Source organism: Lemur catta, chromosome 10 (assembly GCF_020740605.2).
Source record: "Lemur catta isolate mLemCat1 chromosome 10, mLemCat1.pri, whole genome shotgun sequence".
In the NCBI taxonomy this organism is placed as follows: Eukaryota; Metazoa; Chordata; class Mammalia; order Primates; family Lemuridae; genus Lemur; species Lemur catta.
In genome coordinates, this window is record NC_059137.1 from 48859575 (window position 1) to 49003753 (window position 144179).

At 39.6% G+C, this 144179-nt stretch overlaps 3 protein-coding genes and 2 non-coding genes across 10 annotated transcripts; 4 read left to right on the plus strand and 1 right to left on the minus strand.

Moving 5' to 3' along the window:
- The first annotated feature begins 4046 nt into the window (after nt 1–4046).
- Nucleotides 4047–4169, plus strand: LOC123646800. Its single transcript, XR_006738048.1, has one exon. It is a non-coding gene; the product is annotated as a U6atac minor spliceosomal RNA (small nuclear RNA).
- Nucleotides 4170–10158: 5989 nt separating this feature from the next.
- On the plus strand, nt 10159–32150 carry PLIN2 (perilipin 2). Of its 5 annotated transcripts, none has more exons than XM_045563758.1 (9): nt 10159–10246; nt 10980–11034; nt 11124–11319; nt 13128–13210; nt 16920–17205; nt 17877–18058; nt 18960–19094; nt 20029–20319; nt 31786–32150. In XM_045563758.1, the coding sequence occupies exons 2-9, from the start codon at nt 11005–11007 to the stop codon at nt 31906–31908; spliced, it is 1326 nt and encodes a 441-aa protein (XP_045419714.1). In that variant the 5' UTR covers nt 10159–10246; nt 10980–11004; the 3' UTR covers nt 31909–32150. The 5 variants fall into 5 exon arrangements, with proteins under 5 accessions (XP_045419714.1, XP_045419713.1, XP_045419717.1 ...); XM_045563757.1 differs by having other exon boundaries at nt 10160–10250; XM_045563759.1 differs by having other exon boundaries at nt 10169–10254.
- A 3903-nt stretch (nt 32151–36053) lies between these two features.
- HAUS6 (HAUS augmin like complex subunit 6) lies at nt 36054–66026 on the plus strand. 2 transcript variants are annotated; one of them, XM_045563523.1, is made up of 17 exons: nt 36054–36654; nt 39970–40065; nt 41859–41937; nt 42632–42764; nt 45530–45677; nt 46744–46809; nt 47426–47474; nt 49858–50028; nt 52070–52263; nt 52752–52878; nt 53355–53457; nt 55540–55621; nt 58663–58729; nt 59080–59265; nt 61290–61425; nt 62531–63553; nt 65166–66026. In XM_045563523.1, the coding sequence occupies exons 1-17, from the start codon at nt 36527–36529 to the stop codon at nt 65225–65227; spliced, it is 2850 nt and encodes a 949-aa protein (XP_045419479.1). In that variant the 5' UTR covers nt 36054–36526; the 3' UTR covers nt 65228–66026. The 2 variants fall into 2 exon arrangements, with proteins under 2 accessions (XP_045419479.1, XP_045419480.1); XM_045563524.1 differs by having other exon boundaries at nt 36274–36654; nt 49993–50028.
- On the plus strand, nt 58452–58582 carry LOC123646782. The gene has a single exon (XR_006738032.1). It is a non-coding gene; the product is annotated as a small Cajal body-specific RNA 8 (non-coding RNA).
- Nucleotides 66027–70178: 4152 nt separating the features above from the next.
- Nucleotides 70179–71917, minus strand: RRAGA (Ras related GTP binding A). The gene has a single exon (XM_045563525.1). It carries the CDS (start codon nt 71546–71548, stop codon nt 70607–70609), a length of 942 nt encoding a protein of 313 aa, XP_045419481.1. The 5' UTR covers nt 71549–71917; the 3' UTR covers nt 70179–70606.
- Between the last annotated feature and the right edge of the window lie 72262 nt (nt 71918–144179).

Genomic DNA, 144179 nt, shown 5'->3' on the forward strand with positions numbered 1-144179 from the left:
CTGGAAAATGAAAAATTAGCTAGCTGATCTATATTTCAGTTTCAGAGTAATGGTCTCTGCTTCTTCTCCTCTGATAGTAGACGAGTGATTTCATTTGCTAAAGCCCAAACATGAAAATGTCTGGAGGCTTGGAAAAGTGATGTTGCTATGATAGATGCCATTCTTACAAGCATAACTTTGTATCACAAAGCTTTTTTATTTTTTCATTTCAATGCTCAAACTTCAAGGACAGATTGATTTGTTTTGTTTGTTTGTTTTACAGATCTGCTAAAATGACATCAGGCTTACTCAATATCAACAGAGTCTTAAATTTTAGAAGATAAATTCTGAATTTTTGATGAATTTCATAACATTTCTAGTAGTATGGATTTTAATAGGATGTCTGCTAAACTTTGGAAATCATGATGTATCCCTTTGTCTTTACTTAGTGAAGCCTTTTGGATTTTTCTTTAATGAAATATTAAATCAAACGTGGAACTTTGATTAATTGGCTCAGATAAAAGGAATGACTCATCCTGGGATGACACTAATCCTGACCTTGAGGGTTTCATTACCAGCTCAGAGAGTGGGATAATTCTGGAAATGGCACTGGTTGGTAAAGTCGTATTTTCCCTAACTTCCTCCGTTGTTTCTTGAGTCATTAAGGACTACTAATATTGGCCCTGTCAGAAGCCAACCTAAGAAAAGAATCTTTGTCAAATGCAATTTCAGAGCTGGAATGTTGAAGTAGACAGTGAATATAAAGGTTAAATTGTTCCTGAAATTTTTAGTTCAGTTCTCTTTCCAAAATTAATATATTCAGAAAACCCCAAATCACTCCCTTTTCTTAACCCCATTTCCCACTGGCTCTCAACCAATAGGAGGACTCAGAGAAATGGAAGGATTAGTCATCTTCACAAAAATGAAGCCAGGCCAAAAGCAAGGGTTTCCAAGAGTGGCTGGCCACAGTCCTTGCCTCCAACAAAACTGCTAAAGCAGCATCCTAAAAGCCTCTTTTGGCTGAAGATCTGTGCCCTAGGCCATTTCTGTGCACACAAAAACACATAGAGACCCACTGGGTTAGATAACCAATAGGGTCTCTTCCAAAATTCTAGGGTCATCATCTGGGTTTTGTAGCTTGCCTGATTTTTAATTCCTGAGAAAGAGCAAGAAATAAATAAACATGTTATCTATAGGGCTTTTTGGGGGGAGAACCAATTAAATCTGAAGACTGACACATAGGTAGTATAAAGGAGAAGGGGTAGGGGTGTGTGTGTGTGTGTGTGTGTGTGTGTGTGTGTGTTGTGGGGGATGTTCTTAACTTTACATACCCTTCTTTCCCATCTACTGAGAACAATTCCTTTTTGGTTCCTTAAGGAAATAACCCTCACTCTTTTTCTCTCTCTCTCAATAACTCATTCTGTCTTGCTCTTTATTCCAACATCATTCAATATACATTCACTGGGGACCTTTAGACATTTATCCCTCACAGACAACACGACATAGCTGAAAGAACTTTGGCTTCAAGACTGTAGAGAGGATCTTTGATCCAACTCTATACTTACAAATGGGGTAACCTTGGACAAATGACAATCCCTTTGAGTCAAAGCACAGACTAGGAAAAACATGTCCTTCCTACTTTGCATGAGAATATATTTTGCAAATTGTTAAAATATATATATATATATATATATATATATACACACACACTTATCAAGTTGAAAGTGGGCATTAATAAACTACTCTTTAGCATCTGGGTTTGAATTCATTTATAAAATGCCTTTTGCCTTTTTAGTTGAGAGCACAGGCTCATTAAGGTTGGGGTGTGTGGGGAAGGAGACTACAGTAGGGAGACTAAAAGCAGACAAAGAACATTAATGCACCTAGAAAAAGTAGGATTCTCTAAGAAGCAAAAAAGGGGCTGAAAGGTAGGTGAGGGGCCCTAAAAAAATACCTTGCCACTTTGGATTTCCTGTGGATAGTCCCTGAGTGTCAGCAACTTGTATATACAGCGGACTAGGCCTCTAGGAAGGGTTGCTTAGGTTACCCAGGGCAAAGATCACTCAGCATGCAAAGCAAACTGCGTTTTTCAAGGACAGTTCATGCTCTAGCAATCCAAAAATAATGTCCTTGTGGTCATTAGGTGTTGAGGATGGGAATTGGGTGGCCTTCTAGTGTTGGAGCTGGTCAGTAAGCTTGAATTTTTAGAGACAGAGTCTCACTGTGTCACCCAGGTTGGGGTGCAGTGGTGCAATCAGCTCACTGCAACCTCTAACTCCCCAGCTCAAGTGATCCTCCCACCTCAGCCTCCCCAGCAGCTGGGACTACAGGTGTGAGCCAGCACACTAGGCCAAGGGCAATTCTTTGCGCAAAAATGATTACATGAAATAGACTTACTGTTGAGTTGTATTTTCCTAAACATTGTGGAAGCAATGCAGCCTGGAGGAAAGGCCATGGAGTCAGGCACCCAAGGGTCTGCTTTCAATCTGCCAGCTGTGGTGTGTTAGGCAAATAAGTCAACTGCTTTGTCCCTCTGTAAAGAGTCTGGCTTGAATGCAGCGTTTCTTAATGTATTGTTCTTGGATCACCTGCATCAGAATGACCTGGCTACTTTTTAAAATTTCTAGGCCAGGCATGGTGGCTTACACGCCTATAATACCAGCCATGAGTTTGAGATCAGCCTGGGCAATATAGGGAGACCTTGTCTCTACAAAAAATTAACTATTAGCTGGGCATGGTGTTGCACACCTGTAGTCCCAGCTGTTCAGGAGGCTGAGTTGGGAGGATCACTTGAGCTGGGGAGTTAGAGGCTGCAGTGAACTGATTGCACACAGAAGCACACAGAGACCCACTGGATAGGACATAGGACCATTAACAAGCCCTCTTCTTACTCAAAAATTCTATCATTCTTATCACCCAAATTTTAGTTAGCTCTATTTTTCTGTGATCAAAGAAAAATTAATATGAGAAATTATATAACTACTTGCCTGGCACTATGTTTGGGCCCTTATACTCATTGTATTATTTTTCTGCATGATAATTCTTTGAGGCAGGTATTATCATTACCACAGTATGCATAGAATCAAAGTTGGGATGATTTCAAAGTCGGGGGTTTTTCCACCATACCACGTTGCACTAAGAAACCACAAAAGAGCGTATTGAAATTGATAGCGGGGAAGAGAAGGGGAGAATAAAAAGTAAATAAAAATGAACAAAAAATAAAAAAAAGAAATCAGTAAAGCTCCAGTGTAGCACTTTAGAATACAATAGATTCTTCTTTTATCAGTTGTTTCTCCCTCTTTGTTGAATCACTGAGTGTCTACTGTTGTGAACATTAATTACTTGATATCATGATGACAATATAAAGACTATAAGCTTCTTCTTAATTTCTTTTTCTTACCTACTTAAAATTTATTATTTCTATAATCTACACATTTTTGTAAGGCACCTTAAATCCTTTGCATGGTAGGGAATGAATTGGATATAAATAAATAATAAAAAATAAGCTACAATTATGAATTCACTTAATAATTGCATTCACTTAAAGATAATAAAAACACATGAAATTGTGACAGCCCAGGATAACTTCAATTTATGAGATCTCAAACCTACAAGATGAAGGGGAAGACAAATAGTCTAGATAAGAAATAGATTTGAAATTGATGAGGTCTATCTTCTGAATGCTTTTACTTGAATTATCTATTTCAGATGGAGATGGGAAGAGACCATGGCAGGCTAAAGACATAAAGTTCAGATGGGGAGAAGGAGGTTGGTCTGTTTGGAAACCAAGTCAAGACAAAGTCCATGTGAAAGAGGTATTGCCTGTTCCTCTCCATGGTATTTGGAGAAAAGATGAAAGGAAGAGAATCAAGTTCAGGGGTGATTAGGAATATAGAGTAATTGAGTCAGCCAAGAAATTGTTCCTGCTGATGACCGGTGTACATGGAATTTGAACTGGTCAAAGCAGAAACTGTCTGGCCTCGTGACTCATAACTTGTGATTTGTTATCTGGTCTCTGGTCCATGAGAAATATAGTTTAAAAAAATTAAAGAAAATTTTTTTGTAGAGTCTTATATGAAAGGAAAGAAGTTTAGCACTCCCCTTGACAAGGATGGAAGAGGCCCTCAGTCCTAACAATACACATAAAGTTAAGGAATTGCCAGCGACTTCGTGGCATCTAACCATTGTTTAAAAATATATATATGTATATATATATTTGGTAGAGATGAGGTCTTGCTATGTTGCCCAGGCTGGTCTTGAACTCCTGTCCTCAAGTGATCCTCCTGTCTCAGCCTCCCAAAGTGCTGGGATTACAGGCGTGAGCCAGCACACCCAGCCAGAAAGATGGTTTTATCTATTTTAAGCTTAGGAGAAAATAAGAAATGAATATAGGAATATTTCCCTTGTGCTTGGATAGCTAGAGCTGTCTTGTGACAAGAGAATAGCAAAAGTCACCTGTCTGGTTTGAGATAATGTTTTGGGGAACCAGAAAAGAGCCCAAATAGCCAAAGCAACCTTAAGCAAAAGGAGCAAATCTGGAGGCATCACTTTACCAGACTTCAAGCTATGCTATAAAACTATAGTAACCAAAACAGCATGGTACTAGCACAAAAATAAAGACAGAGACCAATGAAACAGAATAGAGAACCCAAATATAAAACATATTGGCATCTGATCTTTGGCAAAGTAGACAGCAACATATACTGGGGAAAAGAACCCTTATTTGATAAACAGTGCTGGGAAAATTGGATAGCCACATGTAGAAGATTGAAACAAGATCCATCTCTCTCACCACTCACAAAAATTAATTCAAGATTTATAACAGATTTAAATCTAAGACATGAAACCATATGAATTCTAAAAGAAAATGTTAGAAAAACTCTTCTAGATTTTGGCCTAGGCAAAGAATTTATGAAGACAACCCCAAGGGCAATCACAGCAGCAACAAAAATAAATAAATGGGACTTGATTAAATAAAAAGCTTTTGCACAGCCAAGGAGACAATCAACACAGCAAATAGACAACCTACAAAATAGGAGAAAATATTTGTATGCCATATATCTGATGAAGGGCTAATAACCAGAATCAACAAAGAACTCAAGCAATTCAACAAGAAAAAAATCAACCCTATTAAAAAGTGGGCAAAAGACATGAACAGAAGCTTTTCAAAAGAAGATAGACTATTGGCCTATAAACATTTGAAAAAATTCTCAACTTCACTAATCATCAGAGAAATGCAAATCAAAACCACAATGAGATATTACTTAACTCCAGTGAGAATGGCTTTTATCAAAAAGTCCCAAAACAATAGATGCTGGCATGGATGTGGAGAAATAGGAACACTTATACTCTGCTGGTGGGAATGCAAACTAGTGCAACCTCTATGGAAAACAGTATGGAGATTCCTCAAAGAACTAAAAATAGAGCTACCATTTGATCCAGCAATCCCAGTACTGGATATTTACCCAAAGGAAAAAAAGTCATTTTACCAAAAAGATACCTGGACTAGAATGTTTATTACAGCACAATTCACAATCAAAAAGATGTGGAATCAACCCAAGTGCCCATCAATTCATGAGCGTGTTAATAAAATGTGGTTTGTGTACACCATGGAGTACTACTCAGCATAAAAAAATGCAACAATCTGGATGGAACTGGAGACCATTCTCCTAAGTGAAACATCTAAAAAATAGAAAAACAGACATCACATGTACTCGCTATTAAATTGGAACTAACTGATCAGCACTCATGTGCACAGATGGAAGTAAAACTCAATGGAAATCAAGGAAGTGAGAGGAGGGTGGAGGGGATGGGTGAAATTATACCTAATGAGTACAATGTACACTATCTGGGTGATAGGCACACTTACATCTTTGACTCAAGCAGTACAAAAGCAATCTACGTAACCGAAACATTTGTACCCCTGTAATATTCTGAAATTAAAAAAATAAATAAAAAATTTAAAAAACAAAATAATGTTTTTAGAAAGGACATTGCAAAGCCATATATTAATACAATACAAGCTACTGTTTCTGTTGTTGTTTTTTGATTAAGATAATACAGCTGAAAGGCACCCTAGATAGAATCTAGGCTAACTCCATCTTACTGATGCCTGTGTGGACACTGAGGTCTATTTGGGTCAAGTGCATTTATTTCCCAAGAGCCCGCATCAAGTAAACAGTGTAGATTCTAGAGTCAGATAAACCCTGTTTGAAGCCCAGCGCCACCACTTCCTATTTTATGGTCTTAGGGCTGGGCAGCACCTCAGAGAGGTGAAGAGTGGAGTTGTACAGAGTGAATAGAGTTTGCCAGAGGGGCAGGCAATCCAGACAGAGGGAAGAGTGTGTTTCAAGAGGGAGTGTGAGAGGGAGAGCAAGCTGCATGAAGGAGGGGATGCGGGTGGACACAGCTGGAGCACACGGAGCTGCTACTGTGGGATGGAGGCAGTTGGAAGAAGAAACTCCATGGTCAGATTTTTTTCTGGCTATTTTGGTATTACTTTGCATCAATAACACACCCAAAGAAGCCTAAGTTGCTACAAACCCTAGCCTATTCACAGGTGAGATCATAGGGCACTGTGGTCTTGAACTCCTGGGCTCAAGCAATCCTGATCCTCCTGCCTCAGCTGCTGGAGTAGCTGGGACTACAGGCTCATGCCACCATGAAGACTGTTTCTTTTCCCCTCAGTTCTTCAAAAACATATGTAAATGTGCTTCTTCATGAATTTTCACAGAGTACACACATGTAACTAGCTTCCAGAATAGAAAATTACCTGCACCCAAAGGCTCCTCATGGCCCCTTCCAGTCACCAGCCCTGTACTTACCACCTCATAACAAAGCAATGACCGTCCATTTTTGAAAAAAAGAAAAAAAAAAAAAGCATTCCCCCCCCCACATAAGACAGAGCTTAGCTTGTTTTTGTATAGTATGCATTTGCATGTGGCTTCTTTCATTTACATTGAAAATAAGCAGTTAGTTATAGGTCTGTTCATTTTTATTACTGTATATATCCTAAACTTTTTATTTTGAAAGTTTCCTAAACCCACAGAAAAGTTGAAAGACTAGTACAACGAACACCCACATAACCTTTACCTAGAACATGAATTGCTATTATCTCCACTTTACAGATGAAGAAACTAAGGTGAAGAGAAATTAGGTAACTAGCCCAAGATCTAGTTTTGCCTAGCTTTCTGCTTAGTCATAAGACTGTGGGTAGATCCCATAACTTCTCTGAGACTGTTTCTTCATTATTAAAATGGAAATAATAATCCCCTCTCCATAAAGTTTCCAGACTATTATGAGGCTCAAATATCAGCCACATGTGAAAGTGCTTTTTGAAGAGTAAAGTGGTGGTACTCCAAAGGTGTATTGTTAAAAATGCAGGCTCTTGGGTCCCACCCCCTGTAGATCCTGACTCAGTAGGTCTGGGGTAGGAGGCACAATGTTTAACAAGCACCCAAGGTGATTCTGATATGCCAGTCCCCAGACCACTCCATGAAAAAACACTTTTGTATTAAACTTTAGAAACTATCAAAATAATCTGGAGGATTTATTAATCCTCCAGATTGCTGAGTCCACACTCAGAGTTTCTGATTTATTAGGTTTTGGGTGGGGCCTGGGGATTTGCATTTCTAACAAGTTCCCATGTGATGTGAATGCTGCTGTCCAGGAGCCCCACATTGAGAACCACTGCTGCATGATAGCATTTGCAAAGCTTAGTTATGAGTACTACTTACTATCTTAATAATCCAGGAGAATTTTTTATTAAGAGTGACTTCTAAGAAATAATAGTATTTATAAAAAATAATTGGCCACACACAAACTGAAATTTATTTCAACAACTAGTTATTGAACACCTGCTCAGTACAGGCATCATTATGTGTGCTAGGGGTTACAAAAGGAAAAAAGAAATTTCTTAACCTCAAAGAAAAAGAATGTATAAGCAAATAATATTGTGTGATAAAGGCAAGCATAAAAGTATGCATAAAGTACAGAGGTACAGCAGAGGTGTTTGAGTGATGGATTCCATCTAAGGTATTCAGGAGGTCTTCCTGGGGATGGTGCCATCTGACATGGGTTTTTTCTTTCTGGCCAAGACCTGGGTTTTGGAGGATAAATTCCCAGTGGACAAATTGGAGAAAACAGCATGAGCAATGACACACAGGAATCCTATACTAGGATGTGTTCAAGGGGACTATAAGTGAGCTTAACGTTTAAGAGAGGTAAACATCAGAGAAGAGACTCCTGAGAGAGGCAGGAGCCAGACCCTGGAGGGCCCAGGAGGCCATGATAAACTCCTGGAGGGAACCAAACAAAACACTGAAAACCTTCAGTAATCTCAGGTTGGCCCCATCCATGGTAATGGCCTGGTACTTCCCAGGACTGCTTTACTGCACACATCCCACCTTCAGTGTTATTCTTGCTACCAGTTCAATGCTCTCACAGACTCATGAAGCTGAAAGAGTTGGGGATGCAGGATTTGGTGTGTTTTATCTTTTGTGGGTTTGGAGGGTCTGGTCCCAAGATTAGTCCCTGGAGCCCTATTCTTCACAGACAAATAAAAGCAAAAGAAAGCTTGCTCATCCTTAAAGAGAGGAAGTGACTCACAGGTTAAAAACAAAAAAGGAAAAGATGGAGGCATTTTATAGGTGAAAGGGCAAGAGTCTTTGGATGCAAAATAAGATGTCAGATTAGTGAGGAGTCATGGGAGCAAGGATGCATCAACAATAGGCAGACCCAACATTTGCTTAGAGTATTGAGAAAGCCAGAAAGCTGGAATACCAAAAAGAAAAGAAAAACAAAATTTGATTGTTTAAAACACTGAAAATGTCAACACAGGAAATAAAACTAGAACTGTTTTGGACTTCCAAAACTTATTTTATGGCTCAGTATTATATTTTATTTTAAATTACATGGGGGAGGAGGGAAATAAATACTATCATTTTTCTTACTAAGGGCTTTTAGATATTAATTCAGTCCTGCATAAGGGATACATTTTTAATGGGCTAGTTTGAAGCTTTAAATATGATACAGTATCTGTGTGCAAGCAACTTTGGTTAAGTAATTGCGGCGACTGCCTTTGAGGGCTTCCCATAGTTTAAACTCCATAGCTTGACACACAAAGCAGGTCACTGGGGCTCCAGCGCTATAGTCTTCTCCCCTAGTTCCAGTTCTAGAGGCGGAGGACCCGTGGGCGGCAGATGCCAAGCTTCCTTCCCACCTCACCGTCCAGCTGTCCTCTCTGGTGCCAAGGCCTGTGATAACTCATCTGGTGATCCTCTGTCGCCCACTTGAGAAGAAGTCCACAGAATCCTACCTGGCCCCGGGCGGTTGCACAACTTGTTTGCTCGAATAATGTGGTTCAAGCCTCTGCATTTTATACAAGAAATATATGGGACTCAAACGTCAACGATTTAAGTTGCCTTAAAAATAATGCATACAATGTATAAGGTCCCTCTCCCCCAAACACACGCCCAAAGTTGGCAATCTTGCATAAGCTTGGGCCCCTATCATTAGGAGTGATTTGGAATTAAGTCTTGCAGAGAAAGAAAGGAGAGGACCAACCAAACGGTATTCTAAAGCCCTTTTTGGAAATTCCGATTCAACTTTAGAAGTATGTTTTAAGAATTGACTTAAAAGAGCAGTAAAACAGAAGTCTCTCCGGGTCCGTCGTTGGATTAGAATTTCACAAAACTTTAAAAGTTATTTGTTCCCTCAAATAAACAGCCTAGAAGCCATTGTTTCCATTTTAAAAGAGTTCTATTCGGAGGACTGATGCTAATCAACAAGTTAGCGTTAATCGGTCTGAGTTTGTCAAAACCCCAAAGCCAGCCTGGAAACCGGCTTCTCCCGACCCCTGCCCCGGCCAGCCCTCCCCGAGACCGGCTCCCCCGACAGACCCCTCAGTCCGGCAGGGCCCCCACCCAGACTGGGGTCCCCCTCCAGTGGGACCTCCCCGCCCCTGCGGCAGGCTCCTCTCCTCCCAGGCAGGGCCCTTCGCCCAGGCAGGACTCCCTCCTCGCCCCGAGTGCGACCCCCACCCCTCTCGGCGGGCCAGCAGTGGGGGAAGGACCCCGCAAGTGGCTGAGGGCTACACTCGGGCTTTGCCACCAGCTGTTCCGCGTCCGCCGGGCCGCCGGTCACGTGGTGCGGGGGCGGGGCGGCGGGCGGGGTATATAGCCCGGGAGCCCGGGAGCCGCGATTTCGCACGGTCGGAGTGGCAGCACCCGCCGCGGGACTCGCCTGCGCTCGCCTCTTCGCGGCTCCGGTCGGTGGGTGCGCGTACCCGCGGTGCGCCTGCGGGGCCGGGATGGGGGCGGGGGCTCCTCGGGGGCTGGGGGCCGCTGCCCTGCTCCAGCCGGGGCCGGTGGCCCGGGGACCCGCCAGTCCCGCAGCTTCCGGGTCCTGGCTGGGAAGGGCGGACCCGCGCTTTCGACCCTGGCTTTTGTTGGTCGAGGCTTCTTTTCTGCGCTGGGCTTTCGGATCTCTTGCCCTCCCTGGGTGGTTGTGGGGAAACAATTTCCATTTGTCCCAACGGGCCGATATTTAAAGGAAAACGCGTTAGAAAATAGTTTTCAGGCAGGATTTTAAGGGGTGCACGGCGACAGTGGGGCAGTCGACACTGGCGCCCGACTTCCTCCTCCAGGGCGGTGCTCACCCCTTTGGTGTGGAGCGGGGACCCGGGTGGCCGGGGGGCGCAGCCTCGCCCGACAGCGTGGGCGGCGGCCCTGCAGGTCCTTCCCCGGCAGCTCCGCCGCGGGCGTCCGTGCGGGTGTGGGTCGTTGGGGTTACCAAGTGAACTTTCAACCGCGTCCTGAAATGTTTCTCAGTTCCTCGGAGCACCTTCTTGCCATTGTGCTTAGTCTAAACTAAGAAGTGCAGAAGACTACACTAGGTTATCTTGCATTTTTCTCTACTTGAAATGAACATTTGCTTGGGTTGGGGGAACGAATCTAGGAGAGTCTTATCCCAGTGTCCTGAAATAAATTTCTCTTTCGCAGATAACTTCTGTCTGCAGGAAGAAAAATGGCATCTGTTGCAGTTGATCCACAACCGGTATGACTTGTAAATAGCCATTTCTTGACTCCTTTCTCTCCCTTTCTGTTTCCAGAAGTTAATAACTGTCCCCCGCCCTTTGGTTGCAGAGCGTGGTGACTAGGGTGGCTAACCTACCCTTGGTGAGCTCCACGTACGACCTCGTGTCCTCAGCTTATGTCAGCACAAAGGATCAGTGTCCCTGCTTGAAGTCTGTGTGTGAGATGGCAGAGAAGGGCGTGAAGACCATCTCCTCGGTGGCCATGATGAGTGCTCTGCCCATCATCCAGAAGCTGGAGCCACAGAGTGAGTTCTGAGTTGTCCCTCAAGGTGCAGTCAGGGGCTGGCCCGGCGGAGGTGAGCCCTTGAGCTCACAGAGGCTACTCAGCCCTTCCTGAGGCACATCCTGCCTTTACCTAGAAACCGCGGGGCAGCCCTCATTGTCATAGGAGGCCTACTGCATAGCAATGGTAGATGTTCATGACGCTTTAATAAAAAAACTCCCGAGAGATGCTTTTATGTTGGCAACTGAGATCATAAGGAGGCATCCAGGAGTGAACTGAAATAACTGACTTTCTTGGGACCACACAGTGTATGAACACGGAACTTCTTTTCTGTTTTTAATAACATCTTTATATTGGAGTACAATTAACATGCCATATAATATACCCATTTAAAGTATACAATTCCATGGTTTTTAATATATTCACAGAGTTGTGCAATCCTTACCACAATCAATTTCAGAACGTTTTTATCACTCCAGAAAGAAACCTCAAACCGGTTTCTGTTTGGGATGATGAAAATGTTTTGGAAATGGACAGTGGTAGTGGTTGTCCAGTGTTGTGAATGAACTTAATGCCACTGAATTGTATACTTAAAATTGATTAAAATGGTGATTTGTGTTATGTATATTTTATCAAAATAAAAAAAAAATAGAAACCTCATGCTTGTTAGTTAGCCATCACTCCCCGTTTCCTTCCAACTGCCCTTAGGCAACTACTAATCTACTTTCTGTTTTTATAGATTTGCCTATTCTGGATATTTTATGAAATATGTGGTCTTTTGCTACTGGCTTCTTCTTCCTTTTTTTTTTTTTTTTTTGAGACAGGGTCTGGCTTTGTTGCCTGTGCTAGAGTACAGCGATGTCATCATTGCTCACTACAACCTCAAACTTCTGGGCTTAAGTGATCTTCCTGCCTCAGCCTCCCAAGTATTAATAGCTGGGACTGCAAGTGCATGCCACCACACCTGGCTAATTTAAAAATTTTTTTTTACAGAGACTGGGTCTCACTATGTTGCCCAGGCTGGTCTTAAACTCCTGGTCTCAAGTGATCCTCCCACCTTGGCCTCCCTAAGTGCTGGGATTTTAGGCATGAGCCACCATACTCAGCCTGCTACTGGCTTCTTTCACTTAGCATAATGTTTTCAAAGTTCATTTGTGTTGTGGCATCATATCAGTACCTCATCCCTTTTTATTATGGAATAATATTTCATTGTATAAATAGTGTGTTATTCGTTCCTCAGTTGATGGACATTTGGATTACTTATACTTTTTGTAGATTATGAATAATGCTTCTGTGAACATTTGTATACAAGTTTTTGTGTAGAGATGTTTTCAATTTAAAAAAAATTTTTTTTATTTTTTTTTACATATAAGTAGAGAGTTTATTTGGGCCAAGCTTGAGGATTGCAACTCAGAAGCATAGATTCAAGTTGCCTTGAATATACACTTCAAGGAAATGCTAATTTTGAGAGAGTTTCCAGATACCCTCTTCCCTGAATGAGGGTTCAGGGGAAACCTGGCTACTCTTGGCATTAACATTAGGGACAAGTTAATGAGGAAGTAACTTCCTAGCCAGCTTCCTACCTGGCCTGCCTCTTCCTCTGCCTGCTCCTCCATCACTCCCCCTTATTTCTCTGTCTGTGGAAGAAAGTTGCCAGCAACCTGCCAAGCTTCTTCTTGTCTGAGCTAGAGAAACAGGCAGTGCATTTTGTGGTAAAAGATCAACATTCTTTCTTTTTGTTTTAAATAAAAGGTATAAGGTATAGTAATGTGTGTTCATTCTGTACCTACACTGTTTAAGTGAACATTTTCCCATTTGTGATTCTGCTAGTTGCGGTTGCCAATACCTATGCCTGTAAGGGGCTAGACAGGATTGAGGAGAGACTGCCTATCCTGAATCAGCCATCAACTCAGGTGAGCTTGGGACAAAAGTGCTGAAGCTTGACATCTGGCATATTTTCATGTTCTACCTATTAGCACAGGCTGTGCATGCCACAGATGGGAAAATACTGATTTGTTCCTTCAACTTGGATCTAGTTGTGTGTTTGAAAGAGTAATGGCCACCCTCTTACTTCCTGAATTGTTGTCAGGTTATATCTAAGAAGCAGAGAAGAACTAGCCACCTTTGGACAAGAAAACTTTTCTTTCAATTTGTGGCTTTGCCCCTGCAAATGAAATTGCTCTCAAATAGCTGATTCACATGTGGTGTTTAGATAAATGCCGAGGCGGCATATATACCTTTTTCTCCCCTGGCTTGGTGCAGTGTTGATAGGGACTGCCATTCATATGGGACAGCTAGTCAATGTTGGCAAAAATGATAGTCTCATCCGTTCTAGTGATCCTTTGGTTTAGGTAATGTCCACTTTTTTTTTTTTAAGTTAAGAATACAGAATGATACCACTTAGGGAAAAATTTGGCTCTGTGTCTTTCGTAATCTAAATACAGTCATGTGTCACTTAACAACAGGAATAGGTTCTGAGAAATGCATCATTAGGCAATTTCGTCATGATGAGAACATTACAGAGTGTACTTACACAAACCTAGATGGTATAGCCTGCTGCACACCTATGCTATATGGTAAAATCGCACCTAGGTTGCAAACCTTTGCAGCACGTTACTGTACTATACTATAGGCAAGTATAACACAATGGTAAATATTTGTGTATCTAAACATAGAAAAAGTAGAGTAAAAATATGGTATAAAAGATAAAAAATAGTACATCTGTATAGAGCAGCTTCATTATAATCTTACAGGACCATGGTCTAATATGCAGTCTGTTTTTGGCCAGAATGTCATTAGGCAGCACATGACTGTAGGCAAGTTTAGCCACAGCTTTCAGAATGCTTATGTGCCTCTCTTTAAGTTTTTCACTTATGTTGCATGAGATTGTGCCAATGATGAGAGTGAGTTATTTTCCGTTTTGGGCATTTTCTGTAAATTTTGCTGAATAATAGTAAATTTTGTGTATAATATTAAAAGTTATCTTATTTAAAATTAACAAAAAATTTGGTTGGTTATTGAAAGCCAAAGGCTCTAGAAAATGATAGTTTGGGGAAGACCTTCTCCTGAGGCATTAACAAATAATTTAGAGAAGGATTTCTTGTCAGCTTTCCATGATCATGTGCCTCCCTGTCCCTAGCTCCCCTTTCCCACCTCCACATGTCTTTCCCTTAACCTACAGACTACATGCTAATACCTAGAGGGCCAAGTATAGTTTGATCTTCAGTTTCCTCACTGGATTTATGTGACTTTGGAATGACGTATATAAAAGCTGTATAATCTCACTAACAGGTAATAAGTTACCACCTTTCTTCTGTGGCATGTTTTTTCTATATGCCTGCAAGCAAATGTGGCATTTATAAAATGAACAGGTTGTTTAATTTTTAAGATAAACTCCAAATGGATAAATCTTCTAACGATTCCAAAAGATTTATAAATCTTCTGAAATCATTTGAATTGATTAATGATTATAGACTTTTCTTCCATGATGGGCTTTGGTTAAAAGCTGGTGTAGCTGCCTTTTGCTGAAGAGTTACTTTGCACATAGCAGTAAGTTTGCACTAAAATGGTCAAAATAGCAGATTCAATGGGGTTACTTATTTCCAGTGTAATTATTAAAGCAATATAACCACTGTTTATAGGACTGGGAGTTCAAGCTTGTCTTGGTTGGAAACCCTTTATAGCAAGTCCATGTATGTAGTTCCAAATGGACTTCCTAGCCAAATCCTACTTATCCTAAACTAGCATGTATACACTGTTATGTATCTAATACATATGGCCATCAGGTGGTTTTTTTCATTTCACAGGTAACAAAACTGAATACTTGGAGATAGTCATAGTTATTTAGACCACGTCATAAATGTCCTAGCTTTCTATGGCCCTCATTCTAATGGTCTTTCTACCATGTTCTGTAGCCTCTAATGTGACATGGTAGCAGCCCCTGGAAGGTCACTGTAAGAAGTCTATATATCTCCCATGGCATGCCATAACAACACGTAGTATTTCTTCCTACAGCTGTAGGGATAAAAAAGAGAAAATTCTTCTCTTGCCTATTTTACAGCACTGGGACACTAAATATGTCAATTTATACTATCCTGTGAGTACTCTCCAGGAGCAGGACTGGATTATGCCAGAGGGCATTTGTCCCTTTGCATATTGTTCTTAAAAGATAATCTAGTTCTGTGGATAATTTACTCTCACTGAATTTGAAGAAATATAATGACTTGGAAGAAAAAAAGATGGAATTTATAAGTGTAAAAAGCTAATTGTTTTCACTTTATTGTCACTTAAAAGAGTTTAACATTAACTATTAGCTGTTCTTAATGGAATTAGCCCTTCATGAAATAGTACTGGAAAGGACACTAGAGGAATAACTAAACTGAAAGTTTTTTTCTTTCCGTTTAGTCACATAACTAGAATTAAGGAGTTTCCTTAATTCCTCTTGAAAATTTGATCTCCGTAATTAAGTTTTCCAGTGGAAGGAGTGTAGTGCTGTTATCCCTGTCTCAAATGCCAGCCTTCACCACCCTCTTTGTGTGGGGCCTGATGGGGCACATGAAGGCTCAGAGCCATTTTCTCTTATAATAAAAATGGCACTGGACTAGTCAGGATCTAGGTTTTCAGTCCCCCTTTCATGTGTGATCTTGGACAAGTCAGCAGTTTATGAAATGTGAAAACTTTATGTTCTATACCTGAGATATGCCTAGAGGAAATCTTTCATGTCTTCTCCCCTTCCCTTACCCCTCTACTCCAACGTAGAAAGTAGAACTGTGAGTTAGTTCAGTTGGATTGGGAACCTGGACCATTACCTCCCAATCAGCTTCTTCTTTGTTTCCCTTGCAGCAACCCAGCACTCCCTAATACTTGGTTTACTTCTCTAGTATCACTCTTCTGCTGTAAAAATGCTTGTATAGTTTTTGAGGGGAACTGAATTCAGTCAAGCATATAAAGATATAATTGTGTTGTTGCCTAGACACAAAAGGAAAGAATCTTTTGTTCTTGTTTGCATCTTCTCCTTCACACTTGAGCAAGATGGGAAAATGAGCTAGCTATTCCCCAAGGCTAACTTTGGGTATCATTAGGGGAGCTCGGGCAGGCTGGTGGTTTGGAGAGCTTTATATGAGTGGCAGATATTTGAGAGCACATCCCGTAGGATGGGGAACTGACATCTCTCCCTGTGTGTTGGCCTTCCGGGGCTGTGCGAAAAGGGCTGAGTGTGCGTGGTACCTGTGTCTGTGCTCATAGGCAGGCGTGAGCTGCTCTCAGTGTAAGCATGCCAACATGGAAAAGGCCATTCTTCTCTCGAGTACTCCCTATATGTCACTAAAGGTTCATCTAGTTAAAAAACAGAAACTTACCACCTTGACAAATTGACAGATTTCATATCTGTTTACCTCATTTGCTCCTCCAACGATCCTTGAGGAGTGGCAGGTAGAACAGAGATACCTGATGGGGAAATTCAGGCTCATCATACCTTAGTGACTTGCCCAAGACCTAAAGCTAGAGAGCGAAAGGCCCAGATTCTTTCTTTAACTCTTCAACTATGGTGCCTTAGTTCAGACTACAGATACGTATTGGTGCTTGTTTTCTCACCAGCCAAATGATCTGCTTTTCCACTTGCAGGTTGTTGCCAATGCCAAAGGTGTCATGACTGGGGCGAAAGATGCTGTGACAACTACTGTGGCTGGGGCCAAGGATTCCGTGGCCAGTACAATCACAGGAGTAATGGACAGGACCAAAGGGGCAGTGACTGGTGGTGTGGAGAAGACTAAGTCTGTTGTCAACGGCAGCATCAACACAGTCTTGGGAAGTCGGGTGATGCAGCTTGTGAGCAGTGGAGTAGAAAATGCACTCAGTAAATCAGAGCTGTTGGTAGACCAGTACCTCCCTCTCACTGTGGAAGAACTAGGTAATTGGAATTTTGTCTCGAAATAATGTTTTATATCTTAAACTAATCTTTTTTAAACAGCTTCATTGAGATATAATTGCCCTCAGTCTAAATTTACAGAATTGTGCAACCATCACTATAATTCAGTTTTAGAACATTTCTGCCACCCTGAAAGATCCATTGTGCCTGTTTGCAGTCAATCCCCATTTCCTCCCCCAGGCAACCAGTTGTTTTTCTGGCTGTAGAGGTTTTTCCTTCTTAAAGCAACCTTAAGTTTCACATTGAATTGTACATAGTATGTTTTGACACTTTAGGACAAATTAGCCTTGACAGATATTTTCTGTAAATGGATTATCTTGAATGGGTGGCTTTACAGAGTCGTCATTAAAAAGAATCATCATCATAGTAGACACATTAGTGCCCACTATGTGCCAGGTACTATGTTGCTCAGGAAGCTCACTCTAGTGGGAAGAAACCTGTGTAGATACATGGAATGTGTATCAGAGACAGTAGTATGTTCAGGGTGGTCAAGCACAGCAGCAGACATGAGCAGAAAATGACTGCATAATTGTTCAGTGGTTGGGTAGAATCTACAAAGTCAAGACCCAGGTTAGAGTTCAGGGCCTTATCGCCCATAACTGTAGTTCTTCAGTTTGTTTTTTTTTTTTTTTGTCCCTTCTTTCTAACTTCAGAAAAAGAAGCAAAAAAAGTCGAAGGATTTGATGTGGTTCAGAAGCCAAGTTACTATGTTAGACTGGGTTCCCTGTCTACCAAGCTTCGCTCACGTGCCTATCAGCAGACTCTCAGCAGGGTTAAGGAAGCTAAGCAAAAAAGCCAGGAGACCATTTCTCAGCTCCATTCTACTGTTCACCTGGTGAGTAAAAGTTCATTGTAAGGTACCTGAAATGAGTTCATTCATCTCCAGGTATGGGAGTTAATGTAATCATGAAATCCAAAAATTTTAATCTTGTTTTATGAACAGCCCAATAGAAAAATGGACAAAAGAGTATACAGACAACTCACAGAAAAAGGAAGTAGATAAATAGCTGAAATATATGAAGCAACGCTAATCTTGCTCTGAGGATTCAAATATATAAATACCTCTCTTGTCTTGTCACACTGGGAAAGTTGCTGTTGGCAGTGATGTAGAGAAAGAGCCACACTTATGCCCTTCTGGAGAATTGAAGGGACTGTTCTAGGAAAGATACAAACACACCCATACCTTGAGCAGATTTGCTTTTTATCCTACAGGTGTGTATATTTGTTTAGAGTTGCCAGAGACTATAGTAATGCACCTCAACTAATAGAAGACTAATCAAAATGGTACATCACAATAGACTACTCTGTAGCCATTGAAGATTGCCAAGTTACAGAACAGTATGTACAGAACTGTACTGCCATAAGAAAACCACTTCTTGGAAGGGGAAATAGGTGGCTGGCAACAGGGAAGAGGAAGGTTAAATTCCTTTCTGTTTTGTAATTCTAATTTATCCTTCTCACATACAGATTAAATTTTAGTTGTCTTACCTGTGCTCAACTGGAGGTAAATTTGGAGTCAATAGTTTAATAGTTAGATAGAGGCAGTAAAGAGCTACTACTACTTGGTTAACTTATACATATTGATAATAAATAACAATGACAGCAGGAACAGCTCTCATTAAACTCCCATGGAAATTCTTAGTTTTTATGTTACCTGATTTACATCATAGACCTGCAAGCAGGCTAACGTGAATGTCTGACAGTTTGTTCCTTTGTCGTGTTTCAATGTGTTCTAGATTGAATTTGCTAGAAAGAATGTGCATAGTGCCAACCAGAAGATTCAGGATGCTCAGGACAAGCTCTATCTCTCATGGATGGAGTGGAAAAGAAGCCTTGGCCATGACGACACCGACGAATCCCACTGTGCGGAGGTAAGATGACTGGGACAGAGTCATTTACTACAGCTTGTGAAGAAGTTCTCTGATTTTTCATTTCAGTATTTTCATAATTCCTCTTAAAATACTCTTCTCTATCAAAAGCTTGAACAGTAATTGTATACTGATGGCTTGTTATGTGGTAGGTAGAAAAGCAAAACTGGGAAGGAAATAACTTTATATAATAACCTACAGGTGTGCATATGCCCTGAATGACATATGACTAAATGGGAAACAGGGGCTTTGCCCCGAGAATGGGCGCAGACTAACGGGATACAGGTGGCTATCCCGTCAGTGTTTTTGATGGCATAAATACGGTGCTATGAGAATATATAGGAAGGCTACCTCAGGCAGCCTTGGAGCGGGGCTGCTTGAGTCACATGGCTTCTTGGAAGAGATAAGCCAGGAACTAACGGTGAAAAAACTAGGCGAAAGGGCAAGAAGAGGACTAATGTTCCAGACAAAAGAAATAGCATCTTGTAGTCCTGAAAAGTGGTTCTTTGTGTCCCAAAAGCTAATATGCATTTATGTTTGAAATCAGTATTAATTGTTTGCTCATACCATCTTATTTGAAGAGGGACTATCTAAATTATGCTACTATCATGGAGTATATTTTCATTCTGTCTGGTCTCCTCTACCCGTTATGCTTCTTCAGTTTAAAATGATGAACTTTGAGACTCAGGTGCTAGTTCTAATCCCCACTTAGCTATTTTCCAGCTATTAACTGGAGCTTTTTACTTAAACTCTAAGCTTATGTTCCTGTCTATGAAATGTGAATAATACTGCTATACTCAGCATTGTAATGAGGATTTTTAAAAAGTCAAAGAATCGACACATGTGGTAGACACATAACCAGCTTACTGTGATTGAGCTAATTTATACATAGCACTGTTGGATCCACTGCTAATTCTTAAGTTTGTTTTATTTTTAGCACATCGAGTCACGTACTCTTGCTATTGCCCGCAACCTGACTCAGCAACTCCAGACAACATGCCACACCCTGCTGTCCAACATCCAAGGGTTACCACAGAACGTCCAAGATCAAGCCAACCACTTGGGGGTGATGGCAGGTGACATCTACTCAGTGTTCCACAATGCTGCCTCCTTTAAGGAAGTGTCTGACAGCCTCCTCACTTCTAGCAAGGGGAAGCTGCAGAAAATGAAGGAATCGTTAGATGATGTGATGGATTATCTTGTTAACAACACGCCCCTCAACTGGCTGGTAGGTCCCTTTTATCCTCAGCTGACTGAGTCTCAGAATGCTCAGGACCAAGGTACAGAGGTGGAAGACCAGCCAGGAAGCCCAGCCTCTGAGCACACAACCCATTAAACCTGCCCCTGTCACCAGCATGATACAGCCAGTCAGATGGAATGTTTTGTTATATTGAAATTAACTTGCTAGACAACTCTAAATCAGGAAGTAGCTAGCGAGGAAAAAGGCTCTCAATTGTAGTTATTTCCAGCTGAATTAAGAGCTCTGAAGTTTCTGGCATTAGCAGATGGGTTCTGTTTACCTGGCTAGCAAGAAAAGAATGACAGACTTTTGAGAGCCTAGCCAGAACTCACCAAAAATTTAAGTGCACTTATGGTCTCATTTTGTGGCCATTGTGTTGCCACTGTTACTGTTTGTATTGAATAAAAACACCTTCATGTGGGCTGTGGTATAAACTGGTCTCTGCTCTGGTATGATCTGAGCAGACCTTATCACTGGTTTATTTCGTGATGCTTGGTTGTACAACTTGATTTCAGTTTCTTATTTCTCATAAAGGAATATGACCTTTGCATTCAATAAAATTCATTGCAGAAATAGATCAGTTTTATGCTGTTTGTTCCATGTGCTTTGTGTGTTGCTTTCATAGAGCTGCTTGACATGCATAACAGAGTTATTAATATACCCACATGAACTCCAATTGGCCTGTTGGGGAATTTGGCAGGGTGAGAACATTGGAAGACTAATGTTCCAAAATGGGATGCTTGATAGCTGGTTTAATACAAATTGAAAGCTAATGTGCGTGTTAGAATTTTACTAGGTGACAGTTGCACCCCTCATTTGCCAACTTACTAGACCCCTGAGAGTGGGTTTTTAAACCAGTAAAAGGTCCTAGGCACGTCTGCCTGCCTTGCGGAAAAGGAATCAAAGCTGCAGGAAGCAAGTGAGTGACTGTTTGCATCATTCTCACATAACAGCAGAGGCATTTCTTGCCAAGGGGCCAGTTAAAGTGTGAGCTCTAAAGTGAGATTGTTCAGTGTCAAGTCTCAGTTGGGCTTAACTTACTGTGTTGTCACGTTGAGAGAAAGCCACTAACCTCTTGTTGGTGAGGTACCCACAGAAGACGGCATGAGAATAATTAAAAGTAAAAAGACTTTGAGCCCCCTGCAGAAAAGGATTCTTCTCACCTTCTGCCTGTGGTATTTAGACTTCTAGTCCCTTTAGTGCCTGTCAGTTAAAGGAACTATCATGAATCTCCTTATCACAAAGCTGTAGTATGTCAAACTGTTTCAAAAAAGGGACTCTTACAACTTGTGAAATATAGCCACATGTTTCTGCCTGGCTCTGCTAAAAGGTAAGCAGGGCTGTCCGTCAGCAAAACCAGAGTCTAACTCAAATTGGTCTCCTTTTTCTATCCTGGTTCATCCTTTTCTTCCCGCAAAAACAAGGAAGCAGCATATAACTTTACACGCTTCTTTGGTGTGAATGAATCTATCAAAAGTTTTTATCAAGTTATTTTTTTTCCAGTGTAACTCCAGGAATCAGTAAACAAGGGAGGTGAGTTGGAGGGCAGGAAATCACTGAGATACTTGAATCTGCTCTTTCATTTATTTTGCAGATAAGGAGCTTCTGTTTTCTGGGAAGGAGGGAATTCCAGGATAGAGCCTATCTACTTACTTGCCTGCCTGTCCCCAGTGACTGGCATTTTCTAGAGCCTCTGCCTCTTAAAAAATTTTTTTCTGAGTCTGAATCAAACATGACTCTGCCTTTCTTTATCACCAAACTACAAGGCTGGGCTGGGCGCAGTGGCTTGCATCTGTAATCCTAATACTTTGGGAGGCCAAGGCAGGAGGATTGCTTGAGGCCGGGAGTTCAAGACCAGCCTGAGCAAGAGGGAGACCCCTGTCTCTACAAAAAATAGAACAATTAGACAGGCATGGTGGTGTGTACCTGTAGTCCCAGCTACTTGGGAGGCTGAGTCAGGAGGATTGCTCGAGCCCAGGAGTTTGAGGTTACAGTGAGCTATGGTGACACCATTGCACTCTAGCCTGGTGCAAGACAGCAAGACTCTGTCTCAAAACCCCACAAGGCTGGTATTTTGTGGTTAATTCCAATTGATTGGAAAATTCATATGCTATGGCTATGTACAGGTTTCTTTTTTTTTCTTTTCTTTCTTTTTTTTTTTTGAGACAGAGTCTTGCTCTGTCGCCCAGGCTAGAGTGCCGTGGCGTCAAGCTCACAGCAACGTCAAACTCCTGGGCTCAAGCAATCCTTCTGCCTCAGCCTCCCGAGTAGCTGGGGCTACAGGCATGCGCCACCATGCCTGGCTAATTTTTTTCTATATATATTTTTAGCTGTCCAGATCATTTCTTTCTATGTTTTTAGTAGAGACAGGGTCTCGCTCTTGCTCAGGCTGGTCTCGAACTCCTGAGCTCAAACGATCCTCCTGCCTCAGCCTCCCAGAGTGCTAGGATTACAGGTGTGAGCCACTGCATCCGGCCTATACAGGTTTCTTATCCTGAACATACACCTTTGTGTTTCCCCATGATAAAGGTTATAGTGCTAAATTGCTTATGAAAAGGAGACAAAGCTGGGCACAGTGGCTCATGCTTGTAATTCCAGCATGTTGAGAGGCTGAGGTGGGACAATGGCTTGAGGACAGGGGTTCGAGGCTGCAGTGAGGTATGACTGTGCCCTTGCACTCCAGCCTGGGCAATAGCGAGGCTCTGTCTCAAAAAAAAAAAAAAAAAAAAAAGTCTCAAAGATCTTCCTGAGCAAGGACACAATATAATGTAGACCATTCTTATTTTCTAGTAGAACACCGCCAGTTCTTGCTTTTTGCCATTAGCTGTGCACACTGGTCATAGTTTTGTCTGTCTCTGTGTCTCAAGTTTGTGCCTACATGCACTTCATTCAGTTGTCAAAGTGTCTCAGAAATTGTTTCTCTCACCTTGTAGCTTTATTGTTGCATAAACTGGCAGAATATATTGGTTTTACAGACCCTTTTTTCCTCAAGGAAGACACTTATTTTGAGGGAAAAAACGTGACTAAGCCTAACACAGTATCTAACCATGACAGGTGTGCAAACATTTAGCTGCATGAAGTCTGGCATGGTGTGCCTGAGTGTCCAAGGATTTTTTTTCCTTCGCATGTAATAATAATGTGGACTTTCTAGTTCTAAGCAAAAAAAAAAAGTCAAAAGGATTGTGGTGAGCTGGCCATTAATCTCTGAGCCTTAGTTTTCTCATCTGTAAAGTAAGGTTAATGTTGCTTCAACAAATGGAAGTGAGTGTTCAGGATGACGTGTTTTGTGTTTTTCTGATTTGCACTAGAGGCATGGGGACAACATCTCTGGGACAGTGACATGTGGTATCTTTAATTTGGCAGTTCAGGTATGAGTACATAATACCAGCTCATGGTTAGGAAAATACATCCACTTTGATAAGTCATTAAAGGTATTAAAGAACTAATGAAGCCAGGTGTGGTAGTGGGGGCCTGTAGTCCCAGCTACTCGGAAGGCTGAGGTGGGAGGATTGCTCAAGGTTGCAGTGCACTGTGATCACACCTGGGAATAGCCACAGCACTGCAGCGTGGGCAACATAGTGAGACCCCATCTCTTAAAAAAGAAAAAACTAATGAAGTAAAAAGGGAAAAAGTACAATTTACCTAAGATACCCCTTTTGGAGTATCACTTAGCTCATGAAGGAAGGAGGAAGAAGGTCAGAACAGATATTTGTGACAAATCTTTAAGAAATTTGGTCTAAATGATGCCTGAGAGAGCAGATTTTGGGGGATTGATGGCCTCTTGCCAGCCTGACTTTCCCTCGGCTCTCGAGAACTTGGTACCAAGCCAACTGGACCTCAGTCCCAGTCCAGCCCCAAGAGTGACCCAGCTGTGAGGCCTGAATGCATGATGCATCTAAAAAGAGTTAGATGTTCCTGCCCCATAAGCCAAGGTATTTACTGCTGTATCTCAAAGGGCAACACCTTCATGCTATAGGTGTCCACCTTCCAACAGGTATCCTGTAACATAGGATATCCTCTCATATTTCATCATAGCCACTTGGTGAGGAAAAGGTGCTGAATAATTCCATTGTTGCGCATCTGAGCTCCCAGGCTAACCTGTGGTAGTCTACTTCATCTGAAACATGGAGAAACCGGAAAGGTAATAGCATTGGACTATTCAGAGAAGAGTAGAATAAGAAGTCTCTCTTCAGGGCTTGAAGTCAGCTTAAGCCAAAGACAGATGTTTTATGGTATCTTTCTTGCTTACCTTTTGAGAATATGCCACTCCCCTCCCCACACTGAACTTCTTTAGAACTGCAAAAAAAAAAAAAAAAAAATGGTGTTGATTGGATCTTCACTGGAATAGGCCCAGGTCATGTTTTCAGGGCTGGTGAGGGTTAAGGGCTTCTAATTCAGCATCCAGCTGGGGCTGAGCTGAAAGGCAAGGACAGAGTGCTCTGAAGAAAAAGGCTGAATTGGAAAATTATGCCCTCATTTGGTGGTGAGGTGGTGAGAGGCAGGCATCCTGTGTCCTGTTGAGTTTGACAGGTGAGACTGCTGATTAACACAAGGCATCTTCAGTTGTTAAGACTGTCAGTAAGATGACTAAGTGAAATGATAGGAAGGCAGTGTGAATGGAAAATATTTGGCCGGGTGGGGGTGGGGAGGCACAAAGAGAGTTATCTGGGATTCTTCTCTCATGTTTAACTTGCTTAAAGTGTGCCTACAGGTTAGAGAGAAATGGGATATAACATAATGAAAGGCTTTGAATCTCACATGGAAGCCTAGTCTTGATATAGAATACACCTAGATTTTTTAGCTTCGTACTGATTTCATGAAAGTGCCATTTGAGAGGGCCATATGAAAGATATTAGAGCCATGCCATAATACCTACATTTTGGGCTAACACAGAAAATCTACTTGGTATATTCATTGGGCAGAGACAATGTGGATATGTAGCTAGCTACATTATTATATACATGTAGCTGTAGTAACAAAATAATTCAATATCTGGATTCCTAATAGTATAAAGGACGAGATGTAAAGACTAGAAACTGTCCTCAAGAGACTTTTAGACTCTTAGGGGAAGATTGTCAATGAATGTTCAAGTAATATCCTGGTGTAGAACGCTGTTTGTCCTTCCCTTAATAGCTCCCAATTTTTAAATTTCTTATCTTTATGACAAATATCACATTTCAGTATAAGAGGCAGTATAGGAATGGCAAGGGAATAATTTAGGTTTTAATTTGTTTTTGACCAAAGCAAAAGAGGAGGCTGACTTAGGTGATATTTACTGTAAGGGGAAATTAAAGGTCTAATGTATTCTAGAACTTAAGAAAGTGAAGGTAGTGGCTTTTCCCTCTTCTCACTACCGCACTTGACTAGTTTGAAAAAAAAAAAAATAGTGAAGGTAGTAGACAGTGTTGTTATTTGACATTTTATAAAAATAAGGAATAGATTAAGTGGGGTTTTATGTAACTGTCAGTGATGAAGATTTAAATATCATTAAGGGAGTTACCATTATGTTTTCATTTCTCTTGAGTATGTACTTAGGAGTGGAAATGGGTCATATGGCAACTCTACATTTAATTGTCTGAGGAACTGCCAGATTGTTTTCCAAAGTTCTATTCTCACCATCAGTGTATGAGGGAGGGTTCTGATTTCTCCACATCCTCATCAATACTTATTATTATCTGACTTTTAAAAAAACATTTTATGGATATATAATAGTTGCACATATTTATGGGGTGTATGTGATATTTTTATGCAAGCATTAATGTGTGATGATCAAATTAGGGTAACTGGGATATCCATCACCTTAAACATTTATCATTTTTTTGTGTTAGGAATATTCCAAGTCTACTCTTCTAGCTATTTTGAAATATATAATAAATTATTAACTATAGTCACCTTATTGTGCTGCCGAACCCTAAAGCTTATTCCTTCCATCTAACAGTATTTTTGTACCCACTGCTATCTAACTTTGTTGATTCTAGCCAACTATTTAAATTATAACTTATTAGATGTTGACTGACTAATGTGAATTGAGCACTTTTCCTTTAACATTGTCTACCCAGGCTCTATACAGCACAGGAAAACTCAGCTAAGGAGGTAGCTAATAGATCTCTCAGACTGACTGACAGATGGCCCAAGTGAGCCCCCTGCAAGGATAAACCACATCGTCTGTCAGTGAGCCTTCCCCTGCCCTCTCTGCCTAGACCAGGGATCATCAATTAGGCAGACTGATAAAATGTAGATTCCTGGATTCTATCCCTAGAGAATCTGTTTAGTAGGTCTGGAGGTAGTACTAAGCATCTGCACTTTAGAAAAATACCCCTTAAAAAATCCCTAGTGATTCTAACACAGGTAATTCATTGACTACGCTTTAAAAAGGAAAGGAAATGAGAAACAAATGATTTTAACCTGAAACAAAAATAGGACTAGTGTTACCTATAGTCCTTTCTCTCTAAACCAGACCCTCAATGTAGGCTCCATAAAATGTCTTATTTTGAGGAGAACTACTCTTGATGTACCTGCTCCAATGAATCAAGTACACAGGGGTTAATATTGACTAGCTGAATGTTGTACAATGGATACCAAGAATCTATTTTAATTTTGTTGTGATCAGTGCTAACCTGTTTCCTAGGCAGAGTTCTGCTTCCTCAGACTCTGGTTAGCCAAGAGGCAAGCATTGGTATACAAAAGGGTGTTCCTACCTAAAGGCAGGGAATGTGCACCAGCCTACTCACCTGCCCTTTGTTCAGTAAAGGATAAAAGAAAGAGTAAAGCATGGCCAGGTGCAATGGTTTGCATGTGTAATCCCAGCACTTCAGGAAGCTGAGGTGGGAGGCAGCAGGATCTCTTGAGGCTAGGAGTCTGAGACCAGCCTGGGCAGCATAGAAAGACTGTTGTCTCCACAAAACAATTTTTTTTTTTTTTTTTGAGACAGAGTCTTACTCTGCTGCCCAGGCTAGAGTGCCATGGCGTCAGCCTAGCTCACAGCAACCTCAAACTCCTGGGCTCAAGCAATCCTTCTGTCTCAGCCTCCTGAGTAGCCGGGACTACAGGAATGTGCCACCATGCCCGGCTAATTTTTTCTATATAGTTTTAGTTGTCCATCTGATTTCTTTCTATTTTTTTTAGTAGAGACGGGGGTCTCGCTCTTGCCCAGGCTGGTCTCGAACTCCTGAGCTCAAACAATCCACCCGCCTCGGCCTCCCAGAGTGCTAGGATTACAGACGTGAGCCACCGCACCCAGGCTCTACAAAAAATTTTTTAAAAAATTAGCTGGGTGTGGTGGTGCATGCCTGTAGTCCCAGCTACTCGGGAGGCTGAGGCTGGAGGATTGCTTGAGCCCAGGAATTCAAGGTTGCAATGAGTTATGATTATGCTACTACACTCCAGTCTGGGGTATGGAGTCAAAGTCTGTCTCAAAAAAAAAAAAAAAAGAAGAAGAAGAAGAGAGAGAGAAAGGAAAGAAAGAAAGACAGGCAGGCAGGAAGGAAGGAGGGAGAGAGGGAGGGAGGGAAGGAAGGAAGGAGGAAAGAAAGGAAGGAAGGAAGAAAAGAAAAGAAAGGAAGAAAAAAGAAAAGAGAAAGAAAAGAGAGAAAGAAGAAAGGAAAGAAAGAAAAGAAAAGAGAGAAAGAGAGAAGGAAAGAAAGAAGGAAGGAAGGAGAAGGAAGGAAGGAGAAGAAAAAGAGAGAAGAAAGAAAGAAAAGCAAGACACCCCGGGCCCTTTAACTTACCAGCACACAGTCAAGCTGCATAAGCAACCTATCATGGATGGTGAAAAGTTTCTGTTAAAATCAAACCCTCTTTGCCAGGTATGGTGGCATCCACCTGTAGTCCTGGCTACTGGGAAGGCTGGGAGGCAGTTGAATCACTTGAGCCTGGGAGTTTGAAGCTCCAGTGAGCTATGATGGCTCCGCTGCACTCTAGCCTGGGTGACAGAGAGAGACCCTGTCTCTTAACCCAAAAACTCAAATCTTCAACAAGGTTAGTCTTATGTATTTGGTATTATAGTTAATCGTTGTCTCTTGCATGATACTTTTATAGCCCTATATAATACTCTTATACAAAAAACTTAAATTTTAGTTTTTCTTCTCAATTCATTAGTTCTTCAATAGCTATACTCTATTTCAAAATAAATTTTCCTGGTACTGTGTTGTATTTACCAGCACTGCATGCACACTAACCTTTACCAGCAAGTAAGTTATAATAAATAAGTTATAATAAATCCCCACAGAAGGTGTTTCTATTTCTGTAGTAGCCCCACCTATCCAGGGCCTGGGCCACCGCCTGGCCAGCTTTATACAAATTAGAAAAAGGCACCATATCCTCAGCATGTTTAGTGCCACCTTCTAGAAATTGGTCATAATAAGTATGTGAATCTTTGAAGTCTATGATATGAAAGTTGCTCTTTCTGGTTGCATGGTGAACAACCCGCAAGCTTTACGCTGTGCTCCTGGGATCCTAGCATGGTCACTTGGTTTTCTTGAAAAGAATGTATTGCTGGCTTCCTTTCCTTGCAGGGAGGCAGGGAGGATCTATGGTTACCACATTAGTTTCATAGCAAGCATCTGATCCCTGATGGGCATTCTTTTTTTTTTTTTTTTTTGAGACAGAGTCTCACTCTGTTGCCCAGGCTAGAGTGCTGTGGCGTCAGCCTAGCTCACAGTAACCTCAAACTCCTGGGCTCAAGAAATCCTTCTGCACTCTGGGAGGCCGAGGCGGGCGGATCGTTGGAGCTCAGGAGTTCGAGACCAGCCTGAGCAAGAGCGAGACCCCGTCTCTACTAAAAAATAGAAAGAAATTATATGGACAGCTAAAAATATATATAGAAAAAAAATTAGCCGGGCATGGTGGCGCATGCCTGTAGTCCCAGCTACTTGGGAGGCTGAGGCAGAAGGATTGCTTGAGCCCAGGAGTTTGAGGTTGCTGTGAGCTAGGCTGACGCCACGGCACTCATTCTAGCCCGGGCAACAGAGTGAGAATCTGTCTCAAAAAAAAAAAAAAAGAAATCCTTCTGCCTCAGCCTCCGGAGTAGCTGGGACTACAGGCATGTGCCACCATGCCCGGCTAATTTTTTCTATATATTTTTAGTTGTACAGCTAATTTCTTTCTATTTTTATTAGAGATGGGGTCTCGCTCTTACTCAGGCTGATCTTGAACTCTTTACCTCTAGTGATCCATGCACCTCAGCCTCCCAGAGTGCTAGCCTGATGGGCATTCTTGGCAAGAGACTCATACTCCTGCTTCAGTGGTCCATATCTATACCTGTTCATGTCAATGGAAAGTGATTTGTTCTACAAATTTGCAATATGATTTTTCTTATGCCACATTTTAAAAAAATTACATGAGATGGTCACCTAAGACCACCACAGAAATGTGATAGCCTATGGCTGTCTCTTAGCTGCCCCACCCTCCCCAATTTCTGTCTCAGTCCCCAGTAGGCTTTGGTGAATAGCCAGGCATCGGTGATAGGTAGTCTAATGAAAATTGGACACTGAATAATTCTGGATATATGGACGGTGAATTATTTATATGGCTCTCCTAAATCATCTCAAAGACAGAAGTACTTTTTTTGGTCAGAAGTACTTTTTTTGGTGGTAGTTGTGTGGATTAAAACTCTGAGTGTGGGACCTCCAACATTCTGCAATGAACTCTACTTTAGCGCAACAGTTACTTGGCCTATAGATGACTTTGGAGGCTTTTGAGTATGTGGAGTGGTATTTACGAAACTAAAAAAAAATAAAAGCTCCTGTTTATTGAGCATCTTTTATGATCTAGGGTCATACAACCTTCATTCCTCATCTGTAACCCACTCAGGTATTTTCCTCACTTGAGAGATGAGGAAACTGAGGTTGAAAATGGGTAAGTGGCAGGGTGGGTACTTAGCCCAATGTCTTACTTATGTCAAAGTACATAATTTCTCCATTCCAGCACTCTAGCCCTCTGATAGGAGAAAGCTGCAGCTTGCTTCCTTGTTTGGGGTGCAGAAAATTCCTCTGTCTATATTCTCTGTGTTGAAGCTTTCTGTTCTATTTTGCAAGTGAATAGAGTGATATTAAATAGATAATCAAATTTAATAAGATAATAGATAATAAAAATTAGTAGATATTGAAAACAAACAAGTAGAGATTATTGGATGTAAAATATACATTTAATAGAAACAGAGAGAACTAAGCAAGGTATATCTTTTCACCTGAAAAGTCTAAAATCGCAATGGTTAGCTTTCTTGGCTGATGTCCTGACCAATTTGTATAAGCACTCCTGGTTTTGCAGATGTCAGGTTGTGTATAATCTTTGCAAAGTGAACATTCATGAAGAGCTAACATGTGATTTGATCTCCCCAACCTGATAGCCTCAGGAGTCTGTGGATACTGTACCACAGACTACATAGTCCTCGGATCACCTGGGTTCTTAGGGAAAAGTGCAATAAGGGCCACAAACAGCCAGGTAAGGGGCCTGCGAACAAAGCAAGATTCTCTCTTCTTGTCTGTTTTGTTTTTGTTATTTTTACCATTTTTTTTTCTAGAAACAGGGTCTCATTGTGTTTCCTAGGTTGGAGTGCAGTAGTTATTTATAGGTGTGATCACAGTGTACTACAGTCTTGAACTCCTGGCTTTAAGGGATTCTCCTGTTTCAGCCCTCTGTGTAGCTAGGACTACAGACCATTCTTACGTCTACAATTCTGTGGCATTAAGTATAGTCACAATGTTGTACAAGCATCACCATTATTCATTTCCAGAACATTATCATCACCCCAAGCATAAATTCTATGCCCATTAAACAATAACTCCCCAATTCCCTGTTACCTTCTGTCTGTTTTTTGAGAGATTTTTTATTGTTGTTGTTAGCTGTTTTGCCTTTGTTAGGTAATCAGCTACTATCTACCCTCTGCTATCAAGATTCTAGCCTTTGGCAATATATTATGCCTTACTAATCTTCTCCTTTTAATATGTCGGCTAAGAAACATTATTTAGCTTATCAAAATTGTATGGCAAATAAAATTTAATAGAGTTTCCTGTCCCTAAAGCCTTTCCTATGCAGAGAAGAGCTAGGGCTTTGTGATAGCTGTTCCAACTATTAAAAGACCTTTTGTTCCTAGATATTTCCCAAATATTATCGGAAGCCAGACTTATGGAAAAATGGACTATTATTGTTTTTAAGAGAGTAATATATTAGTAGATAGTAGAATAACCAGAAATACTTTATATCTTGTATTTTCAAAAAAGCCTTCATTTAATAGGTTCCATCATTGCTTAGTTGCCTTTTAAAGAGGTTTCCTTGGTGCTTTTATAATAACAGTGAATTGTAAGAATAAGACTACAGACATCTTTTTAAAAAGCATAGCAATGGACAAAGAAAAATTTACCTACATGCAGTAATTAAAGTCTCCATGAGCTCACACAGACCCAACAACTCACTTTATTAGTGTTTGTTTTAATATCCAAGGTTCTTCTTTTACAGGTGTTTGATTTCACCATCATAGACTTGACATCTGAGACTGATGAAATTCCAGATATTATACCTTTGGAAGAGGAGAATGAACCAAATCATTCACATGCTAATGGCAAAAGGTTGGATAACTAACCAAAGAATACTCCCTTTGGTTGAATATGCAATGTTAGTCACATTAAACTTCATGTGTGCTTATGTTTTTATTCCTGTGGTTTTAGGGAGTGTTAATCTATTTTTTGGCTACTTGGTCTTAATTGCAATGAAACTCTGATTGCTCTGACCTACTATAAGAGAGCCTAGTTTTGTGCCATATCATTTTATATAATTCTTCAAAGTTTAATTACTGTAATCCTTATAATAAAAATTGGACTGTATAATCTTGAATCAGTGATTTTTTTTCATTGATACAGTGGACATTTGTTGTCTTTTGGTCTCCCATAATTCATTCATGCTTTTTGTGGTAACAGTACACTTGTGTCTTTTGGGGGTTTCAGTGAGTCTTCTGGTCAAGGTTTCTTACTTTCCCCTCGCTTAGGGGTGGGCATGTGACCAAAAGCAGGTCAACTGGGAGGAAGCATAGCATGATAGGTAAGGGCTTAGCCTCTGGGTTCTAATCTCCCTCTGCCATTTACTCTGTTATCTTTAGCAAGTTACTTAATTTCTCTGTGTCTCAATTTTCTCATCTGTAAAATAGGAATAGTACTAGATTTGCTATGAAGATTAAATAATTAACATTTTTGAAAAGCTTAGAGCTGTGCCTGACACAGAGCTGCATTAAGTAAGTATTAAATAAGTGAATTGTAGAAGTAATGGCCAACCCAGTAACTATGAGCATTCCTAGTGCCCAGACTGTGGTCTTGAGATACCATTTCTCTCTAAAAGAAACCAGGACTTCTTGGAGAAATGGCTTATTCCAGATCTGAGGCAGGAAATGTACTGAATGAACCTTGAAGTTCTTGCTGTTTTAGGTGGCAAGGCCACCAGTTTGAACAGGTTCCCATTGGCCAAAGATGGGACACTTTGAACCTCTATAAGGATAATAATTGCAATAGATTGAACCCCATAATCTATGAGTTCCATAATGATATTTATATATTGTCATGTATGTGTATAAAATTATACATGCGAACAACCTAATTGGTCATCCTCAGAGGATGATAACAACTCATTATCTTGAAAATTAGCAAATAAAAGGAAAGAATTCAGAATTTATCCTTCCTTTTCTTATATCTTTACTACCAGGTAACCACATGTTAATAGTAGATGAGGGAAAACTTTTCTTCATAAAAGTATTCCCAATAACAAATGAAAAAAGATAATAAATTAGGATATCAACATTTGTCAAACCCTAGTGAATTAACAGATCTAGGCATTTAGCACCAATCCCTGTCAATGGCATAAAGATACTATGTGCTGCTTAATAAAAGAACATACACCATCATTTCTAGTCTATTTATTTATTTATTTTTTAATTTTTTCTGAGACAGAGTCTTGCTCTGTCACCTGGGCTAGAGTGCCATAGCGTTAGCCTAGCACACAACCACCTCAAACTCCTGGGGTTAAGCAATTCTCCTGCCTCAGCCTCCCGAGTAGCTGAGGCTATAGGCATATGCCACCATACCTGGCTAAATTTTCTATTTTTAGTAGAGATGGGGTCTTGCTCTTGTTCAGGCTGGTCTCAAACTCCTGACCTCAAGTGATCCTCCTGCCTTGGCCTCCCAGAGTGCTAGGATTACAGGCATTTCTAGTCTTAGCAAAGGGATCATACCTGAGTGTAATCTATCCTTTGGATCCAAGTCCCAATTTGAAGGAAATACCGAGGAAAGGAACAGTGGAACATGCTCAACTGTAGCATGATGTTTCAATCAGTAAAACCTAGACTGTGGGAAACTATTCAGGTAAAATAGCCCCAGTTCTTTAACAGAAAAATTGTAATATAAAAGTTGGAGTGAGGGGAATGAAGGAGAACTTCTATAATAAATAATATTACTTAAAACAACTTGGAAAGACTGAAAAACAAAAAAGTCATGGGAAATCTAAAAACTACAGTGTCTAGAGAAGCACACAGGTGGTAGAAGTATGAGACAATGCAAGGAAGTAATTACTATAAAAAGTGAGAATGAGGTTACTTTTAGGCAAAGGAGGGACTTCCGTAATGACTGCAAAAGTTTTATTTTTTGTCTCGAGTGGTGGTTACAAGAATGTTCACCTTATAGTAATTCGTTAAGCTATATAAAAAAGGTAAATTGGACTGGCTGGGACGTAAATCTTGACTAGATTGACACCCAGTCTTGCCCTTTCTTGAGCCTTATTCTCTGGCCTTTCTCTCCTTTTCTTATGCTACCCAATAGCTGAATAACAAAACCGTCAGAGTCAGTTTTGCTGCTTGCAACTACAGAACACTAATTGATACAAGTGGCCTTGCCAAGTTACTATCAGTGGTGAGGTGGGTATAGATAACTTTTTGGAGAAGTTTTGCCATAAAGAGAAACGGAGTGGTAGCTAAAAAGGCATTGGGGTCAAAGGATTTTTTTTAAACCAGTGGAAGATTTTATAGCATGTTTGTATACTGATGGAAAGAACTGATGATGCAGAAGAGAGTAGAAGACAAATACTGGATCAAACTCCTTAGTAGGAGGAAAGGAATGTGATCCATAGAGTAAGTGGAATGACTGGTCTTATGTAGGCAAGGCTTGGCTCACCCAAATTGACAAGAGAGAAGGAATACTATATGGGCAAATATATAGACAGGCTGGTAAATTGTTGATGGAAGTTCTTTTATGGAAGCATCCATTAACTAAGAATCAAGGACATCATCTGAGAGTGAGGAGGGGAAAGTAGGTAATTGAGGTCTAAGGACGAGAAGAAGATATGTATAGTTGTGTACAGAGTGAGATTTGGGAAAAGTAGTAGGGTTCAGGGAGCAGGCCCAAGAGCTAACTTGAGTCATCATAAATTTTGACATTTCATGAACTATGAAGCCAGGCATCATAATTGTGCTTAACTGTTAAGCTGCGGGTGTGGAATAGGCAGAAAAGTGAATTTAATAGGAATTGTGGTTTTGCTAGGTAAATCTGGCAGAGAAAGGGGCCAAAGATCTGATGATGTGTTCAAGTTAATGATTATAATGTGAAGTGAGTGAGACACAGTAAAGAGACAACAGGATTAGAAGTTCTGGTGGTTCACGGACTGTTGGAATAAGGAGATTTAGAGGGATTGAGCTAGCAAGTTAGAAGGCAGGGTTGAATTTGAGATTATGGAGGGGTTGTAGTAATTGATAAAGAGAAGTCTAGGGTATGTACCATGAGAGTGGGTGGCTGAGGTAAAAGGGAAGACAAGGTTATTGGAGAGGATATCAAGGAACTGAGAAGCCAGGGTATTGGAAAGGTCACCTACATGATATTGAAATCACCAAAAATTATCCCCGGAGCCATGGACAAAGAGAGAGGGAACTAAGTGCTAAATCTTCTCAGAATGAGGTCCAATGACTCAGAGATCTTATGGATGACCTCCACAAGGAAGAGTTATGAGTGACAGCATTAACTTTAAAAGGACTAGTGGTTTTAGAGAGGCAAGAGGCAATAATTGCCAGAGGTGTCAATGAGAAATAAGTAGGATGCCCTACACTTCCTGGCCCTGTTATATATGGAGTTTTTTTTTTTTTGAGACAGAGTCTCACTCTGTTGCCCGGGCTAGAGTGCCCTGGCATCAGCCTAGCTCACAGCAACCTCAAATTGCTGGGCTCAAGCAATTCTTCTGCCTCAGCCTCCCGAGTACCTGGGACTACAGGCATGCGCCACCATGCCCGGCTAATTTTTTCTGCATATTTTTAGTTATCCATACATTTTCTTTCTATTTTCATTAGAGATGGGGTCTCGCTCTGGCTCAGGCTGGTCTCGAACTCCTAAGCTCAAACGATCCCTCTGCCTCGGCCTCCCAGAGTGCTGGGATTACAGGCGTGAGCCACCGCGCCCGGTCTGTATATGGAGTTTGTAAAACAGCCATCAATTGAACACCGCAGGTGGAAGCTGTATGCTTAGGAGAGAGAAAGATTTTAGTTTAGAGGAAGAAGATGAAAAGATCATTCAGCATATGAAGGCATAGAAAATTTTGCCAATGATAGAACAGAGGCTCAGGGGACTTGGTTAGGGTCACACAGCTAGTTACGATAGCTGAGGATGGAACCCAGTGCTTTTTCCACTACACCGAGCCACAGTACTCTATCTACCGTTTTTATCTGACGTAACAACTAGCATAAACAAGCAAAAGGAACCCTCAACACTTAGAGAACTGTGAGACCCGAGGGTCGCTGCCTGACAGCAGCACGCAAATGCAGAAAAATTCTCTAGCCGCGCAATGCACCGTGGGTCCTGTAGTTCCTAGGCTGGGCATGACGAGGAGGGACGGAGGGAAGGGCGCGTAGCATGGCGGGAGATACAGTCCTCCGGGAAGTCCCTCCTCCCTTGGAAGCTTGGCGGCGCAGGCGCACATCGCTCTTCCTTAAGCGCGGGAGTCTCGGTTTGTGGTGGTTTCATTTCGGCGGCTGTGGGCCCGCTAGCGTTAGAGGCACCATTTCCCGGAGACTTTACAGCTCTTTGAGGCGAAACGGCTCCAGGCAAGAGAGGAGCAGGCGGTGGCAATGGAGGGACCGCCGCGACTTCAGGCTGCCCGTAGGGAGGGATCCTGAGGGCCCTCAGATTCCCTTGGGCGTGCTCTTTGTTTCCTTGCAGTCACTGAGGCTACCGCGAGGATGAGCTCTGCCTCGGTCACCTCTTTCGAGAAGGAGCATCTCTGGATGTGTCTGCAGGCGCTCAACTTCGAGCCAGGCCCTGCGACCATTGCCTGCGGGAAGATCGTGCCGCACACGCACCTCGGAGTGTAAGGAGCCGGGGGCAGGCGGGGCGACGGAGTCCGAGCCGGGAGACGCGGGGAGACCCGGCCTTCCGCAGACCCCGCAGGTTGATTAATCAGAAATGCTTGAGCGATTACTGCGTGTCAGGCTGGAGCCACTGCTCCCAGTTGCTGCTAGCGTGGTGGCGGAGGCAGTATCAGTTACGGAACAGTGCCGGAAGCGCTTTGCCGGGGAGTAGCATCTGTAGTCCGGGCATGGAGGGGCAGTTTAAGTAGGGGTGGTCTGGGAAGTAGGGGGCGGGGGTGGTTAGTTGGTAGTGGAAGGGCATAGGAACCATTCGTGCAAACGCCTTAAGGACTCAAGGGAGCCTTTGAAGGCGTTGTTTATTTATCATTATTATTATTATTATTATTATTTTTGAGACAGAGTCTCGCTCTTTCGCCCAGGCTAGAGTGCAGTGGCGTCAGCCTAGCTCACAGCAACCTCAAACTCCTGGGCTCAAGCAATCCTCCTGCCTCAGCCTCCCCGAGTAGCTGGGACTACAGGCATGCGTCACCATGCCCGGTTAATTTTTTCTATATATTTTTTAGTTCAGATAATTTCTTTCTATTTTTTTAGTAGAGACGGGGGTCTCGTTCTTGCTCAGGCTGGTCTCGAACTCCTGACCTCGAGCAGTCCTCCCGTTTCTGCCTCCCAGAGTGCTAGGATTACAGGCACTGTGCCGGGCCGTGCAATAAATTATTAACCGCAGTTTCCCTACTGCACTATTGAGCACAACTTATTTTGTCTAACTGTTTTTGTACCCATTAACCAATTTCTCCTCTCTCCTGCCCCTTCCCTTTCTAGCCTTCAGTAACTACCATTCTACTCTCTACCTCTAGCCCCCACATGAGTGAGAACATGTGATATTTGTGTTTCTATGCCTGGTTTGTTTCACTTAACTTAATGACTTGCAGTTCCATCCATGTTGCTGCAAATGACAAGATTTAATCCATTTTTAATTCTAAATAATAGTCCATTGTATATGTGTATCACATTTTTTAAAAAATCCATTCATCTGTTGATGGACACTTAGGTTGATTCTGTATCTTAGCTATTGTGAATAGTGCTGCAATAGACATGGGAGTACAGATATCTCCTTGATATACTGATTTGCTTTTTTTTTTTTTTTTTGGATATATACCCAGCAGTGGGATTGCTGGATCATATGGTAGTTCTATTTTTAGGCTTTTGAGGAGCCTTTATACAGTTTTCCATAATGACTATAGTATTTTACATTCCTGCCAAGAGTGTATGAGCATTCCCCTTTCTCCACAGTATCTACCATCTGGAAACACATGTCTCCTTTAAAATGCTTTAAGTGTGAATGTGGCATCAAATTTACTTAAAACATTATTTTTTATTTACTTATGTTTATATATGGTAAAATTCTTTTTGGTTTGTGGTACTATGAGTTGCTAGTTTCTGTGAGCATGTAGTTGTGTGACCACTTTTCTTAATAAAGTTAAACATACACTTTACATATGATCCAGCAATTCTATTCCAAGGTATTTGCTCAAAAGGATTGCATTTTGGAAAAATCATACGGTTGTATTACAGAAAATGGCTAGAGGGGAAAGAAGGATGTTGCAGTTACCTAGGTCTGAACTAAGGGTTGCAGTGGGAATAAAAAGAAGAGGCGATTCATTCATTTGTTAATTCAACAAATACTTATTAAACCAGTATTGGACAGTATGTAGTGGTGAACAGAATAGATATAAACTTTTCCCTTATAGAATTTTAGTCTAGTGGGTGAACACATCTTCAACAAATAATCTTATTATAAATTATAACAATTGTCAAAGAGAAGAGAACCAAGTACTAAGTGAAAAAATAACTGGTTTAAGAGATGGTAATAAGCCATCTAGGACTTTCATAGCTAGAGAGTAGTTAAAAAAAAAAAAAGAGATGGTAATGAGATAGGATGGATGGAACTTCACTGGTGTTCCTTGAGACATTTTAAGGACAAAGGAGTTGTTTGACATATAAATAGGCATGAGAATTTAAGAGAATAATTAAGCTAAGTCAAAAGTTTGCTTGATTTGATTCCTTGGAAATAAATTTGATGCCTTGCCTTTTATGTTAACTCTTGATTCCTTATAAGCTGTGTGTCATTGCTTACAGGATTTAGTGGGTTTTTTGTTTTTGTTTCACGTTGTGTGTGTTTTTTTGTTTTTTGTTTTTCTGTGCTTTGTCTTGATTAATTAGGGTAATTGGAACAATAAAAACTCTTAAGGGATTTGCTAGAATTACATTATAAGGATGGTTCTGGGAATAAAATCTAGCAGTAAAAACCTTGGACTCTGGGGTCAGGTGACATATTTCAAATTAGTGCTTTTCCACTTTCTGGTTATATGATTTTGGGCAAATTATCTAACCTCTTTTTATTTTAAGTGTCCTCATCTGTATAATGAGGATAATCAAACTACTATCTAGGCTGGGCACGGTGGCTCACGCCTGTAATCCTAGCACTCTGGGAGGCAAAGGTGGGTGGATCCTTTGCGCTCAGGACTTTGAGACCAGCCTGAGCAGGAGTGAGACCCCGTCTCTACTAAAAATAGAAAGAAATTATATAGACAACTAAAAATATATATGGAAAAAATTAGCCGGGCATGGTGGCGCATGTCTGTAGTCCCAGCTACTTGGGAGGCTGAGGCAGGAGGATCTCTTGAGCCTAGGAGTTTGAGGTTGCTGTGAGCTAGGCTGACGCCACTGCACTCTAGCCTGGGCAACAGAGTGAGACTCTGTCTCAGAAAAAAACAAAACAAAACAAAAAACAAAAAAAAACTACTATCTAGTGTCATTAGGATTAAATAAAATAAACCATATTAAAGAGAATAACATAGCATTTAACCTCATATGACAGTGAAGATTAGATGAGTTTACTGCCTATAAAAGGCTTAAAATAATGCTTGGAAAATAAACTCAATAAATGTTAGCTATTTTCATTGTTATTCAGTAAATGTTGGTTGATACCATCATCATCATCATCATCATATCATGGTGGTTCTCTGTCTAATTAGGTATTCTTTTCCTTCCTATTAAATGTTTTCATCGCAATAAAGCAAGTTCTGCCAGTTTTCTTCTATTGGATCTGTATTTTCAAAATCAGAAAATAAAAGCTTATATGTTTTTTAATTGGTTATATAATATACATGAATGAGAAAAATTAATTTGCCTTGATCTCTTGAAGGGAATGAAAAAATACTACTTTGTGTCAAATTCTCACATAGCTTTTATTGATATTTAGTTAAATAACCATTTTCCTTTCCTTTTTCTTATATTATGATTTTAATCACTAGGAACATGTTTGACAAGGTGAACCGTGATGCCTTTCATATAGTTTCTTATTTTTTGTTTCAAACTCTGGACCAGTCTCTCACCAAAGAAGTTTTCAAGTAAGGAAAAGCTATTTCATTTTCTTAAGTAGTTATTCTCAAATTTGAAATGGACTGTGCCTTGATGTAAGCCACAATTGCAACTTGGCCTTTGAGTATTGTTTTAAATTGATGTTATAAAATTTAGTCTCTACTGTAAAATGAATCTTACAAATATATTACTTAACCTATATAAATCTGGGTGGTTTTTCTTTGTTACATATCTTAAAATCATTGTGTATTTTATTGGTAATATAGGTTTTGTTTCATAAAATTGGTTCCTTGCATTCTTCATGGTCTTAATTATTAGGCAAAACACTTAACTGATATCATTCTGTATATATACTCAATTTTGCCCTACTTGTTAAATTTTACAGTTGTGTGTAAATCCTAAGTTTTTTTCAGTGAAATACATATGTCTATATTTAGCTATCTATATACATAAAAGTGTCAATTGCTGTAGGTAAAAATTATTTCTATTAAATTTAGCCTATTGTTATATGGTATTGAATATTAAATAGTTTAAGAAGGAGATAAAAATATGTGAATACCCACTAGTCTTGGTTCTGAGTTATTTTGCATGTGATTTAGGGTTCTTTTGTCTGAAAGTGTTCACATTTATTTTGATATTTATATTGTACCATCAGCCTTTTATATAGAAAAGCAACAAGTAAATCTATTGTTCAGGGCATTACTTTCATTTTTATTTTTTTTAAGACTAGTCAAGTGCGGTAGCAAGTAAGGAGGAAGGAGTCAAACAAGGAGTTCGATCTGTAACTGACTGTGAACAATAAATTGAGATAACTCACTGTCTTTGGACCAGCTTAATTTTATTTTTGATAATTTATTCTTAATATTTTGCCTTTATTTAAAGTTATGAGTGCCCAGGAAAACAGGTATATTTGGAACATTTTTTTGGAAATCCCTATTATTAGGGAATAGGGCTTCCTCTGTCCAAATAAAAATAGATTTTTTGATTTTTTTTCCTGCTTATAAGCGATATGGCTCATTTTAAGTAATTCAGAAAATACAGAAAAATGCAAAAAAGGAAGTATAAATCATTTGTAAACCCACCAACCAGAGAGTATCACTGGTGACATTCTTGCCTTTTAGTCTTTTTTTTTTTTTGCTATGCATACTTAATTTTTTCTAGGAATATTGAACATGTATTATAGAAATATAAAAAGCATGTGGCCTTAATATTATGTCTCAGAATAAAAATTTGGGCAAAGCTGATTGTCAGGGGAAAGAAATAGGTAAATTTTAAAGTCTAATATTTTTGACCAAAGCTGAAACAAAACTTTTCTTTTTCATGTTTTTGTATCTTGTTGTTTAGCTACAAAACAGTAGCACCCACAGATAGCGGTTATCTCTAAGAGTCATACTCTGTCATGCCATTCCTTCTCTGCTCATCATATGTATCCATTTATGTTTCTCTCTTGCAAGATTCTATTTTTTTTTTAGGCTTAATTTTATAATTTATGTCATCTTTTTGCATTAGTACAGTGTATCCATTGAGAGTGTTGACTTTTCTTTAGCTGATTTTTCATTACTTTTAATAGCTATTCATTCCTTCATATAATATATGTTTTCATTAGTTATTTGCACTAGACTGAATTCAATTCTATAGATATTTATGAAGAAAAAGATACAGTTTCTCACAGGTTAATGTCTCTCTAGGTGAAATCTGAGAATGTTTGCTGTAATTCATTTAGCTTTAATATATCTAGTATAAGAAATAAGTTTGATATTTTAAAAAATTTGTGGAATTTGGTTTTTTGGGGGTTCATAATTCTAATGTTTTTATTTTTAAGATTTTGTTGGCCTCCATTTGACCCAAAAAGTGACACTGAATTCCGGAAACATTGCTGTGAATGGTTAAAAAGGATTTCTGTACGTATCTTTTTTTGAAAGATGTACACTGTAAGATGTTAAAAACTGCATTAATTTTTTAGAGGTGAAATTTTTTTAATGCTTTTATGCTAACAATACAAACAAGGAAATATTAGGTTAGAATAATTTTTTTTATGGTTTTTGATTGGGATTCTAGAAATTTCTAAGAAACCAGCTTTGCTGGCTAGGTGCACAGGAAATAGGTTTTAGAGTTCCTGGGGGTTTTTTTTATCACAGTTTTCATTTAAATAAAACTTTTCTGACCATAGGTTATTTTAGCTTGTTTCCCCAAATAGTATCAATAATTGTGGCTTTATTATTATAATTATTTTTTGTGACCAAGTCCACCTAGTGTTTAGAAAAACAAAAAAATTCAACTTGTGATCCAAACAGAATAATCCTAATCAAGTCCTTTAATGCTTCAAAAATAGTCTGATATAAAGAGGGAGTAGGCTGGGGCTGGTGGCTCGCCAAAACTTCATGTCTTTGGACTGCTTCCTCTTTGCTACGGAATGGGACATGTCCAAGCTACTGTGATACAAAGAAGCACTAGTGAGCTGTCACCACCCATCGGTGGGTGCTCACGTACATGCATGTCATCTACTGCAAGATTGTCACATCCTTTAAAAAAAATATAAATATAAGAGTTGTTGTTGGTAAGGTCATCAAATCATTTTATCTCTTTTCTCCATAGGCTGAATATGGAAGTGGCTTTCCTCAAGTTGTTGGTTCACTATTTCTTTCTCCTGGTGGTCCTAAGTTTATTCATCTGATGTATCATTTTGCAAGATTTGTTGCAATACAATATATTAAAACCAATTCTAAAAGTAAGTTAAACTAATAAGATTTTTTTGGTTTGATTCTTAAATTTTTATAGTTCTTTATGATTTTTAAATCCTGAAGAGATTTTAATAAAGCAAGGTAAGTTAAAACATTAATGTACTTCAAAAAGCAAGTAGTTAATATTCTGCTTGAACCGTAGCTTGAAATTTTCTCATAATGAACCTAAGGTACTTTTTATATTATTATATTATGTTCTAGTACAGGGGTTGAGAAGCAATTTCTGTATAAGGCCAGATAGTAAATATTTTAGGACATTTGGACCACATAGAGAGTCTCTGTTATGTAATCCTCTTTTTTTTTTTTTTTTATTTTTACAATCCTTTAAAAATGGAGAAACCATTCCTGCTTCGCTAGACTCACAAAAGTAGCCAGTGGGCCAAATTAGACCTGTAGATTATGGTTGGCCTCTAATACATTGTGTTAAATGCTGTGTTGAATGTGTTTGAGATTTATTTTGGTTACTGGCAATGTATTGGAAGTTTCTGTATTAAAGAGGTTTGATTTACTAATTCATAGAAACAAAAGTTGGATTTTCAAAGCTAATATTTAAAAGAATGCTATTTGTAGTTTATTAAATATGCTCTTCTATTTAATTGGTTTTTGCTCATAAAACATGGAAAGGAAAATGACAGAGAAGTTGAAATACTCCTGAAACAATGACTGTTGACATTTTGATTTAGTTTCTTTTAGTTTTTTTGGTTTTTTTTTTTGGTACATATAATATATATCCTTATGGATCAAAAATGAAAAAATGAAAAGTCTATCTTCCACCTCTGTTCTCTACCTCATTTCTCTTTCTAGAAGCAACATCATAATCAATAATACAAGCAAATGTATGTATATATTCTTTTTTAAAACAATCATAAATGGTAATGTAAATCTGGTTTGAATCCTTTTTCACTTAACAGTGTATCTTAGAGATCATCTCTTAACAGTTCACAGAGCTTCCTTGTTCTGGTTCTTTCTCTTTAGAACTGCATAATATTACACTGAATGGATGCACCCTAATTTTTTATTTATTTCTTACTTTTTTTTAGAGACAAGGTCTCACTCTGTTGCAGACCACCATACCTGTCTAATTTTTAAATTTTTTGGTAAGATGGGGGTCTTGCAATGTTACCCAGGTTGGTCTTGAATACCTGACCTCAAGCAGTTTTTTTGTCTTGGCCTCCAAAAGCACACTAGGATTACAAGCCTGAGCCACCGCGCTCGGCCCATAATTTATTTAATCAGTCTTGTGTTGACAGACATTTGGCTTATTTTCCTAATCTGTTGCTATAGAAACAATGCAACAGTACAAATTTTATACATACATCAATTTCAAGTATATATTCAAGTATATGTGTGTGTATATATAAATCCTGAAAGATGGTTTGCTTGGTCAGAGGAGCTATGCATTTGTAATTTGCTAGTTATTACCAGATGATTTTTTTGTAGGGGTTGGACAATTTATACTTTCATCACCAGTGTATGGACAGTGTTTATTTTCCCAAAGGCTGATCAACATAGTATGTGATGAGATATTTTTATCTTTTCAATCTCATAGTTAAAATGGGATCTCAGTGTAATTTCAATTTGTATCTCTTATTAGTGAGGTTGAAAATTGTTTCATATGTTTAAGAGCAATTTGTACTCTTTTTGTACTCTGGTCATTACCTTTTGTCCATTTTTCTCTTAAGTTATTGGTCTTTTTCATTTATAGGGGCTCTTATTTATTCTTTCTCTGTGATGTGATATAAAACCTTTTCTTCCAGTTTATCTTCTATGTATGATTTTTAAAAACATGCATGTGATCATGCTTTCTAAACATTTGCATATTTAAAATTTAATGTTAACATAAGGATTTTTTCAGTTCCTATATTAGTAGATGATCTACCCCAAATACATGGAACCCAAACTATTTTATATGAAATGTGTGTGTTTGGATTTAACAAGGGTTTATTGTGTATAATGCTTTTAAGCATGGATTTTCCTATTTTTGATTTAAAGCAATTACAGTCAACATGTTTAAGTGACCTCAAAATTCAGTGAACTCATTTCCTGTTAAAATATTGAGAAACTGTGGTGGTTTCTTTGGGGTAACATTAGGACCTGAATAAGCAATGTGAAGTGCAGTGTCGTGTCCCTAATTTCCAGATTTACCCATATTTTTATTATGTTGAGCCATGTTAAGGTAGAGTATTACATTTTTTATAGGTAAAAACCTAGACTCAAATGTTTACATGGATTGTTCTCAGGGTCTACTTTGGTGATTAGTTACATAGCCAAGAATTGCTTGAGAAATGGAGAATGGTTTTATTTGGTTGTCCTGTCCTGTTGGTCTTACTGTGAGGAAGAGTAAGCTGATGGCAGCAATGGAGGTGATGTGTTCTCACCTCCTCTCTTTGAATTGACTTTCTTCCTTTGTTGTTAAAAGATTCTGTTAGGAAACATAGTAGCTCATGTGTAACAATGTATTTGTTCATGGATATCTCAAATTATAATAATAAGAATTATTTTGGGCAGATGTGCTCTGGAAATTTTTAATTATGTAAAACAACTCAACTTTAGATAGCCTTTTTTAGTAGCCCACTTTAAAAAAAGGTCATCTTGCTTTTGTTAACATTAGTTGTATCTTTTTATGTATGTGGCATACTAGCTTTTAAGGAGTTGTTATTTGATGTTAATTTCTTAAAATAAAAATTCGACATTTTTGTTAATTATTAGCTTTTAAGTCTGTTTTCTCTGATCTTATTTGTGTTCCATGTAGATTCTTCTCTACATTTTACAGAGGCATTTACTGTAAAGCCACAAGATTGGCACAAGTGCCTTGCCAGGTGCCATGTAGCACGTAACAGAGTTTTACAAATTTTGCAAAGAGAAGATTATGTTATCCAAAAATTTCAGGAATATGTACAGTAAGTAATACTTTGATAGTTAGAAAATAATACCTTTCTTTTTGAACAAATGTCATCAACATAACTTCAGTAGAAATAATCCATACCTACCTTATAAGACTTCCTCAAAGATCCTTCCATTTTAAAGCCAGATAATTTCTGAATAAAATATTTTAAAACTTTAGGCATACGGTAAAGGAAAGTTTAGAGAAAAGGAAAAGATGACTTTAGTTCAGAAAATTAAATTTTCTTATGTGCTTTTTCTTTTTTTATATGGTAAATATATTTTTAAGCTGTGATTGTAGTGTTCATACTATTTTGTATCTTTTTAAATCTTTTTTAAATTAAAAAAGTTTAATTTTTTTAAAAATAAATCTTTTATCTTGATATTTCATTCTATAATTTTTTCCATATTGCTATAGTGTGTTACTTTAAATGTCTATTTAATAGACTGTTGAGTAGATATTGCATTAAATAGGTATTCCTTCAAGTAAGTATTCCATTATTTTTTTAACCATTTTATACTGTTACATATTTATGTTCATCTATTCAGCAAACTTTTTTTTGGAGTTCATTCTATGTGCTAGATATTGTTTAGGCACTGTTACTACAGTATTAAATTAGACAGGCAAGGTTTTTTCTCTCATAGAATAGGTTGTGTCTTACTTTTTAGTTATAAACTACAGTAGAATAACTTTTTAAATGCTTTGTGATCTGTTACTAAAGCTACCGAATCCTTTGAAATTACCTTAAAAATGACATGTTGTCTTTCTTATAGATAACATTTCAATTTACCCCCTAGGTATGTGAGACAGGTATAATAGAGTAGTCTTACTGACCTCCATCATTCTGTTCAGAGAAGAAGTTAGAGAATATACTAGCCTAGAAGTCCTAGTCCATCTCAGTAGCAGCCTGTATGTTAGATCACTTGTGTGACTGTTAAAGGGACTCTAGAGTCTATTAGCTAGCTGTTGGGTGACCCTAGAGGCCATGAGCAAAAATATGAAAAGGGAAAAATATCATAATGGGCTATACTATTAATAATTATAATGGAATTATAGTTGTCATTTTGTATGTTTTCTTGCAGGTTATCAGTTAAGCAAGTACGAAGTTCAAGGTCTGAATATATAGGACTGCAAAATCAAACAAAAACGTAAGTGACTTTTAGAGCTGGAAGATGCCTTAGATAATAGTTTAGCTCTTGTATTTTATAGCTGAGGAAAAAGAGAGTCCCAGAAACATAAAATAATACAACTAAGGCCAGATTATGATAGGACTAGAGCATAGTTATGACTCCTAGTTCAGTTCTCCTTCTAATAACTTATTATTGCTTTGATCTTAAATTTTTTTTTTTTTTTTTGAGACAGTGTCTCACTCTGTTGTCCAGCCTAGAGTACAATGGCATCATCATAGCTCACTGCAACATCAAACTCCTGGGTTGAAGCAATCCTCCTGCCTCAGCCTCCCAGGTAGCTGAGACCATAGACATGTACCACCATCCCTGGCTAACTTTTAAATTTTTTGTAGAGGTGGGATCTCACTACATTGCCCAGGCTGGTTTTGAACTCCTGGGCTCAAGAGGTCCTTCCTCCTCAGCTTTCCAAAGTATGAGGATTATAGGCATGAGCCACCATGGCTGGCCTTAAATTTTGTTTTTGTTTTTAATAGGAATGGTTGTTAGTGAGTGGGTTTGCAGACAAATTAGCTCTTGGATGTTAAATTACCATGTAATTTTCTTATGATTAATTAGATTATTTAATTTTTACTAGAGAGGGACCCCGTGATGACCAAAGTAATGTACAAGAGAAAACTCAAAAGGTGAGATAACTTTTGGATGGAAAAATTTAATCTTTCTTGCTTTTGTGATATGCAGTATTTTTTCTCAATCAGTGTGACTCTTACAGTCTATTTGCCATTTCTTTTTGTAGTACTGTTACTTCCCCCTCATTCATTATAGGTTATTTATATCTATAGATATTAACAGGGTGTCTCTGAGATACTTGAATATAATAGAAAAATTCGCTTATAATTTATAAGATTAAGCATATACAAAAATGGTTTTAAATATGATTAATTTAAAATTCTTCATGCCAGCATGAAAAGTTCCCCTTCATTGTAACTTAATCAGTGGCATTACTTTGTCTAAATAAACTGTATTAACTGAAGGGTGATAGTAAGTATGGAAGAAAAATGAGGAATAAAATTGAAGCTAGTTTGAGAGAGGAATCTGGCAAATGTAAATGACCTGAGACCTCTAGAGGTTGGCTTTGATGTGGGAGAGGAGTGTTTTCTTAGGCTTTCTTTTTGTTTGGGTGAAATCTCTCTCAAGCTCTTTATTGTGATTCTATCATCACCAAGCTGCTTTGAGTATTAATTTGGCTTTCCAGGCACTTTTGCACTGGAAAAGGTGAGTGTCCTTTTTAGGAAATATTTTCATTCAGTGAATGTTTATTGATCACTTGCTATGTGTCAGACATCTTCTAAATAGTAGAGCTACAACAGTGAAGAAAATAGGCAAAGTCAGTTATTTCATGGAGCTTTCAATTTAGTGAATGGGAACATTCCTATCATTGAATGCAGTATCTCTGATTGTCAGTTTAGTATGTTGGTGTGAAACCTGTTAAAGTTTTCACAACAGTCTCCCCTTAGTTGGGTTAATGTTCATTTTCCTTGAGTCCAGTCAACTTTGAGCCATTGACAAGATAAAATTCTAGACTTGAGAAATCTGAGAACCAGATCCTAGATGACTGTAAACTCATCAAGGAAATGCCATCCTGTGAGATCTCAAGACTGCCAGCCAATGAGTCTTCCTTTGGGGACAACTTTACCTTGCCATGCAACACTTTGATTAGAGTTATTTAGTATCTTATTTGTATCATAGGAAGACATAGACATTAACGTGTATATAATTATCATGATTCCCACTCCCTCCCACTTTATAAATTCTATTGAAGCATAACATATATACAAAAAGTACACAAATCGTAAGTGTATAGCCTGACAGATTTTCACAAAGTAAACACATTCATGTAACCAGTGTCCAGTTTAAGGGATAGAATATTAACCAACTCCAGAATTCTCTTGAATCTGTTTTCATTTACAACTGTTTTCATTTACAATGAAACCCACTGTCCTCGCTTCTTACACTAAAGATTAGTTTTGCCTGTTTTTGAACTTTATGTAATTGAGAGTATGTAAAATATGTTTTGTATCTGACTTTGTCTCAGCATTGTTTGTGATATTTATCCATGCTGTTGCGTGTAGTTTTAGTGTATTTATTCTCATTGTTGTATAGTGTTCTATTTTATGAATATAGCACCCATATACTTTTTTAACTCTAGATGGACCTTTGCGTTGTTTTCACTTTTTGACTATTACAAATAGGAATTCTATGGATATTTTTGTACGTGAATTTTCGTGAACATAGGTTAGTGTATGCCTAAGATTTTTGCTTTTAAAAAAGCACATTTTTTTCATATTTTAACTTCTGAAACCTGAGTGAGTTAAAATTGAGGTGTAGTAGTATTTTTTCTATTAAAAATCTTTTTTTTTTTTTTTTTGAGACAGACTCTCGCTCTGTCAACTGGGCTAGAGTGCAGTGGCATGATCACAGCTCACTGCAGCCTCAAACTCCTGGACTCAGGCCATCTCCTGCCTCAGCTTCCTGAGGAGCTGGGACTATAGATGCATGCCACCACACTTGGCTAATTTTTCTATTTTATGTAGAGATGGGGTCTTGTTATTGCTCAAGCTGGTTTCGAATTCCTCACCTCAGTGATCCTCCCACCTCTGCCTCCTAAGGTGCTGGGATTAGAAACATGAGCCATCAGGCCCAGCCTTAAAAATCTTTTTTATTATTTCTCCCTGAAAATATCTTCATTAGATTGATGGTATGACAGAATATAGGAAATGCTAATTGTATCTTAGTGGTATAAAATTTCTTAGGTTTGTTTGAAAATCATAGGGAGCTAGATTCTCCTGATAAATTCTTTAGTTTTTAAAGCCCCTTTGGAAGTAGTATCAGTGAGTGCTTTTTTTAAATTTAATAAATTATTCAAATACAGTTATTTTCTCACCAGAAATCATTCCAGGAATATTCCATTTATTACTTGGAGTGAACATATATTTATATTTACATTTCTTTACTATATGCACAGATTGTGTCTGGACTTGAGTATTTTGTCTTTTTCTGTTTTGAAAGGTTCGGTCTTTGTGGGCTTCAGTGACGGAAAAACTCATGTTCTTGGAAAAAGAGAGAGAAGTTGTTAGTTCAGTTCTTAGTCTTGTTGACCAATATGCTTTAGATGGAACTAATGTTGTTATTAATATTCCAAAGCTCTTACTTGATGAAATTGAGAAACAAATGTATCAGGTAAGAATTTGACATTAAGGAAGCTTTTGAGAAAACTTTCATGTAATTGTTTTATATAGTGTTTTTCTTGCAATATTTTTCTGCTACTTTCAGAATTTATTTTTGTGAGCATAGCTAGTAAAGCCTTCTTAAAGAGGGGTACTGTTAAAGGTATATGTATTTATATGTATCAACTTTTATTAATTGTCCATACCTTGTATAGTGCTACATCATATAGTGTAGAGAGTATGAGGTTTCCTAGTAGGAAGATGATTCTTTACTAGTTCTTTATAAATTCTCAAAGAGAACAACAATGATCTCCTGATTGCCAAATGTTCTTTTAGAAAGGCTCTATCATCTGTTTTCTGTTTTATCTTGATGCTGTAAGCATTTCTTTTAGTCTTTTCTTCTTTTGTGACCTCAATGTCTCTGCTTTTGTGGTCTTGCAGACTGCTATTCTCAGTTTTTTTCCACTGGTTCCTTTTTCTCTATCTAACTTTTAAATGAAAGTATTTTCCATGGTTGTTTTAATGCCCTCTTTTTCTTTTCCTCATTACAAACTTATCTGTATTTTCTTACTAATTCTATGGCTTCAACGGCTGGTTTCTCCCCTTCAACCCAAACTCCATGTAATATTTTCTTTTCTTTTCTTTTTTTTTTTTTTGAGACAGAGTCTCACTCTGTTGCCCAGGCTAGAGTGCCGTGGCATCAGCCTAGCTCACAGCAACCTGAAACTCCTGGGCTCAAGCAATCCTTCTGCTTCAGCCTCCTGAGTAGCTGGGACTACAGGCATGCACCACCATGCCCGGCTAATTTTTTCTATGTGTTTTTAGTTGTCCAGCTAATTTCTTTCTATTTTTTTATTAGAGACGGGGTCTCGCTCTTGCTCAGGATGGTCTCAAACTCCTGAGCTCAAACGATCCTCCCACCTCAGCCTCCCAAAGTGTTAGATTTACAGGCATGAACCACCGCACCCGGCCCCATGTAATATTTCCAATTGTTCATGGAATAATTCCATCTGGATAGTTTATTATTTTGTTTTTAGTAAGCACAATTCATAAAACATCTACTATATGGTAGATACTGATTATAATGTAGGAGATACAAAGATAAAATATTTTTGTGACTGAAGAACTTTCACTTTATTTATTTAGAGACAGAGTCTTGCCTTATTGCCCAGGCTGGAATGCAGTGGCATGATCATGGGTTGCTGTACCCTTGATCTTCTGGGCTCAAGTGATCTTCTTGCCTCAGCTGCCTGAGTAGCTAGGACTACAAGTATGCACCACCATACCTGGCTAATTTTTTAATTTTTTGTAGAGATGAGGTCTTGTGTTGCTCAGTTTGGTCTCGAACTCCTGACCTCAAGTGATCCTCCCACCTTGGCCTCCCAAAGTGCTGGTATCACAGGCATGAGCCACTGTGCCCAGCCAGCTTTCACTTTAATGTGTAACATGGTAGGCATATGAAATTCAGAGTACATGAAAATCAAGATGTGTAAACTCAGATTCCTATAGGGTCTAGGCAGGTAATAAATATAAATGAAGCCTGGTAATTATATGTAACAATAGGGAGAAAGTAGGAAGTGATGAGGTCTTTGGGAGAAAATTACTATAGTAATTTTTATGTAAATCTGTGATTCAAAAGATTTTAAAACACTGCAACTGTGTAGGCCAAATAAACATGTCCAAATGTGGATGCACCCTTTAGGGGTCACCAATTTGTAACTTTTATTAATAAATGAATTTATGATCTTTCCCCCAAATCTGCTCTTTCTGCTCAATCTTTATTTTTCTTTCCATCTATCTGCATTTCTTTTATTCTAGTTTTCAACCTTTTGCATAATGTAAAAAGGGATCATGGCATGTTAAATCTTCCACAGTAGTTTTCATTGGACCAAAATGATTTATATAGTTTTATGTTTGGGGATTTTTGATTTTTTTTTTTTCACTTTTCTTTAAGCTAAACTTTTTATATAATAGTAAGAAACATAAATATATGTAACAATTTTTTATCTTAAGAACCTATAGTTCACCACTTTTTTCCCCCTCTGAATCCTTAGTTGCACATAGGAAATGTTTATGAGGCTGGAAAATTGAACCCCTTAACAGTTATACAGTTATTAAATGAAGCCTTGAAAGTATTGAAATATGAACATTGTCAGGCTGACCAACCAAGATTGAAAATAGACCTTCACCACCTTGAGAAAGAGACCAGATTACAGAGGGAAAGATTATCAAATCTGAAGCAAATGAGGTACACTAGAAAGATCTTCTGTTATTTTACTGTGGGAGGAGTAGGGTGGTTTTCTCAGTAAAACTCTTGTATAATTAACAACTCTTCAGCTTTGTCAAACAAGTGTGAGAATTTTACTAGTACTCAAAGCCTTGTGTAATCAACTCCTGGAGACACACATGAAGTAGAAAGGAAAATTAATGGAGTAAATGATTTGCCCCAAGTGATAATTCTTTATGAAATAATTTGATCTTTTCTCTAGTTTTTCTTTTACTGGGTCCAATACTAATAGATGTATGATTGGTTTCTGGTTTTACAAGGAGAAAAAGTATTTTAGGTTGTATATCTTCACTTAGGAGGATTTATTTAATTTATATGTGTTATATTTGTTGAACTTTCAGTTATATTTCCTTCCCCTTCCCTACGGCTATTGTTGTTTTCTTAAATTTTACTCAATACTTTTTTGTGTTTTCATGTTTTAAATAAAGTTTTTTTTAATACTATCATAGGTATAAAATAAAAGAAGATCTCACAACTATAAGACATTCTATTGTTGAAAAGGAAGGAGAATGGCATAAGAAGTGGAAAGAATTTCTTGGTCTGTCTCCTTTCAGTCTAATTAAAAATTCAGCTCCAGTAAGTAATGTTGACTTGACTTTTGGAGAGTAATTTAATATATGGCAATCTCTTGATTTATCATGTTACAAATGACCTAGAAATGCTACATGTATATATTTGCCATCTTTGCTCCTGAGCCTAAAGTTCATATGTTTTGGTTTATGTAAGTTTTCTGAATATATAATGGAACATTCAGTAAGCTCCTGTTGTCATTTATAGTTAATATTTTTAGATTCAGAGAATTGTATTAAAAAGAAAACGAGACATTCCTCTTGATGTGAGGTACTGTGACATTTGAGACATAGTTGGAAGACAAAGTAGTCCTCTTGTTCCTTATGTACTCTTTGGTTTAAAAATGGTTATAGGATATATGCTCGGTAACTCTGTCTTTGTTAGGGAATAATAAAATCATCCATTCATAGATTACCTTAGAATTGTTATTGTGGTAATTAGCAAATGTGTTTACTTTAAAATTGTGAATTCTCTGTTTTAAGGCTGTGGATCTTTTACCACCTATGTCTCCGCTCTCCTTTGATCCTGCCTCAGAAGAAGTATATGCAAGGAGTGTTCTTTTTCAGTATCCTGCTTCACTTCCAGGTTGGTTATTTATCTTTTTCTCTTAAATCTCCTTCCTGTCATTATTTCCCATTATTATAATAGATCTTTATATTCTTTTTTTTCCTCCAGTTATTTTTTTATTGTAGTGAAATGCACATAACATGAAATTCACCATTTCAGTCATTGCAAAGTGTACAACTCAGAGGCATTTAGTAAATTCACGCTGTTGTGCAGTCATCACCACTATCTAGTTCCAGAACATTTTCATCATCTCAGAAGGAAACCCCTTCCCATGTACGAGTTTTTGAGTGGAAGCTCACAATTTTTTAACATGAAAGAGTAGTACAATAATTAACCTGAATACCTACTACCTGTTTCAATAATTAACATTTGCCATATTTCGTTTATATGTATATATATATATGTATTTTGGCTAAACCAAGTAAATTCTAGACATTGTGACACTTTAAGTGTTTCAGCATACATTCCTATAAAAATAAGGACATTTTCCTATATAACTGTCATGCCCTTATCAGACCAAAAAAGTTAACAATAATTTTGTAATATCTCATATTCAAATTTTCAACTGTCATACTATTATCACACCTAAAAAATTCATATTTCCACAATATTGAATATATATTTCATATTCAGTTTGCCCAGTTGCACAGTACTTGTATATAAGAGAGTTTAATTGGGTTCAGTAAATAGAAGATAGATAATTGGAGGAATAAATGAATAAAAAAAATGAACAGACTATATAGCCAAACTGGAGCTAGGTAATAGGTATAGGTCATAGTTCAGGCAAGCCAAAGATCACGACAGCAGTTAGCACAGGACTTAATCACTGGGTTAGGGGAATTGGTTTGAGAGTCAGGCGTAGTTGGGGAGGACACTGGTTGGGAAAAATTATAGGCCAGAAAGTAAGGCCTAGGGTATGTGCAACCAGAAGAGTAGACATAGAAAAGGCTGCATGATTTGCTGAAGGAGAAGGAGCTTCAGATAGAACATTCTGGTTCCATGGTAGCTTTGTACAGTCATTGATTATGGCAATAGAATTATTTTGATAGCTTTGGGCATTGTATTGGCACTGTGTTCTCACTTCATCTGGGAAAGGGCTTTTGCCAGGCTAGGCTTAGCTTAAGCCCTTTGAAATCATGGAATTCTCCTCATGTCCATTTGGAGATTTCTACACCTGCCTTCAGATGGAGGGCAGATGTGTGTGTTTAGGAAGTCCAGTTGGAAGTCCACGTTTTAGAAGTATGTGATAGTTCTTTGAGCTGCAGGCAGAGTACTCTAAAGCAAATACTGCATTTTGTGTATACTTCTGTCATAATACTGTAGCAGTATAATCACTGTCTTTTCCTAGACTGACTCCTTGGAGGGAACGTCTCCATTTTTTCTTTTTCCCATTGTTAGTACAGTAGTGGCACATGGTTATTCAGTGATAAGTTGATGAATAAATAAGTAGGTTGACTGATACTGTAAATGCTGCACTAAAGTACTGTAACTTTTTGACCTTGCTGGCATATGTGGTAATTGTATGATCTGTGTACTGAAATATGAAGCTTATAACACTGGAGAATTATGGACTGTCAGTTTTTGGGGATTCTTTTAGCATGAGCTATTATTAGTCTTTTTGTAAAGGCCTATTACTAGATATTCTCTATTACTTTCCTGCCCATCACTTTATACTTAGCAATTGAATAATTATCTTTTTCTATTAGTGTTCATATTATTCTGATTCTTCTGTCTAGAAGTTGTTCTAGTTTTTTTTTTTTTTGAGACAGAGTCTCACTTTGTTGCCCGGGCTAGAGTGAGTGCCGTAGCGTCAGCCTAGCTCACAGCAACCTCAAACTCCTGGGCTCAAGCGATCCTCCTGCCTCAGCCTCCCGAGTAGCTGGGACTACAGGCATGCGCCACAATGCCCGGCTAATTTTTTCTATATATATTTTTAGTTGTCCAGCTAATTTCTTTCTATTTTGAGTAGAGATGGGGTCTCGCTCTTGCTCAGGCTGGTCTTGAACTCCTGACCGCGAGCGATCCACCTGCCTCGGCCTCCCAGAGTGGTATTTATTTTTATTTTTATATTTCAGAATATTAATTTTTCTATTTCTTTAGATAGACCTAAGCAACATAACGAAGAAAATGGTTGCAGAAGAGACAATGATACTTTGGGAGCTGTGCATAATCTAGTCAACAGGTAAAACAAATTTTATTTTCATGTTGATTTTTTTTCCTATATTAATTTTAGTCCTATCTTAAGCAGCTATTTCCAAACTTCTGTACTAGGGGGTAGTGCATAATTTCTCCTCTTAACTAGACAGTATTTTTCTACTGTAGACCCACATTTTCAGAAAAAGATTCAACATTTATGGTGCATTTTTTTCCTTCTGTTCTTTTTCTAAATATTGGATTTCATGAGGATTATCAGATTTTTGAAGAAAAAAACCCCATATGGAAATTATCTATTGCAAGATTGGGAATTTTTGCTTTTGTGTGTGTGACCTTTTTTGGAAACCATTCTAACTATTGACTAAGTCCAAGAGTTCAAGGTCCTTGGAGATCATATAGTCTGGTAGTTTTCAGACTATATTCTGCAGTGCCTTCTGGTGTTGAGGATGCATCTAACTTAGCCTGTGGCCTGTCTTTCCCTTTTAAACTTCAGCCTGAGGAGCTTGCTTTTTTTTTTGAGACAGAGTCTGTCTGTGTTGTGGGGGCTAGAGTGCAGTGGTATCATCATAGTTCACTGCAACTTCCAACTCCTGGGCTCAAGCGATCTTCCTGCCTCGGTCTTCTGAGTAGCTGGGACTACAGGTGCACACCACCACGCCTGGCTAATTTTTTCTATCTTTGGTAGAGACAGAATCTTGCTTTTCCTCAGCCTGGTCTTGAATTCCTGGCCTCAAGTGATCCTCCCACCTTGGCCAGAGTGCTGGGATTACAGGTGTGAGCGACTGCACCCACTTGCTTTTTTACCTGTATTATATGTTGGGGTTTTTGGTAAACCATTTGATAAAGAGTTCCATGCTTTAAAAAAACTAGAAGACTTCTGATTTATTCTAACTCCCGAATTTAACATAAAGCTGAGCCTACTTTGTTTAACTTCCTTCAGAAGGACTCCTGTTTTCTTTATTGCCTGTTTTCTTTGTTCCCGTTTTGGATTGATGCCAGATTATATAAACAAAAAATCTCTAAACTAAATGTATGTAATCCGCATAGGGAATATATTAGTTCTCTGTTGAAATTAAGCATTGTTTAAGTAGCAGTCAACACAGACTACTGAATATATTCCTTTATTATTACTATTATTTTGTGATTGCCCTTTGACCTAAATGGGTGTCCTTCACTCCAACTTCCCCAACTATTATAGGTGAAGGACAGGTATGAAAACGAAATACTTAGGAAAATTATAAAAGAAAATTCTAAATTTTAAAAGATTGAAAGCACTCTTTATATGTTCTCAGTAGTTGTAACACTATAACCAGAGTCACAACTTTTATGTGAAATTGAGCTTTTGGCAGTTGCTTCTGCAGTAGTTTTCCAGTTCCCAGGAGGTCAGGAGTGTATGTGGAAGAATTATATTTTTATTTTTATATTTGGATTTGATGTTGATTTTCTGAGTACCTAAAGAAAAATACTGAAATCTGTGAAGACCTAGTATTTTTCTAGGCCTTGTATACAATCATATGTAAATTTAGTTCTAATGAAAGCATTGTTACAATCTTAAATTCTAAAATACAGAAATTTTAAAACATTAACATGGTATAAACTGTGGCAGTGCTAGGATTTCATGCCTCAATCTTGGCATGGCAAGTAGATAGACAGTAAGTACTGAGCTAGGGCTGCTTTAAAGTTGTCTTGGATTGTGATGTTAACAGGCCTTATATGGCATGTTGCCAATTTCATTAATGAGAGAGAGGAGGGTGTAGAATGTTTCCATTGTTCTCTGTTGTAAAGTTTCACAAGAATGATTCAAATAAAAACACTTATTGTCACCTATAGAACCCCATCTTCAATTGACATTTACTCATTGATTCCATCAGTCCATCAACAGTTAACACAGATGGATTAGACTACCAAGCACTATTATCTCCTGGAAATACCCTTGGGGAAAGACATAGCCTCTGTCCTCACCATCTTGTGGTGATACCTTAGTGTCATTGGTTCATAGATTGCTGGCTCTGTGTTAGCAGGCTTTCTGATAATTTTAATGTAAAGTTTTTGTAAAAATTTAAGACAAAAATCCCAGTAGATGATTAATTCTTTGCCTTTGATACCTGGATTATATCCCGCCAATGCTAAATTGAAGCTTGAGCAATTGCAGTGATTTTTGAATTATGTTCGGAAGATAGGTGAAGATTGCAAGAGTGCATGTTTGAAAAAGTTTGGAAAATTATATTTGAAATTATATATTTGCAAACCTATTAATTTTTATTAATTTTGTACTTCTGGCTATGAAGATAAAGCAAAGCACTAACATGCTTGCTGTTGGAAGTGGTCTCTGATAATTTTGGCTTTCATATTACCTAGGGTAGCAAAGCTTTTGGCCTTTGAATTTTAAAGAATTTTTAAAGATCAAAATAAAATAGTTTCTTTAAAGTTATTATTTCTTTGAAAGTTTTAAAAATTTATTAACTTATTTTATAATTAGCATGAAAAGATGCATAAGGTTTTACTACTTATCCAAAGGGGCAAGGAAATCTAAAAGATTAAGAAATATACAGAGTGCAGCAGACTAAAACTGTAAATAACCTTATGACTTTACTGTAAGTGTAACATATTTGCTACAGAGCAAGATTTAGCATACAAGAAATGGATTTTGAACATGAAATATCAAAAGAATCTTTAAGTCTTTAAGTCTGTGCAATAACAAAATTCTGTGATTTGGATCCCATGGACATTGCAATCATGCAATTCTAGTTAATTGAATTTGTTTTTAGCCTGTACTCAAGCTCATCAAGTCATTTAACCCTTAAAAAAATAGTATTGACTTAAAAGAATATAAATCGGGTAAGTGAAATGTTCATAATTGGGAGGTTGATACACAAATTGGGCTGAAGTACTGCTCTACTTGTCACCATACCTCCCTAGAATAAACTGCCTTTTGATGACCGGGACGAATTGAGTGAAATCGTAACGGACAGATACGGGGCAGACAGTTTTTTTAGAATATTCAGATACACCAAGTAATGGAATTCTTTCCTACTTATAACTTGGATTTGTTGTCTTTTATACTTTTAGCCCTGACTCTTCCCTGTTGCAGCCAAATTCATCATCAGATAGAAACAGTGTTACACTACTTAAAAAGGTACATTTTAAAACAATTTTCAATCAATGCTGCTTTTTGGTGAGGAAAAAAACAACTTCCAATTAATTCTGAGTATACTAAGTTATGATGAAATATTATTCATTTTTATTGATATCACAGTTTAATTAAATTTAACTGCTATTTTCACATTTTCCAGTTTTTGCACGTTTTTTTACCATATCTGTTTATGCATTCTCTCTTTCTAAGTGGGAATATTGGAATTAATTAATTCTGCTTGTAAATATATACTTTCACAATAATATTAACAACCTTTTATAGGTTCATGATAATCAATGAACCTCTAATACAGACAGCTTCAAGATCAGCCATAACATGTCTCTCTTCTTTAGGACATGAAAATAAGAACTCCCAAAGAGAAAAATGAAACAATTTCTAAGAAAATACCAGAATTTGAAGTGGAAGATTCTCCAGTGTCAGATATTGCAAAGAATACAGAAAGTAGTACATTTGGAGGATCTCTGCCAGCCAAAAAAAATGATGCATTCCAAAAAGAGCAAGATCATCTGGTAGAAGAGGTTAGAAAAGATTGTAATAAGTATACTTAAATATTTATTATTTTCTCAATGATGTTGGGATCATAAGTGAAATACAATTAATTACTGATTAACTGGGATAATTTGGGGGAAAGGAGGTCACAGATAAGAAAAATCATCCTTAAAGCAAAATTGGTTCCCCTAAAAAGTAGGAACAGATTTAGTATAAACTCATTTAGTTAAGAGTACATCCATGGTTTATAACCTCCTTTCCATTCTGTAAATATCTGGAAGTATAAAAATAATACGTGTGAGATATTTTGGGGATCAACCATTACATAAATTTTTAGATAAATTTATCCCATGATTATGCTCTATTAAAATACTTTGTTAGTGTCGTCTGTTGCTTACCTGAGCTTCCTCTTTATTTGAATGTTAGAACAAAGAATATGCAAAATTGTATCACTGAGCACAGGTTTTATTCTTTTTGCTTCCTAAATATTTAAAAAGGGATTAAATGCGTTGTTCATAAATTGATTGTCCTAACCAGCTCTGTCCCTTACTGCTATGCTGTTTTTCACTGATAAGTGACCACATAATACTACCACTGCTCAGTATTGCAGAACTCAGTTACACAAATTAAATACTTAATCTAGTCACTAATATTATTTTTATTACATGTTTCCCACAATATCCCTTTGCATTGCTTGAATTTGTTTAAGCAGCCAGAAAGTAAATCAGTTACTTTTTATTCCTGAGATACTGAAAGAAAAATTTTGTATAGTAGATAGTAATTTGAGTATTGGAGTTCCCTCCTTTGTTCTGTTCCCAAGCAAACTGAATGAACATATTGTCCAAATAAGAGAACTGAATGACAGTCATTTTTCTTGTTTGTAACATGAGGACCAGTTTCATGGTCTCCAAATACTTTTTTTACCCCTTCCCTGCCCTCCAGTCTGTAAATACTTTTAAATCTTTATAGTTATATCATTTCTCTTCATTGACTCTACACTAAAGAAAAGATGATCACTCTGTCTTTTTTCTTTCCGAATTGTGGAAGCAAAGGCACATTTTCTGGGTAAAAGGATTTGGATTAGCAGTGGGATGGGATGGGATAGAAGAGGAGAGGCCTAAAATCTCACAGAGCTCTCTAAGTGAAGTGAAATTAATTTTCTTTAATAGTGTTTACCACAAGGGATATTTAGTGTTTGAATTTCAAGAAGCCTTCTGTTTTCCTGGGTCAATTTGATTATGGTTTCAGGAAGTTTATTTTTTAGTGATCTCAGAGGGGCAGAAATTTTAATTTGTGTGTTTTTTTTCCAGTTTTATTGCTAATTAGTTAATAGAGAGTGCTATTTTCATATTATATCCTTTTTTTTCGTTGTTTTAGAATGTATTTCTATGTTTTGTTCACTAATTTAGATCTGATAATAAGGGTTCTGGCAAAGAAGTATATTGTCAGAATGTATTGTATTTGTTAACAGAGGTGTTACTGTGCAAATTGGTTATGATTAAGAAAAATCTGCTTGCTTGAAAACTGGTCATTTTAAGGTATCGTTTAGTCTTCTTCCAGAGCATTGAGGATATTAACCTTGAAATAAGTCAGACAGGGCAGGTAACCTATGCTTTCTCTGAAAATGGTTAAAATGTAATTTTAATACCTACTAATAAATGTAACATAATTAATAAAAAAAGCCAATAGAAAAATCCTGGTCATTTTAGGAGATACACAATTGTCATTCTCAAAGATGTGGCAGATAGCAGCTTAGGTAACTACACAGTCAGAACTGCCTCTAAATCTTCCCAAGTATAGAGATGCTTGTCTCTTCTCTCCTTTATAATGGGTTATCCATTTACAATAAGGAGGAAATACTTTTATGTTGCCATTTCACTTTACCGGATTGTACTTGTACAGAATTATCTGGGAAGTTCATTGCTGCTTATTTTTGTGCTGTTTCCTACGGGAGGGGCTGCTGACAGTTAAGTGCTTTTTGTTCATATCAGGGCTTTTGCATTTTACCAATGGGCTTGATGATTTTTGCTTTACTTTTGCTTTTCTGTTTTAGGTTGCCAAGGCAGTTTTATCTGATTCACCACAGCTCTCTGAAGGAAAAGAAGTAAAATTAGAGGAACTAATTGACTCGTTAGTTTCTAACCCCTTCTTAACAAGGAACCAAATTCCCCGTACTCCAGAAAACTTGAGTAAGTTAATAATATTTTCTATACCTTTTTTTTTCTTTCTTAGATATTACCACTGTTAGAACCATGATCTGACAGATCTTTTCAGCTTAGTTGGCAATGGCTCTTTATTTGTTCTAATACAAGGGACTTTTAAGTATTAAATGTGGGTACTCTCACTTATACAGCAGTCTTTAAGCAGTATTTTGTGCCTTTAATATACTTAGTACACAGAGGTATATTCAACCCTGATAATATACAGTTTTGTCTTTGCTCTTTTACTTGGCTTTTTTCTGTAGGGATTGTATTTGATCACTTTTAAAAAAATCCCCTGCCTCTGGACTGACCTGTGATCTACATTTATAGAGTATAGAGGCTATGTTCTCACAGTCAACAACCGGAAATATCAGCCAAAAATTTTGTGCACAGATCGTTACCCCTCCCAAATTAGTCAAACTGCCCAATACTTTTTTCTATAACCTATAATATGTGTAGACAAAGTTCTGATGTTAATGTCCTTATATAGGCAGATCATCTTTGTTGAGTGATTAAATATAATTTCTGTTTTACTGCTGATTTAATTTAGGTCATACTGAGACAGAGTCTAGATCAGTGGTCGGCAAACTGTAGCTTGTGAGACAAATCTGGCCTTGTCCTGTGTGTTTTTGTAAATAAAATTGTATTGAACACAAGCTTGCTCATTTGTTGACATTGTTTATGGCTATTTTCATGCTGTAATGGCAGAGTTGAGTGTTTGTGATAGAATGGATGGTCTGCAAAGCCTAAAACATTACTGTCTGGCCCTTCACAGGACATTTTGCTTGTCCTTGGCCTAGATGGACGAGAAAATCTTTTTGATACATGTAATTTATACAAGCTGTGTAAAAGTAGATGGACATTGCAGGAACAGCTTTTGTTATATGTGTTTACTTGTGTTTGATCAGTTGGAGATGGAGTTCTTTGATGTTGTTGAGGTTTGTTATATTGTGGAGCCTTGTCATCCAACCAGTATGTATATGGAACATAGATTGAGTCAGGAGCTTTATCTTTAGCACTAGAAATGAAATGATTAATTACATGCTCTATGTTTGGGAATATTAATAAATTGTGTTTTCGCCCCTTTAATTAGTAACTGAAATCAGGAGCTCATGGAGAAAAGCTATTGAAATGGAAGATAACAGAAGTGAGGAACCAATTCAAATGGATACTGAACATGGAGAAGTATTGCATAATCAAAGAGAACTTAGCATGGCCAGTTTTTTCTTAGAAACCACTGTGTCAGATATTGGCCAATCTCATTTGCCTGAAGAGAAAATTGTTCCAGATTGCAAGTGTGTACCTCAGAAATACACGGTGACCGGTCACATAGGTGAACCACCAACACAAAGTCCGTCAGATTTGTTAAATAAGGAAATAATTTGCAAGCAAGATTTAGAACGTACAGCTTTACCAACCAGGCTTTCAGAAAATAGCCAAATAGCAACATTCTCGCCTGCCACAGGCAGTAGGTTAGATGTGATGGGCAGCAGTGAAGAACAACATATTAAAATATTGGACCACTCACAAGCTTCTAGAAACAAACCTTACATAAATCAAACTACATTATGGGACTCTTTTCAGATACCAAGTGGTATTAGTTCTAAGAGTTTTAAGGATATTGATTTTGGCATATTACACGAAACTCTTCCAGAAGAAGTTGGTCCCCTAAGTCTTAATAGCTCCAGTAGTTTAGAGGCCAGTTTTAAACTGGAACCAAATAGTCCTATGCACAGTGGCATTTTTCCAGAAGATGTTGTGGGAGAAAGACAGACTACCCCAGAATCAAACTTCGGTTTTCAGGCTATTTGCAGTAGATACAAGCCTGTGAAGAAATCTCTTTCCAAGAAAAGGGAAGACTCTTACCTCTCTAATACTGAAACACTTGAAAGATGCAAACCAGAGTTGAGCCCAACTCTCCAAAATGTGCAAACAGATATGTTTAACTTTTTTGACCCTCATGATTTGCACACTGAGTATACAAAACCATCTTCACGCCTGTCTCTTGGTCAAAGAAAACAGTCTCTTTCACCACTAATTAAGTTTTCTCCAGTGGAGCAAAGATTGAAGACCACAATGCCATGTAGTCTTGGAGAACTTCTACCTAATTTAAAAGGTAAGATTTAACTAGACTTGTACATACATATTCACCTGTTGAAGTTTTCTCTCAACTTTTCATAAAAATAGTACACAACAAATGCTGTATGATCTTTGTCATTAATTTGACAAAATATGCTCCTTTTTCCTTCATCTAGGATGAGAGGAATGATCCCTCACTTTATGGTTTCTTTCAGAATCTCTGTTAACATGTATATAGTTTACGATTGGTTTGGGTTAAGGGTGGGGGAAAAAAAAACCCCAAACCTGAACCTTGCTGCTTTTGTAATACAAACTGCTGAAAGTAAATCTCATCAAAATCCTCTTCTCTAGTGGAAGGTGGTTTTAAAAAACTTGAGAAATAACAGGCTTTTTTTTTTTTTTTTTTTAAACATTTGTTTTTGTTGAGACAGTGTCACTTGCCACCCTGGGTAGAGTGCAGTGGTGCTATTGTCACTGCAATCTCCCACTCCTGAGCTCTAAGTGATCCTTCTAGAAGCTTCAGCCTCCTGGGTAGCTGGGACTACAGGTGCGGCCACAATGCCCTGCTGGGTTTTTTTTTTCCTTGCCTTTTCGTAGAGAGGGGGTCTCACTTTTGCTCAGGCTAGTCTCAAACTCCTGAGCTCAAGCAATCCTCCTGCCTCAGCCTCCCAGAATGCTAGACAGGTGTGAGCCACCGTGCCCGGCCAGAAATACAGTTTTAAATATCACCGTTGTAATGATGTATTTGCAATTTTCTTTGAAATAAATTTGGTGGGAGGCAGAGTGTAGAAACAAAACATGGTTGGTCAGTGTATTGGTTTCCTAGAGCTACCATAACAAAGTACCACAAACTGGGCCACTTAAAACAATAGAAGTTTACTGTCTCTGGAGAGAGCAAGTTCTAGAGGCTAGAAGTCTAAACTCAGCATGTTGGCAGGGCTGTTTCCTGTGAAGCCACTTTGAAGAGTATCCTTCTTTGCCTCTTCTAGCCTCTGGTAGCACCAGACATTCCTTGGCTTGTGACAGCATAACTCTAATCTTTGCCTCCATCTTCACATGGTATTCTTCCCTTGTGTGTCTGTGTATCTTCTTATAAGGACACAGTCATATTAGTTAGTTACAGGCCCACCCTACTGCAATATGACCTCATCTCTGCTAATTGTATCTGTAATGACCATATTTTCAAATAAGGTCACATTCTGAGGTACTGGGAATAGAATGTCAACATACCTTTTTAGGGCACACAATTCAACCCATAACAGTTAATAATTATTGAAGCTGGGTAGTAGATACATTGGGTTAATCATAATTATCTTCACTTTTGTATTTTTCATCATAAAGACTTAAAAAAATTGCTCTTATAGCATGTTAGGACAGATAAGGACCTAGTGATACAGATTCATTATATATGACTTTGATTTGCCTGTGATAAACACTGGTATATCCTAGGAGGAATATATTGGTCTCTGGAGAAAGAGGGTATTTTAGTGAGAATAATAGTAATTTTATCATAGTTGAGTATTTGCATAACTATGAACCTTTTTTCCCCCTTAAGGCTGAAATGTGCTGCTACTTGGAATCTGTCCTATTTATTTTTATTGGTAATATTTGGTTATCCTCTCTTTTTTAAAAAAATATCAATTTTGTAGAAGGAGACATCTTGAATAAGAGCCTTCATGCAACAGAATCTCCATCCGACTTGACAAGATGAAGCAGTGCCCAGTTAATTTAACTATGATGCACTTAAATTGAAGCAGTGTCACTGGATACAAACTGATTTATAATTTAAATACATGTTGGAAGTGTAATACTCTTTTTCAAGGTTTAAAAAATTCTAAATACCTTTTAACCTCCTGTAATGTTTTTAGGTAAGAAAGTATGTTTGGGTTTTTTCTCTTTGTAAGGGTACGGGGTTGAATGTGAAGTATTTGGAAAGCAACTGTCAAGTTATGGGAAGCCATTTCAATTTCCTGAATTTTGTAAGCATTAAGTAAATGACAAAAGTAATAGTTTGACTAATTTATTATGTTATAATTTCAGTTAACTAACATAAGGATGAGTAGTTGTACTTTCACTAAGTAGTTGACACAATAGCCATCAAATATACTGATGTTCCATTTTAGAGAAACACACAACTTTTATTGTTTTATTATGGAACATTATGGTACTAACCAGAAAAAGTGAGAAAAGTAGTGCCTTGGGATGTGTAGTCAAGATGACAAATTTTAAGGCTGGGAAAACTAAACAGGCTTAATTGTTCAAGTAGACTGATCCTGAGAAATGATGTTTGATGGAATAAAGTGCATGTGATGGTAAGTGAAGACTGGGGCAGAATGGTTTTTGAAAAAGGAAAAAGATGGAAAAAGATGACTAAACACTTTGAAAGAATACTGTCAAACTATAAATCCATTCACTGGGTTGTATAACATATTTAGTCTAATTTAGACTTTGAGAATTTAATCCTAGTTTTATATTTTAACAAAAATATAAACTAAAAATTCATTAGTCTGTTTTATTGTTGTTGGTTTTTTTGGGGGGTGGATAGGGGTACTCCTTTTGGGAAAGCAACTAGTTTTGATTTGCTCAAACCCCATCGCAGTGCCCCGTGCCTATAGAATAGCACTAAAATAATTTGAGAGAATTGAACTTAGGGTTAAATAACTTGTCATGCTTGTACAGTCTTCTGCCTCACTCCTTCAGGTACCCTGGCCCAGAAAAAGACTTGTCTCTAGTATCCAACTGAACACATGCCATCACCCTTTGCGAACCAGGAGGAATGGCACACACACTGGAAGGGTTATAACACCTACAGTGCCCTCTGTAGAGCGCCAGCTGGCAACCATTAAAACCTTGTCTATGAGCTCCCAAGGAACTGGCAAAGAGAGGAGAAAATAGGGAGGGGAGAGTTGTGGAAGTAGATGGGTTTAATAGTTCATCTCTCTTCACTTATCTTGGGCCTTTCTCTCTTTAAATTGTTTGTCCTATCCCAGTTTGAAGACCAGTCTTTTTGTGGGAAAAAAACCCAAACAAACGGAAGAAAGCACATATAACTATCTTCTTTGCAATGGAAGAGGAAGGAAGGCGAGCCTTTCCTAAGGTGCTAAGTTTATTAGTTAATACGACAAATTAGGGACTCTGCAGGTGTATTGGGAAAACATTCTTTAGTCTGCTTTACGAAAACTCAGTATCTGTAAATCTAAAATTTGCATTTTAGGGAGGAGGTAAGGCTATCATATCAGCATCTGCAAGGTGTCAGGGCCATTGCTAGTTAAGTAATGCGTATTATTTCATTTAATTGTTATGACTCTGTAAGATAGCAGTTATACCTATTTTATAGTGAATGACCTAAGGTGGACTTAAGGACCATTGTGCTAGGATCATCTGGGATGCATCTTTAAAAATGTAAGTCTAAAAAGGGGATTAGGTATCTGCATTTTAAATATGCTTCCCTGGTAATTCTTAGGTTTAATAAAAAGTTTTGATAACTAGTGCTAGGGTATAGAGGTTCACATTTAACCCTGTGGTACCTTAAAGAAGCAGGTACACTGTTGCATATATACTGTGGTCGTTAACTATCTGGTAGGGAAACTCAAGTTCATCAATAAAGCGTGGGAAGCCCTTAATTAGTGAGAATCAGAAGATCAAAGTGTCTTTGGACATTGTGGATTGACAGAAATCATAATGTTATGTGAGTTATGCCTGTGATAGGCTGAAAGTTCCTGATATTCCTATGCCAGTACCATAAACAGTATCTCAGATCTTCTCACTTGCTTCTCCTAAACCACTGTGATTACAACTTTTTGCCTTCAGCCTCTTCCCTATCTAGTGTCTCCTGTGCAGTTGCCTTTTGATCTTAAGAAACTTTTGATTGGGTCAATTCCTTGCTTAAAATTCCATTAATGGTTCATTGATAATCCTAGAAGAGTTCAAATTTAAAGGTATGTAAAGTCCCCTACGCAGATTTCCTCTATTCCCCTTTCCACTGTGATCTCCCATTTACTGAAATGCTTCAGTGAGCGTGGGTACTTAGAAATCTTGATTTACAGTTCTCTTGAAGCTGGGCTGGAATACCTTCTTTCCCTTGTAGCTTATCACAATTATAGCTCTTTTAAGGCTCAGAAAAAGTCTTACTTCTACCTTGAAGTCTTAATCTATCCTTTCCATTCCCATGTGCCTATCCCTTCTCTGAAAACTTCCGTAGTTTCTCTTAACTGTTTTTATTCATTTAATATTTTACTAATTGTTTTTATTATATCTTTTTTCAAGGATATATGTGATCTCCCCAGTTATACCCATTATATACATACATACATAATTTACCTAAGCATAGATGTGTATAGGGTGTATGTATCCACAAACATACATATATCCCAAGGACTTATGTGTCACTTTTAGCAAGTATTTAAGTATTAGAATTGTTTTGTTTGCCTCCTACATGATAAAGTAATGGTAAAGAAGGCTAATTTATTGTTTTAAATGTATTTTTTCTCATTACATTCAGATCATATGGAATGCATTTTGTTTTATTCACTATTTGTAAGATATAAACGTATGTAAACTGACTTCTACATACATCAACTTGAAACTTGAGATAATGCTAAAATGTTCTGATCATTTTAAATGTTTAAAGAGGACAAACATATAATATTGCTAAACATGAAAAATGTTACCAAGTGGAATAAAGAATAGTTGAAGTTAAAAATATTTGGGGGGAATTTAACTGAAGACCAAAATACCGTACAAGTGTTTTGAAACCTTTTCTTTACCGTGTGTTTCTTAACCATGAAACTACGAAGTCAGTTTTATCTAAAGGAGAAACAGGAATTTTTTTTTTTTTTTTAAGAGAGTCTCACTGTTGCCCAGGCTGGAGTGCAGTGGCCTTATAGCTCATTGTAATCTTGAATTCTGAAAAACAGGAGTTCTTGAGGCCTGTATAAAAACTTATACAGACTATTCTTTTCCTTCTCTGAGTATACTAAAATTAAAATGTTTAAGGACATTTTCCTCAGTGTAAAGAAGGTATTTGCTTAAGTAAAATTCTCTTTTGTGTTACATAATTGCTCTAGAAATCACCTTTTTCCTTATGCACTGTGAATGGCAAGTGTGCATCCTAAGTTTAAAATATTTGTGAGTCTTCTATGGGACTATTTGTAAATATGTTTTACATAACATTGTCTTGAATAAATATTTAATATACCGTCTGGCTCTGAAATTTCTTATATAACATCAAAAAGAACTATGCCTCTGTAGACCATAATATCATATACAAAGATATACTAATAACTTGATCAACAGAAGAAATTTGAGAGGTTCAGTGATTCAGGTAAGAATATTTTGTTACTGCCATTTTAATTACTAGGTTTACTACATGTAATATTTTAAAATGATTGGCAGGGTTTTCTCATTTGGAGTCTTTGTATTAAGTTATTGCCGATGGCTCTAATGAGATGATTTTTATAGCTTACATGTGAATAGTATCTTGCTTTTTATGGGTAGGGACCCTGTCCACATCTGCTGCTAGAAAGTTTAATAAATTTTAAGTAACTTTACAATGCCTTAGTAATTCTAAAGCCCTATCACTTATATTTACTGTCTATAGAAAGATACTGTCTCATCTGTAAAATGAGAGGCTCTGAGTTATCAGAGGTCTCTTGGCTCTAAAATACTTAGGTTTCATTTAAAACAATCTATGAGGTAGCTATTGCTAGAACTGGAATGGGACATTTTAGGTCTGTTTTCTGATTTCACTATACCACATTGCCAATCCAAATTAGGAACCCCAGAATCCTTCCCCAAAAGTAGGTAATCTAAGAATCTGATTCAATATTATGTAATTTCTAGATAAATAAAAACGGGAAAGTGATCTTGCCCAAAGTGAGTTAAACACTATTCCTTGACAGAAGTCACTTAAGTTGCCGGGCTTTAGCTTCCTCAGTATGTAAATCTGGAATTAATATGAAGGGATAATCTACATCTAAAAAGCTTGGATTTTTATGATTAATTTTTCTATCAATAGAGGAAATAGTGGGGGTGTAATGGTTAGAAGGGGAGAGTCTGTAGTCAGACTGTCTAGGTGTAGCTGCACGGCCTTAGTATTAGGTCACACCAGTTTTCTCATCCATTAAGAGAGAAAAATAACCTACCTCATAGGTTGTAAGGATTAAATACGATAAATGCACATCAAGTACTTAAGAATACCTGGCATTTAGTAAGGGCTCAGATATTTAGCCAGGCTTCACATAGCGGTAATTTGGGGAAAGAGGCTCAGTTAGGTGGTAATGATAGCCAACACTTACATAGTACTGAGTATGTGCCTGGCACCATTCCTGAATGCTCTGTTGTTTTAATTTAATCCTTTTAACAATCCTGTGGACTAGTGGTATTCTTACCCACATTTTACAAATGGGAAAACAAGCACAGTGAAATTAAGTATTTTGCCCATGTTCACAGAGCCAGTAAGTGAAGGGACCAGAATACTAACTCAGGTGGTCTAGCTGCAGAGTCCATACTCTTAACCACTCTGCTACAGCTATCAAACATCACTGAAGTCATGAGGGCCACACGCACAAAATCCAACCTGCCAGTTAAGCAATTCTTGTGGGCAGTCAGAATCTTTGGATTTACGTATGAAGCACCTTCAAATTATTTCAAATAAGACCATGTTTTAAATTACTAACATGTTTATTCATGATTGAAGCCAAGAAGAATTTATAAATGCATTTTAATACCTTGCTCATAAAATAGTAACATTCCATCTTTGCAATCTGATAAGGAATACAGAAAGATATTGGTAAAGGCTTTGATGTGCATATCTATTATAACCAGGTAATCAGAACACACACAAACCACCTACTTTAGTGTTACACCATACCGACTTTTCAGAAAGGCCATCTGGAAGCTCTACTGGATAGCTGAGTAAATAGCGTCCAATGTTTAAAGACTGGGGAGTAGGAAAGAGAGAGATGGAAGTAAAGCAGCACACATTTCAAAGCCCACTTTTAAGCACACGACATTATGAATATTAAAAATAAAGGATGCAAAAACAAAAAAAAGGCAATTCAGCATTTTCAGAAAGGGCATTTGGCAATATTCAACGCATAAGGAGACTATGCTTGGGGCCATCCACTCTCTCCAGCTTCTCAAAGTGTTTCCTGGCATTGCGAATGTTGATCAGAGTAGCTGCAGAAGGGATCGATGGATCTGACATAACAACCATCACATACGTGTTTGATGTGAAGATGTCGATGAAAGCAGCGAAGTTAGAATTCCTAACTTCCATGCTCTGGAAAGAAGCGGCCAACTTACTGCAGCTCAGCTTGAATTGCTTGATGATGTTGCTGATCTTCTCAAATCGGTGGACATCACGCTGCTCTTTGCACTGGTAATGGGAAATCACCAAGAACGTAGCTCTTTCGAACAGCAGAACTTCATCGGCCTCGATAATTTGGGCAAAATTCCTTAGGTTCATCTCCAGCTGCTGAACGTTGGGAATCAGCTGATAGACAATACTGGACCAGGCTTTGTAGAGCGTTTCATCCCAGATGGATGTTCGAAAACAAGCACACTCCAGCGGGCGAGATAAACGCCTCAGGTCTTCCTCTCGCTCTTTAAAAATCAGGTCACGCTGATCCTCCTGAACCAGATCCATTTTGTGCACCAGGCAGAAGATTTTGGCATCAGGAGAATTCTGGAGGATGGCCTCCAGACACGACTGGTAATAATGCATGTCCTTTTCTAATTCGCGGCTCTCGACGTCAAACACGTAAATCAACACCTCGACATTGCGGAAGATATTGTCTCGCTGGCTGGTGAAGTAATTTTCCATGAAGGTGTCCTGGCCGCCACAGTCCCACAAGTTCAGCACCAGGTTCCCCAGGAATCGGACGTGGGAGTGCTCCACATCAATAGTGGCACCCAGGCGCCGGGTGTCGCGAGCAATATAATTTGCAAAGATAATCGACCTCATGCTGGTCTTCCCCGACCCGCTCTTCCCCATCAACAGCACCTTTTTCTTCATGGCTGTATTTGGCATCACCCGCCGGGGCCGCCGCAGACTGGGCCTGAGGGCGCGGCCTAACTGCAGCGCCGAGGGAGGGTCGGGGGCGGCGGGGGCTTCGCAAGCCGGGCTTCGGGCAGCAGCGCCGCGCAGCTGTGCAGGCAGGGAAGCCGAGAGCGCGAGCTCCGGGCTGGAAAGGCCGCGGCGTAGCTACCCCTTCCTCAGAGCCAGGCGCCGGACGCAGCCGCCTGCAACAGCTCGGGAGAAGCGCTCGCCTTCCGGAGGGCTAAGCCGCTGCGTCCCCGCCGCCACCCACTTCCGGCGGCGATCTCGCGAGAACTCCCTTCCTTGCCCGTGTCTGCCTTACGAGCTTTGAGGATCCCTGCTATTTTAATGTAACCCCACAGGGGCCCCGCGAGAGATAAAATGGAAAGGCAACCCAAGAACGCTGATGTTTTGTTCTATTTAAGCCGAGTATACGGGTGCAAGGGGTGCAATTATGGTCGGCCGAGAGAATGCTGCCCTCTCGTGGCCAAAAAGACAAACCCAACCCGAACCCGCTTTAAGGGCGCGATGTGCTTGGGTGGTTTTCTGCAGGGGGCGGCAGACAGCTGAAGCGGAGAGAAGGCCTAGCTTCTCAGCTCACTCGGACCTCCGCAGATTCCCTGGCCTAATGAGTACAAGGGCAGGGCATGTGTAAATTGTGCAGACAGTGAGGCTTTGAGAAGTTAAGTGATTGGCCGGTGCTACATAGCTAGATGGTGGCAAATCCCTCCAAAAGGCCTCCCTAACTTCCAGTTAGTGCTGACTGCATGTAGAGGCAAGCTCCTTTCTCACACCTGCTTTTCCCGTAATCGCAGATTTGAGAATTTATAATTAGAATTCTAAAGCTTGAGGAAACTATAATATGGAACCCCATATCTTAGCTCCATCCTCACAATAACCCTATGAATTAATCCTATTTTCAAGTGAGGAAATCAAAGGTTAGGTTAAATAACTTGACCAAGTTACACAATTATTAAATGATGAAATATAACTTGGATTCATACAGTCTGACTGCAGTCCACTTGCCTGACAGTAGGCCACACTGCCTCCCTAAACGCATATGATTCTGCTCTGGGTTTTCAAGTAGATGAATCAATCAGTGTCATTCAGTATCATTCATTCAAAATGAATCAGAATCATCAGGATACTGAGGCCTCCTGAGTTTGGATATTTCATATCTACTGTATAGCCCTTTTCAGAGGGTATACTATATTGTACAAATCCAAGTATTCCATTCTTCCATTCATTCAAAAAATATTTGAATGCCTGCTATGTGTAGGGCACTGAGTTAACATGTAAGCAGGAAAAGAAGTTCAAAAATGGTCCTTGCTCTAGTTTATGGAAATATACAGTTAAATGCCACGATACAAAATAGTATGTGCAAAGTCTTTCAATATATTCGATTTCATTGCCTTGGTGACATCTCTTCTGGAGCTTTTAGATCTACTTCACAGTTGCCCTGATCTCCTTTCACCATGGTGCTGGGATTTCCCTTCCCCATTCTTTGAACTTGGGTACTCTTTTTGCTTGATCCCATGTCTTCCTCATTTTTGGCTTATTAACTGATTTGGTGGAACACATGTTCCAATAGCTTCCTGATAAAAAGTATGAGGGCAGTAAAAATTTCAAGACATTGCATTGATACCAGGGCAGGCCTTGCCGGCAGAGAGGGTTCTTGACCTCTGTGTAGGAAATAATTCAGTCATAGGGTCACACGCGAAACAGAGACATTTATTAAAGACAAAGTATAGAGACTTTAGTACACTCTCAAAAATGGTAGAAAGTGGACTGATCCAAGAAGGAATGGTGCCCCCAGGGTTAGGGTCTGTTCTTTTATGTCTAATCTTAATGCTATGCTAAACTGGGGGCCGGATATTTATGGTTTTCCGAGAAAGGGGTGGAGAATTTCTGGAATCGAGGGTTCCTCCTCTTCTTAAAACATACAGGGTAACTTCTGGGAGTTGTCATGGCATTTTAAACTGTAGTGGCACTAGTGGGTGTGATTTTTACTATGTTAATGATGGTAATTGATTCAGGGACACTGTCACCTCAACTGTGTGCTAAGTATGTTCACATTCTTGTGAAGGTTTTTTATCCTGTTGGCCTTCTTCTGACTCCTGCCCTAACTGCCTGCAGGGTATCTGACTCCTTCTCAGCATGTCTGAAAATGCCTTTGCTTTCACCCTCACACATGATTGGTTGGAAATAATTTCCCTCAGAGTCTTGGAGGCATTGCTCAATTGCTCCATTGTCTTTTAGCTTCTAATGAGTCTGATGCTTGCTTCTTTGTATTTGACCTAATTTTTTCCTCTCTAAAAACATATTAAATTTTCTCATTATTTCTGGTGTTCTGAAGCTTAGTCATAATTGGCATTGTTGAGCCTCAGTTTTCATTGTGCTGGACTCTCCAATGTGTCTTTCAATCTGGAAACCATATACTTTAATTCTGAAATATGTTCTTGAATTTTTTGATGATGTAGTTCTTTCATTCTGTCTACTCTTGCATAGGAATACTCCAGTGACCTGGATATTGGATTTCATGGACTCTCCTCTAATATTCTTATTTTCCTTTTCTTATTTTCTGTCTTTTTGCTTTATTTTCCAGGAGATTTTTCTCATCTTAATCTTCCAAATCTTCTTTGGAATTTTACATTTTGGTATCATATTTTTAATTTCCACACTATTTCTTATTCTGATTGTGCTTTTTTAAAAATAGAAAATTATTTTCTTGGATTAAATATCTTCCTTGATGTCTCTGAGGATGATAGTAACATTAAAAAAAGTTTTCCTCTCCTGTTTAGTCTTGGTTTCTTCCAAGTTCCTTTTCCTTGTATCTTTTGTTTTCATCTTTCTATTTCATGTTAGAAACTGCCTCACTTATCCAGTGATCTTTGTGATCTGTTCCTATTTAAAGTTATTTAAAGCCTGTGGGTAGCTTGGAAGATGAGGTGGTTCATTGAAATGGCTGGGCCATTTCTTTGAGGAAACTCCTGTTGCCTGCACCTTTAGACCTGTTGTCTTTGGCTGGTTAGATTCTCCCAGGATTCTCCTACTTCGGTGGGGTGAGTAGAAACAAACAGCAGTCTGGTTGCTGAGAGGGGGAAGAAAGCTAGAGTGCTAATGTTCCGTTTGTAGGCAAATTTTACTTAATCCTTCTGTTTATAACATGGTACCTCAGGCCTCAGTGTCTCTGGTGCTTCCCTAGTCCAGAAACTCTCTGTTTTATTCTTTCAGGGAATAAAAACTGCTAGTCTTAGGTGAGAGAGGGGCAGTTGCACAGCTGTGTGGAATCGGGAGGGGATCTTTGAGTCTAATTGCTTCTTAAACAGCTCTTCAGCCAGTCCTCCTGTGTATAATGCAATCTCTACCTCCACTGTTGCTGCAGATCTTGAATGATTTGGAAGTTCTGTGGTGAAAATGTTCCTTATTGGCTTTCCCTGCTACTGGCTAAAGATTCATTTAAGTCAGTTACCATTATTCCTTGTGCTTTTCTGCTCCCCAAATTTTGATTTTATTATCTTTTATTTCATTTTTGTCCTTGCTGTCCCATCCCATTACCCTCATTTTGGTGAGATTTTGGAGAAAGATAAATGCATGTGTTCAATCTGCTACCTTATCTCGAAGCAACAGAAATCTTGACCTAAACTATTCAAAGTGGAATAATAATTTGATAATAATACTAAAAGGAACTTTTTGCAAGAGTTTTTTTTTTTTTTAAAAAAAGCTTTGTTGAGGTACAATTTACATAATATAAAATTCATCTATTTTATGTAAGTGTACAGTTCCATCACCACAGCTCAGTTTTAGACTATTTTCACCACTCCAAAAAGTTCTCTTGTCCCCGTTTGCATTCAGTCTTTGCTTCTGCCCTGAGACTCATGCAACCATTGATCTGATTTCTGTCCCTATAGATTTACCTTCTCTAGAAATTTCATATAAATGGAATCCTATGTATTTTTTTGGTATCTAGCTTCTTTTTCTTAGCATAAGGTTTCTGAAGGTCATTCCTATTGTAGCATGTATTAGTTCATTTATTTTTATAGTATAGCTGAATAGTATTCCATTGTATGACTATACATTACCACATTTTGTTTATTTATCAATTGGTGGAAATTAGGATTGTTTCCACTTCTTAGGCTATTATGGATAATGCTGCTATGAACATTCACATTGAAGTTTTTGTGTGGACAAATGTTTTCATTTTTCTTGGGTAAATACCTAAGAACGGAATTATTGGGTCATATGGTAGGCATATATTTAACATTTTAAGAAACTGCCAAAGTGTTTTCTAATGTGGCTGTACTATTTTACATTCCTACCAGCAATATATGAGGGCTCTACTTTATTCATATTCTTAGAAAAAATGCTGAATTATAGCCATGGTAATGGCTGCAAAGTGGAATCTCATTATGGTTATAATTTGCATATATCTAATGATTATTAATGTGGTACATTGTTTAGGGGTCCTGAAGGCCACTTTTAGGCTTGGTAATTTGCTAGGAGGACTTACATATGGCTATGATTTATTACAGTGGAAGGATGCAGCAAAAGCAGCAAAGGGAAAAGGCATATGGGGTGAAGTCTGGAGGAAACCATATGTATATGTCTATATATAGAAGTATAATAGATTTGATCTTGCATCTTGCATCTTGCCTAACTCATTTCTTGTTTTTAGCGATTTTTTTTTAAAAAAAGATTTCATAGGATTTCCTATGAATAGGATGTCATCTGCAAATAAAGAGTTTTATTTCTGTCTTTTTAATGTCTTTCATTTCTTTTCCTTTTTTATTTCACTGGAAGAACTTCCAGTGGGATGTTGAATAGAAGTAGTGACAGAAGACGTCTTGTTCTTCATTTTAGGGGGGAAGCATTCGGTCTTTTACCACTAAGAATGATTGTAGTTGTAGCTTTGTTATAGATGCCCTCTATCAAGTTGCGAAAAATCCTTTTTCCTAACTTGTTGAGGATTTTTATCAAGAACAAGTGTTGAATTTTGTCAAATGCTTTTCTGAATTATTGAGAAGACCAAGTAGTTTTTGGTCTTTATTCTGTGGATGTGGTATGTTCCATTAGTTATTTTTCAATGTAAAAACTACCTTGTATCCTTGTGATAAACCCCTCTTGGTCATGGTATATAATCCTTTTTATATGTTGCTGGTTTCAGTTTGCTAATATTTTCTTTTAAAGAATTTTTTAGGTGTATGGTCTGTAGTTTTCAAGTGACAATTTTGTCTGGCTGTGGAATCACAGTAATACTGGCCTCATAACATGAATTGGGAAGTATTTCTGCCTCTTCTCTTTTCTAAAGAAGTATTTCCAAAGGTATTATTTCTTCCTTAAATATTTGATGGAATTCAGCAGACTCCCCCACTTTTCCATCTTGACACTCATCATAGTTCATAACGATATATTTGTACAATATTTTGGTTATCGGTTTCTTTCTAGATTAAGTTCCCTGAAGGCACTGACCCTCGTCTCCATCATTCATCACAGTGCCTAGCTCATCAATATATGGAATGATCCCAGCACTTTGGGAGGCCGACCAAGGCAGGAGGATCACTTGAGGCCAGGAGTTCAAGCCAGCCTGGGCAACATAGCAAAACCTCATCTTTACAAAAGATAAAAAAATTAGCCGAGCATGGTGGCTTGGGCCTATAGGCCCAGCTACTTGGGAAGCTGAGGAGGGAGGATTGCTTGAGCCCAGGAATTTGAAGTTGCAGTGATCTATGAGTGAGCCACTGCATTACAGCCTGGGTGACAGAGGAAGGCCGTGTCTCTAAATACAAACAAATAAAAACAAACAAACAAAAATATATGGAATGAATGAATCATTGAATGGTAGAAGTCTAATTTGTGTGTTATAATGAGCTAGCCTTCTATCAATGCCAATAAAGTTTAGCAATCTTAAATAGGTAAGGATGCTAAAAGGACATGTTTTGTTAAAATGATTTGCACTCCAAGGAATAACTATTGATTTTTTTTTTGAGACAGAGTCTCACCCTGTTGCCCAGGCTAGAGTGCCTTGGCATCAGCCTAGCTCACAGCAACTTCAAACTCCTGGGCTCAGGCAATCCTCCTGCCTCAGCCTCCCGAGTAGTTGGGACTACAGGCATGCGCCACCATGCCTGGCTAATTTTTTTCTATATATTTTTAGTTGTCCAGCTAATTTCTTTCTAATTTTTTGGTAGAGATGGGGTCTTGTTCTTGCTCAGGCTGGTCTCAGAACTCCTGAGCTCAAACCATCGGCCCGCCTCAGCCTCCCAGAGTATTAGGATTACGGGCATGAGCCACCGTGCCCGGCCAGCTGATTTTTATCAATGTTCTACAAAGCGTAGTTTTTCAGATGGGTATACAGAAATGAATTTGGTGTTGGGTGAGTTGTAAGGCCACGGAATAAAAATTGTGCAGCACCACAGAATGTCAAATTTACTAAAAAATTTTTGGGGAAAATATTAAATAAAGATGGCCATGTTAAGAAGTAAAAGTAAGACTTTCAGTTAAAACACTGTTAGCAGGGGTCTCAAAGATATCCAGCTTACCCATTTTTTTTCCTTTGTCCTTTTCTTGTGTGGAAAAATTTGCAAATAAAGACCAAGGTCCGTCTGAATCCCAGATCTAGTACTCACTAGCTGTGTGACCTTGAGTGAGTTTACCTCCCAGCTTCAGTTTTCTGATTTGTAATATGGGCATGATTGATGTATATCAGCTTTAAGAGGTAGATGAAGAAAGTTTATAAGAAAGTACCCAGAACGGTTTGGTGCATAGCAAGTGACAGTAAATAGTTCATATAGGAGGACATTTTGATTAAGAGAGTTAGGGAGGTGTTTAGATGGGCTTGGGCAGAGTTGGCTGGACATAACAAAAGATGGTCAGTAAGTGTAACAAGGAGGGTAGGTTGTCCCTCATGTCTAGCACTAGCTCTGCAGAAAGCATTGGTGAAGCTATCCACACCATCTTCATCTTTCAAGATCTCCTCCCTCTGTTGAGAGCAGGGATGGGGAAAGGAGGGAGTGCCAGGATTATTGATAACACAGCTACCCACAGGGCAGTTTGAATGGCAGGGGTAAGGAATGGCCATCCTTCTGTTGGAAGATTTTATGGATAATGTTTAGGCAGCTGTCAAGAGAAGGCTGGTGTCCCCTATACATCTCTTACAGAGGTAATTCCTCTCTAAGGAACACCTGACGTTCCCTGTTAATGGTGATGGATGGTGTGCAGGCTTTGCTTTGGCTTCCAATAGCTCCCACCTCTCTGTCTTGTCCCCTCGGGCTTCTCCTTTAGAGCTGTGACATTCTACCAGGAGGCAAGGAGCAGCTTCATACTCTAATGTTCTTAAGAATGATCAATAAGTTTTGCTCCTGTTCAAATCTACCTTGTTGACTTTCTAGAGGTGGGGTTGGAAAACTTTCTCTGTGAAGAGTCAGACAGTAAATATTTAAGCTTTTGTGTGGGCCAAGAGGCAAGATCAGAAATATTTCCACAAATTTTTTGACAAGGTTCAAACTTTTATTTATAGACACTGAAATTTGAATTTTATATAAGTTTCATGTGTCATGGAATATTATTCTTTCAATTTTTCCAACCCTTTAAAAATGTAAAAACCATTCTTAGCTCACTGGTCGTACAAAAGCATGTGGCCAGCTGAATTTGGCTTGCAGGCAATAGTTTGCTGTCTTCTGTTGTAGAGCATAACATGGGAAAACAAAAACCAAAAAACTCTGAATATTAAGTGTCCTGCAGTCCAAGACTGACTTACTCATTCACCAAAACCAACAGAGAGAGTTAGGAAGTGTGGGAAAGAAAACCAAGTATAAAGGTTGGCAATACTTTAAGCTCCCGTTTCCCCTAAGCAGGAAGTCATAATGTTTAATCCAAACAACCTACCAAAGCGGAGTCTCCTAAACTTGCTTCATGATCAGAGTCACCTGGCTTCTTATTAGAACTAGATTCCCAGCCTAGAGATTTTTGATGCAGGGGACTTCTGGGCAGGAATCCGCAGTGGCTCTCAGGACCAGGTAAGCTGAAGTCACACTATCCCAGGGAAAGGCTGGTCAGAGAGAGCAAAGGACTCTCAAAAGCTGTGGTTCTTAAAGTGTGGTCCCTGGCCCAGCAACATCAACATTACAGGAGAACTTGTGAGAAGTGCAAATTCTCCAACTGCCCCAGACATTCTGAGTCAGAAATTCTGGGGTGGAGCTTGGCAAATTGGTTTTCAATCAAGCCAGGTGGTCCCGATGCCCACGAAACCTTGAGAACCACTGCTCTAAGGCATCATTGCCAGCACCTGGGGCAGTGATTCAGCACCCATCTGAGCAGGAAAGGCCTAGAAGCTCTTTCTTAGTCTGTTGTGTTTTCAAACGTGCAGGTCTACAGGTGAGAGCAATTCCAACAGGCACCTGCAGCCAAAGGCTTAGCTTTCCACGAGAAGATGGAGAAAGCACCCAGTATTTAAGGCCAGCCTTCCTGAAGTCAAGGGTTGCATTTTCAGAAGAAGGGGCCTCACGGATCCTGGAGGTCGCTAAATGCCACCTCATGTGATGGCGGTGCCGTTTTCAGCCTTTTCGAACATGTGGCCACGATGGCTGTTGACTTGCCAACCAGGAGCTTTCCAAAGTCGTCGGTCACTGGCCTACCTTTCTCCAAGGGCCAATGGGGAAGGCCAGCTGGGCCTGACGGGTGAGGCGCTGGAGCATCGTGACCTCACAAGCGGCCCTTGTGACGTCGTTGGCACCCCCAGGCGCGCCCCTCCCGGCCCAGGCGGCGTCACAGCGGCTCCAGGTGCAGAGGCCGGGCCGGCGCGCAGGGGAGTCCGCGCGGGCTGGCGCCATCCAAGCTCCCTGCCGCTCCCTCGCGCAAGGCCAGCTCCAGGAAGGGACAGCCTGCAGGACTTGGCAAAAGGGCCACTTAAGTTTTCCTCCTCCTAGTAAACATTCAGAACATCTGCCAAGGCCCTCGAGACTTGGCGCACCCCAGTCAAGAGTCGGGGTCAACGAGGCGGCTGGGGATGCTGTGCAGACCGCTCTGAGGGGGACGCCAGGGCCTCGGGATGGCCCCTATGAAGAGGAAGTGCGTCTGCGAGCTGTGCTCCTGCGGGTAAGGCGCCGCGTCCAGGGCGAGGCTGGGGAGCCTGGCTTTTCAGGCCCCTGAGCAAGTGAGGCCCTTTCCTTAAAGGCTGGGCAGAGGCCTCACCCTGCTCTTGACCGGGTAGCATCTCAGTGGATTGATTCGTGCACTTGTCACCTTTGTTAGGCCGCAGTGTTGTCAACTAGCAGTTTCCCTGGCCTGAGTCGGTCCAGGGGAACGTGGCTGTTTTCAGGACTTTTTCTGTGTTTCTTCACATTAGAGCTGCAGGAGGGTTGAAAGTGCACACAGCTCTGCACGATTTGTACGCCCTTTTTTGCAGCCCGGGAAGTATCAGGCAAGGATAGAGAACACCTGGCCACGCTGGAACCAGTCTTGCTGCTTTAGTTGTACTTCTTTAGGAAAGATGGGGTGCGGGCTGGCGCGGTGGCTCACGCCTGTAATCCTAGCACTCAGGGAGGCCGAGGCGGGAGGATGGCTCGAGGTCAGGAGTTCGAGACCAGCCTGAGCAAGAGCGAGACCCCCATCTCTACTAAAAAATAGAAAGAAATTAACCGGACAACTAAAAACATACAAAAACAAAAAGTTAGCTGGGCTTGGTGGGGTGTGCCTGTAGTCCCAGCTACTTACTTAGGAGGCTGAGGCAGGAGGATTGCTTGACCCCAGGAGTTTGAGGTTGCTGTGAGCTAGGCTGACGCCACGGCACTCTAGCCCGGGCAACGGAGTGAGACTGTCTCAAAAAAACAAAACAAAACAAAAAAAATTAAAAAAAAAAAGATGGAGTGTGGAAGAGAATTTCACTAACGTAACTTAATTTCTCAGAAGTATGAAGCATTTGAAAAACGTGTTTCCGCATTGTGTAGAGTTGAACAAGAATAATGAAAGGAAGTTACTTTTGCAATGTCTTGTCCTGGTCCCTCCAGATCTCTCCCTCTCCACCTTTAAACATCATGCCCGGGAGAACTGAGGCAAAGACAGGTGGTCCGAGGGAGAGGTGGTGGGCTTTGGTCAGCGTTGTGCGGTTCACTAGTCTCCTGTATCTCAGTGTCTGAGCTGCTTCTCCTACCTGCATCCCAGGACAACTGCTGGGCTGGGGCAGGGACAGCAGAGGAGCAACAGACAAGAGGGTGTGCCGGGTCAGCCCTCCTGGGCTGTCATTAATTGTGGGATCTTTGGCAGGTAACTGAACTCCAGGTCATAGTTTCCGCATCTGTATCAGCGGTACCTACCTCGCGGGACAACAGTGAGGACTAAATGAGATGATGTGTGTGACTCCTGGTACATGGATTGTGCTTAATACATGTCAGTGTCCTGAAATCTACAAAAAAGGCTTGCCAACGCCAATATGTTACATGAATATATAAAAAATGGTATCAGTAGTGGGGAGAACTAAAGGGCACTCTATAAACTGGGTTAGAAACCTTACATATCTCTGACATCAGAAAGTGGTTCTCAACTCTGGCTGCTCTCTAGAATTATGTGGGGAGCTTGAAAACTAATCTGAACAATAATCTCTGAGTGTGTGTGTGTGGGGGGGGGGGCCACTAGCGTCTTCAGGTGATTCTAATCATTTGCTAGGACTAGGAACCACTGAACTAGATCACATAGAAGCAGGGGTCTTGCTTTAAGCTTTGTTGCCTGGGACCAGACCAATGCATAGTCTAGGACTAATTTTCCACATTACTGAGGCAAAACCCTTTTTTCTAAGGCTTACCTTCTACGGGGGTGCTCTACATCACCCTCCTGTATCCTCCTCCACTGCTGTAGGCTTTGGGATTGACATAGTCTCCATCTTTACACAGCATACAATCGAGGTAGGAAGGCAGGAATACTGTACTCATTTACCGGGTGCAAAGTATATACAGTGAGAAGTCTCCCTCCTGCCCCTGTAGTTAGGGGTATGACTTATCTGGATATCTGGACATTCCTTCTGTAACTCTATTCACTCCCACCCCCGACTCTCTCCTTTTTTTAAAAAAAAAAAAAAATAGAGACAAGGTCTCACTCTCTTGCCCAGGCTGGAGTGCTGTGGCATCATCATAGCTCACTGCAATCTCCAACTCCTGGGCTCAAGCGGTTCTCCTGCCTCAGCCTCTCAAAGTGCTGGGATTACAGGTGTGAGCCACTGTGCCCAGCCTCTGTTTCCCCTTTTATCTCTGCAAAGGGGTCACTTCCCATTGGATGTGGAGTCTATTCTAGTGTCATTTTTCCTTCTCTCCTCCTCCTGTATTTACCAGTCTACATTATTGTTTCAGTCAATAGTCTTTGGTTTGACACTTATTTCCAGGTTCATTTCCACCTTCTCGAAATGCCTGGTGATTCATCTGGCTATGTCATTAACCCGAAATTCTACAATCTTCAAACATTCACCACTTCCCCTTTCTCCCATTAATGTATCTGCCCCATTAATGGTGCCAGCAATGGTAAACCAAGTTTACCCTGGTTTAAACTTTTGAATTATTTCCTACTTTCTCCCATCCCCAATGTTCAATCATTTCCAAAGTCTGGGTCCTCCTCGATTCCTTAATTGGTGCCTTCCCTTTCATTCCCATTGTTCCTTGCTGATTCTCTCACTTTTGTGTTTGGGAACTGGTCCTATTGTACCTTTCTAGTTTTCTCTCCTGTGATTCTCTTATATGAAACCACTCCTTGAATTGGAATCGCGCTTCTTGGCATCCTGATTGGACCTTCTGGTTCCTTCCTCTGGCCCTTCCTTTCTCTGAAATGCCTGTGCCCCCTCTTCCTGCTGCTTGACCGTTAAGGCCTCCTTTCAGTTGCATGTCTCCTGTTGGCCTTGTGTCTCCCCGTCAAAGAAGGATCCCACTCCCTGTGTCCTCGTCTTCTAGTTAAGTGTCTGCACGTGCTTTGTATTCCTTATTGATTGTATAGTCTGGGAAAGTGGGGGACTATGTTCTTTATTTGTGTGTGTGCTATATAATACCAATGCTGTATTCTCCATACAGCAGTCAAACATATATTTTTGAATGAATGTATGGATTATTTTTTTGTTAAGGTGTGATAATATGCTGGAATAAATTAGGCATGGAAGATCTAGAGCTGTGCTGTCTAGTACTGTAGCACCTGTGGCAATTTCATTTTAAATGAATTACAATTAAATCTCTATTCCTCAGTTGCACTGGCCACATTTCAAGTGTTCAGTAGTCACATGAGTCTGATGGCTACCACACTGGACCACAGAGATATGGAACATTTCCATCGTTGCAGAAGATTCTGTTGGACAATACTGATCTTGAGTCAGTATTCCTTCATTATTTGGAAGTCTTCGTCTCCTCCACCGTCCCCACCCCAGTTAAATCTGCTCAGGGGCTGGTTGGCATGGAATGAGGAATTTTATAGGTGTTCTCTAAGCTCCAGAGGTCTATGATTTTTGACTTTGCCAGTCTGAGGTTATGGGAAAACGTGATGAGAAATCTGGAGGACAAGCATGTGTGAAGAATAACTCCCTACCCTTCGGCGGGACAGGGAAGAATCAGGTTTCTGAGTGAGTCACTTGATCTCTCTGGGCTTCAGTGCCCCCATTTTTTTTTAATCTGGAGATTTGTGGAGACCCCCGGGTCTGCTAGGGAGGGAGGGAAGCCCACATTTATCCCCCAACCCCCACTTTATCTTCCTCCTAAGAGTTCTTTAATGTCATTTCAAAGAGTCCTTTAATATCCTTTCAACTTTAACTTTTGAGGGCTTTGTGCTTGTTAGTGAGAAGGCTCTGGGGATGATCAGAGGGCTGGATGAGAAGGCTTCCGTGTGCAAGAGCCGCTGTCTGGGGAAAAGCCACCCATGGGCAGCTCTGCTGCAGCAAGTTCTTACCTTTGGCCACAAGATGGCAGACTTTCCCCGACCAATTCTCACTGCTGGTTAAACCAGATCGGCCTAAAAGGAAAATGAAATCTTTGGAGTTCTGGGTTTTTCTTGAGTTTTATTTTCTTATAGATTTGCCTTAAGTTTTTAAAAATGAAAAATTAGAGTTTAGGGCCCAGCAGAACTCAGAAAGGTGTGGTATACCTTGAGAAGCAGATCACAGATTACAAAGTGAAAATGTTTCAAGTATCCAAATTCAAACATCCCAACCACTCATAAAACTTTTTAATGAGCTTTGCTGGTTTTTTAAAAGGACATTTTACTACGTCAAGCTCAAGGCTCTCCCTCCACGACAGCACTTTATTCCTCTCCTTGACAATCAAAATCTTGCAATTGGAATTATTACCATAAAGTGTTGTTATTTTTTCAATATAATCAACACCAAATAAGCAAAAAATGTTCACAGCGTGTAGAAATATAGTAAAGTCAGCAGGTTTTTTTGGTTTTGTTTTAACCAACGTACCACTTAATTATCTTCAGAGCTACATGCTGGGGGTGGGGGGGTTCTGAGTGGAATGACCCTATTTTTGTATAGAATGTTTCCAATTATGCCTGAATATCTACAGCATTTCCTGTTATTGAAAAAAACACCACCCTTCTCGGTTTTATAGTATTATACCACCTTACATTTCCATAGTGTTTTGAACATTTAAAAAGTATTTTCTCATACATTATTATCTTCCTGGGGGTCCCTCAACTTGGGAAGCATTGCTTAGTTTGGAAATTTGATTCCTTGATTTTAGCCTCTTTTATCCCTGGGGATGTTTTTGGTCTATTGAGCTATTCTTTCCCAAATTACTAAATTTGAAACTGTGCTGATTAACAGTGTTAATCAGCTTTTTAAAGCCGAAAGGGATCTTAGTGGTCTCCAGCTCTTTTGTTTTACAGATAAGGAAATTGAAGCATTGAGATGAATTTTAATATATGGGAACACATTCTGTTAAGTTTTAGGCACAATATAGGTCAATCAATTAAAGTTTATTCATCTCCTACTGGATATCAGACACTGCTAGATGTTATAATTTACGGTCTGGTATATTTTCAAATCACACTGGTCCATCTTTTTTATTGATAAATAACGATGTCCATATTTCTGGGGTACAAGTGATATTTTGGTACATGCATACATTGTGTAATGATCAAATCAAGAGTAGTTAGCATATCTATCACCTCACACATTTATCATTTCTTTGTATTGAGAACATTCCAAATATTCTAGCTATTTTGAAATACACAATAAATTATTAACTATAATCACTCTAATGTGCTATCAAACCCTAGAAGTTATTCCTTCTGTTTTTTTCCTACCCATTAACCAACTTCATTCCCCTCCCCCCAGCTCCCAACACTGGGCCATTTTTGACTATAGATTACAATATGAAGGCTCTTGTCCAATTGAGAAATATTATCTGATGTAAAAAAATAAATGTAATTCTAAAAGCCTTTTAGGCAAGTAATATAAATAGCAAATCTCTCTCCTGAGAATAAAATGTAGTAACACTGCTTTTTCTAGAATTCTTGTAAAAAAAATTGTTAATGAAGGGATTGATATAGCTTGCTTTTATATCTGATTATTTTATGGCTTACAGTGCACCATTTAAAAGATTTTGTGCAATCTTGCAGGAAATTCCAGGACTGGGTAATGTATCATGAAATATTTATGAAGCATTGGTAGTATGTGCAGCATTTCATAAAAAAGGTAGTCCCAGAGAGGACTCACAAATTGCTGAAAAGGATGTGGATTTGGCCCTTTCACAGAGCTTGGGGAGGAAGGTGATCTTGGGGGCAGCCATGTATCTGCAACTTAAATCAGTTATGTTAACCAGGGAGGAACTTGTTATTTTAATTTTGGAAAATATTTTCTTCACATTGATGGAAATTTCCTTAACCTTAGATTTTATTTTCTTAGAGTCTCTGTTACAAATTAAGAGGAAGGAAAAAAAAATCGAGGACTTGGTTTGATATTACATGTTTTAAGAAGAATTCTTGTTTTTAATTTAAATAAAATTGACTTCATAAATTCTGATTAAGAAAAAAAAAGACAAAAAACAGCCTTTAGCATATACTTGCTGGTGACTTTTTATCTTCAGCAGAATCCAGATATAGATGCCAAGGGAAAAAAACTCACTTTAAGGTTGAATTTTTTAATTGTAGATTTTTATGTACTTTTCATGTTAAGCTACATTATATGCTCTTTAAAGTTGTTGCCTTTTTGATATCAGAATTAATGTGTAATTGCTCATATATACTTTTCATCTTATAAAATGAGTATGTCAGTGTATATAATATGTCGAATGTCAGATATTATAAAATTAGAGTACAACTTCCTATTAATTTGAATTACAGCAGTCAAAATGATCTATTCAGCCTTACAGTCTGCAAGTAGATCAGTTTAGAGTACTCTTGTTCTAATTCCATTCTGTAGTGGGCAGTTTTAAACACCGTTCCTTCCATCAATAGTAAAATATTTGTGGTCTTCAGGTGATTTATAGTTTGTTTGGGAAGATGGCATGTCTTGTGGGGGAAGGGTAGGTAACCTTCAAATGAATGAGACCAATAAAATAAATGATGTGTAGGGGTTCAGAGGTGGGAGAGGTCACTTTGGGATGGGGTTTGCTGGGAAGGTTTAGGAAGGGGAAGTGGCTGCTTGGGGTGATTAGGGAAGTGAAGCTGGAGTCAGACTTCCTGGTTTCAAATCCTGGCTCTGCTGCTTTTTAGGTGTGAGCTGGTGCAAATCATTTAATCTTTCTGTAAAATAGGAATAACAACAATACCGTATTCTTAGGGTGAGTGTGAGGATTAGGTGGGAGAAGAGCACAGGTCCTGAAGGAAGAGGGCATGTTGGGGTGGGGCAGGGCTGCCCCAGCTGCAGGGACATAGTGGTGAGAGACGTGGATGACATCACATCCTCCTGAGCACTCGAGCCTGGCGGGGGAGATCATGCCAGAAGCTCAATGGAGGCAAATCGCAGAGGGGCCCTTAAATATTTCAGAATGTGAACTTGGCAGCAAGAGCCATGGATGGATTTTGAGCAGGGGAATAACAGATAAAACCATCTTTTTCCTAAAAGAAGTCCTCAAAAGAGCAGCATTTCTTTTCTTTTGTTTTTTCTTTTGAAATAAATGCTATCTGAATTAGGCCAACTTTAAATCCATTGTTCTTTTAGATCTTCTGAGTGGATTTGTAGTTTTTTACTTTTTCCTTAAAGGTATTTATCTGCATGCCATTCTTGTCATTTTTCTTACTTTCTTACTTTATTCAACAAATAATTGAGTGATGATTTACTATGAGGGGCAGCAGAGTCTAGCGGTTGCAAGCACGGATTCTGGAGCCAGACCACTGGGGTTCAAAGCCCACTCTTTCGACTCCTCAGTTGCGTTGTGTTCAACTATTTTACAGCAAAGTCTTTATTTCTGTGTACCTCAGTGTCCTCACGTGTAAACTGGTGATAACGAGAGCCCAGCTACCTCAAAGAGTTGTTGTGAGGACTGAATCGATATTAAGTAAGCAAATAGAACAATGCCTGGCATGCCCAGTACGGCATAGGTAAGTGTTATTAGTAAATGAGCCAGTTTGTGTTCTGGGCAGTGAAGCCTGCGGAAGGTGAGCAAGGTCTCTGCTCTCATGGAGAGCTTGTACTCTAGGGAAGAGCTAAGTTTGTTAACTGGCAGGTAATGAAAAATGCTCTGTAGAGAAGTAAATCAGGGGGATATAGTCTAGTGCTTGAGGGGCTTGATTAATTTTGGAAGATAGGGATGGTTGGCAAAGTTTTAATCTACTGTTTATATATCATGAGACTGTTTGCCCTCTCTGGGACGCCTACACTTGAGTCCAGTGATTTTTATACTTCACAAGTTCAGACATTCACAAACATTAAGGTTAAGTTTCTATTTAGTTTAGAGTCTTCCAAGTTTTACAGATAATGACTCTGAAGATTAAAGACATCCTCACTGCATGGCATACCCTACCATTCTGTTTTATCATCTTTACTGGCTTGTTCAGAATAACTTTGAAGTGTCTATGATTGTTTTTCTGAAAGAAAAGAGCAGTGTTTCTAAATGGCTGTCAGGTTAATCACTTAGTCAAATACATCCATATATTTTGCATGTCCAGGATATCAGAAAACCCCTCATTCTAATGTTAACAAATTGAGTTTGTAATGTAAGGAATCAGTCAAGTTTCTGCCTGAGCTGGTCAATTGCTTAATTTTAGAAACATTACCCTTTATGTTATAATTATTTTAAAAAATCATAATCTTTCCTCATAACTATCCATTTTCTCTTTCAAGTATGATGCGTTTCACCTCTGTTCTCCAAGTAAAGAAAATCCACATAACATCTGAGAATAAGAGCTCAAAATGAAAAGCAAAGAGTCGGTTGAATATCTCCTTCTGTTCCGCTGAAAGTGTGAGGACATTGGTAATGTTAGGGAAGAACTTGCCACAGCGAGTTGGAACATTTGAATTCCAGTTCTGAGTTTGATTACTTAAAAGCTTTGTGAACTTGTTCAGGTTCTTTAATACCTTTGGACTTTTTATTTTTGTTTTAAATTTCAAAATATTAATGAATAGGGTACAAGTGTATTTGTTGCAAGGATACCTTGTATAATGCTTAAGTCAGGGCTTTTGGTGTGCCCAGCCCCAGAATAGTGTTCATTGCACCCAAGAGGTAGGTTTGTATCCCATACCCCTCTTCCCACCTTTCCCCCTTCTTGGGTTCTCATGTCTTTGAGATTGCTTTGTGCCCATGTGTACCCATCTATTCGCTCCCACCTATTAGTGAGGATATATGGTGTTTGGTTTTCCATTCCTGAGATACTTCACTTAGGATAATGGTCTCCAGTTCTATCCAAGTTGCTACAAAAGACATTATTTCTTTTTATGACTGAGTTAAGTACTCCATGGTGGCGGGGTGTGTGTGTCTGTGTATATCTCCCACATTTTGTTACTCCACTCATGAATTGATGGGCAGTTAGGCTGATTCCACATCTTTGCAATTGTGAATTGTCCTGTGATAAACATTCAAGTGTAGGGGGCTTTTTGATAAAAAATGAGTTCATTTCCTTTGGGTAGACACCCAGTAGTGGGATTGCTGGATCAAATAGTAGGTCTATATTTATTTCTTTGAGGAATGTCTATACTGTTTTCCTTAGAGGTTGTACTAATTTGCAGTCCCACCAACAGTGTATAAGCAGTCCTTTCTCTATGCATCCATGCCAGCATCTGTTGTTTTTTGACTTTTTAGTAATGGCCATTCTGACAGGGATAAGGTGATATCTCATTGTGGTTTTAATATGCACTTCCCTGGTGATTAGTGATGTTGAGCATTTTTTCTTATTTTTGGCCATTTGTCTATCTTTTGAAAAACTTCTGTTCATGTCTTTTGCCCACTTTTTAATGGGGTGGTTTGTTTTTTTTCTTGCTAATTTGAGTTCTTTGTAGATTCTGGATATTGGCCCTTTGTCAGATGTATGGTTTGCAAATATTTTCTCCCATTCTATAGGCTGTCTACTTAATCTGTTGATTATTTCCTTGGCTGTGCAGAAGCTTTTTAATTTAATCATGCCCCATTTATTTATTTTTGTTGCTGTAATTGCCTTTGGGGTCTTAGCCATAAATTCTTTGTCTAGGCTGATATCTAGAAGAGTTTTTCATACATTTCATTCTCAAATTCTTATGGTTTCATGCCTTATAATAATTTAAGTCTTTTATCCATCTTGAATTAATTTTTTATATGGTGAAAGATACAGGTCATGATTCATTCATTCTTCATGTGACTATCCAGTTTTTCCAACACTGTTTATTGAATAGGGCTTCCTTTCTCCAGTGTATAGTGTTGTCTGCTTTGTCAAAGATCAGTTGGTTGTAGGTAAATGGTTTTATATCTTGGTTCTCTGTTCTGTTTCATTGGTTTATATGTCTATTTTTATACCAGTACCATGTTGTTTTGGTTACTATAGCCTTGTAGTGTAATTTGAAGTCTGGTAAGAAGTAAGCCACCATGCCTGGGCCTGATATTTTATATTTCTGTGGTATTAGTTGTAATATCTCCTTTTGCAATTTTTTTTTTTTTTTGAGACAGAGTCTCGCTCTGTTGCCTGGGCTAGAGTGCCATGGCATCAGCCTAGCTCATAGCAACCTCAAACTCCTGGGCTCAAGCGATCCTTCTGCCTCAGTCTCCCAAGTAGCTGGGACTACAGGCATGCGCCACCATGCCTGGTTAATTTTTTCTATATTTTTAGTTGTCTAGCTAATTTCTTTCTATTTCTTTTAGTAGAGACGTGGTCTTGCTCTTGCTCAGGCTGGTCTCAAACTCCTGAGCTCAAACAATCCACCTGCCTCAGCTTCCCAAAGTGCTAGGATTACAGGCATGAGCCACCATGCCCGGCCCCCTTTTTCATTTCTGATTGATGTTATTTGAGTCCTTTCTCTTCTATTTCTCATTAGTCTGTTAGTCTAGCTAGCTGTGTATTGATCGTATTTCTTTTCAAAGACCAACTTTTTGTTTCATTGATCCTTTGTATTGTTTCTTTGGTTTCCATTTCATTTAGTTCTGCTCTGAGCTTTGTTATTTCTTTTCTTCTGCTGGCTATGGATTTGGTTTCTTCTTTTTCTAGTTCCTTGATGTGACATTAGGTTGTTAATTTGTGATCTTTCTGTCTATTTGATGTAGGCATGTAAGACTATGAACTTTCCCCGTAGGGCTGCTTTTACTATATTCCATAGATTTTGAAAGATTGCATCCCCTTTGTCATTCCCTTCAAGAAATCTTTTGATTTCCATCTTAATTTTATCATTGACCCAAGGATCATTTAACAGGTGGTTTAATTTCCATGACTTTGTGTAGATTTGAGTGTTTCGCTTGGAATTGATTTCTAGTTTTATTTTTTTGTGGTCTGAGAAGATACATGGTATGATTTCAATTTTTTTTTTTTTAGTTTGCTGAGACTTGTTTTGTGACCTAAGATATGCTCCATCTTTGAAAATGTCCCATGTGCTGATGAGAAAAATGATACTCAGTAGTTTTTGAGTACAATGTTATGTAAATGTCTGTTAGGTCCATTTGTTCTAGAGTCCTGTTTTAAGTCCAGTGTTTATTCATTTTCTGCTTCAATGATCTTTCCAGTTATGTCAGTGGAGTGTTGAAGTCTCCAATAATTAAGATGCTGCTATTTATTTCTTTGCTTAAATACAGAAGAATTTGCTTTATGAAACCGGGAGACCCTGTGTTGTTATTTTAAGATTATTGTATCTTCTTGTTGAATTGCTCCCTTTACCATTATATAATGACCATCTTTGTGTTTTTTTTTAACCATTGTTGATTTAAAGTTTATTTTATCTAATATGAGAATGGCTATACCTGCTCACTTTTGGTTTCCATTTGCATGGAATATATTTTTTCCAGTCCCTTACCTTAAATTTGTACAAGTGCTTGTGGTTTAGATGTGTTTTTTGGAGACAGCAAATATTTGGGTTGTGTTCCTTCATCTATTAAGCTAGTCTGTGTCTTTTAAGTGGGGCATTCAGACTGTTCACACTGAGTGTTAGTTTTGATATGTGGGATGCTGTAATATTCAACATGTTGGATGATACCTTGTTTTTCCATCTTGTGTAATTGTTTTATAAGAGCTGTGAGCTATAACTTCTGGGTTTTTACATTGGTTGGTACCTATGGTGCTATTGAATGTATAATGCACTTTTGAGCATTTCCTGTAGGGCAGTTCTAGTAGTTACAAATTCCCTTAGTGTTTGCTTGTCTGGGAAAGACTTTATTTCTCCTTCATTTATGAAACTTAGTTTTGTAGGATATAGAAGTCTTGGCTAACAGTTATTCTGTTTAGGGAGACTAAAGATAGGACCCCATTCCTTTCTAGCTTGTAAGGTTTCTCTTGAGAAGTCTGCTGTTAGTCTGATGGGTTTTCCTTTGTAAATTACTTGATGTTTTTGCCTCACAGCTCATAGGAATTCCTCCTTTATGTTGACTTTGGCTAGTCTGATGACTATATGCCATGGTGATTCCCTTTTTGCAATGAATCTCCCAGGTGTTCATTCTTGTATCTGGTTGTCTAAATTTATAGCCAAGACCAGGGAAGTTTTTGTCAATTATTCCTTCAGATAGGTTTTCCAGACCGTTTTCTTTTCCTCCTTCATCCTCAGGGATGCCTATGATTCTTATATTTAGCTGCTTTACATAATCCCATATTTTTCATAGACTTTGTTCATTTCTCTTGATTCTTCTTTATTTTTGACTGACTAGGTTAATTTGAAAGCATTGTCTTCAAGTTCTGAAATTCTTTCTTCTGGTTGGTCTTGTCTAAAAACTTTCCACTGTGTTTTGTGTTTCTCTAAATGAATTTCTCATTTCTAGAAGTTCGTTTTTAAAAATATATCTATCTCTTTAATAAATTTTTCATTCATTTCTTGAATTGTTTTTCTGGTTTCTTTGAGTTTGGCTTTCCATTTTTCTTGGATATCATTGAGCTTCCTTACAATCCATATTTGGAATTCTTCATCTGTCATTGCATTTCTTTATCTGTGTTTTCATTTTGGTCGGGATCCATTGCTAGAGGGCTGATGTTCCTTCACCGTGATTTTTTCATACTTCTGAAGTTCTTGTGCTGATTCCTTGTAATCTAGAGCAGCTGTTGCTTCTTGTTTTGGATTTTCTTTTGTTTAGATGGGGTTTCCCCCTTCCCCTTAAAGGGAGTGTCTGTAGCATATGTTGGGTAAGGACTTTTGGCTTTGTTTATGGGTATTTTGGGGGTCCAGGTTCTAAATGGAAACCTTGGTTATAAATATCCTTAACGTGGTGGTTTTCTCAAATGCTAGTTATTTGTAGGCTGTAGCAGAGGTGTACTATGTTTGTGGGCAGATTCCCCATCTATTGTTGACAAGAGAAGATGGGGGTATTTTAAAACCTTTCTCTTCCCCCAGCCCTGTGGTCTTCTTAAAAGTGTGAATTATATTGGGATGCTGTTTAATCTCTGAGATAGTAGGTGGTGCTAGTGGGTAAGAGCCTGGCATGACCGGTATGATTCAGTCAGTAAATGCTGTTATGGGTTGTACAAGTTGTCTTCCATGCCAGTAGGTGGCGCTTGCAGGAAAAAAGCTAGCTGTGGTGATTTTTGGCACCTCTGACTGGCTCTAGTCCATCAGGAGAAGGACTTGGATGCCCCAGGCTGTGGGCAGGACCCTGGAGCTTCCAGGGGACTCCTTATTCTCAGCAGACGTGGGTGAAGGAGTGAGGCTGGGCAGGACTGCTTTGGATGACCCTGCCTTCAAAAGCAGGCACAAGAGCTGTCTCTGCAGGGGTTGAGGGTCAACTCCCAGGCCATTGGGGAAAGCCATCAGGAGGGTCTGAACTGGCCCCACCAAGCCTGAAAGTCTGCTCGTGGGGAAGGGATCGTCTGGGATTCACAGTTTGGCAGACAGGAATGGGTTTCACCGTTCTCCCTCTTCTCTTGCCCTGTGGATCTCCCTCCAGTGTCTGGCTGCAAGCAGCAGCCCAAACTAGTTGAGCTCACCAGCAATGGAGCCACAGGCTGGCAGCTTCCTTGCCCAGGATTCTGCCCTGGACCAAAAGAGTGGCTTTCCTGTGGGGAGAGGGGTACTGTACTCTCCTCTCAGTTCTGCCCACATGGACTCCCTTGCCTCCCAAGGTTAGTTCACAAGTCTTCCCTTCATGCCCCTGACCAGTATAATCAAGTCCTGGGGATATGAGATCCGGCCTGTCTGCCTGTCCTCTAATCGCCCCAAGTTTAATCCCTGACTGTGCCAGGGAGAAGCATCCTAGTCCTGAGTTGCCTGTGGGGTGGGGTGCTCAAGTAGGCTCAATGTCCCTCCACTTTGGGGTTCGCCCTGTTCTGCTTGACCAGCCAGGCAAGCAGCACGAGGAGGGCCGATGGACAGGGAGCTCACAGTCTGAGCACCCCTTGGTCTGCTGCAGGTCTTTAAGAGGAAAGGTGTGAGCCCTACTCTCTCTGGAGACCTCAATGCAGTGGATGCACCAACAGAGGGGAAGCCCCTGCTCCTGAGAGTATTGGTTCAGTTGTCCTTGGGGAACCCATGCCACTCAGCAGCAGCGGGTGTGGGGCGAAGGGAGGAAAAGAGTGAATTGAGGAGAGCTGGCCTCTGGACATCTTTGTCCCTCTCCCCAGAAAGCAGCCTGCCCAGAATGTCCAAGCTCTGGGATTACACAGCTCCTCCAGGACCCATCAGCCCCCTGTGGCCACTGCAGTCTGGGCAGGAGTTGTGAAATGTTTGTGTGGGGACAAGGAAGCTGAAGGGCTGAAGCTCCCTGGGCAGGACAAAGGCACACAATGGATGGCGAAGCAGTATGGCACTTGGGAGCCTGCTGACTACCAGCGGTGTGAGGGGAAGAGAAACAAACCCCCCACCTACCCTTTCTACAGGACTCCAGGTTCTTCGAGGGTTGGTCTGTGCTAAAATCTTGCTCCATCCCATTCTGCTCTGCAATTTCTTCTCATGGAATCTCTGGTAGGTTTTGGCACTTTTCCTTCAGAATTACACCTGAGCTATTTTTTTTTAATTTTTTTATTTTTTCCATCTAAAACTTTTCCTTCTTTCTAAGATGATCTGGCAACTGATGTCTCTAGTCAGCCATCTTGCCTCACCCTTACCCAAGACCTCTCTCTGGGCTTTTAAAAATCGGTGATCTTCAGACAATAAGGTCATTCCATCCTCTATAGTGGCATTTTTCTAGGCCCAGAGAACTTCTGTGTCAGGGCCCTGGAGGGTGTCTGGAGTCTCTCCTGGTGACCCTGGAGAAATGAGGGAAAGGGAAATATTTGTCACAGACCTGAAGGTGGACAGATGTTTTCTAGACTTCTCCAAAAATTAGTAAATGGCTAATTAGAGTATGTCTTTCTCAGGCTTCATGGCTCTTGGGACATGTCTGACCTGTTTCCTTCTCCATACTCTGACTTCCTCTGCATGTTGGCCATTTGTGGCTGCCCCAGCCCTAGCTTTATAACACTTCTCATTTCAGGGAACCAAAGAGATTAATTAGAGTTTAGTGTGCTGTTTCCAAACTCCAAGGGGAAGAGGGCCTGGTTTGGCCATCTTGTGACATGTGTGATTCCTCTGGCATCTGGGCTCCTTCCCGTGGTCCAGTTGGCTGAGCTCTGGGAGGCATGGTGTTACATGATACAAACTGGGCAGCTGGAGGAGGGGGCTGTTTTGTGTAATAGGGGTATGGGTAGGAAGAAAATGATTAGAAGAGGAAACAATGGGCCTTACAAGGACTCTTGACAAGATATCCTTGTGGATAAAGTTAGTGAAAGATGAGTTGGATGATAGTATAATTAGGTGGCTTCCCAGCTCATGGAGCAAACAGGCCCAAAGAGTATCGATTGATGGCTTTTTGTCTGCTTGGAGCAATATCAGCAGCACCGTGCCATAGAACTCTCCATCATTAGCCTTGTATTCAACTTTTTTTGAATCAAAACTTGGTTGAAGACATAGAAGGCATCCTTACCAAATGTACTGGAAACAAAATGAGAAGAACATAGCAAGTATGATAGATGACAGAATCAAGATTCAAAATTATCTTGACAGGCTGGAATGCTGGGCCAAAAACAAGCTGAAACTTAGCGAGAGTAAATACGAAGTTCTACGTTTGGGATGAAAAATCAATTACACATACTCATAATGGGAGAGGTTTGTCTTGGCCATAGTTTATAAAAAGCTCTTTGGGCTTTATAATATTTAACCACAAGTTTAATATGATTCAATGGTATGATGTGGCTGTGAAGAAGCATTAACCTAATTTCAGGCTAAATGGAAGACGGGTGTCCAGGTCAGCAGATGTAATTACTTCACTGGACTTTGGTCTGGTTAGACCACAGTTTAAAGGATGCTTTTCCATCTGCATGTTTTATTTTTTGAAGAATACTGGCAGGTGACCAGGATGACCAGGTTATGAGGAATGCATTCTGGAAGTGAGAAGAGTTGAACTTGACAACATCAATGGTGATGGATGGATGGTCTGCTAGTATTTGAAGGCTGTATTCTGCAGAAGAGGGCTTGCACTTGTTCTGGGTGGTTCAGAGTATAGAACCTAAGACCTGTAAATGGACACTTCAAGAAAACTGATTTTAGGGTCAATACTAATAAAGAATTTTGTAGCATTTACAACCATAAGAACTTGAAATAGATATTCTCTGACCCTTGAGCTGAGTGTGTGGCTATGGTATGCTGTGGAAAGGACTCCCGCATTGGGAAGGAGATTTGACAAAATGATCTGTAGGGTCCCTTTTCAACGCTGGAAACCCAGCTTTCTGGAAAGAGAGAAGATCATTTATTTTAATATGATTGAACTTGAAAGGCTACTACAGAGTGAAGAACTATGGGTACATGTGATATGAAGAATAAGCTGAGATCCATATGTGCCTGAAAAACCAAAGAGATTAAGAGGGTTCTTAAGGCATTGATATTTAACATACAAAGCACATGTGCAGACTTTAGCCTCCTGTCCCTAGCCATTGCTCCTACCGAATCTGCCTTTTCAGTTGGTGCCCCTGCTTATTCTAAGAGCCCTTTGATAACCTTTGGGTAGTGTATAACAGACTTTATCTGTTGCTTCTCCAACTTTCCCTGATTACGTCTACATGCAGCAGTTCATATTAAGGAAGCTTTTGCGGGCTGGCCTGGGACTCTAGCCACCATGTGAAGCAATACTTTTGTGGGAAATGTATTTCAAGCTTCTAATAGCCAGCATATGGACTTTTGAAACATGTTCCACTGCGAAGCTGGAATGACCCATGTTTCTCTCTTCCCTTATGATGTCCCACTTCGCACTCACCTTGGAGCCTTTTCTACACTGGGCTCTGGTCTTGGAAGACTTCCTTGCTCCTTGCTGCCAGCCATGGCAGTTCCTGAAATTCTGACACCTCTATGAATCAAGCCTTCCCGTTTCTCTTCCACTGCTCTATCTAGAAATGGATTTTATTAAGGTGCTTTCTTCCCCCAAAAGAATTTGAAGAATCATAAATAACTTTACATGACACAGTACAATAAAAAAGAAAAACATGGTGAATAGTTCTGTCTTCTCTCCCAATAGAGCACTTGTGTGCATGCTTTGAATCATCAGGGTGTGTGAATTAGGGTTTCTGTTTTGGTGTCCTTAGCTTCTTAGGCTTTTAGTCCCTGCATTAGAAGGTGTAGGAGCTCTAGGTATGGATATTTTAAAATGATGATGCTGGTACCAATGAAAGCTGCTAGAATGATTATATTATTCAGGATTCTTGGTTTAAGTAACTGAAACGGACAGGGGCCGGTTTGAGCAGGTTTAAACAAATGAAAGGTTGCAGGGCAGTTTGCAGATTTTCTGGGAAGCCTGGAGAGCCAGTATTGGAAGATGGGCAGTTACAGGAGAGGCCAGGAGGCCAGAGCCACAGCCCAAATCACTCCACAGAGATCTGGCGAGCACACGGCTGTTGCCTGTTCTGGTCTCACCGTGCTGCAGCTACAACTGCCACTAGACATACAGCCCTGCATTGTCAGCGTCCCTGCCTGTGGAATGAATACTTCACTGTCACCCCAGTTTTGTTTTTTTTTCAGATCACTTGTTCTATATTAAAATTCCCAGAGGGAAGCTTCTGACTGGCCAGTCTTTGTTCACATGCTTGGGCCTCACCACAGATATGGGGGTTGCCAGGGGGTGTCCCGCTTTTTGTTTTTTGTAGTGGGAGGTGTGGGCACTGCCTGGCACAAGATTAATATGGTGGGAATTTGCCAAAGAAAGGGATTCAGATATTGGGCAGCTAAAAAATGGCTTGTTAAAAATAATTTGTCTCCATTTCTGTATTTATTTATGAAAATGAAAGGCTCAACTTAGGCTAGGGTTTTTCATCTGTGGCACAAGTGGATGTTTTTTTTTGGGGGGGGCTGTCCTGTGCATTATAGGGTGTTTAGTGGTATCCCTGGCTATTATCCACTAGATGCCAGAGGTATCCACTCAGTTTTGGCAATCAAAAATGTTTCTGGACATTGCCAAATGTCCCCTGGGTGGCAAAATTGCCCACAGTTGAGAATCACTGGGCTAGAGGCATTCTCAAGCCGTGGGCTGTGGTTCGGTAGCCTTGCACTAGTGGCTTCGTCACAGGAATAGATCTGGTGCTGTTGGAGAGGATCAAAGCTTTCACCAAGGCGCCCGTCACCTGCATGTGAACATCTGGAATGTTAAGTGTACCTGAGAATCAGCTGGAGAGCTGTTTGGAGGATGCCAATTGCTGTCACCGTGAGCCTTGGCACCTCTGACGCAGGGGGGCGTTGGACCACACTTGAAAAATGCATGGCTGCTTCATCGAGTGCCAGTTTCAAACACAGAAGGCACAAGTTTCTTTGAAAAGAAGAGATGCAATCTTAAGACTTTCAAATCTTTCCAGTCATTGATTAAAAAGAAGTGAGGTAAAGATGCTGTCTGTTCTCCGAAGAGTTTTTGGCAGGGGTTGTGTGGAACCAGCTTTGACACGTGACTCTAGCACTCATCACCCTCCATCACCGTCAGCAGGAAGTATTTTCTCTTGAGCTCTGATTTGCCTTTAGTCTTTCTCGAGGAAGGACCTCTTCCTCCCTCCCCCCAACCCCAAGTAGTAGTCAAACCTCTCAGAGGTTTTCATGCTTTTCTCGTCTCACTGGTCTGTTTTGTGGTCTTGTTCTCCGACTTCCTAACCCCTGCAGGAGCAGAGAACACCGTGTCTCAGCATCACTGGCTGTTTCTCCTGTGGAACCTTGATGGTGGGAGGTCCAACCTCTAGTTGTGCCTGGGGGTGGAGAAGACAGCTAGCAATGCCTTTACGCTGTCAACAAAGCGAAGCCTTAAATCTATGAAAGAAAATTCCATCCACTGACAAAGCATCTTGTAATTTTGTAAACATGTTTAGGGGTCTTCCTTGAGCTACTTGGTTCTATTGCCACTCTTGCTCTAGCTAGGACTAGTCACAGTGCTATTTCTGACTCAGAATAATTTTTCTAAGACTCAAATCAAGTGGCTTTGCCAATTTAAAGCTTTTGATAGTTCTCCATTGATCACAGGACAAACGCAACACTTATTCAAGTCCCTACCCTATCCTTCCAGCCACTCCCCCCATGCCCCTTGTGTTCCAGGCTCACCAAACTCTGTTGATGATACACCCTGTACACTTAACTGTACTAACTGGCACCTTGTATACCAACTATAAACTAGCAACCTGGATTCCAGACTCACCAGACTCTATAACAAACTCACGTGCCCAGTTTACAAACTAGGTATCTGAGAAACATTTTTTTTTTTTTCTAAAAAGTGGAATTAGTTACTAACATTATGTGAAATCTCCTGAGTTTTAAAAATCCTGGACTTCCAGTTTCTCTTGAAAAGTCAAAAGATGCGATGGTAGTGTGACCTCATTCCAAAATGATAATGGTCAGCTCTTACCCTGAGACAGAGGATGGTCCCTCTATAGTGTTTATATTTAACAGGTAAAGGTAAGGGAAAATACTGTGAAACTTTATCCTCCTGTTTCCCACAAGAGGGCAATCTAATCTCTTAAAGTAAAAAGGATTGGTATTGCAAAAGCTGCTAGCTTGACTTTGTTACTCAAGCTGTGTTGAAGATCTTATTTAGATACCCACCTGCATTTTGCGTGCTGAATTGGCATGCAGCATGCTGTGTGCTTTTATTATTCACACTTTCACAAACCTTTTGTTTGGTGTGGTTCTCCCCAAGATCTTTATACAATTCACCTGAAAGCCAGTCTGATGGAAATGCATGCAAGAGGGGCTTAGGTATCACTTCTCTAGCCACCTTCCGCCTGGGTGGAGGTTGTGGACGGTTGGCAGAGGCCTGATGAGATGTGATCGTTTCTAGGGAAAAGCCTCATCTGCAGAAACAACCTCACAGCCTGGCATTACTTGGTGGTACTTTTTGTTGGTGCAGAACCTTGATTTTTGTCAGCAACACCCCCCCCCAGCATGCCTTAATATTAACCAGGTTGATTGAGGCTGTGTAAACCAAAATGCCAATTTGTTAATTTACAAAAAGATATATCTGCTGAAGGGGTCTAGAAACTCATTTTTGCTGGCCAGAGTGTACTTTCCTTTTGGGCAAATTAATGATGGAAGCCAAAATAGAATCACAAGTTTGCTCTTTTGAATTCTAAGCAAGGGGACTGCTACCGTTGCACATTTGAGTGGCCACTGTGATGTTCTGAAGCATCCTCTGTGATAAGGGACTGGGGGGGTGGAGCCCCTCGACCAGGCCTCCTTATCCCAACAGTGCTGTGGGTGCCTCGAGATAGTTGCTTCTCCACTCTGTGCCCACCTCCCCCACCCCATGGGGGTCCATGCCAGGTTTACATATCTTTAGATACACCAGTGCCACAAATTTGATTATATTCACATGTAGCTTTTTTCATTCTAGGTCCTATTTACATCTTGTCTATTGCAGATGATTTTAATAACTTAGGCCTAAGGATTTTGGGAGGGTTAGGAGTGAGGCCCCTTAGCACTTTTAAGTGCTCCTAAAGAAATCTGAGAAGTTTAAGACATTAAACTAGCTCTTGACCCCCAGATGATGACTAAGTGTACAGATAAGGGAAAACAAAGCCTCTAAATCCTATTTTCTCTGGTTTTCCTTTCTTTGCTTACCTTTGGTCAAAACAAACATCTCCTCTTTGCCTCATTTTTTTTGCTCTCACCAAAAAGAAATCCATCCTTAATATTGATATGCTTTGAAATGGTTTCATAAGAATGTACAAATATGGGAAAGAAGAAGAGGGAGAAAAAGAACTGAAATGGTTCTTAATGGCATAGTTGGATCTTGGGTTATTTAGAAACTGGCTTTGGTTGTTAAACGTGAACAAATTTTTCTATATCAGTTTGCAGTGAATAACCTATCCATTTCCCATTAGGTAAAGCTAATTGGAAAAAATATAAAGGGATATATATGCCTCTGAATCCTGTTTTTGATCCTAGTTTCCACTGATTAGCCTGTAGTTAGAGTGTTGACTCAGCTTTGGGTCTCAAAATTTAGGACTTAGCTCTGGGAACATGAATGAAACTTCTGGTACTGTTTATTCATGTACTCAGTTTAGTTTAGGGGAAATTTCCATGTGTGTCTCCTTCAGCCATGTCTTATTAGTCACCATGACTCTGGCATTCCCAGTACGGGATGAAGTGGGGCATGAGTGTTTGGTGACATTGTGGTTGTGCCCACCCTTGCCCCCCTTATTAGAAAGAGTGGCAATGGGCTCAAATGCCTCAGTAGGTAGTTTGATAGGATTTGGAGAAATAGGGTAGTTAGAAAATGAGTTATTTGGTTACTGAAGTGCAGTCAAGCATGTATTTAAAAGTCTTTTTAGTGCTCTGAACTTGGCTTAGGTTCATGGAGGCTATTAGGATAAGTAAGAGACTTAATTCTGATTTTTAGGGAGTTTGAAATTTATGTGACTGAAACATCTATGTGAAACAGAGCAATGCCGGACATCATAACGTAAGACTCTGGGGTTAGACAAATCAGATTTTTTTAAACCTTTCTGAGCCTTAATATGTAAATATTATGAGGTAATGTATGTAAAGCACTTAGCCTAGAGCCACCTATATGGTTAAATGTTCAATATTTGGTAATAATCATAGTAATTAGAACTAATAAAAGATTTCATTTATGCATTCTTACTGAGAAAGGAAAGGTTTCCCATGCTCACTGCTCCTTGTTAATCACATTAAAAGAAAATTTCCTAAAATGCTATTATGTACTTTCTTGATTTCTTTGATAAACTTTCCTTTCTGATAACAGACATAAGGACCCATTGATCCTGTCTTCTTTAAAAAAAGTGTTTTTTTCACAATCAGGGTGCCTGTGTGTAATTCTTTTTTTTTTTTAAACCTCTATTTTTAATAAACTGCTTCTATTCTGGAGAGTCAGCTAGGCAAACAATGTATTTCTATACAAAGGAGTAAAGAGTACAAAAAGGCCTGTACTAGGACTAGTAAGTGAGGACTATGGGACCACTTCAGTATTTTGGGGGGTGAGAATTCTTTTGTTCTTACCCTTCTTGGCTGTCTTCTAAAAGACTGGAGTTTCTGGAAGTGTGTGGGTCCTGGTTAAATGGAATGTTTGTTTAGTAGGACCAGAGGTATAAAGGAACAGCAAGTGGCCCTGAATCATCTTTATTTCCCATCAGAAGTGAGCTTGATGGAAAGACTGATTCAGAAGCAGGCAGGCAACGTGGCTTCCCTAAAACCAGGGCCGTGGCCCGTGCCAGCCTGGCCGTCCACAGCCCGTGGCATCGGCTGCCTGAGGTTTAGACCCTCCTGGGAAGAGTAGAATACAGAATGAGTGAAAACAAACTTACTGGGTCTTCACTTTACAAATAAGGTTTTTTTTCTTAAGGTTAAAAATGTTTGTGTAAAAAAAAAAAAAATTAATGGACTTCACCTCTTTCGAGGGTGAATATTCTCTTTGAGGTGATGGAAATTGCATGAGTAAAGGAAAATCTGACTGGCTTCGGGAATGAAAGAGTGTAAGAATGTCAGGATTTCTCACAGCTGTTTTAGTAGGCAGAGTTCTTTCACTTGGGGAATAACACCACAAGAAATCTCAATTTTCCCTGATATTTGTTCCATTTCATTCTGTGTACTCCTCTTCGCACAGATTTAAATACCAAATTGCTTCTATTACTTCACAGTTTCCACTGGGGGTCTCAGGAGTTTGCACAGAGCCAAAAAAGCGTCTGCAGTTCCCCTGTTTTTGCCACATCTTATAACTTGGGGGCTTCTTTTCGAGCTGTTTATGTCATCATCGCTCTATCTCTGGGTATTCCTAGTCAAGTTTTTAGTTTCAACTGAAGCTGTAATCTCATAAGTGGCAGAATTCCCCATGCTTAAAAACCAACATCAGCTGGGAGTGTTTTCTGCCGTGGTGGTTGGGGTGACTTCATTTTGAATCTCTCTTTTTAGCTTTCCCAGCTCTGCTGGGATCTTTTTTTCCTTTTTAATTTTTAAATTTGGCAGATTTTTTTTTTCATATGTCAAGATCATTTTTCCCCCTACAGATACAGAAAATAGCTTTAGCGCAATCTTGTTTGCATAGTTCTTTTATTCTCTGAATACAGAGAAGGAAAATTATAGGCAATATAGATAGATTCAATTCTGCCTGCTGATGCTGTGTGGCACTGGTTAAAACGAAGCAACTTTGTTTATTTGAACACCAACTAGGCATTTTTGTTTGGAAGTAAGTTTGCTGCATATATAAATGGGTTTAGCCATTTGGACTAAACTGATCCATCAATTAGCTAGATAATCAATTGCCTTCAATTTAGGGATTAATAAATTTGGGTGCTGTGAGCACTATTCCTCTGGCGGAGCTGCTAAGCTGCATGTGTGCTGAGAAGGGTCCCCAGAGAACTGGCCTCTTGGCCAGACACAGCTGCTCCTGGACCTGTCCTTGTAAGTCCCCTGTCGTGGCTGGGGCACCCTTCTTTCTCCCTTCTGATTTGTCCTGTTCTTTATCCAGTGTCTCACTGCAGTCGGGCTGAGTAGGGTTGGTGTGAGAGCCTGACAGGAGGTAAGATGTTGGACATGAAACCTCAGAAAATTTCTCCCTACTCCCTCATGGAACTCATATCTTTTCCACTTCCTGGCTCTCTGCCTCTCCATTGCTCAAGAGTTCAGTGCCCCGTGGCTGGCCAAAGACCCCCCATTAAGACCTCAGTCCTGCCTGCTCCTTGTATCCCAGGCTTCACAATGACTTCTTTCCTTCCTGACTTAAAACTCCCTTTTGCCACCTGCATATGGCATTTTAATTGTTTAGTGAGTGATTTATTGTTCTATTCTTGGCCCCTAGGACAGTGGCACATAGTAGTCTCTCAGTAAGTATTTGCGTGACTAAATGAACAAATATTTTATTTTCATCAATGGATGGAAAGTAATATGACTAATCCACATTAAGATACGAATGAATGATTGTCCTAAATCTTTCCTCAGTGTTATCTCAAGCATTGTAGGGAATTTAGGCTCGAGTTTGCAGAATGTGTTTCATTAACTTATTTCAGCAAGAAAAAAATTTTAGAAGAAATACAAGTTCATGGTTAAAAAGTTCAAATAGTCCTTTAATTTCTTTTACCAAAGGTAACCACTGTTTTTGATTTATTATCTTTTTTGAGAGTTTCTGTAAATATGCAAGCATATGTTTGTGTATTGCAGTGTGCATTTTTATAATGTAACATATAATACACCCATTTTCTTACCTTGGTTAATGTAAGCCCCTGACCAAATATACCACCTGCTCCTTCCCCCTCAGATTTCTCAAAATATGCTGTATATTTGCCTTAAAAAAATCAATATCATTTAGAATTATCTGTTTGAGTTAACTTTGTAATACCACTATAATATTTTTTTATTTTTTAAAATCTATTTTATATATATTTTAATTTCAGCATATTATGGGGGTAGAAATGGTTAGGTTACATATATTGCCTTTGCCCTCACCCAAGTCAGAGCTTCAAGTGTGTCCACGTCCATCCCCTAGATGGTGCACACTGCACCCATTAGGTGTGTATATACCCATCTCCTCTTCCTCCCTCCTATCTGCCTGGCACCCGATGAATGTTATTACTACTATATGTGCACTTAAGTGTTGATCAGTTAATACCAATTTGATGGTTAGTACATGTGGTGCTTGTTTTTCCATTCTTGGGATACTTAGTAGAATGGGCTCCAGCTCTATCCAGGATAATACGAGAGGTGCTAGATCACCGTTGTTTTTTGTGGCTGAGCAGAACTCTATGGTATACATATGCCACATTTTATTAATCCACTCATGTATTGATATGCACTTGGGTTGTTTCCACATCTTTGAAATTGGGAATTGTGCTGCTGTAAATGTTCTAGTGCAGGTGTCTTTTTTTTTTTTTTTTTTTAATAGAATGTCTTTTTTTTTTCTTTGGGTTGATGCCCAGTAATGGGATTGCTGGATCAAATGGTAGTTCTACTTGTATCTCTTTGAGGTATCTCCATATTACTTTCCATAGAGGTTGTACTAGTTTGCAGTCCCACCAGCAGTGTACCAGTGTTCCTATCTCTCTACATCCATACCAGCATTTTATTGTTTTGGGACTTTTTGATAAAAGCCATTCTCACTGGAGTTAAGTGGTATCTCATTGTGGTTTTGATTTGCGTTTCCCTGATGATTAGAGATGTTGAGCGTTTTTCTATGTTTGTTGGCCATTAGTCTGTCTTCTTTTGAAAAGTTTATGTCCTTTGCCCACTTTTTAATGGGGTTGTTTGATTTTTTTTTTCCTTCCTGATTTTCCTGAGTTCTATATAGATTCTAGTTATCAGCCCTTTATCGGATGTGTAGCATGCGAATATTTTCTCCCATTCTGTAGGTTGTCTGTTTGCTCTTGTGATGGTTTCCTTGGCTGTGCAGAAGCTTTTTAATTTGATCAGGCCACATGTAGAAGACTGAAACAGGATCTGCACCTCTCATCTCTCACAAAAATCAACTCATGGTGGATAACATACTTAAACCTAAGGCATGAAACTATAAGAAGTCTAGAAGAAAATGTTGGAAAAACTCTTATAGACATTGGCCTAGGGAAAGAATTTATGAAGAAGATGCCAAAGGCAATCACAGCAACAACAAAAATAAATAAATGGGACCACTGTAATATTTAGCATAAGGTTTAGTGCTATATGTCTCAGAAAACCTAACTAAAAGAACAGTGGCTTCAACAAGATAAAAGTTAATTTGTTTCTCACCTCAGAGAAGCCCAGGGCTGACAGGGCACCTCACAGTGTTAGGGACCCAGGCTCCTTTTGTCTTGCTGGTTTGTTCTTTGCCTCATGATCCAAGATGGCTGTTCAAGCATGAGTCATTACATCTACATTCTAGGCAGCAGAAAGGAGTAGTCCTCCTCAGCCCCCATACCATGTACACCCTTTAAGGAGACCTCACAGAAGTATCACACAAGACTTTCTAGCTGGCACAGCTAAAAATTGGGGATTCTTTTGCTAAAAAAGAAAAACATTATAAATATGGGGGTGTAGGTATCTTGCATTTTGTGCCACAATCACCCAACTCTTTAAATATGGTAGCCCCCCTGCTTCCAGTTTCTTTCTCAGCTCTGCTGGGATGTTTTTCTGCTCCTTCCAGAAACCCCCAAAATTTTATTTGTGAAAGTAAAGGTCAGTTCAATCAGAGAATGGTCATATTGGTTCAGATCTTGTTTTTTTTTTTTAAAATACTGAATGTTGTGTGAGCTCAAAAGAAGGTTCAGTGTGGTTTGACATTGCAATTTGGTCTTTACTGAGTTGATTGTTTAGATCAAGGCTTGGCAAACGTTTTCTGTAAAAAACCAGATAGTAAATATCTTAGGATTTGCATACCATACCCCCTGTGTTGCTGTTCCTCAACTCTGTAGTGTAAAAGCAGCGATAGACAATATATAAAGAAATGAGCGTGCTGTGTTCCAGTGAAAATTTATTACACTGAAATTTGGATTATATATAATTTTCATGTATCATGGAAATATTATTCCTGTTAATTTTTCAATTATTTTAAAATATAGAAATCATTCTTAGCCTACAAGCTGTACAAAAACAGGTGGCAAACTGAATTTGGCTCAAAGGCTATAGTTTGCTAACTCCTAATTTAGATGATGATTGTAGAAATAAGTCCTAAGAAAAGAAAGTAATATTTTGCTGTTCTAAACAGAAGCTGGTTACCTAGGATAAGACTCTGGAATGGCACAGAGGGAAGGAGAATCTAAATTTTTAGAAAAACTAAGTCAGACTTAGTTTTGAGGCCATAGATTCTAAAATGCTTAAAAATATATCACTAAATTAGGAAAACGCCCATATTTTTTAGAGTTGAATTTTTTGTTTTTTGAATGTGATAAAATATATATAACATAAAGTTTAACTTTTTAACCAGCTTTTAAGTGTATTAATTCAGTGATATCAAGACAATTTACAATGTTGTACAACCACTACCACTATTCCCTGAACTTTTTTATCATCCCAGACAGAAACTGGGTACCTGTTAAATGATAGCTCTCCATTACTCCCTCTCTCCTGCCCTTGGTATGCTCTATTTTACTTTTCTGTCTCCATGAATTTGCCTATTGTAGGTACCTCATAAGCAGAATGATACAATGTTTGTCCTGTTGGGACTGGCTTATTTCACTTAGCAGTTTGTCTGCAGGGTTCATTCAATTTTATGCCTTTTTAAGGTTGAATAATATAATGAATGTGTTTACCTCATTTTGTTTATCTGTTGATGGACATTTAAGTTTTTTCCACCTTTCGGCTATTGTGAATAATGCTGCTATCAACATTGGTATGCAAGTATCTGAGTTCATGCTTTCAATTCTTTTGGCATATACCTGGAAGTAGAATTGCTGGATCATATGGTAATTCTATGTTTAACTTTTTGAGAAACCATCATATTATTTTCCATAGAGGATGCACCATCTTACATTCCCACCAGCAGGGCATTAGGGTTCTAATTTTTCCACATCCTCAATAATACTTATTCCCTCCCTGCCTGCCTCCCTCCCTCCATTCCTTCCTTCCTTCCTGTAACCATCCTAATGGGTATGAAGTGGTAGCTTATTGTGGTTTTACTTTGTATTTATCCTAATAACTAATGATGTTGAATATTTTTTCGTATGTTTATTGGCCATTTGTGTATCTCTTTTGAAGAAATGTCTATTCAAATTTTTTTTTTTTTTTTTGCCATTTTTGAGTCTTTTACTATTGTACTACTTGAGTTGTAGGAGTTCTTATATATTCTGGATAGTCCTTATCAGATCTATGATTTTGCAAATATCTTTTTTCCATTCTGTGGCTTTTCACTCTCTGGATGGTGTCCTTTGCACAAAAGTTTCTAATTTTGATGAAGTGTGATTTATTAATATTTTTCTTTCGTCTGTGCTTTTGATGCCATTGCCAAGAAATTATTGCCAAATCCAATGTCATGAGATTTTTCCATTTTCTCCTAAGAGTTTTATAGTTTTAGTTTTTACACTTAGGTCTTTGATCTGTTTTGGGTTAATTTTTGTATATGGTATTAGGTGAGGGTTCAACTTCCTTGTTTTTGCATATGGATATCCATCTTTCTAAGCACTATTTGTTGAAAAGATTGTCCTTTCTACATTGAATGATCTTGATACCCTTGTTGAAAATCACTTGTCCATATATATGAGGGTTTATTTCTGGGCTCTATTCTATTCCATTGTTCTACATGTGCATGTCCTTATGCCAGTATCATCCTGTTTCGATTATTGTAGCTTTGTAGTAAGTTTTGAAATCATGAAGTGTGAATCCATCAACTATTTTTTTTTTTTAAGAGTGTTTTGCCCTTTTGGGATCCCTTGATTACATATGAATTTCTGAATGGGTTTTTCTATTTCTGCAAAAAAATGTCAGGGATTTTGATAGGGCTTGATTGAATCTATATATCACTTTGGGTAATATTGTCATCTTAACAGTATTAAGTTTTCCAATCCATCAGAATGGGATGTCTTTCCAATTATTTGTCATCTTTAATTTTTTCAGTAGCATTGTGTAATTATTTTTTTAGTGTGCAAGTTTTTAGCTTCCTTAGTTAAATTTATTCTTTTTTTTTTTTTTTTTTTTTGAGACAGAGTCTCGCTTTGTTGCCCGGGCTAGAGTGAGTGCCATGGCGTCAGCCTAGCTCACAGCAACCTCAAACTCCTGGGCTTAAGCGATCCTACTGCCTCAGCCTCCCGAGTAGCTGGGATACAGACATGCGCCACCATGCCCGGCTAATTTTTTCTATATATATTTTAGTTGGCCAGATAATTTCTTTCTATTTTTAGTAGAGACGGGGTCTTGCTGTTGCTCAGGCTGGTCTCGAACTCCTGACCTCGAGCGATCCACCCGCCTCGACCTCCCAGAGTGCTAGGATTACAGGCGTGAGCCACCGCGCCCGGCCCAAAGTGTTTTATACTTTTTGATGCTATTGTAAATGGAATAGCTTTTTAAAATTTCCTTTTCAGATTGTTCATTGCTGTTGTATAGAAATTCAACTGATTTTGGTGTGTTGGTTTTATACCTTGCAACTTTGCTAAATTTATTTATTCTAACAGTTTTATTTCTAAACTTTTATTTCTTTATTTCTAAAAGTTTCACTCTTACCTAAAGTGTTCTTGCATCTAGAAATGAATTAAGTTGGTTCTTATGAACTTGCAGGGATTTAGTATGAATGTGCAGTAGTTGCTAAACCTGACTTGTTTGGGGGAACTTTGAAAAAACTACAGATTTCATGAGCAGATTCATCAGGCCTGGGGTGGGGATTGGTCCCCAGAAGTGATTGGGATGCAACCACATTTGGAAACCATAAATATGAGCATGGCTTAAGAAAGAGAATGATAGCAATCTCTCTTTGTGCTCCCTCCTACCAGCCAGGAGACCATTCTGCTGTAGTGGGAGGGGAGCAGGACTTGGAATCACAAGTTCTAGTCTAGTCTGTAAGCCTAGATGACTTTGGTTGAACAGGTAACTTAACCTCTCTGAGGGGGACACTTCACTGTTGGAAAATGAGGAGGCTGAACTAAAACCACTGGGAAGCTGCCTGAGTTAATTATTCTGCAAATGAGACTTTGGCTGATGCTAGCTTCATCCTGGGAGAGACAGATTGATCATTAGGAGCCAAGGGGATTAATGTGAAATAATCCTGTGTACTGAAAGGGGAAAATTTTGTTTTGTCTGTGTTAGGTTGATAAAATTTTTGGACATGTTCCTCAAGGGAAATAATTACAAATTCCCAAAGGTTTTTTTTTTGGGGGAGGGGAGGAGAAGCTTGCTTTATTAATCTGTTTTTGTATGTTTGTATTAATTTAAATAAGCATACATAGTAGGAATGTAGCATTCTATAGTTACTTTCTACATTTCAAAAAAAAAACTCTTCCTGCAGATCATATTGGGCAAGAAAAAAAAAAAATTCGATCTTTTCTTGGATGGTCTAGTAGAACCACAACCTTGACATATTTAATAAAATTACACATTGTACAATGAACTTCTCTTTTGAGGCCTTTAAGAATGTTTAAACATGCCTTGTTAGTTCACTAACAAGCCAAATTGGGAGGTAGAAGAGATGCTGGCAGGATGTCAGACCCTGAGGCCCCCGGGCACTGAGATTAGCCCCAGATCACATCCTGGGGTTAATGTGGAACTGCTAACAGCTTTCAGTCTTTTAAAATTCAGGATTCATAGGGGAAGGGATCCAAGAGACTTTTGTGGCAGCCCCGGCATTTACGGATGATAGAACTGAGGCCCAGAAAGGAGGACTGCTTACCCAGGGCGGAGAGCACTCTCCTGCTGAGCCTGGGCCGTTTCCATCTCTCCAAGTCTCTGTTAGGATTGCAGCACCTTCAAAACATATAACATACTTCCCTGCCGGAAGCCACATCCTTCAGTGGTGACACCCAAAGGCAGCCCCCTTGGTCTTTTGCTTGTTTTGGAGAGATGCAGCGTGACTGCTTTTATTGTTACAACACTGGGTGGTCTGCCAGTAAGCACGTAGTATAAATAACAACTAATAAATAATTTTACAGCAAAAGTCCTAAATCTTTCCAGATAGTGCACTGGTGCGTGGCTGTCAAGTGCCAGACAGATCCTAAGAAAACAGTAACTTTAACTCATCCATCTTTTATGTACATGGCACATTGTTGTCATAAAATTTTTCTAAGGTTTTAATGGCTTAAGGGAAAAAATGTACATGTAAAAACACACGTACACAAACATACCCACATATGCATAGCTCCCCTTGCTGGCTGCATGATAACTTCCGTTTTTAAACATGACCCATTTTACACCTTTCTGACTTTTTCTTCTGCTATGGCTACAGCAATCTATTTTTATTTTACTGCAGTGAATTTGAGCAGACTTGATATTTTTGGAATAAAAAGATTCTCTGATTTTTGTATTCTGGACCATATTTTTGCATTTGTTTTAGAGTCAGAAATGATAAGAAGATGAATTGGTTTTACTCATGTTGTAGGTTTGCCTTTCTTTTCAACCTTTTGAGAGCCTGCTATCTGAGTTCTGTGCTGTCCAAGACCTTTGGTTCTCCAGGTGAATTGCGGGTTAGGATTCTGGCCTCATCCCTCTCTTTGGAGTTTAACAAGCTTCGGCTTCTTCACCTATAAATTGGGGATGATAATACCTATTGCATAGGGTTATTTTAAGGATTGAGTGTGGTAGCTTATATGAGAACCCCTGGAATAGGGTCTTACATGGAGCTCTCCATGGGTGTTGGTTATCTTTGCCTTCAATATTTATATCTTATATACCTTTCTGTTGAAATTCTGCCCACAACAAAGCCTGTTCTCTTGAAGCCATTTGGAATGGAATGAAAATCACACTGCTTTTGTATTTTCATGGAGCACTGTACCTTGTACCTCTCCTGTATAGTCTTTCAATTTATTATAATAGTGTTATCTTTGAAAACTAAAATGTAACTTTAAAAAAAATTTCAGAATATTACAGGAGTACACATATTTTGGTTGCATGAATTGCTTTTGTACAGTTTATGTCAAAGTTGTAAGTGTGCCCATCACCCAAATAGTGTGTATTTACCCATTTCCTACCTCCCCTCTCCCACCTGCTTGATTTCCATTGAGTTTTACTACCATACATACACAAGTGTTGGTTGATTAATTCCAGTTTGATCATGAGTATCTGTGGTGTTCGATTTTCTATTCTTGTGATATTTCACTTAGAAGAATGGTCTCCAGTTCCATCCAGGTTGTTACAAAAGGTATTAGTTCACCATTTTTTTTATGGCTGAGTAGTACTCCATGTTATACATATACCACATTTTATTAATCCACTCATGAATTGATGGACACTTGGTTTGATTCCATATCTTTGCAGTTGTGAGTTGTGCTACAATAAACATTTGAGTGCAAGTGTTTTTTTGATAAAATGACTTTTTTCCCCTTGGATGAATACTCAGTAGTGGGATTGCTGGATCAAATGGAATGTCTACTTTTAGTTCTTTGAGGTATGTCCATATTAATTTCCATAGAGGTTGTACTAGTTTGCAGTCCCACCAACGGTGTCTAAGTATTCCTTTCTCTACACATCCACATCAGTGTCTGTTGTTTTGGGACTTTTTGATAAAAGCCATTCTCACTGGTGTTAGGTGATATCTCATTGTAGTTTTGATTTGTAATTCCCTGATGATTAGAAATGTTGAGCATTTTTTCATATGTTTGTTGGATATTAGTCTATCTTTTGAAAAGTTTCTGTTCATGTCTTTTGTCCATGTTTCAATGGGGTTGATTTTTTTTTCTTGCTGATTTGCTTGAGTTCTTTGTACATTCTGGTTATTAGCCCTTTATCAGATGTATAGCATGCAAATATTTTCTCTCATTCTGTCAGTTGTCTATTTGCTCTGTTGATTGTTTCCTTGGCTGTGCAAAAGCCTTTAAATTTAATCAGGTCCGATTCATTTGTTTTTACTATTGCTGTGATTGTCCTTGGGGTCGTCTTCATAAATTCTTTTTTTTTTTCCAAGACAGAGTCTCGCTCTGTTGCCTGGGTTAGAGTGCTGTGGCGTCACCCTAGCTCACAGCAATGTCAAACTGCTGGGCTCAAGTGATCCTACTGCCTCAGCCTCCCAAGTAGCTGGGACTATAGGCATGCGCCATCATGTCTGGCTAATTTTTTCTCTATATATTTTTAGTTGGCCAGATAATTTCTTTCTATTTTTAGTAGAGACGAGGTCTTGCTCTTGCTCAGGCTGGTTGCAAATCTTCATAAATTCTTTGCCTAGGTCAAAATCTAGAATAGTTTTTCCAACATTTTCTTCTGGAATTCTTGCAGTTTCATGCCTTAGATTTAAGTCTATTATTTATCTTGAATTAATTTTTGTGGGTGGTGACAGGTGTGGATCCTGTTTCAGTCTTCTACATGTGGCTACCCTATTTTCCCAGCACCATTTATTCCATAGGGATTATTTTCCCAGTGTACGTTTTTGTCTGCTTTGTCAAAGATCAGATGGCAATATGAGGTTGATTTTATATCTGGGTTCTCTGTTCTGACCCAATGGTCTATATCTTTGTTCTTGTGCCAGTGTCATGGTGTTTTCGTTACTATAGCCTTGTAGTATAGTTTGCAGTCTGGTAAAGTGATGCTTCCTGATTTCTTCTTTTTGCTTAATGTTGCTTTGACTATTTGGGGTCTTTTCTGGTTTTATACAAAGCATAGAATTATTTTTTCTGGATCTGTGAAAAATGACATTGGTATTTCAGTGGGGATTGCATTGACTCTGTAAATCACTTTGGGTTGTATAGACATTTTAACAGTGTTGATTCTGCCAATCCATGAGCAAAATGTGTTTTTCCATTTTTTTACATCCTCTGCGATTTCCTTCCTCAGTGTTTTGTAGCTCTCCCTGTAGAGGTCTTTCACCTTGGTTAAATATATTCCTTGGTATTTTATTTTCTTTGTTGCCATCATGAAAGGTATTTAGTCTTTGATTTGATTCTCAGCTTGACTGTTGTTGGTGTAAAGGAATGCTATTGATGTGTGCACATTGATTTTTGTAACCTGAGACTTTGCTGAATTTATCAATTCCAGGAGTCTCTTGACAGAATCTTTGGGGTTTTCTAGATGTAAGATCATATTGTCAGCAAAGTGTGATAGTTTGATATCTTCTTTCACTAGTTGGATACCCTTGATTTCCTTCTCTTGCCTGATTGCTTTTGCTAGGACTTCCAGCACTATGCCGAATAGGAGTGGTGACAGTGGGCAACCTTGTCTGGTTCCAGTTCCAAGCAGGAATGCTTTTAATATTTCCTTGTTTGGTATGATCCTGGCTGTGGGTTTGTTGTATATGGATTTTATAATTTTGAGGTATGTTCCATCTATGCCTATTTTGTTAAGAGTTCTTATCATAAAGGAGTGCTGAATTTTTTCAAATGCTTTTTCTGCATCTATTGAGAGGGATCATGTGGCCCTTGTTTTTGCTTCTATTTAGTGAATCATATTTATAGATTTGCATATGTTGAACCATCTTTGTGTCTCCGGGATGAAGCCCATTTAGTAGTGGTGGATTATTTTTTTTGATGTGCAGCTGAATTCGATTTGCTAGTATTTTCTTGAGAATTTTTGTACCTATATTCATAAGGGATATTGGTCTGTAGTTTTCTTTTTTTGTTGTGTCCACTCCCGGCTTTGGTATCAATGTGATTTTGTCTTTGTAGAATGAGTTGGGGAAGATTCCTTCCTTCTCAATGCTATGAAATAATTCCTACAGTATAGGTACTAGCTCTTCTTTGTAGGTCTGGTGAAATTTGGCTGTGAAGCCATCTGGTCTGGGACTTTTTTGGTTGGGAAATTTTTTATTGCTACTTTAATTTCATTGCATGACATTGGTCTGTTCAGTTCTATTTCTCCCTGATTGAGCCTAGGCAGTTTATGTGTTTCCAAGAATTACGGGAAGGCCATTCCTGAGGGAGGGGCCTAAGTGCTTGACTGCTAAGGCCCTGGAGCAGGCTCTTTCCACCCTTGTCCACTAGTGTAGGGTGGGGTGAGCGCCCTCCCTATTTGCTCCCTGAAACTCCATAGCACTGTCCAGTCAAAATAGTCCATGTGGGTTCGCTCACCACCCAAGACTGGCCCTGGAACTATCCATCAGTCCATTTGTCTGACCCACTACTGTGCATCTCTGGAGGGTGCTGGCAGGTAGAGGGGCCCCCAATTGTGCATGCATATTCCACCACAAGACCCCAAGGGGAGAGAGGTAGGCCTCTCTGTCCGCAGGGGCCTCTGTTAGGGGTACGCTTCCTCTAGGGAGAAGCAGCCACTTGTGTTAGGGTACCCCTGAGTGAATACCTATTGATTTCCTTAGTTCTAAACGCCTGTCATTGTAGGTTATAGGAAATAGGGTACAAGTTACTTAGTAGTTAGAAAAAAAAAAGTCCACGAATCGTGCTTGGTGTGTGGGAGGTGGGCAGCAACTGGAATCAGATGTGGATATTTGATTTCAGTCTGACACTTATAACCGTGACAGTTGGCCAATTATTTAATCCTTCAGAGCATCTGCCTTCTCCTTTGCAAAATAAAAATCATACCCACCCAAGTGGCTGTTAGAAGATTAAAAAAGATAACATGGATAAAGAAACTCCTTTTCTATGTGATGCACACTCAAAAAAAGTTAGTTCTTTTCCTCACCATAGTTCCCATTCCTCAACTGTTACAATTTGCATGAGCAGTGGCTCCAATCTTGGCCTCTTCAGGCACGATGTGAAGGGTACTTTTTGACAGGTAAAGAGTTTATCATGCCACTCAAATTGTACTCCATAGAAAACTACCCTCCACCTACATGCTGAGGACCCTTGAGAGGCATAGTTCAGATTTAAAAACTTTATTTCAGCATGCTCTGAAGTGAATTTAATGTTCCACTTCTTTTGGTGATTATGTGACTTATGAGTTGTTTATTTTTTTTTTTAAAAAAAGCCTGAAAGTACTAAAGGTTGAAGAATGAAGTATTATGACATGGATATAAATGTGTGCTTGATGGCCAAAAAAGTAAATTTTTCTACAGCTCATATTCTTTAATTATGAATTGGTCATCTGTATAAAGTCAATGTATATTTTTGAAGTTCTCTATGATAAATCTGTATTAATAACTATGGCTATTTGAGTACTTAGGATTCAGATAACATCAATAACCTGAAAAATCTCAAAGCTCTTTATAAACATCAAGGCAGACAGTATTAATATCCATATGAAACAGGACTTCAGTTTGAGCTTAATTGAATTAGTCATTTGGTATCAGATGAGGAGTCTGCTCTCCAGTTTCACTTAAAAAACGATGGAGTAGGAAAAGAAAGAGGCATAGAATGTTATGTTTTGGCATCATTTTATTTGTTTTATTAATTTGCTAGTCTCAAAGCCATTCTCAGATGATTCCATTAAAAGGTGGGATATTTGCCATTTTCCATAAAAGTAATGATAGACGATAGGCGGGAGAGATCATGCATGCCTTGTTATAACTAATACAACTCATTCTATAGCTGTTGTTTTTTGGTGCCCTTAAAGTCAAATGATCTTATTTCCTATTAAAAATAAAAAGGTATAAATTCCATAGGGGAAAGTTCAAAACACAGAGGAAATTTCCAAAGGTTTTTTTCTACACTCCTCTGATTAATAATTATTTGCACAAACTATGTTCAGGTACACCATGATTTGAGTTGCTATATGATCTGGAAGCCAATGTAAAGTGAATCATTATAAAGCAACTCATATTTTCCCATAGGAGTCTAGTTTTAATTAGGGGTTTTATTCCTGACAAAGTGCTCGGCATCATATAAATCATAAATGCGGTCACTAATATATTATAAAAGTAAAGATACAGCAATTTACATTGCTGTAATAATTTAAAATAATAGTATTATACTCCTTGTTACATACAGTGGGCATGCATATAGTGTATACATTGATTATCCAAAGGGCCCAAGTGCTTTATAAAATATACATTCAGCATATAAAATGCACGGCTATGCCATGATTTAATGTATATGAAAGAACTTAATAAACTGTAGAATGCTATACAGATGTAAGCTGAAATTTTATTAGCTCTGTGCCTATAGCTTAACGTAATACTGTGGGGTGAGGGGAAACTTAGCCTTCGCCCGGAAGGTTCGCTGAAAGATCAACTCATAACAAGGCAGATTAATAAGAGAAAGAGATGTATTTATTTACTGTGCACATGGGGAGAATCACTGAGAGATTACCCAATATCTCACTGGGGTCCAGAATTTATATACCCTCATTTTAGGGGAGGGGAGATGAGGATGAGGAATACAGGTAATTCTGCTTAAGGGCATTAAATGGTTACTAGGGAGATGAATAGATGCTTGGGAGAATGAATGGATGGGAAGAAACAGATTGAATTGTAAATGATTCCATTTGGACATTAAAGTAACTGAGAAACAGGTATTATATTTAAAATCATTTGGGCCAGGTCTGGTTGTATTCTTGATCTTCTTTCCTACAATATATTGAGATAACAGGGGGAAGGGAAGTCACTTGTTCTTTTTGATGGGTCTGGTTTTTTATGAAGAGGGAAAGCCCCTTCCAAGACCTGTTGATGTCTAAGGGCCTTTAATTCAAAATACTCTTTATACCAAGGAGTCATATTTTGGGGTGAAATTTCCTCAACTCCTACAATACATGTACAATCAGACATTTCTAAAATGTCTAATTAGGAATATTTTTGCTCACCCCAGAATTTGGAAGGACATTTGGGGATTTGGGTGACTCACAGCTTAGGAAATGCAGGGAAATTTGAATGGATGCTTTTTTTCCTTGTTAATATTTCTTTTTGCTTATATGCTTTGTTTGAAAATGTTTTCACATGTGTTTCATTGTAATCCTTATAATAACTTTTAGGATGACCTTTTATCTCCATTTTGAAGAAGAGAATCTGATGCTTATAGAAGATAAATGTTCTTTATCTTCTGTGCTCTTTATCACCGACAAATGCTTTTTATCGCTGATAACTTCAGAGTCACTTTGCTGCCAGGAAGCTTCAAAACGCAAACTAAAATCTGTTCTCCCTGACTCCTCATCCTGTGCTCTTTCAAATACACCATAAGGGGTGCTGGTGTTGGTGGTACAGTGGTGAGCATAGCTGCCTTCCAAATACACCATAAGGGCCTGAAATGTTTTCCCTGTAGTCAGCAGATGCTATTAGAATTATTTCAGGGATCTTAGAGCAGTCTAAAATTGGGATCACTCTTGAAGGAGGAACCATTACAGAGCCTGAAAATGTGGAGCCCTCACAGAAGACTTTATTGTGAGGATGCAGAGAGGAAGAGACCCTTGAGTCTCTGCGCTCCCCAACCCCGACCAAATAGTGTCACCAAATACAGGAGGTCACAGCAGGCGGGCGGGTGGGCTACCTGAAGAGAGCATGTGGAAAAGGAAAGCTGGGTCACAGTTCATTGCTTTAGTGTATTAATCAGGTAATACTAGTCTATGCTGCAGTAACAAATAAACCCTGGAATCTCATTAGTTCATTTATGAATCATACGAAATTAGAGGCTTTTTCTACAATGACTAAGGGATCAGGGCTGCTACCATCCTGCAATTCTGCTATCTTGGAATTTCTTTTTCCAGGTGTGAAGAAGAGGGAGAAAACATGTGGCTCTCACTGAATTAAGGGGTGTGCTCTGGGGTCTCATAGTTCTTTTCTGTGTGGAGATAATCTGCTTCTATAGCAATGAAATTGTGATACTGATAGGAGCCTCTGAGTGGAGGTTTTTCCAAGGTCTTTGTGTTCATTGGGAAAAGAATTTTAGGATGCACCATGAAAGCCAAACAAGCAGGGTTTTTATTGCAAGACTGGAAATGGAAGTGTGCTCTCTCAAGAGAGAGAGAGCGAGCGAGCGGGCAGGCTCAAAAAGAGCAGCTGTACCAGGAGGAAGTGTTTTTTGTTCTTTTGAAGTCTTACTAATAGAGGGAGGAATATTCAAGGCTAAGGGGTTTGCTTTTACTAAGAATTTGGGTAGCAATTCCTAGAATTGGATTCCCTCCCATTTTCATACTTCATATGGTTGTTTCAGAACTGTCATGGTGATTTCAAGGGTGGAGAAATTTTATAACCACAATGTAAATGACAGTATAATTAGCCAAAATTCATGTAAGGTGACAGAGTTAGCTGACAAGCTGGTTGAAGCTGGCTCTTGGCTGCAGTTATCAGCCCCTCTAGTTTGATTCTGCTTGAGGGTTGTTTAACACCTGCACCAAATCTTCAAGCCCTTGCATCCAATTTCAGCCCCATCTCCTACTCTAACAACACTGGCTTCAGTAACATCATGGTTATTCATCTGAGCTGACCATGCCTAACAATCAACTTGGTGTCTTTTTGTTTATTTAATAAACATTTATGGAGTGCTTGTGTGTTTGGGCTAAAAAGTTGATTCAATTAAGCAATTCATACCAAAGAATCACTTGAATTGTGTCTCATTCACTAATCATAATTTCTCCACCAGAGCCACTGCCAGTCCATATGATTTTGTGCAAATTAGAAATAGGCATTTCTTCCTCAATGCATTTTGTTCCATTTGTCAGAAAATTGTCATGCTTATTTTATTAGAACAATACCATTCACTGCTGTCCCCTGAAACATTGTCAAAAATAAAGATGCAAATTAACAATGTCTTTTAAGTGTTACCCTTGTGCAGTACACAACCTGCACAGCTATATGTGGCAGGCTTTTCCCCCTTGCTTCCTACCATTGAAACTGTCTGAAATTTTGTAGATATTTCAGGGTAAAAACCTTTTCACTCTGTAATCATGGTGAGGTATTCTTTTTTTGGAGAAGATAATTTTAGTTCTGTTAGGCCATAGGAAAAAAGTGTCACTTCTTTTCGTAGGGTCAAGTTTCTATGCCATTTTCTGTGGCAAACATGATGTTATCTATCTTTTGTCTGGTTTGTTTTTAAATTGTATCTAACTTCCTCTATTGTGTTTCTTTGTTCTTTAATCATTTGCTACGTTTTCAAAATAAGGAATTACCTTGTTACAATAGTTCCTTTTATTAACAAAACTTTTTACTCAAATAGGATCTTAATGGAATATCCTCAGAAGTGATAAATTCCTGCCTAGGGGCTAAAACTTATTGCCATTATTAGGAAAAAAGATTTTCTGTTTGCCTGCATTTGAAATAGCCCAACCCAACAGGCAGTGCTATTTTTTAAATGAACAAATGAATGGATACATTGTGAAGGACATTTAGTCTTAGCTGTAAACCAATTGCTTTAAAAAAACAAAACAAAACAAAAAAAAAAACAACAAACCTGTGTTATGATTGTGTGTTATCACAGAAGGACCCAAAACTAGAAAAGCTCATTGCTATTTCTTTGAGTTAAGAATCTATTCTGAGAATGAAAGAGCAATCATGTGTGAAGAAAGGATAGCATGTTTAAAAAAATTCCAGGACTGCTCTAATTGCACTTTGATTACTCTCTCTAGGGAGTAATTCTTACTTCTTGGTAGGAAACCATGAGCAAGTCTGACCATTTGGTTTTGTGAAAATAAACTTAGTTTAATTTATTGACACGTCAAACATACCTGCCAAATTTTCTCATGCTTTTTTCCTGACATGTGTCTTGCCTGACGGAGTCACTGTAATGCAGTCTATGTATTTTTAAAGAAATTATGTTTTGCTAAGGAATGTATCAAAATTGTTAAACCATGTTGCACCTTGTTCTCATTAGTCTTTGGAATGCAGCTGCCGGAACAGAAAGGGCAGGGGAGACAGAGTAGTGGCTACGCGTGCTCTCACCTCCTTTCCTCAAAGAGGCCCTCTGGGCTCCATTTTGAGCTGCCAGGTCTCAGCCCTTGCTCAGGCAGCTGTGCCAGGAGAGTGCAGTCGCCCAGCCCTGTAACCCCAGCCAGTTGCTGCTCAGCTTAGCTGAAAAGCCAGACAACAAAATGAATCTCACTGCTATGTACAATCCAGCTACAACTGCCATACTGTATGTGCAGGTATACCTTGTTTTATTGCACTCACTTTATTGTGCCTCACAGTTATTGCCTTTTTTTTTGTACAAATTAAAGATTTGTGGCAACCCTGCTTTGAGCAAGTCTATTGGTGCCATTTTTCCAACATGTGGTCACTTTATGTCTCTGTATCACACTGGTAATTCTTGCAATATTTCAAACTTTTTCAGTATTATATCTATTGTGATGTATGATCAGTGATCTTTGATGTTACTATTGTAATTGTTTCAGGGTGCCATGAACCATGCCCATATGACAAACTTAATTGATAAATGTGTTCAAGTGAAAGGAAGAGTCACATTTCTCTTGCTTGAAATCAAAAGCTAGAAATGATTAAGCTTAGTGCGGAAGATGTGTCAAAAGGCTGAGATAAGCTGCGTGCTGGTCCTCATGGGCCAGTTAGCCATGTTGTAAATGCAAAGGAACAGTTCTTGAAGGAAACTAAAAGTGCTACTCCAGTGAACACACAAATGATAAGAAAGCAAAACAGCCTTATTATTTGATATGAAGAAGGTTTTTGTGGTCTGGATAGAAGACCAAACCAGCCAGAGCATTTCCTTAATCTAAAACCTAATTCAGACAAAGACCCTAACTCTCCAATTCTATGAAGGCTGAGAGAGGTGAGGAAGCTGAATAAAAGTTGGAAGCTAGCAGAGGTGGGTTCATGAGGTTAAAGTAAAGAGGCCATCTCCATGATGTAAAGGTGTAGGGCGAAGCAGCAAGTGCTGATGTAGAAGCTGAAGCAAGTTATCTAGAAGATCTAGCTAAAGTCCTTGATGAAGGTGGTTACACTAAACAATAGATTTTCAGTGTGAATAAACCTTCTATTGGAAGAAGCTGCCACCTAGAACTTTCATAGCTAGAGAGGAGAAGTCAATGTCAGGCTTCAAAGGACAAGCAGACTCTCTCATTAGAGACTAATGCAATTGGTGACCTGAAGTTGAAAACAATGCTTATTTACCATCCCCCAAATCCTAAGACCCTTAAGAATCTTCCTGTGCTCTAAATGAAACAACAAAGTCTGGATGATAGAGTATCTGTTTATACCATAGTTTACTGAATATTTTAAGTCCACTATTGACAACTGCTCAGAAAAAAAGATGACTTTCAAAATATTACCATTTACTGACAATGCACTTGGCCACCCAAAAGCTCTGATGGAGATGTACAAGGAGATGAATGTAGTTTTCATGCCTGCTAACACAACATTCACTCTATAGCCAATGGATCAAGGAGTAATTTCAACTTTCAAGTCTTATTAAAGAAATACAGTTTATAAGACTGTAGCTGCCAGAGACAGTGATTCCTCTGATGGATTGGGGCAAAGTAAATAGAAAACCTTCTGGAAAGGATTTGTCACTCTAGATGCCATTAAGAACATTTGTGATTCATGGGAGGAGGTCAGAATATCAACATTAACAGGAGTATGGAAGAAGCTGATTCCAGTCTTCATGGATGACTTTGAGGAGTTCAAGACTTCAGTGGAGGAAGTCACTGCAGATGTGGTGGAAATAGCAAGAGAACTAGAATTAGAAGTGAAGCCTGAAGCTGTGACTGAATTGCCACAATCTCATGATAAAACTTGACTGGATGAGGAGTTGTTTCTTATGGGTGAGCAAAGAAAGTGGTTTATTGGGAGGGAATCTACTTGTGATGAAGAATTCAGCCGAGACCCTCTAAGATCTGACAGCTGCCACCTTGTCCAGTCTAATCTCCCAACACTTCTCATCTTCTGTTTTATGTGCCTGGAATATAAGGTAATTTTGGAAATACACATTGCTCTTTCACACCTCTTTATTTTTCTTTCTTCCTTGAATATTCTCCCTGCTAATGGTCCATCTGGCTAACTCTACGTAGCCCAAATGTTACCTCATCTTTGAAGCCCTCCCTGATTTCCTCTGCTGATCTAGGTACTCGGCATCCTGTGCTCCCATTAAGCTTTATGAAATACAGCCATGAAAACAATTACTTGTTTCTCCTGATTGGACTCTGACAGGGTCTAAGATTGTAGCTTTTAATTTGCATCTTCATAAACTATCACAGGCTTGGTATATAGAAATTCAATGAATGAATTAAGGTAAGATTTCCAAGGTACTGCTCAGTGAATCTTCAAAAGAAGTTCTTTAAAGGCAGATATCTCTAAATCCAGTGAGTCAATGTAGGCAAATGGAATGGCTTTGGTGAAAAAATTATCTGAGTGAAAAATTAACTGAATTGCTTTATCTCTTTGCTTATTGATTTCTCTCCTATATTGATATGTACAAAGTCACCAGAGGGAAGGTTCTTCTCAGGGTCACCCCCTCTTTTGGAAGCCATCCAGTAACACGGGGCCATGGAGGCAGCAGCTCTTGTCCTTGGGCCTTTCAGCTTGTGTGTTTCCATGTGCTTTGCAGAGGTTTTCCCAGGAGACTGGTTGCCTGCCCTCGTGTGTCAGAGCTCTTGCCAGGGCCCCAGATTTGGGCTCCCTCAGGCACCCTCTCTGGGGAGGGGATTTTTATTACCCGATAAAATTTGCTGTGGAATTCCAAGAAGTGTGATCTCTAAATTCATCAGGCTGTTTTATAGTGGGATGTTTTCTTGTGTTGGTGCCTTGGACTAATGGCCAATGAGTTTGCATTATCTCCACATTTGGGAGCAACTATATCTTCATTGCTTGGACATCTTAGTATTGAGGCTCATGGCAAGTTGTGGCTGAGCTGGATGGAGGGGGCTCTGAGTTCCCACCCTAGAGGCCGCCCTGGTGAGAGAGGATCATCGGTCCTCGGAATGGAGCCCTGCCTGGCCACCGTGGGAACACAGGTGAAGCACATGAGAGGCTGTCAGGGGTGCTGGTGCCCTGCTGGGTTCTGGGAGGCCTGTGGAGCAGGGAGTCTGTGCTGGGATGGGGTTTTCTTCCTTCCCCAAGATCAGGGTCTGTCTAGCTCACCCAGCCTGCAAGAGCCAAATGCCTCTAATCTTCAAGACTGTGGCAAGGTGTACAGGAAAAGGGATTTGGACTCGGGCACATTGTACAAGTTGTTGAGCCTCTGTTTTCTTTTTCACTTGTAAGATAGGGCCCAAGATCTCTGTGGGGCTTCTGTGAGGACTCAGTGTGAGAGCGTTTTGGTAGAGCTCCTGGCACATTCTAGGCACTCAGGAGTTAACACTCATGTCTGTGAATACAGTTCTGGCAAAAATATTTGAGAACCTCATGAAGGCACCGATAAGGGAGAGTGAGTTTTTGGTTTTGCATGCTGGATTAGTGAAATGGCTGAAATTACTAGTATGTTGTCTCAGTGAAGCCTCCAGGCTCTGTGTGAGGAGTTCTAGCCGCCGCCTCAGAGGACCTGCTCAGGGGGCATCTCTGGAAAGGAGCCGGGAAGGCAGGAAGCCCGAGTTCTAGTCTTGGCTGTGCCACCATCCACAAGTAAGACCTTAGATGAGTTGCTTGCTCTTTTTCCAGACCCGTTTGGAAACTGACGTGGACCAGCCTTGAAATCAAATCAGATAGATGTGAAGTATCATTATGAGACAATTGCAAGGCATTTTCTAACTGAGAATGGCCACGGGTAGGGGATGTCTCTTCCTTTCTCTTTCCCTGCTTTCCATTAGCAGTCTGTTTAATTATCATAGTGACAAAGAAATAACTTAGAAGCACAGAGGAGAAACACTGCTGTTAAAGTGATTTCTTATAGATGTCTTCATATCCATTTCCAGAGGTGGTTTGGAAAGACTTTGAAGTTGGTCTAACATTTTGCACCTGCTTTCCTGTCAGGTATTGGGCTGGGGCTGGTTAGACTTGAATTTCACAAGTCTGTGAGTCAATCTATTCCTCAGCTCTTAGATAATGCTCTAGGAGGATAAGCACATTTTAAAGGTGAAAATCTCTCAACTATGTTAAAAAGGCAGGTGGAAAAGACTGGAAGATAATATACCAAAATGTTAACTCATATGTGAGTAGTGGGGTTCTGGATGAGTTTTCCTTTTTTTCCCTTATACTCATTTGTACTTTCCAAGCTTTCAGTAATGGGTTTTGCTTTAAAAAAATATATGTGCCTCCTCCCACAAAGCAAATGTGCTATTATTTAATAAGAAATATGGGATTTAGAAAGTTTGTGACTTGCCAGGAAACTGAAGAGGGCTAGTGTATCTGGAAAACCCCAGAAGGCAGGCAGGGCCCAGCCAGGCTGTGAAACTGCTCCTTAGCCCCGGCACAGTGCACATCCTCCTCCTCCTGCCTCTGCTGCTCAGCCCTGGGGGTGGGGGGCGGGGGTGGGACAAGACTCTCCTCTTCTGGCTAAATCTTCCTTATGAGCTGGGTGTTTAGCGAGCCTCACATACCAGTTTTGGTGGGTCTAGAGGATTAATGAGTTGCTAAAACTCAACTTCTTTATCTCCTGAAGCTTCCTTTCAAACTACAGATTGCAAATATGACCTACCACAGCCGTGTACCACCTCCTGCTATGCTTCTGATTTGTGTGCTTAAGCACACACTCCCAAGCAGGGCCCGAGTTCCTCCTGTTGAGTCTGAGAGTTTAAGCCAAAAGGTGCCAGAAACACGGCTTTATGAATGAGCTCAGCAGTCTCCCAGCGTGAAAAGGACTCCAGAATAACCCAGTGTTCAGGCCTCTGTGTAAATTAAGCTTTTTAATTACTCTAATTTGTTAATCCTAAAGGGTAAACACGTGAGCAAATCAGAATGTTCAAAAAACCTGAAATCCTTTCCTTCCTCAAGCAAACTCCCCTTCTAACCACCCCATTTCAGAAAGCCATACCACTAGGCTTTCAGATTCTCCCTCTTTCGTTTCCCTGGTGCAGTCCGGCGCTGAGTCCTGGGAAACGTCTCTTGAGTTACTTTCTGTCTTCCACACCTTATATAGGCCTTCGTCATCGCATAACCAGACACCTGTCATTGGTTTCTCCACTAGACTCTTACTTCTCCACTCCACACACTACCAGACTAATCTTCCTGGAAAATAGAGCTGATCAGGTCACTTCCAATTCAAAACCTTCATCAGCTCCTTATTGCCCTCACCGAAGTAAGCGGGTAAGTCAGCCCTTCCCAATGTCATTTTCAGCCTCACGTGTACCCCCAGGCCCAGGGCTACGGACTATCCCATCAAGTGCCTTCTCCTCCCTGAGCCTTTGCTCAGACAGCCCCTTCTCCCCTGTCCACCCATCCCTCGCATGTAAAAGCCCACCCGCTATCATAGCTCAGGTGTCATTTCCTCATGAAGTCTGAATTTATCACATACCTTTCCATCCTCCCCTCACTTGAAAACAAATACGTCCCTATTTCTTTCCTCTGAAGTCCATTTAACATGCTATGAAATTCTTCCTCTTGTTTTAATAGCATATTAGACAATATGTGTATTCATCTGTTCAATTGATTGGGAGATCCACGGGTGGGGTGGTGGTGGCAAGACTCTCTCCCTTATGGGTCTTTTCATACTGTCTAGACTAATACCTAGAACTATATTTGCTGAATGTAATTGAATACTAGGCCTTCAAAAGCGGCTTTTAATGAGGCATTGAGAATAGATTGAAGACATAACATTCTAAGTGTCCTTACCTTTATTTGTGAGGGGTGAAAAGCAAAAATTCTGTGCTCTCCCATTTCAGTAGAAAGCTGTGAAATGACATTCCTTTGCAGCTATTTAAGATGATGAGGCCTGGAAATCTTTCTCGCTTGTCAACTTAAGTAGACTTTCCTTGAAAAGAGAGTAACTTCAGTTCCATGAGGTAGTGGGAACATGAAGAGATGAGGTTGCGTAAGGGTTGTGTTGGCTCAACATGGTGTTAGATCTCAGCTCTTGGGCAAATTATTTAGCTTCTCTGACAGGGCTCAGGTTCTCCATCTGCAAAATGTTGATACATCTGCCCAAGCTATTGTGTGAATTGTGGATGATGGACATATGTATCTAAAATGGTGCCTGACGCACAGTAGGCACGCCAAAAATGCAATAATGGGCAATTATTTTCATAGCCAGTCAACATAGTTCAGTTAGAAAGTTGGGCATCTGCAAGTGCAGCTGCAGACTGAAAACCAACTTTATTTCAAAAGCTCACCTTGCACAATGGCGCTTATTAAAATGTGAGATTGTTTATAAAGCAGATTACTTGACAACTGACCCTGAAAATGGAGCTTGAGCTCGAGCAGGAAGGGCCAGATGTGCTGTGCTATTCCAAGCTGGGCATCTCCTCAGCAGGTGAGCTCTTTAGCCCAGAATTGAGCAGATGTTTGGCTTTCTGGGGTGAGAAGGCAGGGATGGGGTCCTGTTTGCTCTTTCACAGTGTGAGTGGCTGTGAAAGGTTTGGCTTGGGAACTGTGCTAATGGAGCTCTCACATGTGCATGGCTTAAAAATAGAGTTTTAAAAAAATTCATCATGCTCATTGCATTTCCACTGCAGGGTAGGGGTGGGCATGGAATGGGGGTGGATCCAAGAAAGGACCAGAAAAGAGAATTGGGTCGACTGGACAGCTGGTAGTTGGGTACCTACCGTGTACCAGGCGCTGCTTTTGGGTGCTTAGACAGTGTAGAGGGCATGGTGGTGCAGAATATAAAGATAAGCTCTAGTCTCATCTGAGTCTAGAACAATCATTTTTAAATTTTATTTTTAATAAGTACTGGACTCCTTTGTAGAAATGGCAAAAGTTTTGGACTTTCTCCAAGGAAAATGTGTATACACACACACTATTTTACATACAATTCCAAGAGGCTCATGGGTTCCCTGAAATTCACAACCCCTAATTTAAGAATCCTTTATTTAGTAATCACAATCTAGTGGAAAACGTGTGGAAAATGTACACATGGACACTGGATTCAGAAATGCCTCCTGGTTCAGGTTTGTTTTCCACCCCTTACCTGCTATGTATTTCACTGAGTGAATGAAAGATCTTGCATGGCTTAAACTCCCTAGAGGCTAAACTCCCTAGATACCGCATATGTAGATGAGAATAATAGCGGCAGCATCTCATGCAGTTGTAGTGAAGATGAAATAATAAGCAAAAAAGCTATTAGCACTATGCCTGGCATGTGGTAAATGATCTATAAATGGTAACACAATTATTATTAGCCTGCTCCAAAGAAGGCACTAAAGTATAGCAGGAGATTAATTCCTCTTGGCGTCTGAGAGGAAAGTATGAACCACAGTTTTCAGTTGAGGTTTTGTATATAAAAGAATTGTGGAAAACAACATAGTGGGGGTTTCCATCTGTTGTCATAGACAACAAATTTATGGTAACTTAGTCTCAAGCCAGTTTATATTAATAAAAGAAGGCAACCACAGCAGCCTTCCCTAGGGGTGTTTCAGTGGTTAAATAGTCCACGAAGATGATCTCATTGGCAGGAATAAATCTCTGTCAGTGACAGTTGAATACTGACAGATTTATAATCCATCAGCAATAATGAAGAAAAAGGATATGATGATGGTAATAGCTATGAGCTGTTGAGGGGTTCTCATGTGCCAGGCATCGTGCTAAGTACTTCACATTTGTTTTGGTTTGTCGTTTTGTGGCATCCTTCCTGATAAAGCTTGAGGACTTTCACTTGGTGTGGCAGGCTTTGTGCACACGTGTGTCATGTGTGCACTAGCTAAACCAGTTTCTTATCAGCTTGCACTCATTTGACTTCTTTCAGAGCCATGAGTTTTAAGATTTTGGAATGTCCTTGTTGAAAAAATGAACGTTTATCATGCAGAGTGTAAGATTACAACCACAAGCTTCAGAGAAAGGTTTCTGAGCTTGGGGGAGAGTTACAATTAACCTCGTAAAGAGTGCAGATGAAAGTCTTTCCCATAGTTACAATCAAAGACACTTTAGGCCACTGTTTCCCCAGAGGAATAGTTGCTTTTTATGGCACATTTTAAAGTTTTATTTCAAAAACAGTCAGCATCTTAAAGCGGAATGCTCTATGCTCCCCAGGACTTCGCTTACAATGTGTTTTCAGTTTTCTCAATCGTATTACCAAGTTTCTGGCTACAATGTGAGTTGCTACCCTCATGGACCTGCACACAGATTTAGACTTTCCTGAGCTCATAGCAAGAACTCCCTCCCACATCTCCCTGCTATTTTCTTCTGAGAGGAAAGTTCAGAGTCAGCATTATTGTGTTAGAAGAGATTGCCTTTTTCAGCCCTCATATTTTTCAGCTAGGGAAACTGAGGCCCAGAGAAGAGATGAACCTGGTTCTGTCTACTACTCTTTTTACTATACTCTGTGCTCAACTGCCTCACACTCAAGAGACCAGTTTCTTGCCCCCATCCTGGGTTGGAATGCTTCCTGATTATGTCATATGTCTGTGTGCACACATGGGTATATTTATGTGTGTGTGTGTCTTAAATACTTAATATCATATGTCTTTTCCTGGGACATAGGCACTGTGACTAATTGCCTTTTGGTAATGACCTTTCCATGAGCACCTACATGTTGCAGGGAATGACTGGTAGTCTGACAGCACTGAGATACTGTTGCGGTGAGTTTGTAGCCGGGTTTGCACGGAGTTTCAGGTGAATGACACCCACATCTCTCTGGGTTGGCTTGCTTCACTTTGGCTCCAGTCCTTTCTCCTGGATCTCATGTTCCCTTAGGCTGGTTTTCAGTTTGCCCTGGGTTCTGTCACTCAGAGTGTTTTTCATACTCCCTTCACTACAATACACCTTCTGACGATGACTAGACAAAAGCATGGGGTTCGACCCAATCCTGACTTCATTTAGATGTGTTCCTCTCATGTATACAAGGCACAGGACTACTGTAGGGGCCTTCTCACTAGTCACTATGTCTGCAGTTTATTTCTTCATCAATCCACATTGGTATCAGGGTCTAGCTTTGTCACACACACAGCAAATCATATGAGCCACTGGTTAAAATCCTCTAAGCTGCTTCATTGCCTAGAGTAGGGAGGGCAAATGGTTCCATTTCAGGTGCCAATTCTAGTTGATTGGTAGGGGCTGGCTGAAGTGTGGGCTGGCTGAAGTGCAATAAAGTGCTATGATTAGTAATGTCTGACATGTGTGTGGAGAGGTAGTGGTAGCAGGTGGGCCATGTGGTCCCTAGCCAGGAGGATAAGGTCTAAACATCTAAGCATGGCCCAGAAGACTTTTCCTGCTCTATCCACTTGTCCAGAATCCCTTACCTCTCCCAGCTCATCCCTCCCTCCGCGCGCTGCTTCCCCAGCTCCGTGCTGTCACATTGACGTGGCTTTGCATCTGCCCAGCTTGTTAGAAACCCCTTGCCTCCTGTTTCTCCGTTGCCACCTCATCCTTCAATGCCCGATTCAAGTATTACTGCCTGTGAAGCCTGTCAACCTTCTTGCTGCTTAGCCACACCCCACATGGTCACTTTCTTCTATTTTCTCACTGCATTCTATATCTGCGTAATACCATTAGCCCTTTGTACTGTACTCATTTAATCATGTGCCTGCTCTCCCACTAGACTGCTTGGTGGAAAAGTCAATACTGATTGGGTTCCTTCAACGTCCTGGACACCCTGGGAAGCACTGCCCACCAGGGAAGCCCCACGGAGTAGGAAGAGTGGGATTTTTTTTTTTTTTTTCTTGAGACAGAGTCTCGCTGTGTTGCCCGGGCTAGAGTGAGTGCCGTGGTGTCAGCCTAGCTCACAGCAACCTCAAACTCCTGGGCTTAAGTGATCCTACTGCCTCAGCCTCCCGAGTAGCTGGGACTACAGACATGTGCCACCATGCCCGGCTAATTTTTTTTTCTATATATATATTTTAGTAGGCCAGATAATTTCTTTCTATTTTTTTTTTTTTTTTTTTTAGTAGAGACGGGGTCTCGCTCTTGCTCAGGCTGGTCTCGAACTCCTGACCTTGAGTGATCCACCCGCCTCGGCCTCCCAGAGTGCTAGGATTACAGGCGTGAGCCACTGCACCCGGCCAAGAGTGGGATTTTTAAAGGTGACTCTGGTATGAACCCTGTTCTCTTACTGTGAGCATATGTTATTCCTTTGAGTCTCAGCCTATAGTAGTGTCCCCCCTTATCTGTGGTTTTGCTTTCCAAGGTTTCAGTTATCTGTGGTCAACTGAGGTTCGAAAATATAAAATGAAAAATTCCAGAAATAAACAATTCATAAGTTTTAAATTGTGTGCCATTCTGAGTAGCATGATGAGATCTTGCACCATCTTGCTCTGTCCTGGCGTGGACGTGACTCATTCCTTTGTTCAGTGTATCCATGCTGTATATGCTACCATGCCTGTTAGTCACTTAGTAGCTGTCTTGATTATCAGGTTGAATGAACACAGTGTATGCAGCGTTCAGAACTAGCTGCAGTTTCAGGCATCCATTGTAGGTTTGGAGTGTATGCCCTACAGATACAGGGGGACTACTGTATTCATATGATAAATTGGAAATCATTAATCCTTATATTGCCAGGTTGCTGAGAGCTTTAGAAATAGTAAAATCTTAGCACATAGTAGAAAGTCCTCACTAAATGATAACTTTATAACTGGTTATCTAGTTTATCTTTAGACCGGTTCTGTGAGGTATAGTAAGAATTATTTAATTTTCTAAAAAAATGCTGCAGTTGAGACGCAAATTATTTTGTTTGGGTCATAGATCAATAAATTACTATCAGAGTTTAAACTCAGGTCAGTGTAACTCCAAAGCCAATGTCTTCCTTCTTGTATCATGTATTTTTTTTAAATGAAATAGTTTAAATTTACAAAGTTGTAAAACAGTACAAAGAATTCTGTATCCCCTTCACATTGCCAAGATTTTCCAGTTGTTAATATCCGAATTTTTTGGCCATCTTTCTCTCTCTCTACACATGCACGTAGACACATATACAGCACACATCTTTTTCTGAGATGATGACTTCTCAGGCTTAATACTAAAAATAAGGACCTCTCCTCCTATGTTGTCGTTGTACAATGACCCCAATTGATCAGCATAGCTACAACACTACCCACCATGCAATTCACAGACCCCATTCAAATTCTCCCAAGTGTCCTAACAATCTCTCTCTTTTTTCTTGTCCAAGATCCTATCTAGGGATGTGTTGCATTTAATTACCACATCTCACCAGTATCCTTTAATCTAGAATAGTGACTCAGTCTATTCCCTGCATCTCATGTCTTTGACAGGTCTGTCTTTCTGTAGGATGACCTTTCACCTGTGTCTATCCAGTGTTTCCTCGTCATCAGCCTCAGGCCATTCACTCTTGGGAGGAAATTATAGACATGCTGCTGAGATCTTCTTGGTGCATCACATCAAGAGGCACATGATAATGACCCATCTTATTCCTGGTGATGTTAACCTTGATCATCTGGTCAAGTTGGGGTCTGCTAGATTTCTCCACTATAAAGTTACCATGTTCCATTTGTATTTGATTAATATGGAGAGAGATTCTGGTGTTATACCAGTATCCTGTTGCTTATCAAAATTTCACCCACCAGCTTTAGCATCCATCCATGATAGATAAATCCACCTAAATCTACCACCAGCATGATGGTTGTCAAATGGTGATGATTTACTTCTATCATTTCTTTTATGTTTATTATTTGGCATTCTGTTGTAAGAAAGAGATTTCCCTTCTCCCCCATTTATACATATAGGTATGTATTTCAGTATGGACTCGTGGGTCTATTTTATTGAATGGGTTCTAACCTGTTACTGTCATTATCTTAATGCTCAAATTGTTACCTCTTTGAGCTCCTTCAAGCTGGCTCTCACGTCCTTTTGAGATATGCCTGTCATTCATTATTTCCTGACTTTCTGACACAAGTGTTCCAGGCTTATCTTATATTTTCCCTGCCCCTATCCTCAAATCACCTTCTCTTCTAACAGCTCTGATTCCTTTTATTGAAGGATGATATCTAGAAACCAGGATCTGATTGCTCACTGTGCTTATTGCTTCTCTCTCTGTACACACATGTATGTATAAATATGTACATATACACACATATAAATACATGGAGAATAACTTTTGTGTATATATTAAAGACCCATCAGTTCATACCAATATTCCAGTTCCAATCCAACACCTTAAAGATCTTTTTAGCTGCCTTGTTTCCATGTTTAGAAATCCCTTCTCAGAGTGAGAACCTGGCTCCTTTTATTTTGAATATATTTACTTATTTGTTCAATGTAACTAATCTTCCTAACTATTCTGGCTGCCTCTTCTGTCTGCCACCATCATACCTGCAACCCCTTATTGCCTGCTTTCTTGGCTGTCAGGGCACGCTGCCACCAAAGCCTTCATAAGACACAAGACTTCAACTTTTTGGATACTGGGCACCAATGTCAAGAAGGGGAGATGGGAAGTGATATATATGTGCTTTTAGGGCAAGGAGTGTGTGCATTCTCTTTCTAACCCTATCCCTCAACATAGTACATGGTATATAATAGGAGCTTTGTGAATGTTGTATGCATGAATAAATGGGCAAATATATGAATGAAAGAACTGTACAATTATTGTGCATTATTTAGTTTGTGAGCATTGCATCAGGATTATCAGAGGATGAGGATATAATAGGTAAGACTAAGCATCTTCTGTATCTGAGAAGATAAGATTTTTGTCTCTTTTTCACCCAAGCAAGCAGCTTTGGAAGGCTACAAAGGAAAGGGACCAGATACAGGGATACCTACTGAAGCAGCCAGGTGAGCTGCATGCAGCTGTAGTCTGGAGTCAGCTGACAGCTGAGGCAGCAGCTTGTCATCTCATCCAGCACAGCACCAGGCACATGAGGGCTCTTTAACCAGGAGGAATAATGATAATAACAAGTGTAAGACGTGGTCTGGGCTTTGATTGCTTCACTTTATTTGAGGTTCCTCTGTATGTGTGTGTGTGTGAGAGAGAGAAAGAGAGTACTAATACAAGGCAGTACCCCAGAGAAAATAGTTCCTATTTCCTTTGTGTTTCTGAAATTTCATTTGGCTTGCAGTGTTCCATAGTATTCTTTTCCAACTCTACTGGGATGTGCAACTTTATGGCAACTATGTTGAATGCTACCATAAAGGTACTAGTAGTTTAGAATTGATGATTCCTCTCCAATAGTGTGCAGCTGTAAATAAACATGCATAATATTAGCTTTGTGCATAACTATTACAAAACCAGTTATCATCCCATTAGAGTTTTCATTAACCCTTACATGGTAACTACCTGCACTATGTTGACAATACATAAAAATGCATTATTCTGTTAGAATCATTTTAAGAACAGATTTAGTTGGGTGGTCACTTAAACTACTCCCCAAACTCCATTTCTCTTGCCTATTTTCCACTGTTGGTGACCAAAGAAGCCACACCTTTGATTTTGCATCTCCTTTTGCAGGTGCAGGTGGCTTTGTGCCCTGATTGTAGTCAGTGAGAGGGCTTGTGGGAAACGTTTTTCACTTTTTCTTTGTCTACTTGCAGAGGGTGGGATCGCAAGTCCCCGGGGCTGCTGATGCTGTGTCCTCTCAATAGACTTTTCCTCCCTGTGTGCCCCCTGGGTTGGAAATGGTCATGGCCTTAGACTCTGCAGGACTCGAAGCTTAGTACAGTGTGGATACAAGGAGCAGAAAAAGATGTAGGGGTTGGGCCAGGGAAGAGAGTATGAGGGAAGAGAAGGAATTTGGTGGAAGCTGGGGGAGGCCTACCCTGGGCACCTCAGGCTTCTTAGAGGCTCAGAGAGGGAGGCTCCAGGTCTACTCCCTGATGAATGAATGAATGCCCTTCTGCTGGTTCCGTGATGGCTCTCTGCAGCCCCAGACTGTTGGTGTAGCATGACTCCCCACCTCAGGTTTTGAGTCTTTTGTAGGCCTTCGGGTCTAAGAATGGTTATCGCAAAGATAAAGTGAGATAACAAAGAGTTAAGAGCTGTGCCTGGGACATAGTGTTCAATAAATGTCAAGTATTCACATTGTCATGTTTGAAGATGTACAAATTCTATACATTTGTGAACAAAAGGCAAAGGCCCCATGGAAAGAGTCTTCAGCGAGTCTAATAGAAATGTATGCTGTTTGTTTCTTCACCGATTTGAGATGAGAAAAAGAAGAGGGTTATTTTGCAAAGATTATAGCGAGCTGAGACTTTTATTTTTGTAAAGGAAGGCTATATCTTCTACCAGAAATGAAAAAATTGAATTAACACCCGCTGTGTGTGTGTATCTGCCTATTCTCTCCTGACACCTCCTTGTTCCCTTGAACTTCGCCAGCATCTGGGAGGTCCAGTAAGAAATGCTCTTTAAATCCTCTGCATTCTTCCACATTCTTCCAGAAGCCCAAGAGATTTAACAAGTTCTGATTTTAGCTAAAATATATAAACCAAAAAATAAAAAAAGTAGAATTGCTTCAACTTGGTTCTTCATGCCAAAAATCTTTGTGTGTTTGTCAAATAACAAAAGCAAAACCTGGGTCATTTGTTATTGGTTATTGGTCAATCAATATAAAGCAGAATATTTGTTTAGAGATGAGAGGCTGGGTTGCCTTTAACATTTTACAATGGTACAGTTTATTGAATGAGTGGGTTTTACACTATCAGTAAACTTTAATATCCAGAGAGAATATATTGAAAGAGTACAATTGGGAAGGGGTGATTTAAAAATTTTCCCTTTGGGCTAAACATCTGAGGAGAAATAGAGAAAAAAATCATTAATGAAATCAGAGACCACTTTGACATGTTGAATTATGAACACACAGCACAGGGAAGTAATTTCATTCCAGCTGCTCAGCTGTGGTAATAATTAAATTCGAAGTCCAGCCTCCTACTTTTTTGGAGTGGGGGGTTGTCTTATAACAGTGACCTCAGTCCCTAAAAATCAAATGCTTGTTTAAAAATACTTACGGGACTCATGGGAATAAACTTAGTGAAATAAGGCTATTTTTCTAAAACCATTTCACTCATTGTTTAAATTATCTTTCTTTCGCTTTAATGACATTATAGGAGATTTGGCTCCAGTTTTGAAAAGCTCCATAGAGGCAGGCAAAAAAAAAAAAAAAAAAGTACATTAATTTCAGTAAATCTTTTTTGCTAGAGGATAGAACAGTTGTTGAAATCCTGGTTATCAGTTGACTTCTGGAGGTTTTCAGAACTGAAGCCAGCAGCAGTGGGGCATGGGGAGTATTCAGTTTATGATGGTGGGGTTGGTAGCTTCCCCACAGGGGAGAAAATCTCCACTGTTTGAATTGGGCATCAGCTACTAGATCTAGATCTTTCCGCACAGCTTGCTCTGCCTGTGGAAAGGCCCTGTGTTGGACAACAGTGCTCCCTCCTGTGGCTGGTCGGGTGGGAAGGTGCGGGGTGGGTAGGAGGGCTGGGGCGTCCCAGACAGGTGGGAGAAAGCCGAGGGGAGCCGCTTCCTCTCTGCTACAGCATGAGACAGCCCATGTGTAGAGAAGGAAAAGCCTCCGAAATCTTGACACAGGGAGAGGCTGGAATTGAAAATTTGAAAATCTGCCATGGAGGCTGAGAGGCCTTAGCACCAAGTTTTGGGGCTCAAGGCAGTGGGACAGCTATAAACACTGAAGTGCCTGGTGAGCTGCTTGAGAGCAGTACTTCAGAAGGCACGTGAGGGCTCCAGGACTTTCAGTAACTCCGTGTACCGTCATAAACAGCAGGCTCGTACCCCAGAGACAGGTGCGGGACGTTGGGACACTCCCGAGGGAGATGGAATGCAGCTGTTCCGGGAGTCCTGCCCTTTGGACCTTTTGGCCCCACTCCAGTTGTCGCCAGTTCACCTGCTGAAACTCGAAGCAGAAATGCAGGGCTGTGCCTCCTGTGCGTGTAGATAGATTTGGGTAGGCAGCAGCGGCAGCGATCGCTGCAGCCCACGGCCAGTATTTATTTATAGACTCAACCAGGACTTACAGTTCTTTCCCCAAACTTGAAGCTAGGAGGGGAGGGAGGAGGCTTATGGACTACTGCTTGGGGTAATCTGACCTCAAAGATGGCAGCTCAGGGTAATCCTAGCCAGACCCGGAGCATCCCCGAGAAAGGAGCAGAGAAAGCACAGCTCGTCATTGTTATTTGTGCAAAATGAGGAAAGGGATGTGTGGAGGGAGGAATTATGAAACAAATGGATACATGTTGAGTGGTTGATGTCAGCTGGTTGGTGGAAGTTAACATGATGTGCAGCATAACTGTTATCTTTTGACCTTAATTAATTATATGAGACATTTAACATGTTGACACATCAAGCCAAACATCTGGAGTTTTATGGATGGTGGCATTTATCCAGCTGTTTACTCTCCCTGCTTTCCAAGTGAGATCCACGCTCACTAGGTCTCATCCATTCACAAGCTTAGGAAGGCAGAGGCCACACAGTCCTTAACTCCAAGCTCTGTGCTTATGAGTAGAGGAGTGTCCTCCTATTCTGAGTGATGGATTCAAGTTTTCACCAGAAAAGACTGTGATACGATGAAAAGAGCATGTCTTTAGGAGTCAGCGAAATGGGCATGAGTCCTGGTTTTACCACTGATTGTTCTTTGACATTGAGCAGGTCTTTAACCCTGTTGGCCTCACTTCTTCATCCTGGGATATTAGTGGCAGTGATGGGGTTAATGATTTCTGCTCTGTTTAGCTCTCAGGATTGCAGGAAGAATAAGATAGGACTGTATGGCAAAGCTCTAGACACTGAATGTTTTACAAATTGTTCATCATCCAAAAATATCTTATTAAGCATGTAGGTGTTCCAGGCATTGTGCTTAGCTATTTATGTAATAGTGAATAAAATACCCCATTCTCCCCCAAAAGGAGTCTAGTTTGGGTGACAAATAAGCATTTTTTAATATTGTGGAATTAATGCTGTGTGATAGGAGTGATCGCAGCGTACTACACAAGCAACCCGATCTTGGGTAGGAGTGAGATGGTGGATCAGATCCCTATTTTATGTTTTAAAATATGGATTAAAGAGGCTTTGGTTGTTTTTTGCAATGCCTGGAAGAGAGCCTTGGAAAGATTTGTTTAGAGCAGCTGTCAGGTTTTGTCCGAAATTCACAGGGTCTGAGGTTGCTTGAGAAGAGAGGGAAACTCCAGTGAAGTATGCGAGCTTGCTGCTTTTTGGCTGGAGGACACGGAAAGGCCATGTGGGAACAAGCCTCGCACAGCTGATACAGACTTCAGAGTGTGAGAAGGGAAGCTGCTTTTGGTTGTTGGCTCTGCACTTATCATCAGCTTAAATCAAGATCCTGCTTTGTCCCAGGTGGTTGGACTAAAGCCCTGTTAGCCTCGAGGGACCTCTTGCTTAAGCAGATTGTACAAGCTTGCTTTGTGTAGGCCCCACCTCTTCGGGATCTGTTTTTGTATTTCCTTAATTTAGGGAAAAAATTAGATCTATGAAAAAGAAGGACTAGAAATGACAACCCCCCCATGTGTCCAACTCCCAGCAGCAACAATGATTAAAATTTTTCCCACATTTGGTTCATCCATCAATCTAGCCATCGTGTTATTTGTCCCCTGCATGCTTCATTATGCATCTCTAACAGTATAGACATTTTCTTATGTAACCATAATGCTGTGATCATGTAAAAAAAATCTGGGGATTTTTAGAAACTTTTGGGCTCTATTTTCCTGCCCAACATTTTATTATGAAAAATTTCAAGCATACAACAGAGCTGAAGAATTTTAAAGTGAATGGCTGTATATTTGTCACCTAGATTCTATCATTAACACTGGCACATCTCTCCATCTATTCATCTTTTTTTAAAATGTATTTCAAAGGAAAGCACAGAGATTAGGAAACTTCTGCCCTAAATAGTTCAGCATTGATTTCATTCACTACAGTTCAATAGTTGTTTGTTTGTTTTCTTTTGGAGTAAACTTTGCAATGAAATACACAAATCTTCAGGTGCATTTACAGAGTTTTGACAAATTCCGATGCCTATGTATGTAACCCAAATCTCTATCAAGATAAAGAATACTGCCAGTAGTCTGGAAAATTCCTGCATGCCTCTTTCTAGGCAATCCCTTCTCTCCCTTCCAGTGGTATCCATTGATCTGATTTCCGCCCCCCCACTAAAGATCACTTTCTTTTGTTCTGGATTTTCATATAAATACAATCATAAAATATGCACTCTTTTGATTAATTCTTTTTTCAGCAAAATGCTCTTGAGATTAAACTATGCTGTTGTGTGTGTGCAAATAGTTCATTCCTTTTTATCACTGAGTAGTATTCTATTGAGTGGTTATATCACAGTTTATCCATTTTCCTATTGATGGACACCTGAGCTGTTTTTAGTTATATGAATAAGCTCCTATAAATATTCTTGTCCAACTTTTTTGTGAATGTATGTTTTTTATTTCTTTTGGATAAATACCTGGGAATGGAATTGCTGAGCTTGGAGGTAGCCCCACATATAAGAAACTCTATGACTTTTTTGAAAATGGTCATAGCATTTCATATTGCTGCCACCAGTGTGTGAGAATTCCAATTGATTCACTTTGCCCACAGTAGGTTTAGTTAATCTTTTTTCATTTTAGCTATTCTGGTGTGTGTGTGTGTGTAGTGAGGTCTCATTATGGTTTAAAGTTGCATTTCCCTGATGACTAATGATGTTAAGCACTTTTGTATATGTTTATTCACCATTTGTATGCCTTTGTGATATGTCTATTCAAGTATTTGCCTAGTTATCTTTTTTGTCTTTTTATTATAGAGTTGTAGATGATATTTCTATATCCGAGATACCAGGCCTTTGCTAGATATATGTTTTGCAAATATTGTCTTGTATGTGTGGCTTGCTTATCTATTTTCTTACTGATATCTTTTGATGAATGGAAGCTTCTGACTTTGACAAATGTCTAATTTACCAATTCCTTCCTTTATGGTTATTACTTTCTGTGACGTAAGACATCTTTGCCTTCCCCCAAGATGTAAAGATATTTTCTTATCTTTTCTAAATGCTTTATAATTCTAGCTCTGTTATTTAGGTTTGTGATCTAGCTCAAATTATGTATGTGTAAGAGATGAGATAGGGTTGAAGTTCACGGATTTGTTTTTAAAACCAATTTCATATAGGAAAGCACTACACAGGGACACACAAATAGTCTAGCCGGTGGGTTTTCTTTTCAAACAGTTTGCAAAGTATGCTTGTGGGTCAGGCCACAATGGACAAAACCTACACGTCTGTGATGCTCACTCTGTTCCTGACTGCTTGCAGCAATCCAGTACTGAGTGCCCGTCACGTCCATGCACAGAGGCAGGGGTACGCAAGGCCCCCCTATCAGGAAGCCAGACTCTGAGTAGCAGCTATAAGCATGTAGTGAATGGGGGGAAGAGCAGAGTGAACCTGGCCTAGCCAGGAGATGCAGGAAGACCTGGCAGGAGGGATTTTTGAGCTGAAGGAAGTGAAAAGGTAATGGATAGGAATAGGGTTCCAGGTGGAGTGTTCCCAGGATTTCAGGAAAAGGAGATGTGCACAGTTAGAGCAGCCTGGGTGGCACCTTTCTTCCCCCAGAGGATTGGTTCTATAAGAGGTGGGAAGAGAAGCTACCCTGGTGACTGACATGTTTCTTTGTGTGTCTCCTTCCAAGACTTGGTAGGGCCATTGCCAAAATCCTGCCTCATGTGTCCTAGGAATCCTTTGACCAATTGTATCTTGTTGAAGAGGCGTCTCTAAATATGTTTTCAGAGAAGGAATTCTTCTCTCTTTTGATCACCAAGGGGAAAGGGGCCGAGAGAGCCCAGGAGGACCCCAATACCCCCCAAACATGTTCTCTGTTGCTGTGTCCTGGCCCTCAGCTCCTCCAATGGACCAGTGGCTCTTGCTGACATCCCTCCTGGCCACTCAGCCTGACCCACGGCTGCCCATCCCAGAGGAGCTCCTGTCATCTGCCTGCCACCTCCTGGTCCTTCAGCCTTTCATTGCTGCTGAGCACTGCTGCTGAAAGTGGGCCAGCTGGGCCTAGCGTCACTGCTCCTGGAGTCCAGTCTGCCATGCTCTTCTGACGTTCCTTCAGCACACTCCCTAGAGTACCCTGTGCACACCTCGAGCCTCTCTTCTAGCTTCTATTTCTGCTGTTCTCATCCACTTTCTGTGGATGCCTTGTGCCCTGGGTCGAGGCCATCAACCTCATGTTTCTGATTCCCTCCTCTCCTCTCACATTGTCTCTTTAACCTCACCCACCTCCCTTTAATCATATGTCTCTCCTGGCCAGTCCAGGCTCTTGCTCTGTCAATCATTTTTGCTTGTCAAAGAATCCCTATCTACAAATCTGTTTCTCTACCTACAAAGATGATCTGAGTTCACTTCTATCCACTCCCCTGTGGCAATTGTCACATCGTTAATATTTCTTGTGTACCTCCTGGTAGAAGAACCTACCTTCTACCTACCTCTAATTTCTTGACCTCCAGTTCTACCTTTTTCATGGCTTTTGCCACCGTATTTTTCAGAACGATGGTCTTTCGTCTCTCCCTCCACTTCTCCAGCAGCATCGATTCCTTGGTCCCACCCAGCCACTCCACTGAGGTTGCTTTTTAGCCACCAAATGAGATGTCTTTTTCTCTGCCCTCATGCCTTTTGATTTTGCTGTGGCATTTAACCATTGAACACTTAAACATCTTTTCTTTATTTGACATCCGCGATACTGAATTTTCTTACTCTTTTTGTCAGTTTTTTTTTCTTGAAACTACTTTTCCTCTTTCCCAAATATGAGTTTTCCAAGGTTTTGTTTTTATTCCTTTCTTTTGTTTTCTTGGCAACTTCACATTTTTATGGCTTCGTTGTCATTCCAGATGTCTTCCAAATGTGTGATTCCTACAAATCATCATTTTCAGAAGCCTGTGGACATTTCCACCAGGATTCTCTTCCCTTTCCTTCTCTTCCCTCATCTTTTTCACCCACCGCCCTGCCCTAACCCAGGGCCCCTGGCCCATGTGGCTAATCAACCCAGGTAGTCTTGCCCACTAAACTTGGTGTGGCCTCAGAATCTTTTCGCTGTGGTCCCAGGCAGCAACTGCTAGCTGGTATATCATTTGCATCTATTATGTTTGCACCAGGTAGTCAGTAAGTTTGCTTTTTCTCTGACTGACTTTTAAGAATTTGACCCTGCTTTCTGTTGCCTGGGATGGGATCCCCTGAAGGATTAGTCTCTGCCAAAGGGCTCCTGTTTATAATCCCTCCGTATTTCACTAGCACCGTGGGCAGAGTATAAACTGGATTCATTCAGACTTTTCACACTCTTCTGATTCTTTAAAGATGTATATAGAGGAGATGAAGGTAGAGAGAGTGTGAGGTTCTTGTCTCAAGATTATCACGAAGTATATCTATCTATGTTCACAAAGATCTTATTTTGCATTTCATAAAAAGCATTCTCATTGTCCCTTGGCCTCTGGATATGTTATAAATACAAGAGAACAAATTTTAGTAAATAAATATTTTAAAAGTTTTAAATACACATGCACTTCAGGAGAAGCATCAGCTAACTGGGGTGTGGGGCTGTTAAAGGAGAACACGATTTCAGGGACATGGGTCCTCCTCTGAGAAGGCCCTGCCCCTAGCATCTCAGTTTTTGCTATTCCAGGTGCTCTAGAATTTTCTAAACTATCGGCATGGAAGGATGACTTTTATGACTTGAGGATTGGAGATGCTCGGCACCGTCTCCTCTCTTAGACTAAGAATGCATTTTCTGCACTATTCTGTCTTGCACAGGCAGCTGTGATAGGTCACAAACTCTTAGCTCCCGGGGAAAAGAAAAAATAGGCTGCAAATCCTTTAAGAGTCTGAACTTTGGTTTTGAAATTGAATTGTAAATGAAAGTCAATTACGTGGGAGGTAATGTGGGCCCTGGGGTGAAGGCTGCTGCTGACCAGCTGTGCGACCTTTGATGGTGACTCAGCGTCTTTTGGCCCTCGGCGTCCACATCTGTAAGAGCAGTAGCGTTGACTGATCTCTAGGGTCCTTCTAGATCTAGCATTCTGTATTCTTTGTTTCCCTGATTGTCACTGCTTTTACTTTATCTAATGACACTCTTGTTTAGGCAGCAAAGAAAATTCTGAGTTTTCTTTTTTTAATTTCAGAATATTACGGGGGTAAAAATAAAACATTTACAAAATGGTTACATGGATTGTTCTTGTACTGCTTGAGTCAAAGTTATAAGTGTGCCCATCACCGGGATAGTGGACATTGTTCCCGTTAGGTATGATTTCACCCGTCCTCTCCTCCCCCCTCCCCCCTGCATGATTTCCATTGAATTTTGCTTCCATCTGTGCACAGAAGTGCTGATTGGTTAGTTCCAATTTAATAGTGAGTACATGTGGTATTTGTTTTTCCATTCTTGTGCTACTTCACTTAGGAGAATGGTCTCCAGTTCCATCCAGATTGTTGCAAAAGTTTTTTTGTTTGTTGAGACAGTCTCACTTTGTCACCCTTGGTGTAGAGTACAGTGGCATCATCATAGCTCACTGCAACTTCAAACTCCTGGGCTTCAGTGATCCTCTTGCCTCAGCCTCCCTAGTAGCTGGGACTACTGGCATGTGCCACAATGCCCAGCTAATTTTTCTATTTTTTAGTAGAGATGGGGTCTCACTCTTTCTCAGGCTGGTCTCGAACTCCTGAGCTCAAGCAATCTTCCCACCTTAGCCTCCCAGAGTGCTAGGTATACAGGCGTGAGCCACTGTACCCAGCATGCAAAAGTTATTAATTCATTTTTTATGGCTGAGTAATACTCATGGTATATGTATATCACATTTTATTTATCCACTCATGAATCGATGGGCACTTGGGTTGATTCCACATCTTTGTGATTGTGAATTGTGCTACAGTGAACATTCTAGCGCAAGTGTGTTTTTGATAAAAATGACTTTTTTTTTCCTTTGGGTAAATACCCAGCAGTGGGATTGCTGGATCAAATGATAGGTCTACTTTTAGTTCTTTGAGGAATCTCCATGCTGTTTTCCATAGAGGTTGCACTAGTTTGCAGTCTCATCAACAGTGTGTAAGTGTTCCTTTCTTTCTGCATCCATGCCAGAATCTATTGTTTGTTCTTTTCTTTTTTTTCCCAGGCACAGGACCAGTGTACTAGCATCTATTGTTTTGGGACTTTCTGATGAAAGCCATTCTCACTGGTGTTAGGTGATACCTCGTGTGGTTTTGAATTGCATTTCTCTAATGATTAGTGATGTTGAGCATTTTTTCATGTGTTTATTGGTCATTAGTCTATCTTTTGAAAAGCTTCTGTTCATGTCTTTGCCCACTTTTTAATGGGGTGGTTTG

Bases quoted from the DNA above. Each gene is read 5' to 3' on its own strand.
- PLIN2 (XM_045563758.1), top strand. From the start codon at position 11,005: ATGGCATCTGTTGCAGTTGATCCACAACCG. The intron at 11,035-11,123 runs GTATGACTTGTA...CTTTGGTTGCAG, and splicing joins TTGCAGTTGATCCACAACCG to AGCGTGGTGACTAGGGTGGC. The intron at 11,320-13,127 runs GTGAGTTCTGAG...TGATTCTGCTAG, and splicing joins CCAGAAGCTGGAGCCACAGA to TTGCGGTTGCCAATACCTAT.
- HAUS6 (XM_045563523.1), top strand. From the start codon at position 36,527: ATGAGCTCTGCCTCGGTCACCTCTTTCGAGAAGGAGCATCTCTGGATG. The intron at 36,655-39,969 runs GTAAGGAGCCGG...TTTAATCACTAG, and splicing joins CCGCACACGCACCTCGGAGT to GAACATGTTTGACAAGGTGA. The intron at 61,426-62,530 runs GTAAGTTAATAA...CCCTTTAATTAG, and splicing joins CCGTACTCCAGAAAACTTGA to TAACTGAAATCAGGAGCTCA.
- RRAGA (XM_045563525.1), bottom strand. From the start codon at position 71,548: ATGCCAAATACAGCCATGAAGAAAAAGGTGCTGTTGATGGGGAAGAGC.